Genomic DNA, 144,179 nt, shown 5'->3' on the forward strand with positions numbered 1-144,179 from the left:
GTATCTTCATGTGAGGGGGCAAGTCCAACTTGACCGCTACTGGATTTACTATGGTAGTGATGGAATAGGGACCAAGGTATCTTGGGTTGAATGTGCGTGGTCCTTTTAGAGGTAGATATTTGGTGGATAACCAGACTTGATCTCCTACTTGATATTGAGGGGCTTCCTTCCGATGTTGGTCTGCTCCTTTCTTGTATTGTTCTTTAGCCCTTTGAAGGTGAGAAACGGCTTCCTTAAAGGCTCGGGTGATTGTAGAATGCAGGTGGTCTACTGCTGGTGTTCCAAGATCTTGGAGTGGATCCAACTCTGAGGTTCGAGGGTGACTACCGTATAAAAGAAAAAACGGGGTCTTCCCAGTTCCCGAGTGGACAGAGTTATTGTAGGCATATTCGGCTATCCAAAGGATATCTTTCCAAGTTTTTTCAGTTTGTTGTAGCATGCAGCGCAAATACTGTTCCAGAGTTTGATTGGTCCTCTCGGTTTGTCCGTCGGTTTGAGGGTGGTGGCTGGTCGAAAGTCTCACATCAATTTGAGCCGACCGACAGCAACTTCGCCAAAAATGAGAAATAAATTGACTACCTCGATCCGAAATTAGAACTGAAGGAAAACCGTGCAGTGGACGATGTTTTCGAGAAATTCTCGGGCCAGAGTTGCTGCTGTTGGTAAGCCTTTGAGTGGAATGAAATGCGCCATCTTGGAGAATAGGTCCACGATTACTAGGATCGTATTGTATCCGGAGCATGGAGGTAGATTGGTGATGAAGTCCATAGAAAGCGTATGCCAAGGGTGAGGCGGGATGTCAATAGGGCGTAAGAGGCCGGCTGGTTTTTCCTTTTGACTCTTGTTTTGGGCGCATACTCCACAGGACATTATAAAGTCTCTGATATCTTTTTTCCAAGACGGCCACCAGAAGTAGCGCTTGATCTTTTCCGAGGTCTTGGTCATACCGGGATGTCCTTCCATTAAAGAATCGTGATAACAAGAGATTACGTTTTTCTGTAAATCTGTGCTGGGCAAGTATAACCGTTCTTGGAAATATAATAGGTTGTCCTTCACCGTAAAGTCCTTTCCCTGCAGATGCCAATTCTGTATGTCTGCTGGAGTTACCAGTAGCCTGGCTTTATCCTTAACTTCCTCTATGGATTGTGTGGCGATTACACCTAGAATTCTTTGTTCGGGAATGATAGGTACAGGTTTAGGATTGATCAAATGTTCTTCCACTCCCATCCGAGAAAGGGCATCAGCTTTACCGTTTTTTGTACCAGGTCGATAGGTAATTATGAAGTCAAACTCGGCAAAGAATAGTGCCCAACGGAGTTGCCTAGAGGATTGAGCTTTTGCGGTTTTCAAATATTGCAGGTTTCGGTGATATGTAATCACAGTAACGGTGTGTCGGGCCCCCAGAAGATAATGCCGCCAAGCCTTAAAGGCGGACTTGATAGCTAGAAGTTCCTTATCAGTAATAGTGTAATTGATTTCAGGAGGCGAGAATTTGTGGGACCAAAATGCCACGGGATGCAACTGATTGGTTACTGGGTCCTTTTGTGATAGATCTGCCCCCATCGCAAGGCTCGAAGCATCAGTTTCAACGATGTAGGGGAGTTCTGGGCGAGGATGTTTTAAGATCGGTGCAGAGATAAATCTAGTCTTCAAATTCTGGAAAGCTTGTTCCGCCTCGGTAGACCATTCAAAATGTTTGTTTTTCTTTAACAAGGCGGTGATGGGCTGGACTATTCGAGAGAATTCGGGGATAAACCTGCGGTAAAAGTTAGCGAAGCCTAACATGCTTTGAACACCTTTTACGGAGGATGGCGATGGCCATTTGAGAATTGCACCGACCTTCTTTGAATCCATACGCACTCCGCTAGGTGATAATATGAATCCCAAGAATTCAACTTCAGTCACGTTGAAAACACATTTTTCCAACTTAGCGAAAAGTTTGTGTTGATGCAATCTCTCGAGGACCATTTTCACGTGTTTCCGATGTTCAGTTTCCGATGAAGAATAAACGAGGATGTCGTCAATGTAAACAACAACACACACATCTATGAGCTCTCTGAGGACATCGTTCATAAAATATTGAAAGGCGGCTGGGGCATTGCAAAGTCCGAAGGGCATGACCTGATATTCAAATAGCCCATACTTGGTGCGGAAGGCCGTCTTCCATTCATCGCCCTCTTTTACTCGTACCAAGTGGTAGGCTCCTCTAAGATCCAGCTTTGTATATATGCATGCTTTTCTGACTTGGTCCAGGAGTTCAGGGATCAAAGGTAACGGATATCTATTCTTAACGGTGATCTGGTTCAGGGCGCGATAATCTATACAAGTTCTAAGGTCCCCTTCTTTTTTTGGAACGAAGAACAAAGCTGAGGAAGCAGGGGACTTGGAAGGACGAATAAACCCATTCGCTAGGTATTGATCCAGGTATTGTCGGAGGTGAAGATTCTCAGGCTCGGTGAGGGCATAAATTCTACTACAAGGAGGAGTAGATCCAGGTATCAGGTCTATCTGGCAGTCATAAGACCTATGACGAGGTAGAGAGTTAGCCTGATCCTTCCGGAAAACATCTTGGAATTCTAGGTATTCAGGAGGTAACTGGGGAGCCTCCGAGGAAATTGCTGCCAGTGCAACACCAGGTCGAGGGTGACAAGTAGAGACACATTCTGGAAACTGAACCGTTCTTGCTCGCCAATCGATCTGAGGATTGTGCTTCTCTAACCAAGGAATTCCTAGAATAATCTGGAACTGAGGGGCCTTGATCACATCGAACACGATCTTCTCATGGTGTCCATCTTGACTTACTAGCGTCACTTCTTGGGTGGTATGCCTTACTGGTCCGGAGGCTATCTCCGTACCATCCACCGTAGTAATGACGTCCTTTACAGCCTTTGGACAAAGAGTCAGATTCATCCTCAAAACCATTTCATGATCCACATAGTTGCCGATGGCACCGCTGTCGACGTAAGCTTCAATCGCATGTAATGGATCCGGATGTTCAGGGCTAATGAGGACTATAGGTATCACGAAATGCGAGGTCACCGAACTGGTTTTAACGCTCGGCAAGAGGACCTCTATTCTTGTCGGGTGAGGTCGTTTCCCTGCTCAGAGTTTGTGACCCTGGTAACTGCAGCTCCTACTGCCTTCTTGGCTGGTTTCACTGGACAGTCTCGAAGAAAGTGCCCCGAGTTTCCGCAATAGAGGCATAATTGCAGCTGTTTTCTCCTTTCCCGCTCCTTTTGTGTTAGTGGTCCTTTCAGGCCCCCTATTTGCATGGGTTCCCCGGAGTCTACTCCTTTGGTAGGAGTTGGTGGTTTGGAAAATACTCGAGCATCAAACTTGGAACGATCGGCCTTCCTGTTCTGCAGTCTGTGGTCAATTTGAACGACTAAGTCAATATAGTTGTAACGCTCACCTGGTTCCCACTGAGGCACGGCGTCGAAGGCGCAGACCTCTGAAGATGGACAGGAAGGGCCCCTCTATTCTGGCTTCCCTGGCTCGTTGGATACCCTCCTGTGCGTGAAAAGGGAGTATTACCAACTGTGGAACAATGCTCAAGCCTCCCACTCCCTTCCAACCTTCCACGATACCTCCTCCACGATTCCCCGTGAAGCCTCACCTTAGGGTTTGGAAGGATGAGCTCTCCATCCTGCTTCTGATGCAGGGGCGCGTTGAAACCCAGTTACTTCACTGGATTGAGGATTGATGGGAGTTCAGGTAAGCTTGACTGTTCAGGTAAGGCGCTGTAAAAGTTCTGTTCAAAAGTTCAAGCTTAATAATAATGTTCGTTGTCTAATTGCAGCAAGCGCTAATGCTTATGTCTTTTTCCCATTAGGGGCCGGTGTTCGGAGATCCGGAGATATGGCGCCGACCCGAAGTGAAACAGTTATGGATGAGCGCTCAGGTAATGTCTTTGCATTCGCTCATTCAATGTCTTTGCCTTTTTCCCCCTAGGGGCCGGGGTGGGAATAATCTAACAGTTAAGACTTAAAAGGAAACTGAGCTTTCCTTATTCCTTTTCTCCCTCTCACCTTTGTTCTTGTCTTTTTTCCTCTAGGCGCCGGGGCGTAGCTGAATCCGGAAGATCGCTGCTGAAGATGGAAGCGCTTTGCAAAGGTGAGTAAAATGCAGCACTGCAGCAATCGAAACGAAATGCCTTTAAAATGATGTCTTCCTTTTCAGGGCCGTTGGAGAAATGACTCTGGGATGCAGATTTAGCAGGTAAGGGCTTTTCTTCTCCTATTCTCTTCCTTTCTCCCCTTGCAGGTGTTCCAGGGTGCTGGCAGGCGTGGCTGAAGTCAGGATGCAGGAGCTGACACGGTGAGCGTCCAGCTGCTAGGTGCAGAACAACGCGAAGCATGTGTGGCTGTTCGGGTGGGGTTTAAATAGCCTTGGAAGAAGTTCCTGGTATGTAACCTTCCACCAATCAGGTATGTATCCTTCCCCGACCACACCCGGGTGGTGAAGTAGTCCTACAGGTTAAGTAGTCCCATTCAGGCCTCAAGAGGGCCTGGATGAAGCAGCAAGGTCTGCATCAGGTAAGTGTGCACCCAAGCACTTAAACACATATCCTCTTCTATGAGCCTGGCGCCTAAGGCGCCAGGACTGGGGTCCGCTATGAGCCTGGCGCCTAAGGCGCCAGGACTGAGTCCAAAGGGCCCCGACTTGGGCCCGCTGAGACTTCCCTGGGGAAAATGATGCCTGCCTCTGGGGTTGCTGGGCCCGGCCTGGCTCCTTAGAGGTAGGCATCATGAAAATAGTCCGAACAGTCTTGCGGGGGATTCACTACTTGGGCTAACACATCTTTGAGCCCTCCACGTAGACCTCTATAAAACAGCGTAATCCTTTTGTCCTCAGGCCATCGAGTTTCCACTATCAGTCTGTTGAAAGACGCAAAATAAGCCAAAAGGTCTTGATTACCCTGTCGCAATGAAAGGAGCTTATTGTCCAAGGCCTGCCCCTGTGAATGTCTTGCAAACAGTTTTTCCATACTGAGCTGAAAAGCTTGAAAATCATGGAGAACCGGATCATCTTGATTAACTAGAGGGATCGACCAGTCTGCCGCATTGCCACTAAGGTACGAAAGCACGAAAGCTACCTTAGCTTGATCAGTTGGAAAGGCTGATGGCCGGCATAAGAAGTGCAACCGGCACTGATTAATAAATACTGCAAACCTCTTTGGGTCACCAGAAAATCGTTCGGGCGGAGCCAGAGGTACATTCCCAGGTAGGTTGATCTGCACTGGGTTCGTAGAGGATGTTGAAGGAAGATTTGCCCCTGATGCGGGTAACGGAGTTTGTCCGGCTTGTGACTGTAGCAATTGTCTAGCGAGATCGTCTGTTCGCTCCTTGGAAATAATCAGTTCCCTTCTTAGAGCATTCGTTTCCTGACGGGCTGCATGCACTTCTGCTCTTAGTTCCCCAAGTAACTGGGCTAGCTGGTCGGTATCCGAGGTTTCCATAGCGCCTGGGTGGGAGTTTTGCGGTAGGCTTTGCGTTCTGTAACGCTCACCTGATTCCCGCAGAGGCGCCGGTCTTGACTGGGTGAATGCCGTATCTTCAAAGGTGATGTGTAACACACGGTTGTCTCTTTGGGCTGGACCTCTGTGCACTGTATGTCTGACTCGAAGAGTAAGATGTCTGCAGATAGAAAATATGGGATTAATGAACTGGGGTTATTGGGTGCCTCTCTCCTCTTCCCTTTCTCTTCTCCTGTAGAACCCCAAAGGTTAACGCCCTCACCTTAGGTAAGTGAACGCCGAGCTCTCCATCTGCCTCGGGGCAGGGTGCCGTAACCAGTTTCTTCACTGGATAAGGGTGCAGGCCTCTTGACCTCAGAGGACTGCTGTCCGTCGTTAACTGCACGAACGGTAAGTTCTGGGCACTTCAAATGTCTTAAAAGTCTTTTGTAATGATATCTCTTGTTTTGCAGGGTTCCGGCGATGGCGGATGGCGGGCTGATGAGAGTTGAGGATCGAACCCGCGTGAGGAATAGAAGCGCCTGGAAGCACGTAAGTAAGCGCTTGTAGCCTGCTTCACGATGCGCACTAACTGTCCCTTTTATCTTGCAGGTACCAGTTCGGAGCTTTAGAGAAGCTGAAGGGTGCTGGAATACCCACTGGATTCGGCGTGGGAAGGAGTAATGGCACGTGAGTAATAAAGTTGCCCAATGTCTTTAAACGCACCTTCTTTTGTCTTTCAGATGCGGGATGCAGCGCCGAAGGCCTCCGGAGCGTGCGAAGAGCTGGTAAGCTTTTGTCTTTCAGATGCCGGAATGCAGTGCGAAGACCTCCGGAGCATGCAAAGAGTAGGTAAGCCTTTGTCTTTCAGAAGCCGGAATGCAGCGCGAGGCGTTGGTGACAGCCGATGGACCAGGTAAGAGATGCGCTGCCACTGAAGACCGTAGTGCTAACCTGTTCTTTCTTTGTCTTTACAGGTGCTGCTGAAGACTGGATTCCAGGATGGTAAGCCTTTGTTCCCTTAGTCCCAGGATCAGAAGCAGAAGACACGATGAGCGTTCTGCTGCAGAGAATGCAGAATAACGCAAAGCAAGATTCATCCATCGGGTGTGGTTTAAATAGCCTCCTGTAGTGCTTAGGGGTCTCCTTCCACAGCCACGCCTAGGTAAGAAAAGAGTTCCTGCTTTCCAGAAGAGTTCCAGTGTTCTGAACCTAGGGAGTGGCTCCTGCCCCACCCAACAGGAAAAGTAGTCCCAAACAGAAGAGGATCAGGGGTTCAACTGGCAGGTAAGTAAGCAGCATGGTCTGCTGCAGGTAAGTCCACCCAAGCATTATGAGCCCGACGCTTCCAGCGCTGGGACTGGGCATCTTTATGAGCCTGGTGCCACTGGCGCCAGGACAGGGTCCAAAAGGTCCCAATTGGGACTGGCTGGCACTCGGAACCGGGTTATGGGTCTGCTTCCAAGGGAGTCGGGCAAGTCCTGATCTTTTGGAAGCAGAGATCATGACAGCACCCCCCCTCAAGGCCCCTCCCAAACCGGGCTTCTCCGGGGGTTTGGGCTTGTTAGGAAATGTTCAATGAAATCTTTTGATTAGACGAGGCGCGTGGACATATTCTGCAGGTTCCCAGGATCTTTCTTGGGGACCGTAGCCTTTCCAGTCAATCAGGTAAAATAGTTTAGATTTGGAGATCTTGGAATCCAGGATTCTTTTGACTTCAAACTCGAGTTCTCCATCAACTAGAATAGGTTTTGGAGATGTAGTTAGTCGGGTTTGAGGTTGCACGGGTTTTAATAGAGAGACGTGGAAGACCGGATGTATCTTCATGTGAGGGGGCAAGTCCAACTTGACCGCTACTGGATTTACTATGGTAGTGATGGAATAGGGACCAAGGTATCTTGGGTTGAATGTGCGTGGTCCTTTTAGAGGTAGATATTTGGTGGATAACCAGACTTGATCTCCTACTTGATATTGAGGGTCTTCCTTCCGATGTTGGTCTGCTCCTTTCTTGTATTGTTCTTTAGCCCTTTGAAGGTGAGAAACGGCTTCCTTAAAGGCTTGGGTGATTGTAGAATGCAGGTGGTCTACTGCTGGTGTTCCAAGATCTTGGAGTGGATCCAACTCTGAGGTTCGAGGGTGACTACCGTATAAAAGAAAAAATGGGGTCTTCCCAGTTCCCGAGTGGACAGAGTTATTGTAGGCATATTCGGCTATCCAAAGGATATCTTTCCAAGTTTTTTCAGTTTGTTGTAGCATGCAGCGCAAATACTGTTCCAGAGTTTGATTGGTCCTCTCGGTTTGTCCGTCGGTTTGAGGGTGGTGGCTGGTCGAAAGTCTCACATCAATTTGAGCCGACCGACAGCAACTTCGCCAAAAATGAGAAATAAATTGACTACCTCGATCCGAAATTAGAACTGAAGGAAAACCGTGCAGTCGGACGATGTTTTCGAGAAATTCTCGGGCCAGAGTTGCTGCTGTTGGTAAGCCTTTGAGTGGAATGAAATGCGCCATCTTGGAGAATAGGTCCACGATTACTAGGATCGTATTGTATCCGGAGATTGGAGGTAGATCGGTGATGAAGTCCATAGAAAGCGTATGCCAAGGGCGAGGCGGGATGTCAATAGGGCGTAAGAGGCCGGCTGGTTTTTCCTTTTGACTCTTGTTTTGGGCGCATACTCCACAGGACATTATAAAGTCTCTGATATCTATTTTCCAAGACGGCCACCAGAAGTACCGCTTGATCTTTTCCGAGGTCTTGGTCATACCGGGATGTCCTTCCATTAAAGAATCGTGATAACAAGAGATTACCTTTTTCTGTAAATCTGTGCTGGGCAGGTATAACCGTTCTTGGAAATATAATAGGTTGTCCTTCACCGTAAAGTCCTTTCCCTGCAGATGCCAATTCTGTATGTCTGCTGGAGTTACCAGTAGCCTGGCTTTATCCTTAACTTCCTCTATGGATTGTGTGGCGATTACACCTAGAATTCTTTGTTCGGGAATGATAGGTACAGGTTTAGGATTGATCAAATGTTCTTCCACTCCCATCTGAGAAAGGGCATCAGCTTTACCGTTTTTTGTACCAGGTCGATAGGTAATTATGAAGTCAAACTCGGCAAAGAATAGTGCCCAACAGAGTTGCCTAGAGGATTGAGCTTTTGTGGTTTTCAAATATTGCAGGTTTCGGTGATCTGTAATCACAGTAAAGGTGTGTCGGGCCCCCAGAAGATAATGCCGCCAAGCCTTAAAGGCGGACTTGATAGCTAGAAGTTCCTTATCAGTAATAGTGTAATTGATTTCAGGAGGCGAGAATTTGTGGGACCAAAATGCCACGGGATGCAACTGATTGGTTACTGGGTCCTTTTGTGATAGATCTGCCCCCATGGCAAGGCTCGAAGCATCAGTTTCAACGATGTAGGGGAGTTCTGGGCGAGGATGTTTTAAGATCGGTGCAGAGATAAATCTAGTCTTCAAATTCTGGAAAGCTTGTTCCGCCTCGGTAGACCATTCAAAATGTTTGTTTTTCTTTAACAAGGCGGTGATGGGCTGGACTATTCGAGAGAATTTGGGGATAAACCTGCGGTAAAAGTTAGCGAAGCCTAACATGCTTTGAACACCTTTTACGGAGGATGGCGATGGCCATTTGAGAATTGCATCGACCTTCTTTGAATCCATACGCACTCCGCTAGGTGATAATATGAATCCCAAGAATTCAACTTCAGTCACGTTGAAAACACATTTTTCCAACTTAGCGAAAAGTTTGTGTTGATGTAATCTCTCGAGGACTATTTTCACGTGTTTCCGATGTTCAGTTTCCGATGAAGAATAAACGAGGATGTCGTCAATGTAAACAACAACACACACATCTATGAGCTCTCTGAGGACATCGTTCATAAAATATTGAAAGGCGGCCGGGGCATTGCAAAGTCCGAAGGGCATGACCTGATATTCAAATAGCCCATACTTGGTGCGGAAGGCCGTCTTCCATTCATCGCCCTCTTTTACTCGTACCAAGTGGTAGGCTCCTCTAAGATCCAGCTTTGTATATATGCATGCTTTTCTGACTTGGTCCAGGAGTTCAGGGATCAAAGGTAACGGATATCTATTCTTAACGGTGATCTGGTTCAGGGCGCGATAATCTATACAAGTTCTAAGGTCCCCTTCTTTTTTTGGAACGAAGAACAAAGCTGAGGAAGCAGGGGACTTGGAAGGACGAATAAACCCATTCGCTAGGTATTGATCCAGGTATTGTCGGAGGTGAAGATTCTCAGGCTCGGTGAGGGCATAAATTCTACTACAAGGAGGAGTAGATCCAGGTATCAGGTCTATCTGGCAGTCATAAGACCTATGACGAGGTAGAGAGTTAGCCTGATCCTTCCGGAAAACATCTTGGAATTCTAGGTATTCAGGAGGTAACTGGGGAGCCTCCGAGGAAATTGCTGCCAGTGCAACACCAGGTCGAGGGTGACAAGTAGAGACACATTCTGGAAACTGAACCGTTCTTGCTCGCCAATCGATCTGAGGATTGTGCTTCTCTAACCAAGGAATTCCTAGAATAATCTGGAACTGAGGGGCCTTGATCACATCGAACACGATCTTCTCATGGTGTCCATCTTGACTTACTAGCGTCACTTCTTGGGTGGTATGCCTTACTGGTCCGGAGGCTATCTCCGTACCATCCACCGTAGTAATGACGTCCTTTACAGCCTTTGGACAAAGAGTCAGATTCATCCTCAAAACCATTTCATGATCCACATAGTTGCCGATGGCACCGCTGTCGACGTAAGCTTCAATCGCATGTAATGGATCCGGATGTTCAGGGCTAATGAGGACTATAGGTATCACGAAATGCGAGGTCACCGAACTGGTTTTAACGCTCGGCAAGAGGACCTGTATTCTTGTCGGGCGAGGTCGTTTCCCTGCTCAGAGTTTGTGACCCTGGTAACTGCAGCTCCTACTGCCTTCTTGGCTGGTTTCACTGGACAGTCTCGAAGAAAGTGCCCCGAGTTTCCGCAATAGAGGCATAATTGCAGCTGTTTTCTCCTTTCCCGCTCCTTTTGTGTTAGTGGTCCTTTCAGGCCCCCTATTTGCATGGGTTCCCCGGAGTCTACTCCTTTGGTAGGAGTTGGTGGTTTGGAAAATACTCGAGCATCAAACTTGGAACGATCGGCCTTCCTGTTCTGCAGTCTGTGGTCAATTTGAACGACTAAGTCAATATAGTCCGAACAGTCTTGCGGGGGATTCACTACTTGGGCTAACACATCTTTGAGCTCTCCACGTAGACCTCTATAAAACAGCGTAATCCTTTTGTCCTCAGGCCATCGAGTTTCCACTATCAGTCTGTTGAAAGACGCAAAATAAGCCAAAAGGTCTTGATTACCCTGTCGCAATGAAAGGAGCTTATTGTCCAAGGCCTGCCCCTGTGAATGTCTTGCAAACAGTTTTTCCATACTGAGCTGAAAAGCTTGAAAATCATGGAGAATCGGATCATCTTGATTAACTAGAGGGATCGACCAGTCTGCCGCATTGCCACTAAGGTACGAAAGCACGAAAGCTACCTTAGCTTGATCAGTTGGAAAGGCTGATGGCCGGCATAAGAAGTGCAACCGGCACTGATTAATAAATACTGCAAACCTCTTTGGGTCACCAGAAAATCGTTCGGGCGGAGCCAGAGGTACATTCCCAGGTAGGTTGATCTGCACTGGGTTCGTAGAGGATGTTGAAGGAAGATTTGCCCCTGATGCGGGTAACGGAGTTTGTCCGGCTTGTGACTGTAGCAATTGTCTAGCGAGATCGTCTGTTCGCTCCTTGGAAATAATCAGTTCCCTTCTTAGAGCATTCGTTTCCTGACGGGCTGCATGCACTTCTGCTCTTAGTTCCCCAAGTAACTGGGCTAGCTGGTCGGTATCCGAGGTTTCCATAGCGCCTGGGTGGGAGTTTTGCGGTAGGCTTTGCGTTCTGTAACGCTCACCTGATTCCCGCAGAGGCGCCGGTCTTGACTGGGTGAATGCCGTATCTTCAAAGGTGATGTGTAACACACGGTTGGCTCTTTGGGCTGGACCTCTGTGCACTGTATGTCTGACTCGAAGAGTAAGATGTCTGCAGATAGAAAATATGGGATTAATGAACTGGGGTTATTGGGTGCCTCTCTCCTCTTCCCTTTCTCTTCTCCTGTAGAACCCCAAAGGTTAACGCCCTCACCTTAGGTAAGTGAACGCTGAGCTCTCCATCTGCCTCGGGGCAGGGTGCCGTAACCAGTTTCTTCACTGGATAAGGGTGCAGGCCTCTTGACCTCAGAGGACTGCTGTCCGTCGTTAACTGCACGAACGGTAAGTTCTGGGCACTTCAAATGTCTTAAAAGTCTTTTGTAATGATATCTCTTGTTTTGCAGGGTTCCGGCGATGGCGGATGGCGGGCTGATGAGAGTTGAGGATCGAACCCGCGTGAGGAATAGAAGCGCCTGGAAGCACGTAAGTAAGCGCTTGTAGCCTGCTTCACGATGCGCACTAACTGTCCCTTTTATCTTGCAGGTACAAGTTCGGAGCTTTAGAGAAGCTGAAGTGTGCTGGAATACCCACTGGATTCGGCGTGGGAAGGAGTAATGGCACGTGAGTAATAAAGTTGCCCAATGTCTTTAAACGCACCTTATTTTGTCTTTCAGATGCAGGATGCAGCGCCGAAGGCCTCCGGAGCGTGCGAAGAGCTGGTAAGCTTTTGTCTTTCAGATGCCGGAATACAGTGCGAAGACCTCCGGAGCATGCGAAGAGTAGGTAAGCCTTTGTCTTTCAGATGCCGGAATGCAGCGCGAGGCGTTGGTGACAGCCGATGGACCAGGTAAGAGATGCGCTGCCACTGAAGACCGTAGTGCTAACCTGTTCTTTCTTTGTCTTTACAGGTGCTGCTGAAGACTGGATTCCAGGATGGTAAGCCTTTGTTCCCTTAGGCCCAGGATCAGAAGCAGAAGACACGATGAGCTTTCTGCTGCAGAGAATGCAGAATAACGCAAAGCAAGATTCATCCATCGGGTGTGGTTTAAATAGCCTCCTGTAGTGCTTAGGTGTCTCCTTCCACAGCCACGCCTAGGTAAGAAAAGAGTTCCTGCTTTCCAGAAGAGTTCCAGTGTTCTGAACCTAGGGAGTGGCTCCAGCCCCACCCAACAGGAAAAGTAGTCCCAAACAGAAGAGGATCAGGGGTTCAACTGGCAGGTAAGTAAGCAGCATGGTCTGCTGCAGGTAAGTCCACCCAAGCATTATGAGCCCGGCGCTTCCAGCGCTGGGACTGGGCATCTTTATGAGCCTGGTGCCACTGGCGCCAGGACAGGGTCCAAAAGGTCCCAATTGGGACTGGCTGGCACTCGGAACCGGGGTTATGGGTCTGCTTCCAAGGGAGTCGGGCAAGTCCTGATCTTTTGGAAGCAGAGATCATGACAGGGCCCCAGCATGGAACTCTTCCTGGAGGAATGGCTGGCAGATCTCTTCGCGCCGAAAACCTTCTCGAACTTTTTCTCAGTGGAACATGCACATCGGTCGTCCAACCCCGGGGGCGCCCCCAAGGACAGTCATTGTGAAAATTCTTAATTACCGCGACAGAGACGCCATCCTACAGATGGCCAGAACACAAGGGACGGTGGTGTATAATGGATCCAGGATTACCTTCTTCCCGGACTACACCCGAGAAGTTCAGAAGGCCAGACAGTCCTTTGAACACTTGAAAAGGAAACTTCACTGATCCACAGGAGGCATGGAGATGGGCGGAGACCCACACCGGAGGAGATTGGACCGGGGCCAATCGAGATCGCAGGGGAAGACCGAGACCGAGAACAGGGGAGGAAAGACCCGCACGACAACCGATTCTGGAGAATCAGAATGAACCTAATGGAGGCCCCAATCCCAATCCCTAGCAACAGAGACATTGGCTAAACGAAACAACGGATGGAAATATCAAAAAGAGCACACTGACCGACTACCTTCCAGACAGGCACCCATGACAAACACCTTGTTTGAAGGGGGTCACCGCCGCCAACGTACGAAGGACCGAACGCAGTAAATGCATCCATAATCAACGCAACATGCCATCGGCGAACGCCGCCCCCCCTGACTCCAGACACTTGACCCAAGGAAGAGTAATAAGTCGGTGGGGAAGTAATAACAGTTTATAGCAAGTTGATCTGGCGACATAGTTCTTTAGCGCCAGTAGAGTTCGGGCGACAGATACTTCATGTTGGGGAGGAGTATGGGGAGTTATTATATGTTAGGAATTTTCTGGGAAGGTACACAACCCTAATTTTCATCACAACACCGCAAAACATATCATGCTCAACACCCACGATCCCACCGGGCACGACCACGGTACTCTCACAGTTATATATATCACACACGCATCTGGCACAACAATTTGAATCCCTAGACAGAAATGGCCACACAACAACATAACGGCTTCACAGGGGGAGACGCGTATGTCCCAATGGTAGATACGGGATGTCACAGATCCCTAAAGATCCTCACATGGAATGTAAATGGCATGAGCTCAAATATCAAGCATCGGCTTATAATGCAATTCCTAAATAGGCGTTCCCCTGACATTTCTCTCCTTATGGAGACACACCTAGCGGGCTCAACCTGCCTATTCATCCGCAGGACTAACTATCGACTATCTTATCCCGCGGGGTACACGATGGGCTCCCAAGGTGTCCTGATCCTTCTACGTAAATGGCTCCCCTTTGCACTGACGGCAGTGGAACTAGACCCCAGCGGCCGCTTCGTGCTACTCAGAGGAACACTGTGGGGGGAGGTGGTGGCTATTCTGGCGATATACTCCCCACCGGAGTTGGGGGAGGCGCTCCTGGGGGATATCACAGCATTGATGGCGCAACAACAGCCTGATCTATGGATCCTTGGGGGGGACTTTAATGATGTCATGTGTAATACACGGGACCAGTCCCACATACGGAACCGAAACCCAAATAAACCCACATGGCTAGCGACCTTCGCATCAGCTCTAGGCCTAAGTGACCTATGGAGAGACCTCCACCCCACAGAGCAGGGCTTCTCCTTTCACTCGGGAGCCCACGCGTCCCTGTCCAGGCTGGATTACTTTTTCCTTCCAACTCCCGAAAATTTATAGGGTAAAAGCGGCAGAATTCCTTCCCCGCTGGCATATCTGACCATTCTCCCCTGGAGATACTGCTCCAGACAGACAGACCCTGCCTCCCAAGACTTAGCGGCTAAATAACTATTATTTAGGCCTTCCAGAATTCGAGGAGCACATTACCGAAAAATCCAACACATTTTTTTAAATTAACACAGGTTCGGTAGAGGATCCGGTGACATTATGGGAAGCCCATAATGCGGTTCTTAGAGGGGAAATAATGGCCTGGACGTGTAATAAAAGGAGGGAACACCATAGGAAAGTTGTGGAAGCAGAGGAAGCCATAAAGGAATGGGAGAACAGAGATGTCGCTAACCCCACTCCTGACGCCCACCGCTCCCTCGCAAAGGCCTGGGCAACCCTGCACAACACAGCACTAGATAATGCAAAGCAAGCGCACAGAGAGTCAAGGACCAGAATCTATGAACACGGTGATAAAGCCGGAAAACTACTGGCCTGGCTGGAACGTCGGAAGGTGGGGCACAGACATGTCAGACAGATCATAGTAGAACCCAGTGGACTAACCCAAACAGACTCGGAAGTAGCAGAGGCCTTCTCTAGTTTCTATGCCGCACTCTACGCCGCCCCAACTTCGCCGGTAGATCCATCCCTTCTGGACAAGATCATGCTCCCGCTCCCCTCGGAGCAGCAGACAACATATCTGGACAGGGAACTGGACGAGGCCGAAATCATGGAGGCCATGTCACAGCTAAAATCCGGGAACACACCAGGCCCAAACGGCTTCCCGGCCGAGACCTGGAGGAAGCTGGCAGCAACCAGATGGCAGCCCCCCTCTGGGACTTGTTCCTGGCGGCCAGAGGACAGGGCACACTTCCATTGGATCTACGAAAGGCCAACATTGTGGTCATTCCCAAACAAGGAAAGCCCCCTGACCGGTGCACATCATACAGGCCTATATCGCTTATTAACAGCGAAGTAAAGATCTTGGCCAAGGTACTGGCCAACAGACTTCAACAGGTTATACCCTCACTGGTGCATCCGGACCAGTGCGGCTTTATGCCGCAAAGATAGACCAGAATGAACCTACGCAGATTGCATCTACTCCTGGAAAAAGCCCCGAGCATCGACGCGCCACTTGCTCTCTTAGCAATTGATTTCGAGAAAGCGTTCGACTCGGTGGTGTGGGAAAGCCTGTGGGCAACAATGAGGAGCATGGGCATTGGCGAGACCTTTCTCAGATGGGTTCAACTGCTGTATATGGCACCAATGGCTGCGCTAAGGGTAAATGGCTGGACCTCTAGGACCTTACCACTGGGCAGAGGCACCCGACAGGGCTGTCCTCTATCCCCCCTTCTATTCGCCCTAGCGATTGAACCACTTGCCCAATGGCTCCGACAGGTCACCACATGGTCAGGCTTTTGCTGGCCAGACGGATGGGCGGACAGGGTATCCCTATATGCAGATGACCTGCTACTCTATCTCAGCAACCCAGACCACGCATGCCCAATCATAACCCAAATGTTGACGACTTTTGGGGAATTCAGTGGACTCAGAGTTAACTGGGGAAATCAGTCTTGTTCCCAGTGAAGGGTGACGACCTGGCAATCCCCCAGGGCATGCCATATCGGGTGGAAAGAATAGGCTTCCGCTATCTGGGCATATGAGTCTCAGGGACTCTCTCGGAATACGTAGCGCATAACCTGCATCCACTAATCGACCGCTTTGCCGGGGATGTACAGCACTGGATGCTCCTTCCTCTCACTCTCATGGGCAGATCGTCTCTCTTCAAAATGATGGCACTCCCATGCTTCCTTTACGTACTCCAGAATGCCCCACTAGAACTTACCAAACGCGGAATTTAATCGGATAGAACGCATAGTCAGGAAACTGATATGGAGGGGTGGGCAGCCTCGAATAGCATTGACCACGTTGCAACAATCCATCTGGGAGGGGGGCATAGGACTTCCACACCTCAGGTCCTACTACTGGGCCTGTCAACTAAATGTAGTCAATTACCTCCTTCATGGAGACCCCGAACGACCACACATTAGAGCGGAGGAGCCCATAATCCAAGGCACCCCACCACTGGAAACGCCATACCAGACCCTAACCAGACCCCCCGCACAAACGATGTCTACCCATATCACGGATGGTCTGGAGGCAGGCACACACCCACATAGGCTGGGGGAACAGGATCACTATGGCACAACCACTATGGCATAACCATGCATTGAAGGAAGTACGGAAACTGACTGCATGGACCCGGTGGGTGGAGGCTGGGATAACCACAATTGGAGACATTATTGCGGATGGTTCCATCCTTCCATTCGAAACCCTGCAGCAGAGGTTCGGAATATCTGACAAAGAACATTACCACTACCTGCAATTGACTCACGCCATTAATGCACATGGCAAGAGCTCGACGACATACCAGATTACACACCTCTGGAACGCAACTTACTACCACAACACTACCCGAAAAAGTCACCACCATTCTATACAAGGCAATTAACGCGTTTGCCACTCCGGATCTGGTCAGTCTTAAAAATAAATGGGAGGGAGACATGGGGCCCATTGAACCAGAGGACTGGATCCAAATATTGATGCCCCCACGCGAAATCGCAATAGACTCCAGAATAAGACTGGTACAACTTAAGATACTCCCCAGGGTGTACTACCCCCGAGGGGCCCTATTTGGCTGGGGGAGGGCGGATGACCCTAATTGTCTGAAATGTCAGAGGGAGGAGGGCACTTTCATCCACCTCCTCTGGGAATGTCCTAAAATCAAATCCTTCTGGGCGCAATTTTGTCAACTGTTAACGAGAACCCTGGGGCACACAATAACCCCACAACCTGCTATAATGTTACTAGGGGCCCCAGATGAGGATATTTCAGATAAATGGGAGGGTATCTTTCTCTCCAATGCATAAAACGCGATATAGCACAGAAATGGGAGGCCCCGGAAAGCCCATCAGTGGCTCAATGGTCAAATGAAATGGACATATGTGCAGCGACAGAGCATAGAAACTATACAGCACGGGGATGCCGGCAAAAGCCAGCAAGATCTGGGGAAAGTGAGAAAACCATGTGGTATAGACCTCGCCGGTAAAATAGGAAAAGAAACGGACATAAGAACTATACGGGACATGATGAGGAATGCAGATTCCGAAAGTTAAGTGCAAAGTGGCAAGACAGGAATGGAGTGATGAACCAACCCGGGAGTTGGGGGAGGGTAGGTGCGGGGATTTGTTGATGTTCTGTATGTATGTTTAAAAAAACAATAAAATGTGTTATTAAAAAAAAAGTCTGCATCTCTGCTGCCTCTAAAAAGACAGCCAAATGCTTTAAAATCTGCAAGGAGCTGGCCAAGCCTTCTGCAGTCTCCACCTCCCATGTTCCCTCCAAGGCTCTCATTATGGCTCTGGCTCTGGCTGCTCACTTCTCCTCTTTCTCTCTGACATCACTTGACAGTGCTTCTAGACAAGTCCAATCGATGAAAGTGTAATCCAAACAGGTGGTCCCCTGCTCCTCCAGAACCACCAAGGACCACATGTGCCCCCCTTGCTCACACCTTCGCCAATATTTGCAAACACTCATTCCCCAATGGATCTTTCCCCTCCCCACTCAAGCACTCCCTTGTGCACCCCACCTTAAAAAGTCTTCTGCCGATCCAACCTGTCTGGCAAACTATTGTGTGATCTCTATCACTACTTTCCCAGGCAAACTCATGGAAAAGATGCCCATCTCCAAGTTCACTCCTCACACTGAATCTGCTGGTTATCTCCATGACCATCAGTCTGGCTTCAGTGCAGCCAGAGTAGCGGAAACTGCTCTGCTAAACACCCATGAAGATCTGCTCTCTAATCTTGAATTCAGTCTTCCTTCTGTCCTCAACCTCCTTGACCTTTCCACTACTTTTGACATGGTCAATCGCGCCATCCTGATCAATCGACTCTATGAGTACCTGGCCATTACAGATCAGGCCCTGTAACGGATGATCTCCTCCCTTCTGGACCAACCCTCCCAGGTCCAACTTGGGTCCTATCTCTCCACCACCTTTCTCTACACATGTGGTGTTTCCCAGGACTCTATACTCTCGCCCAGGCTCTTCAATGTCTACTTGGCCCTTTTGGCCCACCTAATCTCCAAGTTTGCCTCTAACTTTCAGTGTAATGCAGATGACACTCAGCTCTCTTTCAGGCTCCCCTCAGCCTCCTCTCCTGCTCATTCCTTACTCTCTGTACATGATACAGGATTGGTGTGCCTCGAACAATCTATGCCTTAATGCTAGTAGGATGGAGATCCTTCTCATTGGGACGCCTATGCCCACTTTCCCTTTCTCACTCTGGCCACCGTCTTGGGCCCTCTTCCTTCGCCTTCCTGTGAGGCAAAAAACCTTGTTGTCATCTTCAACACCACTCTCGCCTTCTCCTCTCACATCACATACCTTGCCAAGAAGGCGCACTAAAGGTGCACCTCCTCAGAGGTATTCTTCCTTTTCTCACTTTCGCCCAGAAGCTTACTGTTTCCAGAGCCCTGGTTCTCTCTAGGATGGACTACTGCAACATCCTCTTTCTAAATCTGCATTCCAGTACTATCCGCCCTCTGCAACTAATCTAGAACAGGACTGCAAGACTTATCCTTGGCCTCAAACCTTTGAACGGTGTCTCTCTAGCCCTGAAATCTTTCCACAGGCTCCCGGTGGCTTCACATATCAATTTCAAGACCCTCTGCATTGTCCAATAGGCCTTCTGGGGCCAGAGCCCGCACTACATCCAAATCTCTCCCCCAAAATACCTTCCTTCTCGAACCCTTTGTTCAGATATATCCAAATCTCTGAGGGTCATACGCTTCTACTGGCAGAGAGTGGGGATCTCTCACCTCTGAAGGAGTTTCCCTCTAGAATGGCCTCCCTGTCCCTCTCAAACTTGAGCTGGACCACTTGAAGTTCCAGATGCAACTCAAGTCCTTCCTTTTCTCTGTTGCTTTCTCTCTCTACCTGCTGACCTTCCTGTGTGCTGCACTGATTGGTTGCTTGGTACTCACTGGTTACCAGGCCCCTCCAGGATCCGTTTCCTGTGCACTGCCTCCACACCATTCATGCACTTAAAGGCTGTAATTGTAACCCCTAAAGTCCCCTGACTCCTTGCACTTACACAGAGCCGTACTGCTCTGACTGCACTTACGCAGAGCAATAATGCCCTGATTGCACTTCCCCTTCCCTCTCGCTGGCACTTTCTCCTCTCCCTTTCCCCTGCACCTTGTGTTGTCACACTTGCAGGATCTGACCGACGCAAGACCTAGTAAGATCGTGTGTCTTGTCATCCCGCTGTCTTCCCTCCCTTGTCTTGCTGCACCTAGAAACACATGTGTACAGACGCGTTATAAATGATATATCATATCATATCATATATATTAAATGGCACGCTACTGTGTGTATTTATGGTTAAGTTGGTAAATCCATAGGAAGACCTCTATTTGAGCGGCTTAAAACTTCGCTCCCCCGGGACGAATCCTCACCAAACTTTGCAAGAAATGTATGTGGTCCGCTCTGAATGTTTTAGCAAAGTTTGGTGAGGTTTCGTCAAGCGGGGGGCAAAGTTATAGGGGGGGTCCCAAATATTTGTTTTTTTCCATAGACTGAATGGAGAAAAACTTTGCTCATACCTACAACCCAAACCGCGGCACAGATTTTCACCAAATTTGTGGCAAGAGCGGTGTGCTGGTCTCGAATATGTGCTTTAAATTTGGTGGAAATCCATCCAGTATTTTTTTTTAAAACGACCAAAAAGTAGGTAAAAAACAATTAGTGATATCTGGGTTGGGTCCGCGGACCTATTTCCCTGTTCGGTCCGCGGACAGGGCTCCGATTGGCTTAGAAGGCAACGTGGTGTCTGCAGACATCGGAGGCGCCCACTGATTGTATGGTGAAAAGCGTGAAGTGCGTCAGATTTTTGGAAACGCCCGCCATCTTGAATTCGCGGACAGCGGCCATTGTCCACGGACATCGCGGTAAAAGATATTAAAAAGCACAACATTGCACTTGTCAAAATTATCAAATAATCTCTGGGGAGGTGAGGGGTGATGAGGATGGGATGTGATATGGCATAAATGTCTGCAAGCAGTCTGGATGTTCACAAACAGTGCTGTGAAGTTCGCGGGCACCTCTGCATTACAGAATTGGTGAAAAGCAGTTCTTCGATGGCTTATGACTTTGACGCCACTTAATGAAAATGGTATTATATTTTTACCTGATTCCGAATGAGTTTGCAAAGTTTGGTGGGGTTCTGTCAAGAGGAGGCAAAATTAGTGGGGGGATCCTAAAATAATGTGAAGGCTTATAAATGAGGTGCCATTTGATGAATCTACACTTAAGTTGGCAAACTGATAATAAATCTAGATATAAATGTTTTTTGCGAAGTTTGGTGGGATTTTGTCAAGAGGGGGCAAAATGAGAGGGAGGTCCCAAAATATTGTAAATGCGTATAAATGTGGTGCCATTTGAGAAATCTACACAAAGATTTGCAAAAAGAATATAGATCTAGATATACATGTTTTTGCAAAGTGTAGTGGGATTCTGTCAAGAGGGGCAAAATTAGAGGGGGGTCGGAAAATGTTGTAAAGGCTTATAAATGTGGTGCAATTTGATGAATCTACACAAAAGTTTACAAAAAGATTTTAGATCTAGATATAAATGTTTTTGTAAAGTGTGAATGGATTTTGCCAAGTGGGGGTTAAGTTATATGATGGTTGTATGTGCATACATTTGACACTTTTGAAACAATAAAATATGGGTGGATTTCCAGGAAACTTGTGTTAGGAACATTGGCAAGGACCTTAAAGGAATAGTGCGCTCAAAAATATTATTGTCCCATGCGTTCGGGTATGTGTTTTTAAGCATACGTTGATCGATTGTACAAACATTTCCTATGTACCTTACCGTAGTTTTCCTCACTTTTACACATGCAAAATCAAGCAGCAGGGCACGGCCATCTTGTGCTAATCTTATCCGTTGCTGCATCGCTCTAAGGTGAACTGCCCTGGCAGCACTAAATCATATCCCTGCCCCTGAGGCTGACATCACTATACGCGTGTGGCCCATTTCACAATGCGAATGCACGTCTCGTGTCAACGTTCTCTTTGCTCCAGCTAATGAAGTGTCTCCATGGAAATTGCAGGACGCCTCTTTCCTCAATAAGTATAAAGAGACCGCTTCCCATCAGACAACATCAGATTTGCTTTTTCAATCGTTTCACTGTCTTTTTTTGTGTATCCTGTGGCTCGTTTCTGCTCTGTTCAACTATCTTCGTTGCTCGTAGCCTGGCGAAAAGATACTAGTACTATCATTACTATGTATTTTAATTTTGTTGCATAATGGCAACAATACAGACCTACCAGTACAAGCTGGAGTATTCCGAGGCAGAATTACTCGAAAGAGAAAGATGTGGAAATGATGGGGCTTCTGACGACAGTTGGGAGGACGAATCACCAGATCAAGAGCCGGAGCCTAGTCGCATGGACGACATCTCCACCTGATGTACCTGCAATCGGTGCGAGGTAATGCATACCGAGTATGAGAACTGCTGCTGCTGAGAAAACTCTGGATGCTTGTCCTACATATCGCAAGACGAGACATGGCCGCAATGCATTGCTGAGCTGCATGACTTCAGGGCAGCCTGTCTCACACGGTCCGTATTGAGGATTATGATGGTGCTTATGCACGAACTTCGCGCAACAGTTTGCCTTCACAATCCTAGGAATGAGTAAGTGTACTGTAGATGTGATGTCACTTATGCCACTAACATTTAATGTTTTTGTCCTATATTGTCATAACTTTGATGTATCACTGCCAAATGAATGTAGTCTTGCAATTCTATACATCACTCGTGATTTGGGGAAACCATGGTGGTTATCTTATGTGTCTTTCACGCAAAACCAAGAAAAGATATTTATCTGTGCCCCAAACGTTATGGAATGCATGGGTGTTCAGGTTTGTAATGTGTCTACACTTTAAAGCCCAAGTTGATTGATCCGTGAAGTAACATTTGTACTGGCACCAATGCCATAGGATACAAGATTGCATTTTCAACTAAGGTTTGAGACACTTATCTTGCTCATTTAAATATAGTTTGTATCTTTCTCTTTCACAGGTGGTACAGGCTGGTGGCCTATCGTGCGTTTACATGGTGGCTTCATGGGAGGCTTGGACACCGCGTTGGATGAGTAATACCCACCTGTGTCGTTGGTGCCATTAGAGACACATTCCCCAGTGACAGCGGTCAGTACAGGGGATTTTCCCACACTGTGCTGCAACCCGAAGTATACAATGTGTAGTAAATTTGTGCCATCAACATCAGCAACAAAATAAAATACAACTGAACTTTTATGAATGGTTGTTTAAATTTTTCAGTGAATCAAGGACACGCTCACTTGTCCAGGCAGGGCTTGCAGGGGTGGGAACGGCCAAGGTGCCAAACACCATGTACACTTCAAAGGTATCTTCCGCGCAGGGGCAATTGTTCACATGGCCTAACCAGAGCAAGTGTCTCCAGACAGGCTCCCTTGAAGCAGACAGTGACCCTACAATGAACATAAATGTATCTCCATTCAGCAGTGTTACGGCCCTTTCCTTCATGCCTCTTGGCCATCCATCCGCCCTACCCTATCACTGGCAGTTCGTACCTGTGTCCGTGCCCTCCCAAGGGGGCTCTCAGGGTGGGCACGGCCGAGGTGCCAAACACCATGTACATTTCAAAGGTATCTTCTGCACAGGGGCCATTGTTCACATGGCCTCCCCAAACCCATTATCTCCAGGCAGGCTCCCCTGAAGCAGACCGTGCCCATGCAATCCACATAAGTGCGTCTTCATTCAGCACTGTACCGGCCCTTTCCTGCATGTCTCTTGGCCGTCCATCCCCCCTCACCCTATCAATGGCAGTTTGCACCTGTGTCTGGGCCCTCCCAAGCAGACTCTCAGGGTGGGAACGGCTGAGGTGCCAAACACCATGTACACTTCAAAGGTATCTTCTGCGCAGGGGTCATTGTTCACATGGCCTCCTCAGACCCAATGTTTTCAGGCAGGCTCCCCTGAAGCAGACCGTGCCCCTGCAATCCACATAAGTGTGTCTCTCCCTTCAGCGCTGTTTCTAGGGCTTGTCTGCATGCCTCATGCCCATCCATCCCCCCTCCATTATCAATGGCAGTTCGCACCATTGGATGTGCACTGCCAAAGGGGGCTGGCAGAGGTGGGAATGGCCAAGGTGCCAAACACCATGTACACTTCAAAGGTATCTTCCTAACACGTTGCGATTTGCATCACATCAATCGTGTATGAAAGTTATCCTAGAATACAGTTGGCTATGCTACACAAGCTTTGCTTCTGTGACCAAAACAAACATTGCACAGAAAAATGTATGATATAATTCCATCTTTCTCACGCATTCATGCAAAATATTTTTTTAATAATGTGGACTTTTTTTTAAACTGATTTTTCGACAATGCCTGCTTGTATGGTTTACAGGTGGCGTTCTAAGACCCATACCAAACCTAAGGGCACAATAATGCATATATTTCCAAGGAATACAGATCTAATAAGAGAATGGGTCAGATATTGTGGATTTGCACCGGAGGAGCTTGAAAGTAGAGCCCAGGATGTCTTGGGGGACTTGAGGGGGTATTGATTCTGCATCTGCAGCCTGCACTTTGCCACGAATATGTATGACCAGTCGCAGTACACAAAGAACGTCTCATAAATTGCTTCCAAATGCAATTCCAACTATAGCCATGCACACGCTGCCTCAGGTGAGTCACGGTTCATGAATTAGCTGTATGCATGTTTGCATGTTCCTATGTAAAGTTTGATTTAACCTTAACTATATATTTTTACTCGTGGCCATGTCCTGGGAGAATAGACCATGGGGCATGGCACAGACCAGGCTGAGAGGGCATACTTCAGGCCCATATATGGCTGTGGCATTTCTTTGGCATTTTCCTCCTCATTTTATTATGGGTGCCTCTCCATAGTTTGATGACCCCCTGCACCTAAAATCATGTGTTTCTCTCAGTGGTGTTGTGTACTGCTACAACTAAAAAGAGTAATTGCTCAATCATTTTCTGTTATCCTCTGCCTACAAATCACATGCTTTTCTCACTGGTTCAATGTTCTCTGCCATGTAAAAATCAGATGACGCTCCCTCCCAGTGGTTTGTTGTCTGCCTCTCAGTGAAATAGTGATCCTCCCAGCCTATAAATTGAATGGCTGCTAATGATTTCTTATTCTCTCCCACACAACAATACTATGTTTCTGAATTATGTCAATCTCCCTCCACTTAAACATCTCATGGGCCTCTCAGTGGGTTAGTGTTCTCCTCCATCTAAAAGTCATGTGTCTCTCAGGGGTCTTTTGTTCTCCCCTGCCTAAAAATAATGTGTGTCTCTCACTGACTCTGTGTTCTCCTCCATTCAAAATGTAAGGTTTCCTCAATTTGACATCAATGGAGTAGAAGACAGCTTTGACCTGCACGTTATTTGTAAAATCAGCAGGAAAATGTATGTGCTCTTGAATGTACTGAATAGGCCATCCAGCATCCCCTTAACAAGTTGGCTGAAGTATGGTTGTAACATTTATGTACCTATAGCAATAATTCACTGGAACAATGCAGTTACCCTTAATGCAGCATTGGAAATGACCTCACAACTGATGAAATTCGTTGTTGCTATCACGTTTTCCTTAATAGTGTTCAGAATATGATAAACAGTAGTCTGATCTGATCTGAAGGCCTTCAATATCTGTTCAGCTGACATATTCATCCAGGACTTCATAGAGTGATACATGTTTTTTTCTTTGCCTATTTTTCCCTACATATCATTGTGATATGCCATTTTGCAGTGATGTCTGTTTATTGTTGTGATATGTGTTTCATTAGTGTCTGTATAAGCACACACGAAAAGAAAATCTGCCAATTTGTGCATGGGGTTTAAAAATTCCCTTGACCTCCACTGGTCTCATCTACACAACCACACAATGTATGAAAAGGACTTACATGTGGATTCAACCATCAGATTTTCCTAGGCCATCCTCCTCGTCATTACCGCGAACACTGGCCAATTGGGAGATGTGGATTACATGAGTGGGTCACGCCTTAAAGGATTTTACAATGTAGGCATTATTATTTAAATCACCCGCCAAATGCAGGATTCAAACCAGACTCCCCCGGCAGCAAAGTGGTCACTTAACCTTTGTACCAACGCTCTGTTCAGGTAGTGAACTGTTGCTCTATGTAATTTACATCAGAAGCCTGCTTTGGCCTGCAGTGTCCCCTTAAAACCTCTCCCACTTGCCATTAACACCAATTAGAATCAATTCGGTCTATTTGTTTATCTGGTCGTACCACCTTAATTGTAATAGCTGTTAACATTTTATTTTATTCTTTGAAGTTGTATATTGTGATGAATTTAACTTTGTAAATGTTTTTTTAGGAATTTTAGTTTTCAATATAATGCAGTGTGTTGAAACATTTGGAGATGCTTATTGTTGTATTTTTGTTGTTGAAAACTTTGTTTTAAAATGTTGATTGATGGGGTCATTACAAGGTAGGAGGTAACCATGCCGCTGTTAGCGGCATGGCTACCCCCTTACAGGGCACCGTGTCCGGGTTTCTTGAATGAGGAATTACCGGGCCATTCCGATCTTGGAAGGCCCCGTAATTCCTCATTCAAGGAACCCAGCCCCATTCCCATTTGCGCCCCCTTAGGGCTCAATGGGAATGGGAGGGTGCTAACAGCAGGCCTGTTAATAACAGGCCCATTGTTAGCACCCTGGTCTACTCGCGGGACCCGCTAAGGGCACCTGGAAAAACCAGGCACCCTTAGCGGGTTCCCGCGAGCAGACTCGTAATGGGGCGGTAAGGGTTTGACGGCTCCGGCACCTTTACCGGCGCTGTTAACCCCTTACGGCCTAGGTCGTAATGACCCCCAATGTATTTTGATTATGTGGAACATTTGTACTAACTATAACACATGAAATAAAAAAAGTAATAATACCAATTAGCTCCTTTTGACATTGTACATGACTATTATTTCGCAGTTATGACCATCGGGGTGTGGGGGCAGGAGGGGTGGGAGGAGAGGAGGATGGGAGGAGGGGACAATGGGAAGGACCTGTGCACAAAAAGGATGTGGAAAATATTTGTTTCTGTTTGCCCTGGGCACCATCATGCTTACAAGCATGGACGTCATTTCACCAAAATGCCAGGGGTAGCGGAAGTGACATCACACAACCCTTGACCCCTGATGACATCACAGGAAGTGGTGTCATTTGACCCCACCCCAAAGTGATATCGTGGGAAGTGATGGATCATGACTTTTCACCCTTTGACAAAACAGGAAGTGGCATCACATAGCTTTGAAACTATGAAAAATATGGTTACGATATCACTATAATCTGATGTACATTTCATTCATGAATGGATCGCCATATGTATTGTTAAGATCAGTGTGTATAGGCCCATATTACCAAATTACTCTGAATGAAAGCAGGCGTCCATGACCAAATGATAATGATGTGTTATTATATAGTACTTACGTTTAAGCGCTTTAAATAGAACAAAAATATACACCCAATATCACCTAACCTGTGTTGGTACTCATTTATCGACCTCAGAAGGATGAAAGGCTGAGTTGAGGCGTGTAAGAACAGACTAAAACAGTGACTCACCTCCTGAAGTGTGCCTGAAATAAACCTTTAATGAGTCTAGCAATTATTGTATAGAATTCCAGAAAGACACATTGGGCCTCATCACGACTTGGGCGGTAACGGTAACGCTATTAGCGCGGGCGGTATTAGCCCTACCGCCGAACTCCCCGGTGCTAATAGCGCTGGATCACGAGTTCGGCGGTAATGTAAGTCCCCATTCCCCACTGAGCCCATTCGGGAATGCCCCATTCCCCATTGGGCTCAATGGGGAATCTTCGCGCTAATACCGCCGGTGGATTTCCCGCCGGCGGTAATAGCGCAAATTTTCGGCGGATTTCCCCCCAGCTCAGAGCTGGTGCGAAATCCGCCAAAGCCCTGATTCGGCGGACCCTTAAATCCGGCGGTAATAACGCTACCACCGGATTTAAGGGTTACCGCCGAAGTCGTGATGAGGCCCATTATTTGATATTCCTATTCTTTCTTATTTAGGGTCAGTGCTGAAAGTATTAGACTTGTGGCACTCCTGTTTTTATTTTTCTTGTTTTTTTAAGGGCTTGAACAAAAAAAACAGCCACTCCATAAGTAAAGAGCCACACGGTGCTGGCCACAGCCCAGGAGCTTGCATTACAAAAAAAAAAAGAATGCATAAAACACTTTTTTTGTATTTTTATTTTTTCAGAGGTCACTAGGGAGACCACAGAGGCCGCAAGTGAGACCTCAGAGGTCGCAATTGTGACCTTTGGCGACCCCTAAATGACGTCCCTGCTTACAAGTTGCCCTGACAACAGTAGCTAGAGATGCCTGAATGCCATCATTACAGATGTCAGTGTCATAGCCCACAGCGTTACAATGCAAAGAAAATATATGCTATGGTGCTATTCCCAGCAATCACATCGGGCCTAAATCATAAAGATGTGCACCGTTTCCAAAGACCAAGCGATTCACAGAGACCTGCTTAACCTTATGACGAAGACGCCTCAGTATGTGGCTTCATGAATCAGGTATAAAGCCGCAAGAGCCAATCAGAGTTGCTTTGCCTCATTTGCAAATCATCGTGAGTCAAGCCCTTTATACATCAATTGCATTGTCCAGGGGAGAGTGACACAGCACAAACACAACCCTTTATCAATTAAAAACCGGACACAAATCAAACCTGGGCCCAATCTGTATCTATCTGTATTCTCAATATCCTTTTCATCTAAATTAAACTTCTGCAAGTTTTTATGTTGCCTTTTTTAAATGTCTGTTTTTGCTGTTTTTACTTCCTTTTTCTTCCTTTATCCCCACCCTACTCTATTATTATCAAACAGATGACCTGTAATGTTTATGTTACCACTTCTTCATTTTAGAAAAAAAAAGATTTTGCCGCAGATCTACAACAATTTTTCAACCTAACATTTTTTTTTAAATCGCCAAAGGATTGCTTTTGCCTTTCACAGAGAACAAGAAGTGAGAAAAATAGAACGGATTGTTCCTTTCGAGCTTTGAACGCTTTTCCAAAGTGCGTACTTTTTGTGCAGAAACCTTCATAATTAGGACTTGTATTGGTCTATATTGGGTTCTGGCCAAATGGCACTTTGTGGAATAGCTTTCTCGCTCCACTCTCTAAAAGCGGGTGCTTTGCCCTTGCATCATAACCTCTCGCTGCTCCAGATGAGGCAGCACTAAAGAGCTTTTATGAAGGCTGCAACTGCACCTCCTTTTCCCTAGTCCTCCATTCACAGCTACTGGCACTGCTTGAATGAAAGGACGCACAGTGGGCATGGTTCAGAACACTGTTCCCACTGGCACAGAATGAGAACGCGTTTCTTTATACACCCCATATAAAACAAGCATTGGCAATGCCAATAGTTTGGGCTTTTGTTACCTGCCAAATACCTAATACTTCTACACCAGCCAATTTATTGGCGATTTGCAGTGTTTGCAACAAGACTCCAGAGAAACACAGTGCTCATAAATTGAGGAGCTGAAGTAGACCTGGTTTTATTACAACAATAGCGGGTTTACAACTCCAAGTTAAGCCAATAACTCTCACATGGCCATTTGAAAAAACACTGGCATGCACTTTAAGCACAAAGATTGATGATAAGGCTGGATTAAAGCAAGCTCAAAGACTTCCCACGAGGAAAATGTGCATAAGGCTGCTCCCCTACTGCAATGGCACAGGCAGGCTACAAAGCTGCGTTGTGGAAAGTGACCAAGAGCACTGGGTGAACAAGAGGGGAGGAGTTGGTATGGACAGAATAGAGTGAAGGTCAAATAAATGCAAGGTCAAAGGAAAAAGAAGGATTGAGGAAAGGCAGAGAAGAAGGGAGGAACAAAGAAAGAAACTGAGGTGGAGAGGGAAGCTTCCTTCGAGACAGTCATCTTCCATGGAGGAGCTCAAAGAGTTCTGAGATGGGCAGGAATGGGTGGGATTAGCCATGGGGATTAGCATGGATAGGGGCAGGGAATGGGAGGGGTTGTGTATCCCTCCTCAAATGTCATCTCCATTGGAAAATCATTACGGACCCTCATTCAAATCCCACATTTGAAGCTCTTATGTTAAAGCTCTTATTTCAATGACAATATTCTTGGCTTAAAGGTAGCGCTTTCACCGCCACCTAATAGCCCACATAAAAAACATACAATGAGATCATGAAAAATCATATGGAAACAAATAAATCATAAAATACCAACATAATGTGGTACCAAAAACGTAAAAATAATAACATTAAGTCAAGCAAAAGCAACAGTAATCATGAACAATACAAAATCATAATAGCCCTTAAAGCATGTGCCAACCTGTTTCAGTTAGTTCCAAATTATTCAGGCTGCCCAGCAACCATATCGAGGACATCATACAAAGTGGTTCCAATCACAACTATGCGAAACAGATCAGACACAAGGACCCCAAACTCTCTATGCACACACCTTCGCCTGGAAACGCACACGTCACAGGAGCACACCAACTGAACGTGCAGGGACCGGGCTGTGAAGGTGCCAGCCACCTGCTAGGGGCGGCCGGAGTGGGGCTGAATCATTCCCTAATGGAGAAAGATGCAGGCCGAAGGTAGCACTCTTCAGTGACGCTTAGCCAGGGGGAGCAAATGAGGAAAGGGGCGACACAGCACGCATCTGACAAATCTCCCACATGTCACAGTAGAGTGTTTAAACAATCATTAACAGGACAGAAGCATGCCGTATCAATATACCCCTCTCCACCCCATGCTGAGTTACAAAGACACAATTGATAGTGGGCATGCAGGTACAGTTGGTGGGCTATGGGTAGTGGGTGCTCACTCATAGCCCACTTGTGATCCTCTTTTGAAAACTGCTCTCCTCACAATCCTCCATCCCTTGTACGTCCTGTGAAAATGATGCACTGTTTTGCACTTCTGGTATAGATTAGGCGATTAAGTCATTCCTATTCTGCCTCCGACCCCACCATCTATTTGTAACAAGCACGCTTTTTGATAGCAACAGGTCAGGTCAGTACAATAGCGCTCAAAGAAGCACCGTGCCTGCTTCCAAGACCTGTGCGTCCAAGACCAAAACCAATTTGAATCTTGGTGTTTTGCATGTCACGGTAATTTCTGTAATGCTGTGTTGTGTGCAATACTAGTGCCTCCAGTCTGTTACGTATCCAAAACTAAAATATACTGACAGTAGGAAGACACAACGCCGAAAGAGTCATATAGCCTTAAAATGTATTACAATTCAAATGTGTTTTTTTTATGCACACATCACAACATCAATTCACCCGCTGATGACGTTATTTATTTATTTATAGCTTTTATTAAGCGCTACTCACCCATAGGCCTCAACACGCACAAGTGCTAAGCAGAACACATGATCTCGTCAGACATATTAATGTAAATGTTATGCAGCATGTGTGCTTTTTTAGGCTTGGGGCGGAGCTGAACACTGTACATATGACTGCCCTTGGAGGTGATGGGTGTACAGGAATCGATATTAAGCCTTCCGTCCCAGCTCCCCTGAGTACAAAACTCAGGCTTCCTCAAAGAGGGGCTCTTTTCTACAATGTACCTCTCTGCTATTTCGATTGGAACAGATAGAGGTGTCAATTGAATCAAAGAGCGGGGAGAACACGCACCGCCAATACCAATGCTGTAAAGAAATACAAAAGATATTATAAGATGCAGAGAAAACAACCAATCAATCAATACAACAGTATAATACAAGGTATACCTAAGTAAGTATTGGAGTGGATCTTGCCCGGGATGATCTAAAAAATTAAAGAAGTAACCTTAATGAGTGAACATAATCTAAAGGAGATTATCTAAAGTATTGAACCCAAAACAACAGACCTGAATTGTGAGTATTTCTAGGATTGATATGGTCCAGGAATGGAGACAACGACAGGTGAAACCAACAAACAGGAATGTTAGTATAGGGAAGTAAACCCGGGCGGCACGAGCGTCGCACTGGTGTCGGGTTGGTGCTGAGTCAGCAAAGCGTTAATATGCACTGGATGGAGAGTCACAAATTGTGGAAATGCAAATCAGTGTCCCAAAGTTCAGCCAAGGAAATACCCAATCTGTTCAGACAAAAAGATGGAGTGACAGAGGAGCGTTGGCAGGGCTCATCCTAAATAGAACGACTACAATGTGTTACCTGAGAACACATTTATCCAAGTGGAGCGTGGAGCAGCTGAGAAGTCCCGGATGGTTGTTCGCGGGAAATCCAAGTGGAGCGTGGAGCGGCTGAGGAGTCCTGGATGGAGCTGAGGAGTCCTGGATGATTGTTAGCGGGTAACCTGCAAGGAGGAGCTCGCGCTGGGGAACGTGTCCCGCGTCTGCTGTTAGCAGGCCGTAGTTGAAGTACCGCGAGGGCAGCAGGAAGCAGGGAAAACAATTCCAGAGAGAAACCAGAAGCAGTCCGGGTCAAAGCCGTTACGAGCAATAGAAGTGCCAGAAAGGGAGGAAACAAAGCAATCCGGGAGCCAAGCGAGGGTCAGAACCAGGAAGTCAGATCAGAGGTTTATGAGGGGTTCTCACGAAGGGAAAAAGAACCGACGTAACCGCAGTAGTTAGCAACGCTAATTAGCAGCAGCGAGCCTCTTGAAAGATGGTGATTTTAAAGCTGTTGCGGGGGCATGTCTTGCCATACGTCTCCCACGTTCAGAACGTGTCAGCTGACACGAATTCCACTGTAGTTTGTAAAAGCGCCATGGCAACCTGTATCTGCTCCACAACAGAGCTTGCAGACATGCCGTATTATGCCGGGAAGCCCGAAGTGTAACATCAACTCACTCACAAATATCACAGCCTTGTAGTACATGTTCCACGCTAAGCCACTTAAAATCAATGGGTTGTTTTTCCACACTAGCAACTGGGTGTGGTGAGCCAGCCAATCGGATGGCTAGGAATGCAGGATGGAACCACTGGTACAAGCCCACGTTCCATGCCGCATGACGGCCAGCTCCCCCTGCTACCATCTTCCCCCGACCCTCCATATGGAATCCCACTTCTCCTTTCCATGGTGGCCATCTTGGTAAAGGATTTTCATTCATTGAACGGAAAGGGAGAGGCTTGCCATTCAATGAATGAAAATCCAATTTTTTTACCCCCCCGGGTTACCAAGGTGGTAACCCACGGTGCTAATTGCATCAAGCCCCCATTCCATGGACTGGAACAGGGGTCAATGACCTAGATCCCTTGTTATCCACCCTCGCTCCGCTAGGGCTGATAACCTGGGCTGCCAGGCTGTTGACCCCCATTCCAGACCTTGGAACAGGGGCCTAAAGCCACAGTAAACGACACAAGATTCAAATGTCAAATTCACACACCATACACTGACTTTGCCATTAACAGTCAAATATTATTGGTCATAGACCTAAACATGCAATTAGTTTCAATCAAGACATTTGTAAACATTGTTTGCATTTCAAATAAAGCTTTAACGTCAGACCAAGTTTGGATATTTTATTTCAGCACTCCCTAGCTGATTCTACAAGCTGCAAACAAATAAAACTTAAATAACGCGTAAACATAACACTTTAAGATGTCTATATACAATTACTTAACACAAAATCATTAAACTGGATACGGTCACACCACTAACTGTAGCATTGGAGATTGTTCTAAAGATAGTTGTGATGTGTTGCCCACGCCTTTCCCACATGTATATTCGTTGTGTCTATTCTGCATAGAGTTCTAATTTCTGTCAACAATCGCAGGGCCTGTTTTGCATTTAGGCAGCACATAAACTTGGCACGGCCGATCCCCCACCCTTTACCTTGCCCGAATAGTGACTTCACAACAAACAGCACAGCTCTGAGGAAGAAGGGGGCAGGACGACAAGCACTAGAGGCAGCTTCAAGATGTGCAATTTTCCTCGTCCAACCATAATCTGGGGAAAAACACAGGGTGTCACACAAAAGAGTGTCCGTGACAGCAAAAGGACGCCAAACTGGTGACAGAGTCTTCCTGCAGCACCATGGCCATGTAGAGGAGGAGCCAAGTACCCCTAATCCACCTACCCTGCATACATTACAGTATGAACCGAAGAATGTGACATATACTACACTAATCAGAAAGTGAGAAGAAGAGCAACGACTCTGTGCAGTCCCCATAAGAATACCTATACCTAAGAGAATATGGGAGTGAAGTACCCATTGAGGAAACCATAGCTACATCCAAGACAATATGATGGACATTTGAATGCGATTCCTGATGAAACAAAGAAACTGAATGACCAGGATGAATGGTGACGTCATACGAAACGAAATCGACCTCAGATAGAAGATAACCAGACCAGAGAGGCAGACGATTTATGACGAATGAGAAAGTACCAAGGATAAGTGACATCTTGAGATCAAGATAAAGAGATTTATGCCATAAGCATGATGAAGATACCTAGTTAGTTTAAACGTGTACAGATGAAATGAAATGCAAGCAGCAAAGCAATTATGAAGCTAGCCAAATGCTTGTAGTAAATAGATGGCGGCAAACGCCAACATATACATATATACCTCATAGATACATATGGATTGAATAAAGAATTAATGTTCCACTATGTATATAGCAGTCTTGAACAACGAGGAAAGCCTTTTATTCAGTGTTGCAGTTACTAAAGCTATTGAATTAAAACAGAATATATTTCAGCTAAGGAGATGGATGAGCCAAAGAGCCAAGGTCTTATCAGAACTGGAATTGGCTGACATTAGATGCAATAAACGTGAAAGAACAGAAGCTCCTGTTCAAGAAGGTCAAGTGAAAACAAAAGACATCAGAGGACCAGTGGAGAATAAAATCAAATACACAGAAAGGCTCAAAATGTGGTGTCCAGTCACGTGATGGCAGAAAGTTGGACGCATGAGGAGATCACATCTACGCACGGAAGCCAGACAGTACCCATACTCCTTAAAAAATCTCAGAGAACAGTACAAACTCAAGGCCAACTTCAAACACTAATTGATACTGAACCATTGAGGTGATGATGGAGTGTTTTTTTTGTTTTGCGTGATGCTGGTATCAAGACAAGCTCACCCGCACCTGGTTGTTCAGTCTGCATGCTGCTCACGTAGGTGGAAAGTTACTGACGTGGGTTAGAAACCAACCAAATGTAGAGTGCCGCGTAGTTGGGGGTTCTATAGTTTTTGTAACCAATGGGATGTCGTACATTTAGTCACGTTCATTGTGGCCATTTTGAAGGAAGGGCTTAGTTTCCCCACCTGATGTTAAATATCCAATTATTTCTCTCTGTTACTCTATACAGATATAACACCTATGCCTAGTTTTTTCACTTAGAGCCAATCCCGCTTCCATATAGGTTTTAGAAGTTTGCCACGTAAGATGACGTTAGTAAGGATGCATGTCTGCACGTCAGTAGTGACACATTTGGTCCATAAAAATGTCTTTTTTTCTTAAATGAGTTGAGAGTTGAGTATCGAGTGATTGCTGATGTTCGTTGTGCTCCCTGTTTTATTTACTTGCACTAAAACAGAAAAACTTTTGCCAAGCTATTTGTGTCATCTGAATTATTGATGTTTAAGTAAAATCTACATCCCCATCCATCTCAAGGGTATTGCTAATCATCTTAAAGGGCTGGAAAGTCTCCAGTTCACTTGGTAGCAGAGATTGATGGTTAGATAAGATACCATCGGCCGTCGACATAAGTAATTTTAGGATCTCGACAATATCGCATGACCTTTGCCATTCGGCTAACAGAACGTGAAGCTCCCCATAGATCGTGGTTAGAAATAGGACACAAATCTTGCAAGAAGGTTGTGACGGGACCCCTATTTTTAGATAGGAACCCCTCCCACGTCTACACGAAGCGGATCGGAAAGCAGCTCGAAACAAAGGCAGTGATCCCGAGGGTCCAAAGACGAAAACATGCAAACGGTGAGTGAATAAGACCTAAGAGAGTGGCAAAAGGCAATGCATGCGTAATAAATAATGGAGAGTAACGGAGGGAGGCTGGATAAAATATAATGCAAGAGTAAGAGCATAAAATGTATGTATATGGGAAAAGATATTGACTTGAGTGTTGCCAAGTAATATATGAGGAAAATAGTTGTGAGGTGTAGCCACGCTATAATGATACACCCTATTCTTAGATTTTAAAGAATGCTGGCAGAAGCCTTAATTCAGAGCCTCCGTTATGAGGGACATATAGGAGACGAGACAAGTTTAAAGACTTTCTTAAGGGAATTGGCTTAAGTTTCAATCGAAACAAGAATTTAGAGGGTAAGACAAGTCCTAATGAAAGGATCGAGAGGTGCACGTATATGTGACCGGTCAAGTTTGTTTGTTTTGTTTTATGTGGTTGAAAAGCGTAATAATGACGTCAGAGTTGAAAAAAGAAATGTTTTAAGTAATAGAAGAAACGCGAAGTTAAGTCGCGAAAAGTGATTATTTTAAGAGTAAACTTTGATAGTTGTTTTTTTAGCAGGATTAAAGTAAAAAAAAAGTGTACTGTGACGGGGTTGGAGCTTGCAACGATTGGTGCTCGCTCATAAGTGTATGTTGATTGAAATGCAAAATTGAAAACTGTAACTAAAGCATAAGCGAAGTAGTAATAAAAAGAGAAGTACAATTTAGAAATGGAAGAAGTTACGCCATTAGTGCATCTTTGGAAACAGCTACCGAAGCATGCGCTTAAACTTAAACATTACCGTGCAGAATGGGTTAAAGGGACCACAGACAAAATGTTTATGCCATGGCCTCAGGGCGGGTCATTATCGAGAACAGTTCTACAGCATATGATGACATATTTGCATGCTGCGTATATGGAACAAAGTTAGAAAAGCGCCTAAGAAGTCTAGAGCTTTGGAAAATGTTTGAACACGAAAAGCAGGAGGAGCCTCTTTTAGATTGGATACTTAATATATGCAAAGAGGGAGCAGAAGAGCCTTCTGCTCCACCCGCCCCATCTGAAATGAAAGACGAGATTAAGAAAGACGAAGGGTTATACCATTAAGAGAACGTAAAGCAGCGATGGGATATAGCAATCCGTCCTATGAGTCACCTATGCAAAGTAGTGACAAGGGCCCAGAGAAAGACACTGACAAATAAATCACCTGCAAGGTCCTGAGGGACAAGGAGAGACACGATAAGGAGAGAAGTGATCAAGCAAGTACATCTCTCGAGACAAGAAGAGAAATAAAGAGATGGAAGGGAGATAAGGATAATACTGATGAGATAGCGCTCGTACAGAACGAGTGGTTGGGAGGTCAGATTTTATTTAAACTCGATGGTAATGGCATCGAAGATGTTAGACAAAAAGGAGACAAAGACGAGCAAGATAGAAAGGGCAAAGAAAGGGAGGAACGATTGAGAAATGAAGGAGCGAGAATAAAAGATAGACAAAAACGAGAACAGTTATATCAAGATGAGCAAGTTAAAAAACAAGGGAGAGCAGAAGAACAAAGAAAGCATGATAATAAAAAGAGAACAGCTGAGGAAAAAAGAGTGGTTAAAGGAAAAAAGACTAGAAGCCGATGTACAGGAAAGGTGTAAGAGGATTCAATTCAACACTACAGCTAAGTCAATGCCTAGTCTGGGATACTCAATGGAAACCCTTAGTGATATATCTTTACGTCCAGTTCATGAGTTCTGGATGACTACCCCTATATAACACCCCTCTCTTGGAATCCCCCAGACCCCACTGAGCCAAGAAGTAGTTCTGTTTTGCAAGTTTAAAAGGTTTATTTGATAATTTAAACAATATATATATATATCACACTTTATAATAAATTAATAATTGAAAATCACACTTAATCTGAGCAGTAATCAATAATGGATAGTCTGGCACTAGCACACTTCTTTATAATCAATGATGAGTGGTTATAGGATGGATAAGATAGCAACAATACTTTTATGGTTTCAAATGGATGCAAGGTGGAATGAAAATGCAGTACAGAAAAAAAAACTTGATATGATTTCAACAAAACAATGTAATCACTTTCTTCTGGCAATCCACCCCCCCCCTTTATGCAATGCAAAGAAATGGAAGGAAAGCACACAGTTCTCAGAAATGCAATCAAATGTAATTCCGTTCACCCCAGTAGCTTATACAACAGATAGGAGTTTTGAAACACAGGCCCAAGTGCTTTGAATATGGTGACAATGCAGTGAGAAATATGCTGAAAATTTTTTTAATTCCCTTCAGGAGGTTCAGGGTGAGTGGTATCTAGTTAATATTTGTCCAGGCTCACTCTAGCAATGATTCAGGGATGGTTCTTAAGAGGCAAACGAAATTTAGTAGTTCAGGCAAAAGCAGCTATCTTTTTACAAGTAAAGAAATCGGGCCAAATCGCAAATCGTGGCAAAATTTGCGGGTGCGAGAATCGTGATTATGGAGAAAGTATAAGGGGGAGGAAGTCGGTTCTAGGCTTGTTAAAAAACTGAGATTCTAAGCTTTCAGAGGAAGGTTAAACCAAGTTCCTAGCACAAACGGTTACGGGGTTATGAACGATTTTGTGAAGGTTGTTTTTCGGATTTAAAATTTTAAAAGTTCAAAGCGACAGGTTACAGCTTGCAGCTAGAAATGACAGGTGACAGCTTTGCAATTGACAGGTGACAGTTAGGAGGCAGTTCTGGTTAGATTAAAATAGATTGAATTATATTATTTTAACTAAGAGATTGGTTCTGCACAGTTCTGCTAGGTACTCACAATATATTTTTGAATTAGGCCTCGCCAAGGATCTGGTCAGGTTTTGGACTGGACTCCGGTTATGGTCTCGGCACTTCACAGTGATCTGGGTCAGCTCGCTGGTTCTGCTAACAGCGGTCTGGGTCAGCTCTGCTCTGCTGGTCTAGCCTCTCTGGATTCTGGATACTGCTCTGCTTTCTAGGTACTGCTACAGGTTCTGGAGATTGATGGATTTGAAGTCTGGATCTCTGGATGTGAAATCGTCGATCAGCATGCTCCGCAGCAAATGGAATTGAATGTCCCTACCTGTCCCAGCAGTCTCTTTTTATGTGTTTTGAAAGTGGGTGGAGAGGCTAGCTTTCTAGGCCCAACCCCTTCAGAGTTCTGATAGGTTGGAGAATTCTTTGCGTTCTCACTGGAGAGCAGGATTGTTTGTCAGAATGATGTCATTTAATGGCTTGCAGAAAGGACACTCCCCTGTCAAATTACACACAATCTATATTTGACCTAAAGACATATTTCATAGATACACAGTGGTTTGAAATTGCATGCACCCATCACATATCACATGAGGTATACCCTGTTCAAACTCTGCTCTTCCTGGGGGCTTGCATTCAGAAATGGCAACATTTGTGCTTTTTAGTGGGTTTTGCAACATCAGATTTTTCTCCAGATTTATGCACATGTACACCCCCCTCCCACACATATCTCAGTAACTTTCCAGGTCGCTAGCTTAAACGCAGAGTATGTGGTGTCAATAAATAGCAGGGTTTTGCCCCAGAGCATCACACAAATTCCCAACGCGTCTTAAAACGTGCACAGAAAAATCACAAGAATTATGGTATCATTTAAATAATTTTGACAAGTCTGCACTGTGAGTTATACATCTTTCTTAAAATCATATTCTGGCCAACAGGGGTGTGTCTTTTCAGGTCACATGGTGTAGAAACCAGTTTATCCAGTTTCTGCCAAGCTCAGAGACCCTGCCCCTCCCAGCTTCTGCCAAGAGGAAGCTATTTTACGGCCACCCTAATAAACCATCTGCCTGGGCCCAGGAGAGGCCTTTGTTCAACTCCCTGTAGCTGCTCCACCCCTCATCTAATCAGAGAGGTGACAACTCCTTTTGGCAAGGGGAAGAGTGGCTGAGCAGGTTTTAACTCCTGTGGGGGTAGATGTCAGGCAGAATTCAGTTTCATTAAGCCAGGTTTCAGATAAAATGTCACTTTATGTTCCCCAGTTTAAGTCAAGACAATTTTTACATATGCAGCTAGAATGCTGATTCTAATTTTAAAACTATGACATTTCAACAGTGACAAACTATGTGACACTCAAAAGTAGGTCACTCAGTTAATTTAAACATTTTCGATTTTTGGTAGTTTTAAATCCAGTTTCAGTTAGGCTGCTGCAGACCTGCAGAGCTCAGCCAGTCTTGTTATGAACATTGTTTTGGGGCTCTTCAACTTCCCAGATTTAGTATGCACACATACTTCATTCTGCCAGATGTCCGCTGGTGTTCAGTGAGCTTTTTGGATGTGTTGCAATGTTTGAAAATTGGCATTTTGAGCTGGCATTCAGGGAAACAAAAGGTGATTTTAAAGTGCGGTTTTTCCTTTGGCACACATTTCACTCATGGCACCCCAGCCCATCCTGCTCGCACTGGTGGGTGGCAAGTTAGGCAACCATTTTAGTGTGCGCAAACTGCGTGGTTCTCCTAGATTCTGGCGCACATGTGGGCTTTTTGGCCATCTTGGATTTTCTAAGCCCACAGCACCAAATGTTGCAGCATGATAGCTCAAACGTGGGTCAGGACACCCAACAAAGCCCCCCCACGTGACTGCCCTTTGAATTTGAGTCGATGGGGAGTCGGGTGCACAAGGGTTTTGACCCACGCACTGGTATGTCCGCATAATCTTCTCCCAATTCTGCAAATGGCACAGTTCAGCATCTTTTCCTCCATCCGGTACTGATCGATCGGTTCTCCTCGCCGGTCCTGATGGAAATATTGGGCGGTACCCTGGGCTCCTCGGATCGTCCTCTCAGTCTCCAGATCATCCTCCTTGGCCAGTCTCCAGGTTTTCTTTCTCCTAGGACGACAAAGGAAGAGCGGCAATACCTATTCATAGACATTTTTCCCCCACCATTGATATAGTGGGGTGGCATATAAATTTATAGTCAAAACATATGGACATGCACATTTCTTTTTGCATTCAAAAACGAAAACACCCACATTGAGAAACTCAGAATTTGATAGGCGATATGTAGGATATTTTAAGTTAGAACTGAATTAATCTGAGACAGTACCCCCTGGGATTTCAGAGGATTCCTCCAGTTGTTGCAGAGTGTGCCTGGGATGGCAACACTTCAACTGGTTAATGTGGACCCACTTGTCTTCCCCCTCTGCCAAACCGCCTTTGGGGATGTGTACTTGTACCGGGGCATAGTATCTTCCCTCCTTCTCCTCAAGGGGGCACAGATAATGCACATTTTTGGACAACTGGTGGGCTAACTTTCTGGTTTTGGACATGGCGAGAGAAGAGATTTGGGCAGAATTCTGTGGAGAGCCTTGGGAATCCGAAAGAAAAAGTTGGCAACTGGAGATCAGAGCCATTGTGGGTTCCCCTGGTTCTGGTTCTGGGCTGCCCCCCTCCTTCTTGGAGGCAGTCACCAGGATGGGTTTGAACCAGGGGATTTCGGTAGTGTGGGTTCTGGGATGAGATGATGGGCGGCGGTAGCTCAGTCTCCATATCTCCCCAGTTTGAATTGACATCCCTTGGGACCCATTTTTCCTTGGGAGGAGTTCCCCCATCTCTGAAGGAGAAGATCCTTTTCCCAGGATCTTCTGAGGATCCCTCTCCCTCAAATTGGAAGACCTGAACCTCCTCCACAAAGTGGGTCTGTTTGGGTCCTTTGTTTCTCCTACCTCCTCTCTGCTCCTTGGGTGGCAGACTTTTAGGGGTAGGAGATTTTGTTTCCAGTTCCTGGTTTTCCAGGGGCTGTTTACAAGTTGGGAAGGGAGCTTCCTCCAAGGTTTTACACCCCCCTTCCCCTTGTGCCTCCTCCCTGGGAGCCGGTGTGTTATCGGGGTGCTGCCCCCGTCATTGTTCTGGAGCACCAGGTCCAGAGTTTGGGGCATTCTGTGGTGGCACGCTCATCTGAGGGTTCTGTTGAGCCCTCAGTATGTGACCCAGATCCCGTGCCATATTTTGGACCTGGCGCTCTAACTGGGAAACCCGCTCAGGCTGATACGAGGCTCTATTTTCTCCCCTGGGCTGATCCTGGGAAGGGTAGCTATCCCTTCTCTGGTAGTACCCCTGGTTGGGAAGATTTTGGTATCCCTCCACCCTTGGCCTCCCCTCTCCCGGATTAGGTTGTCTGGGCTCAGGGAATTGGGGAAAGAAGGATGGATGATTTTGGGGCTGGAATTTGGGTGGATACCTGGGGAAAAAGTTCTGCCCAGGATTTGGAGAATTTCTGCCCTCCTGGGGGAAGTTAGGAGGGAAGTTCCCCGGGTCAGGTGCTTGGCTGGATCCCAACCCTTGGGCTGGAGGAGTCCACACATAACCCAGGATTGGTCGGTTTCCCTTGTAGCGGGGACATAGTCAGGGGAGCGGGGGACCCCATTTGTGGGACTACCTCCTCGACTCCCTGTCTGTGACTGGCCCGAGGGCCTTCTGGGCTGTGTATTAGGTGCAGGTAGGATTTTAGGCCCCCCCATCTCCAAATCCAAAACGGGGGTGACCTTTACCTCTGCCATCTTGGCAGCAGCAGGGGTGCTGTTGGTTTTGGGATTTTTCTGGGTATTGCTTTTATTTTCTATGGGCTTCTGCACCTCATAGATCCGGGTAGCCTGTTCAATGACCCAGTCTAAAGATTTTTTTCTCATGAAAATCTCTCACGAGCTGGGTCATTATATATTTGGGCAAGGCATGGAAAAATGTATTGACAAATTCTCTGCTGTCTGTGCGCACCCTTCTGGTGGTCTGCGCAAAGGCACTTTTCAGTTCTTGCACAAATTCTTGTGGGGCCTGATCCTCCCCACATTGCAAATTGTAGGCTGCCTTGCGAGCCTCTTGAGGATTTCTGTGAACAGAAAAATGTTTCAAGATGGCCGCCTTATAGGTGGACCATCTTAAATGATTTTGGTCCTCTAGCCCCGCAAAGAAACTGCAGTATTCTGGGGAGAATGTCCATTTGACGTACTGGATGCAGCTACTGCTGTCCTTCAAATGGAAAGTCTCCATCATTTGCTCATAGAGCTCCAAGTGTTCCCATACGGAATACTTGGCGTTCTTATGATAAGCCGCGATAACACTCCTTATTGCCTTTATTTGCTTCAATGGGTCCTTAAGCAAGGCCCTTTTTTTCCTTATTGGCCTTTTTGGTTCGGGTAACCCTGGTCCATTCATCCTCTGACTCAGAGGCACTGCTCCCAGAGGTTCCTGTCTGATCTTCCAGGTTTTCCCGGATTCTGCGAGCCTGGGAATGGCTGGCAGAATGTGGGGACCTGGTCTCCTGTGTCCTGTACCGTTCAGAGGAGTCTTCAGATTCCTCTTTGCTGCCAGGATTTGATGGGTACCCCCCCCCCCACTGACCTAACTGGGCAGAGGTTTTCAGGATGCCCTTAATGGGCCTACTGTCCTGGGGTTCCCCACTAAATTGCACTGTGCTTGGGTGCCCATACCCGGATGCCCGCCCATCCATTCCTGGGAGGTACTGGCCTATGAGCCCCATGCTTCTGGCTGGATAGTAATCTGCCATCCCTGTGGCCCGGTGCTCATGTGCGCCAGGGGACATGGGGGTGGCAGAGTCCAGGGACTGAGAGAGATAAAGGCCTCTGGTACTAGGGCTCCTGAGGTTATGCTCAGGAGTTTCCCTTTCCCAGCGAACCTGGTCTCTATCCGCCCCTGCTCCCTGTTGCAATGCCAGAACCTGCGCCTTCAGTTCCTCAGTTAAGGCGTTACTAGACTCTATCAGTCTCTCCTGCATCGCTACCTGTTGTTGGAGCCTATCATTGTGCTGGCAGAGAGCCTCATTCTCTCTCTGCGTTTCCTGATTGTTCCTGGAGCACTGGGCCAGTCTTTGCTGCAGGAGGGTTACCTCCTGAGTCCCCTCCCTACTGGCCTGCTCCTGTCTTGCCAGAGCCTCTTCCATCCTCCTGTTGTGCTCTAGCAAGTCCTGGTGTTCTTTTTGGAGGTCACCCAGTCCCTGGTGGGCCAGGTGATTTTCTTCCATTTTTCTTCTTAAGTGGCAGACTTCCTGGCCTAAGGTGTCCCTTTCCTGGCCAAGAGCTTGAATTTGTGACGCCAAGTCGTCCCTTTGCCTTTGGAAGGCACCAGCTTTCTGGCGCTCCTGATCAAACACTGCCTGGGTATCCAGGTCTTTCAGGATCAGTTTATTGCTCTCCTCTTTCTCTCTGTCTAGTTGGATTTGCAGGGTGGCTACCTGCTCTGTGCATGCCCTGTTGAAATTGATCTGTTGCTCCAGCTTTTTCTGGCTCTGCAGTAGGGAGTCCAAACTGTCTTGGCGTTCCTTCTGCAAAGCCAGAATTCTGGTATCCTGGTCTGTCTTTTCCTGTTGCAGTATATCCATGTCCTCTTTTATTTTAATGATATACTGCCTACTATCATTTTCTGACTCCTGGCTCCCCTGCAGCCTCTGCTCAGAAGAGACCAGGTCAGATTGGACCTTCTCTAACGCCATCTGTCGCTTATTCGCCAGATCTTGGCTTTCAGTACATTTATCCTGCATGTCTCCCATATATAGGTACAGGTATGCCGCTATCCTAACCATCTTGTCTTGTTCATCCTTAGCTTTAGGAGCCATGTATAGTTCACTCAGGGCCACATGTAAGGGACCCTGATCTCTCCATATATCTGACCCTGTTTCAGTGACCTGTTGCGTGATGGCCTGCAACCAGACCATGCTGTCCTGGTGAGTCCACTCACATCTCACAAACAACTTATGTAAGAAGTGCTCTCTGGCTATTTTCATGTCTACTAAGGTCGTCATTCTAGAGATTGGTCTCTGTCCTGACTTACAGAAGTTTGTATTTTATTTTTGCAAAACAGACCTTTTCCTTACAGCGTTCCTTTGAGGAGTGCTTTACAGCGTAACACAGCGTGGTGATCTGACCGGATATGTGTATCTGGTCAGCTGGCACTCTGTATTAATCTGCACAAGTGATAGATCTAACCCAAACATCCCGGACGAGTGTCATGATCTCTGCTTCCAAAAGGTCAGGGTTTTCCCAACTCCCTTGGAAGCAGATCCATAACCCAGGTTCCGAGTGCCAACCAGTCCCAATTGGGACCTTTTGGACCCAGTCCTGGCGCCAGTGGCACCAGGCTCATAAATATGCCCAGTCCCAGCGCTGGAAGCACCGGGCTCATAATGCTTGGGTGGACTTACCTTCAGCAGACCATGCTGCTTACTTGCCTGCCAGTTGAGCCTCTGATCCTCTTCTGTTTGGAACTACTTTTCCTGTTGGGTGGGGCTGGAGCCACTCCCTAGATTCAGAACACTGGAACTCTTCTGGAAGGCAGAAACTCTTTTCTTACCAGGAACTCTTTTCTTACTTAGGCGTGGCTGTGGAAGGAGACACCTAAGCACTACAGGAGGCTATTTAAACCACACCCGGTGGATGAATCTTGCTTTGCGTTATTCTGCAACCTCTGCAGCAGAACGCTCATCGTGTCTTCTGCATCCGGTCCTGGGCCTAAGGAAAAAGGCTTACCATCCTGAATCCAGTCTTCAGCAACACCTATAAAGACAAGAAAGAACAGGTTAGCATTCCGGCATCTGAAAGGCAAAGGCTTACCATCCTGAATCCAGTCTTCAGCAACACCTATAAAGACAAGAAAGACCAGGTTAGCATTCCGGCATCTGAAAGACAAAAGTTTACCAACTCTTTGCAAGCTCCGGAGGCCTTCGGCGCTGCATCCCGCATCTGAAAGACAAAACAAGGTGCGTTTAAAGACATTGGGGAACTTTAATACTCACGTGCCATTACTCCTTTCCACATCTAATCCAGTGGGTATTCCGGCACCCTGCAGCCGCTCCGAACTCGTACCTGCAAAATAAAAAGACAGTTAGAGCGCATAGTGAAGCAGGCAACAAGCGCTTACTTACGTGCTTCCAGGCGCTTCTATTCATCACACGGGCTCCATCTTCAACTCACTTCAGCCCGTCATCCGCCATCGCCGGAACCCTGCAAAACAAGAGACATCATTACTAAAGACTTTAAAGACATTTGAATGACTCGAAACTTACCGTTCGTGCAGTAAACGACGGACAGCAGTCCTCTGAAGTCAAGAGGCCTGCGCTACCTATCCAGTGAAGAAACTGGTCACAGCACCCTGCCCCGAGGCAGATGGAGAGCTCGGCATTCACTTACCTAAGGTGAGAGCGTTAACCTTTGGGGGTCTACAGGAGAGGAGAAGAGGAAAGAGATAGGGACACCCCAATAACCCCAGTTCATTAACCCCATATTTTCTATCTGCAGACATCTTACTCTACACGTCAGGCATACAGTGCACAGAGGTCCAGCCCAAAGAGCCAACCGGGTGCTACACATCACCTTTGAAGATACGGTAGTCGCCCAGTCAAGACCGGCGCCTCTGCGAGAATCAGGTGAGCGTTACAGAACGCAAAGCCTACTGCAAAATTCTCGCCCAGGCGCTATGGAAACCTCGGATACTGACCCCCTAGCCCGGTTACTTGGGGAACTAAGGGCAGAAGTGCATGCAGCTCGTCAGGAAACGAATGCTCTAAGAAGGGAACTAATTATTTCCAAGAAGAGAACAGACAATCTTGCTAGACAAGTGCTACAGTCACAAGCCGGACAGACCCCGTTACCCGCATCAGGGGCAAATCTTCCTTCAACATCCTCTATGAATCCAGTGCAGATCAACCTACCTGGGAATGTACCTCTGGCTCCGCCCGAACGATTTTCTGGTGACCCAAAGAGGTTTGCAGTATTTATCAATCAGTGCCGGTTGCACTTCTTATGCCGGCCAGCAGCCTTTCCAACTGATCAAGCAAAAGTAGCTTTTGTACTTTCGTACCTTAGTGGCAATGCGGCAGACTGGTCGATCCCTCTAGTTAATCAAGATGATCTGGTTCTCCATGATTTTCAAGCCTTTCAGTTTAGTATGGAAAAACTGTTCGCAAGACATTCACATGGGCAGGCCTTGGACAATGAGCTTCTTTCGTTGCGACAGGGTAATCAAGACCTTTTGGCTTATATTGCATCTTTCAATAGACTAATAGTGGAAACTCAATGGCCTGAGGACAAAAGGATTACGCTGTTTTATAGAGGTCTACGTGGAGAGCTCAAAGACGTTTTAGCCCAAGTAGTGAATCCCCCACAAGACTGTTCGGATTATATAGACTTGGTCGTTCAAATAGATCACAGGCTGCAGAACAGGAAGGCCGATCGTTCCAAGTTTGATGCTCGAGTATTTTCCAAACCGCCAACTCCTTCCAAAGGAGTAGACTCCGGGGAACCCATGCAAATAGGGGGTCTGAAAGGTCCTCTAACACAAAGGGAGCGGGAAAGGAGGAAACAGTTGCAATTATGCCTATATTGCGGAAACTCAGGGCACTTTCTTCGAGACTGTCCGGTGAAACCTGCCAAGAAGGCAGTAGGAGCTGCAGTTACCAAAGTTACAAACTCTGAGCAGGGAAACGACCTCGCCCAACAAGAATAGAGGTCCTCTTGCCGAGCGTGAAAACCAGTTCCGTGACCTCGCATTTCGTGATACCTATGGTCCTCATTAGCCCTGAGAATCCGGATCGATTACATGCAATTGAAGCTTACGTCGACAGCGGTGCCATCGGCAATTATGTGGATCATGAAATGGTTTTGAGGATGAATCTAACTCTTTGTCCCAAGGCTGTAAAGGACGTCATTACTACGGTGGATGGTACGGAGATAGCCTCCGGGCCAGTAACGCATACCACTCAAGAGGTGACGCTAGTAAGTCAAGATGGACACCATGAGAAGATCGTGTTCGATGTGATCAAGGCCCCTCAGTTTCAGATTATTCTAGGAATACCTTGGTTAGAGAAACACAATCCTCTGATCGATTGGCGAGCAAGAACGGTCCAGTTTCCAGAATGTGTCTCTACTTGTCACCCTCCACCTGGTGTTGCACTGGCCGCAATTTCTTCAGAGACTCCCCAGTTACCTCCTGAATACCTAGAATACCAAGATGTTTTCCGGAAGGATCAGGCTAACTCTCTACCTCCTCATAGGTCTTATGACTGCCAGATAGACCTGATACCTGGATCTACTCCTCCTTGTAGTAGAATTTATGCCCTCACCGAGCCTGAGAACCTTCACCTTCGACAATACCTGGATCAATACCTGGCAAATGGGTTTATTCGTCCTTCCAAGTCCCCTGCTTCTTCAGCTTTGTTTTTCGTTCCAAAAAAGGAAGGAGACCTTAGAACTTGTATCGATTATCGCTCCCTGAACCAGATCACCGTTAAGAATAGATATCCGTTACCTTTGATCCCTGAACTCCTGGACCAAGTCAGAAAAGCATGCATATATACAAAGCTGGATCTTAGAGGAGCTTACCACTTGGTACGAGTAAAAGAGGGCGATGAATGGAAGACGGCCTTCCGCACCAAGTATGGGCTATTTTAATATCAGGTCATGCCCTTCGGACTTTGCAATGCCCCGGCCGCCTTTCAATATTTTATGAACGATGTCCTCAGAGAGCTCATAGATGTGTGTGTTGTTGTTTACATTGACGACATCCTCGTTTATTCTTCATCGGAATCTGAACATCGGAAACACGTGAAAATGGTCCTCGAAAGATTGCGTCAACACAAACTTTTCGCTAAGTTGGAAAAATGTGTTTTCAACGTGACTGAAGTTGAATTCTTGGGATTCATATTATCACCTGGCGGAGTGCGTATGGATTCAAAGAAGGTCGATGCAGTTCTCAAATGGCCATCACCATCCTCCGTAAAAGGTGTGCAAAGCATGTTAGGCTTCGCTAACTTTTACTGCAGGTTTATCCCCGAATTCTCTCGAATAGTCCAGCCCATCACTGCCTTGTTAAAGAAAAACAAACGTTTTGAATGGTCTACCGAGGCGGAACAAGCTTTCCAGGATTTGAAGACTAAATTTATCTCTGCACTAATCTTAAAACACCCTCGCCCCGAACTCCCCTACATCGTGGAAACTGATGCTTCAAGCCTTGCCATGGGGGCAGTTCTATCACAAAAGGACCCGGTAACCAATCAGTTGCATCCCGTGGCATTTTGGTCCCGCAAATTCTCGCCTCCTGAAATCAATTACACGATTACTGACAAGGAACTTCTGGCTATCAAGTCTGCCTTTAAGGCTTGGCGGCATTATCTGCTGGGGGCCCGACACACCGTTACTGTGATTACGGATCACCGAAACCTGAAATATTTGAAGACCGCAAAAGCCCAATCCTCTAGACAACTCGTTGGGCATTATTCTTTGCCGAGTTTGACTTCATAATTACCTATCGACCTGGTACAAAGAACGGTAAAGCCGATGCCCTTTCTCGGATGGGAGTGGAAGAACACTTGGTCAACCCTAAACCTGTACCAATCATTTCCGAACAAAGAATTCTGGGTGTAATCGCCACAGAATCCATAGAGGAAGTTAAGGATAAAGCCAGGCAACTTGTAACTCCAGCAGACATACAGAATTGGCATCTGCAGGGAAAGGACTTTGCAGTAAAGGACAACTTATTGTATTTCCAAGAACGATTATACCTACCCAGCACAGATTTACAGAAAAAAGTAATCTCTTGTTATCACGACTCTTTAATGGAAGGTCATCCCGGTATAGCCAAGACCTCAGAAAAGATCAAACGCTACTTCTGGTGGCCGTCTTGGAAAAAAGATATCAGAGACTTTATAATGTCCTGTGGAGTATGCGCCCAAAACAAGAGTCAAAAGGAAAGACCAGCAGGCCTCTTACGCCCTATTGACATCCCACCTCGCCCTTGGCATACGCTTTCTATGGACTTCATCACCGATCTACCTCCATGCTCCGGATACAATACGATTCTAGTAATCGTGGACTTATTTTCCAAGATGGCGCATTTCATTCCGCTCAAAGGCTTGCCAACAGCAGCAACTCTGGCCCGAGAATTTCTCGAAAACATCGTCCGACTGCACGGTTTTCCTTCGGTTCTAATTTCGGATCGAGGTAGTCAATTTATTTCTCATTTTTGGCGAAGTTGCTGTCGGTCGGCTCAAATTGATGTGAGACTATCGACCAGTCACCACCCTCAGACCGACGGACAAACCGAGAGGACCAATCAAACTCTGGAACAGTATTTACGCTGCATGCTGCAACAAACTGAAAAAACTTGGAAAGATATCCTTTGGATAGCCGAGTATGCCTACAATAACTCTGTCCATTCGGGAACTGGGAAAACCCCGTTTTTTCTTTTGTACGGCAGTCACCCTCGAACCTCGGAGTTGGATCCCCTCCAAGATCTTGAAACACCAGCAGTAGACTACCTGCATTCTACAATCACCCAAGCCTTTAAGGAAGCTGTTTCTCACCTTCAAAGGGCTAAAGAACAATACAAGAAAGGAGCAGATCAACATCGGAAGGAAGTCCCTCACTATCAAGTAGGGGATCAAGTCTGGTTATCCACCAAATATCTATCTCTAAAGGGGCCACGCACATTCAACCCAAGATACCTTGGTCCCTATTCCATCACTACCATAGTAAACCCAGTAGCGGTCAAGTTGGACTTGCCCCCGCACATGAAGATACATCCGGTCTTCCACGTCTCTCTATTAAAACCCGTGCAACCTCAAACCCGACTAACCAAATCTCCAAAACCTATCCTAGTGGATGGAGAACTCGAGTTTGAAGTCAAAAGCATTCTGGACTCCAAGATCTCCAAATCTAAACTATTCTACCTAATTGACTGGAAAGGCTACGGCCCCCAAGAGAGATCCTGGGAACCTGCTGAATATGTCCACGCTCCTCGCCTAATCAAAAGATTTCACCGAACATTTCCTGACAAGCCAAAACCCCCGGAGAAGCCCGGTTTGGGAGGGGCCTTGAGGGGGGGGTACTGTCATGATCTCTGCTTCCAAAAGGTCAGGGTTTTCCCAACTCCCTTGGAAGCAGATCCATAACCCAGGTTCCGAGTGCCAACCAGTCCCAATTGGGACCTTTTGGACCCAGTCCTGGCGCCAGTGGCACCAGGCTCATAAATATGCCCAGTCCCAGCGCTGGAAGCGCCGGGCTCATAATGCTTGGGTGGACTTACCTTCAGCAGACCATGCTGCTTACTTGCCTGCCAGTTGAGCCTCTGATCCTCTTCTGTTTGGAACTACTTTTCCTGTTGGGTGGGGCTGGAGCCACTCCCTAGATTCAGAACACTGGAACTCTTCTGGAAGGCAGGAACTCTTTTCTTACCAGGAACTCTTTTCTTACTTAGGCGTGGCTGTGGAAGGAGACACCTAAGCGCTACAGGAGGCTATTTAAACCACACCCGGTGGATGAATCTTGCTTTGCGTTATTCTGCAACCTCTGCAGCAGAACGCTCATCGTGTCTTCTGCATCCGGTCCTGGGCCTAAGGAAAAAGGCTTACCATCCTGAATCCAGTCTTCAGCAACACCTATAAAGACAAGAAAGAACAGGTTAGCATTCCGGCATCTGAAAGGCAAAGGCTTACCATCCTGAATCCAGTCTTCAGCAACACCTATAAAGACAAGAAAGACCAGGTTAGCATTCCGGCATCTGAAAGACAAAAGTTTACCAACTCTTCGCACGCTCCGGAGGCCTTCGGCGCTGCATCCCGCATCTGAAAGACAAAACAAGGTGCGTTTAAAGACATTGGGGAACTTTAATACTCACGTGCCATTACTCCTTTCCACATCTAATCCAGTGGGTATTCCGGCACCCTGCAGCCGCTCCGAACTCGTACCTGCAAAATAAAAAGACAGTTAGAGCGCATAGTGAAGCAGGCAACAAGCGCTTACTTACGTGCTTCCAGGCGCTTCTATTCATCACACGGGCTCCATCTTCAACTCACTTCAGCCCGTCATCCGCCATCGCCGGAACCCTGAAAAACAAGAGACATCATTACTAAAGACTTTAAAGACATTTGAATGACTCGAAACTTACCGTTCGTGCAGTAAACGACGGACAGCAGTCCTCTGAAGTCAAGAGGCCTGCGCTACCTATCCAGTGAAGAAACTGGTCACAGCACCCTGCCCCGAGGCAGATGGAGAGCTCGGCATTCACTTACCTAAGGTGAGAGCGTTAACCTTTGGGGGTCTACAGGAGAGGAGAAGAGGAAAGAGATAGGGACACCCCAATAACCCCAGTTCATTAACCCCATATTTTCTATCTGCAGACATCTTACTCTACACGTCAGGCATACAGTGCACAGAGGTCCAGCCCAAAGAGCCAACCGGGTGCTACACATCACCTTTGAAGATACGGTAGTCGCCCAGTCAAGACCGGCGCCTCTGCGAGAATCAGGTGAGCGTTACAACGAGCCCCCAATTTGTAAGAGGATTCAATTCAACACTACAGCTAAGTCAATGCCTAGTCTGGGATACTGAATGGAAACGCTTATTGATATATCTTTACGTCCAGTTCATGAGTTATGGATGACTACCCCTATATAACACCCCTCTCTTGGAATCCCCCTGACCCCACTGAGCCAAGAAGTAGTTCTGTTTTGCAAGTTTAAAAGGTTTATTTGATAATTTAAACAATATATATATATATATATATATATATATATATATATATATATATATATATATATATATATATATCACACTTTATAATAAATTAATAATTGAAAATCACACTTAATCTGAGCAGTAATCAATAATGGATAGTCCGGCACTAGCACACTTCTTTATAATCAATGATGAGTGGTTATAGGATGGATAAGATAGCAACAATACTTTTATGGTTTCAAATGGATGCAAGGTGGAATGAAAATGCAGAACAGAAAAAAAAACTTGATATGATTTCAACAAAACAATGCAATCACTTTCTTCTGGCAATCCACTCCCCCCCCTTTATGCAATGCAAGGAAATGGAAGGAAAGCACACAGTTCTTAGAAATGCAATCAAATGTAATTCCGTTCACCCAAGCAGCTTATACAACAGATAGGAGTTTTGAAACACAGGCCCAAGTGCTTTGAATATGGTGACAATGCAGTGAGAAATATGCTGAAAATGCTTTTAATTCCCTTCAGGAGGTTCAGGGTGAGTGGTATCTAGTTAATATTAGTCCAGGCTCACTCTAGCAATGATTCAGGGATGGTTCTTAAGAGGCAAACGAAATTTAGTAGTTCAGGCAAAAGCAGCTATCTTTTTACAAGTAAAGAAATCGGGCCAAATCGCAAATCGCGGCAAAATTCGCGGGTGTGAGAATCGTGATTACAGAGAGGGAAGTCGGTTCTAGGCTTGTTGAAAAGCTGAGATTCTAAGCTTTCACAGGAAAGTTAAACCAAGTTCCTAGCACAAACGGTTACGGAGTTATGAATGATTATGTGAAGATTGTTTTTCGGATTTAAAATTTTAAAAGTTCAAAGCGACAGGTTACAGCTTGCAGCTAGAAATGACAGGTGACAGCTTTGCATTTGACAGGTGACAGTTAGGAGGCAGTTCTGGTTAGATTAAAATAGATTGAATTATATTATTTTAACTAAGAGATTGGTTCTGCACAGTTCTGCTAGGTACTCACAATATATTTTTTAATTAGGCCTCGCCACGGATCTGGTCAAGTTTTGGACTGGACTCCGGTTCTGGTCTCGGCACTTCACAGTGATCTGGGTCAGTTCTCTGGTTCTGCTAACAGCGGTCTGGGTCAGCTCTGCTCTGCTGGTATAGCCTCTCTGGATTCTGGATACTGTTCTGCTTTCTAGGTACTGCTACAGGTTCTGGAGATTGATGGATTTGAAGTCTGGATCTCTGGATGTGAAATCGTCGATCAGCATGCTCCGCAGCAAATGGAATTGAATGTCCCTACCTGTCCCAGCAGTCTCTTTTTATGTGTTTTGAAAGTGGGTGGAGAGGCTAGCTTTCTAGGCCCAACCCCTTCAGAGTTCTGATAGGTTGGAGAATTCTTTGCGTTCTCACTGGAGAGCAGGATTGTTTGTCAGAATGATGTCATTTAATGGCTTGCAGAAAGGACACTCCCCTGTCAAATTACACACAATCTATATTTGACCTAAAGACATATTTCATAGATACACAGTGGTTTGAAATTACATGCACCCATCACATATCACATGAGGTATACCCTGTTCAAGCTCTGCTCTTCCTGGGGGCTTGCATTCAGAAATGGCAACATTTGTGCTTTTTAGTGGGTTTTGCAACATCAGATTTTTCTCCAGATTTATGCACATGTACACCCCCCTCCCACACATATCTCAGTAACTTTCCAGGTCGCTAGCTTAAACGCAGAGTATGTGGTGTCAATAAATAGCAGGGTTTTGCCCCAGAGCATCACACAAATGCCCAACGCGTCTTAAAACGTGCACAGAAAAATCACAGGAATTATGGTATCATTTAAATAATTTTGACAAGTCCGCACTGTGAGTTATACATCTTTCTTAAAATCATATTCTGGCCAACAGGGGTGTGTCTTTTCAGGTCACATGGTGTAGAAACCAGTTTATCCAGTTTCTGCCAAGCTCAGAGACCCTGCCCCTCCCAGCTTCTGCCAAGAGGAAGCTATTTTACGGCCACCCTACTAAACCATATGCCTGGGCCCAGGACAGGCCTTTGTTCAACTCCCTGTAGCTGCTCCACCCCTAATCTAATCAGAGAGGTGACAACTCCTTTTGGCAAGGGGAAGAGTGGCTGAGCAGGTTTTAACTCCTGTGGGGGTAGATGTGAGGCAGAATTCAGTTTCATTAAGCCAGGTTTCAGATAAAATGTCACTTTTTGTTCCCCAGTTTAAGTCAAGACAATTTTTACATATGCAGCTAGAATGCTGATTCTAAGTTGAAAACTATGACATTTCAACAGTGACAAACTATGTGACACTCAAAAGTAGGTCACTCAGTTAATTTAAACATTTTCGATTTTTGGTAGTTTTAAATCCAGTTTCAGTTAGGCTGCTGCAGACCTGCAGAGCTCAGCCAGTCTTGTTATGAACATTGTTTTGGGGCTCTTCAACTTCCCAGATTTAGTATGCACACATACTTCATTCTGCCAGATGTCCGCTGGTGTTCAGTGAGATTTTTGGATGTGTTGCAATGTTTGAAAATAGGCATTTTGAGCTGGCATACAGGGAAACAAAAGGTGATTTTAAAGTGTGGTTTTTCCTTTGGCACACATTTCACTCATGGCACCCCGGCCCATCCTGCTCGTACTGGCGGGTGGCAAGTTAGGCAACCATTTTAGTGTGCGCAAACTGCGTGGTTCTCCTAGATTCTGGCGCACATGTGGGCTTTTTGGCCATCTTGGATTTTCTAAGCCCACAGCACCAAATGTTGCAGCATGTTAGCTCAAACATGGGTCAGGACACCCAACAAAGCATAAGAGAAAAAAGAATACTAAGTCGAAGGGATGAGGAAAAGAAAAGGGCAAATGAATGAAGGGATATGAAAAGGAAAGAGGAAGTTAAAATCAGAGAAGAGGCAAGAAAGCGCAGGGAAGTCGATGATGACATGTAACGCAAAAGGAGACAGAGAGCATGCGATCTTGAGTATTTGGAAAGGGAAGTAAGAGACCTCAATCCACGGGTATACTGGGAAGACATAGAAGAATTATTTCCTGAGTCTGAGCCATTTCCAGACACGTCTAGGATAAATCTAGAAGATATATTTGGCTCGCAAAGCATTGGGGAAACAATCGACAAAGTATGCCATGAAATGCAAGCCCAGAAAGAGGCACAAAGGAAGGAAAAGAATTAGCATCTTGAGAGTACTCATTTGTATGACACGGAGGAAGCCTCCTGTAGTACGAGACAGAAGGAGCTGTCTTTATTTATTTATATTTAACATTAAATAGAGATGATGATGAGAGGAGTTGCACGAGTTGGGCACAAGAAGTATCAGACAAAGAAAGGGAAACCTACTCACAGGAAGTTAGGAGTTTTATATGTGATCTAGAAGGACATCCGCCTTTGGATAATGAAGTAAGATGGTCAGATTTAAAATTACCTATGTCTAAGGCACCAGAGCCACTGACAGATTCAGACCGACATAAGGGTCAACCCCATGGTCAGAGGGGGGAGTCCCCACCGTATGTAAGAAGGCTAAGGTCATTGCCAGGTAGACAGCGATGTGGGAATATTACTCCAGCAGTATATACCATGGCCCCAGATGGATAGAGAAAACTTAAAATGTAAACTCCCGAATTTAACTTTCGGCACGGGAAAATAAATGCATGAGTTAGAAAAAATGACAGGAGGAAATACATTAGCTATAGGAGATGTTAAAGGTCTTTTAATTGCCAAAGAGCTGATGACATGTGGACAACGGCAGGTTACCCTGGTGTGACTATAGTCAACACCGTGCATGATGGAGCGCCGTTTAATAACTGTAGAGCAGCGATTTGGAAAGCGCTTTGAGTGCTATATCTGGACATGGTTCATAGTCATTTTTTCGAAAACAAAAATATCGAAAGTCATTTTTTCGAAAAGAAAATGTCAAAAAAAAAAGTCGAATTTCTTTTTCAATACGTTTTTTTTTCGTAATGGGGGGTTCACCCCCAACCCCTCTTTTTTTCTATTTTTTTTTTATTTTACCCCTTTTTTTAATTCCCGGACCCCAAAATAAATATATCATTTTTAAAAAAAGAATTTGACTTTTTTTTTCAATTTTTTTTTCGACATTATTATCTTTCGACATTATGTTTTCGAAAAAATGACTGCACACCTCTGGACACATCCGATATGGAAACTATAATAACAAGAAAAATGAAAGAAGGAGAGGATATGTTGCTTTATATTCAAAATGTTCAAGACGCACAGGTGCTTGAAACACGTGAGGCTTGGGGGAAGTCCATACCTGTACTTTATCATATATTATGCCAAGGGCTACCAGAACAGGTGCAGAAACAGCTCAGAAAACTAGTGGGGATAGAGACAAAACCAGGGTCGGAAATTGAGTTGACCATCGGACATTATTGCAGCCTCCTGCAGGATAAGAATCGCAAAAAGGTTGATGCATGAAAGGGTGAAGAAGCAAAGTTAGAGCAGAAAAAGTTATCCAATGTTGTCCAATGTAACTAACACAGGCGGATCAAATCCGCAGCAAGCAGTACCTATGCCACACATAAATAACCAAAGACAGTTTGATCAGACAAATAATGGATATGCTCCAAGAGGAAAGGGATATCGAGGGAGAGGAAGGCAAGGTAATCAAGGGTATTGGCAGAATAAACAGGGACATTTTCAGAATAACCAACAAGGGTTTCAGAATATGCAGAATGGTAATTAAAACATACAAAATGGGCAGATAGAAAGACAATACATATGTTGACACATATGCTGAATGTGTGGAATGACAGGACACATAGCTCGTATGTGTAGGAGCCAAGGGATGGTACAGAATGCCCAGTTTTTAAGACAGGGAGTGCCAAATCCACCTGAATATTCACAGCAGAGCGGAAATTGAGTTGTGCAAGATCAAACAGTGCACCAGCAAGTGCCGAGAGTGCAACAAGGCTTGCAATCACAGCAAGTAACTGGTAATCAACCACAAGGACAATCACAGCAGTCTCCTATGCAACTTCAGCAGAATATAAACACAGAGCAACCTATGACACGTAGAATAGGAGGTGTCACTGTTGATGGAGGACATCATTTCATGAGTGATGGAGTGAGGCTGGGCCCGCATTAGGACAGCTCACTGAGAGACTTGATGTGTTCAGTCCTATCTATTACGCCGAATCCTCATGAGGAGCCAGGGATAGACGTAAATATAGGCGGCAAAGCTTATTCCTTCTTAGTGGACACGGTTGCAACGTGCTTGTGTATACGTGAGGGCACATTTTTAATGACTGGTGATGCGATGAATACTCAGGGCTTTACAGGAGCTACAAGTCGAGTTCTTTTTACAGAAGAATTACCAGTCTCTATAGGAAAATGTGATATGAAGGTGCCACTGCTTTATTCAAGGCAAACACCTTTCAACATATTAGTACGAGATTTAATGACAAAAATGAATAAGACCATTTCGTTTACAGATGATAGCATAGTATGCTCAACACTGGGAATGCATTATTTAAACGTGTGCGAAATGATCAGGGCATACACAGGACAAATAGCGCCTAGAGCAATACCATTGGAACCTGAAGTTTACATTATGGGATATGCATTTTGTTAACATGGCTGCCAGGTCTAGTAGGCAGAACCATGAGAATACCAGATGAGTTTTTATTTAAACCACAGATACCTACAGATGAAGAGGAGGGGTGAATGTTCCCCTTAGCCTTAGAAGCAGCTATAGTCCAAGGAAATATGGCTTTGCTTGATGCAACTGATGACAAGGGCAGACAATGGTGCACAGTAATTGCCATTGAGGAAGGCCGTAGAGTGACTGACGTCACTGATGAAGATTTGTTTGGAGATGACAAATCTGACGATTTTGTGATATTTTAAAAGTGCATTACTTATTGGGTCAAAGCAATTAAGAGAGAGGTCCAGCAGAGAATGATGCTGGCACAGAAGCTTCCTGAATATTTTGACGAAGATATTGTGAAAGTGCCAATTTTATTATGGACCACTGGCCCCTATGATGTAGGCTCACTGAAAGGAGTTGGGGAAGTAAAGATTAAATTGAAACCAGGAGCTATTTTACCTCGAGCACGGTAATTTCCCATGTCTCCAGAGGCAGATGAAGGAATTTTCAAGACGATTTCCGCCATGATGGACCAAGGTATCTTAGTAACGTCAGAATCACCATGTAATATGTCAATTTATCCTATCAAGAAATCAAAGGGGGGGTCATGGAGACTAATTCAAGATTTACGCCCAATAAACAAGATTGTAGAGGCCGAGTTCCCTCTAGTCACTAACCCGCCCACGATTCTATGCAATATACCTGTTGATGCACAATGATTTACAGTGATTGACTTGAAAAATGTGTTTTTCTCAATCCCATTGCACAAAGACTCACAAGATTTGACATTGTTTACTTTTAGAAAAGTGAAATTAAAAAGTACAACGCTGCCCCAGGGGTACTGTGAGTCCCCGTCAATTTTTAACAGAGTCCTCCAGATGGACTTGAGCAATATTGCTTTAGAAAGCGTTGTGCTGCAATACGTAGATGACATTTTAGTTTGCAGCACCACAGAGGAAGAGTGCAGACGCGATTCTGTTCAGCTAATGATTATACTTGCTGACAAAGGATATAAGGTTGACAAAGAAAAGTTAAATTTTGTCAACAAGAAGTGTTGTACATAGGCCAATTGATTTCACGTGAGGGCAAGAAAGTTACTCCTGAAAGAGCTGAGGCCATTCTAAAAACAGTCAAGCCACACACGATAAAACAGATGGAGTTTTATAGGACTGTAATTATGTCAGAACATGGGTCTTTGACTACAGCTCATATACTAGGCCACTCTTACAGGCCTTAAAAAAGCACAGGCAACGCAAGGGAAAAATTGTGTGTACTGAGGCAATGGAAGAAGGGTTTGATGAATTGAGTAAAGCCATTTGCAGGGTTCCAGTCTTAGGGATTCCCAATTATGCATAGGAATTATTTTTATTCTCGCACACAGATGGTACTTTTATGACAGCAGTACTCACACAGAGAACTACATTGGGGTACATACTCCTTGCGTATTATAGTGGAATTTTAGATCCAGTAATGAGAGGTCACTTTCCATGTGAACAGTTTAGCAGCCGCCGCATTCACCATAGAGAAGGCTACAAACATAGTGATGGGATGCTCCATGATGTTATTTGTTGAACATGCATTATTTACAATTTTAGAGAAACCAAAAGGCACGTTGACTACTCAAAGGGTTTCTGCCTATGAGGTAATCATATTGACTCTAGTGATTAAAATAGTCCGATGTAAAATAGTGAAACCAGCTATGTTTATAGATGTGCCAATCACAGAAGGAGAGCCTACACATGATTGCGCAAACTATGAAGAATTCTGTGATGAGCTCCCTAGAGTAAAGGAGAATGCACTAGCAGGGGGAGAGATTGTCTTCATTGACGGTTCTTCTAGAATTGATCTAAATGATGGGGAAAAATATACAGGTGATACGGTAGTAAAACATTTGGCAAATGGAGAAATTCGAGTGCTCGTAAGTACTCGATTGCCATCGCATTATTCAGGCAAAGCTGCAGAATTATTGGCGTTGATACTCGCAGTCGAGAATCACGCAGACCAGGAATTGACAGTGTACAGCGACTCGGCTTATGTGACGTTGATGGTGCACGCAGGATTAGCGTGCTGGAAAAGGAGGGGCTAACTCAGAGCGGATGGCACGCCAGTGCAGCACACAGCCTCAATGGAGAGGCTCATTAAGGCACTACTACTCCCAGTGGGGGTAGCAGTCGTTAAATGCGCAGCTCACACAAAAGGGACAGATTTTATCTCATGCGGTAATCAAGCAGCAGATGCTGAAGTCAAGCACATAGCAAATATAGATACAGAAATTATGAATTTTCAAACCATTGATGTAAATGAAAGAATGACTGCAATGACAAGTGTAAAGGAGGGATGCAATCACATGCCTAAAACACAGGCAGTAGAGCTCCAAGGGGAGGCCCCGCAAGAAGAAAAGAACTTGTGGAAGCGAAGAGGGTGTTCTTTAAACCCCTTTAAAGCATTGTGGTGACAATACAGCACTGGTAAACCAGCAATGCCTATAGCCTTAGTTAAGATAGCGCTAGAACAGCTACACTACCCAGCACATACAACTAGGGAGAATCTTGCTGTAACCATTGCTGAGGATTGGTTTGTATAAAACCTAATGTAACATGTTGCATTATTTATAGTAAATTGTATTATTTGTCAGCAGTTCACAGCTTGGCATATACTACGCATAGTGAGGGGGGTCATCCCAAGACCCAATGGCCCTTTTCAGCACTTGCATATCGACCATGTCGACATGATACAAGTTCATAATGGATACAGATACCTTTTAGTTGTAGTATGTCCTATCTCCAGATGGATAGAGGCAGGTCCAATGCACACCTAGACTCCACCTGTGCAGCCAAGTTCTTGGTGCGGCAATTGTTTCCCAGATGGGGGTGTGTGAAGTAATGAGATCAGATAATGGACCTCACTTTGTTAATACAGTTTTCGAGCAGATCACCTTGCTACTCGGAATAAAACACAAGTTTTCTTCGGCTTATCATCCACAAGGAAATGGTATCTGTGAAAAGCTCAATGGCCTGTTAAAAGAAGGAATAGCTAAGTTGAAGCTTACTTTGAAAAAAAGGTGGTTGCACTGCCTACCACTGGCATTGTATGCATTGAGGAATCAACCAGGTTCTGACCACAATCTTATGCCACACAAGATAGTGACAGGCAGAAGAATGAGAACACCTTTAATGCCTCCATCCCGAGTTAGAAGTGATGCTCAGCCAATGTCAGAAGTGTTAGGACTTGAATTGCAAAACTACTTGAACTGTTTAACATCTAGTTTTTCTGTCATTTCAGGACAGTTACAGAGACGAGGGTGTACAGCAGTACAGAACACAGAAGGAGATGCTTCAACAATCCAAACTCCCGAATTTCTACGTCCAAGAATTTACCCAGGTGGCAAGATCCTGATTCATAATCACACAAGGAAAAAGTGGAATAAACCCCACTTTCACGGTCCTTTCATTGTCGAGGACGTCACGCCATCTGCTGTCAAAGTGCAGGGTAGGCAAGCTTGGATTTTCCTGGCCGACGAAAAAATCTATGTCGGAGAGACACTTCGGCTTACACCCCACCGCGAAGAAGCTACAGACATCGGAGAAGAACCACAGCACGTGCAGACGAGATCCATGACGAGGAAGAAGGACACATAACCCGACAAGTGGAAAGCTTGAATAACTTTTAGTGGACTGTGGCTTAATTTGGACATTCGGTTTTCAGCTATAAATAAAAGGGTAAAATGACACATTCAAACACTCTGTGCATCCTAGTTGCAGAGTAAAAAGAAGATTTACATTCATGAAAGCCACAGTAGGTTATTGATTTTGGACTGAGGCACACTTAAGCCTTGATTAAAATAAGGATATGCCAAACTTTGATCGGGGACACAGCAATTGGAAAAGGATACAGTATCCTGATTCCTTCCATACAGAGCTCTTGTTTGGTGCTGCTCATGGTGTTACCCATTGATGACCTTTCTAGGCACATACTCCCTTATTTTGAGTTGGTGTTACAGTCATATCCATCGCTGGTGGGGAGAACTTGTTGCATTTCAGATTTTCTTGGTAATACTGACAATGAAAAAATCATTAGATGATTGCTCATAATCATCATTGAAGAGTTTTTGAAGTTGCCTGAGTTCAGTGAGGAAAACACAAATGCCCCTATAACCCGACGCAGCACATAGACCCGTCAGTGTGGTGTTCTTTTGGTTGATTGAAGATTACCCACATCTCGTTGGAAGACACACGGATGTGGTGACAATTCTTAGGGACCCAAGAAACACTACAAATTTGAATGTGATCCTGGAAGGTATTATAATCCAGGTAGTGATCTATTCTGAGAGAAATCACAGAGCTGTGTAGAAAACTTTCCTACAAGGGACAGATCGAGGAAGTGGGTAATCCTAAAAATGTATTCATGCTGATATGGAAGCTACAATGTCATCTGGACTGAAGCAAATTCGAGGCATTGATTGGGAACTGGTCAATGAAGCAGAATTTATAGCAACTCACAGAAATCTTTTTTCACGATAAAGGGACATTTTCACCGCCACTGGTGGAGAATATAGGTCCAGGAAAGCAGCTAATTGATCGAGGAAAAATGCTGAAAAAGACAACAAAGTTTCCAGAAACAATTTAAAATGCATTGTCATTAAAGAAGTGTTTTTCCTTCCTTAACGTCAAATGATCGAGATGGGCAACCAGAGCAGCAATTTTGTGTTGCCCCAAGACGACAGACAATCAAATTGCCCTAGAAGCAGATGCTGCAAGCTTACTTATCACTGCATTGTTTACACATGTATTGTATTCATACTCATATTGCTTTCACTGACAATGAGAACTGCTTTCTATATAGGAGCACATGATGCAAAGATTCCTGTATATGTTTCTGAGCAGAAGGAAAAGGTAAACATGGCAACTACAAAGCAGCCCAGGCCATTCATGGTCATTCCCGTCCCTAGAAAGAATGGACAGGTATCTGAGATCGAAATGGATGTTATTAGCAATACATCATGCACAGCACATGTTTCAAACCCTACTTTTGAACGCCATAGCCATGGTCGGTGGAACAAGCAAAATAAGGGATTGACAAAGGTTGGGCCCACACAGATAATGCGTATTGACACATCTGGTCCAGTGACAAGAAGCCCAAGCATAAGCCCCACAAGACAATCACGTGCAGAGATGATAGCAGAATCTATATGGCCGTTCTTAGCCATTGCAAGAAAAAGCCAGAGGGATAAAGAAAGACTTGATGAACGATCTTCTACGCAAATAGCCCGGATGGATGTTCCTGCAGATCAACCAGCCAGAAGAAGTTATACCAATGTATACAGTGATGCGGTTATAGAAAACTACAGGAAGACTTTGAGAATTAAAAGAATCCCCCAAGAAGACAACTATGAACTAAATGATTATCTAGACAATACAGCACACTTGGGAAACAACATATGGTACCAACACATGAAAGAAGTTGGAAGAAGGAAGTCAGATGAAGACTGCTTCGTATGTGCACTCCTGCCACACAGCATGGGGAACTCTAAGATCTTCATAGCTATTGAAATGATGTCCAGACAGCTCATTGCCTTTCACACATAGCACTTTGCAAAACAAGAAGTCAATTTATGGGAAGCAATGCTTCTCTTAAATGGTATTGAAAAGACAGATCCAGATGAAGATGATTATATACAAGATATAAAGACAAGGAACAGAGGCATACGAGAAATCACGTGATCACATATGAGAAGCCTGGAGTGAAAGGAGCTGGCATTAGATGGGAACCGAACAAAAAACTAGATGTCAATGGAAAATCCACAGAAGAAGCTCGCAAATGGAAGAACAGAGGACAAATGCAAATTTGGGGAACAGTACTGTCACCAGATGGATAGGAAAAAGGAGTGGTGATCTGCAGAGCATGGGTAATTATTGGCTGTTACCAACCTACTATTGATATAGTACAGAATGGATGCAAGCCATTATTGCCAAGAATTGCTAAACTACTGACATGGGTTGAAGACAGGGGAGGAACACTGCAGATAGTACCATTAGAACATTCTAAGTTTTGCTTCAGGAACAATGGTACAAGAAAAATGGTGGAAATCAGAACTGTGGATGAATATTCGATGCACCAGGAATGGTGCATGGAACAGCAGTGATCATGGATCACTATTGGGCTTGTGGATCAAAAGCCTTCATCAGACTGCCTAAAGACTGGGGAGGAATTTGCACAATAATAAATGTCCATGTTCCTGCATTGGTGATTCCTAAAGGTGACTTGAACATTGACAGTTTTCCAAAAGCAGATGCTCATTTAAGAAAAAGGAGATCTGTGGAACTGATAAGTCGAACAAAAAGAAAAAAACAACTTCTCTGCTAAATCAATAGAAGCCTTTGATGCAATCCCGTATGAACACAGGCTGTTCAGCCAGACCTCATCAGTGTTCACGATGATCTTTATGCCGAGAATCCAGGTTGGAGCAAATACCAAATGGTTACAAATCACCAGATGGGAATTGCTGCAGACAATTAATACAACTATAAAAGGATTCAATGCAATCAGAGAAGACCTGAGAGCTGTAAGACTAATGGCTCTCCAGAACAGATACATCCTGGTTATGATTACAGCTATGGATGGAGGTGTTTGTGCCAACGTTGGAGAATCATTTTGCACATTTATACCTTTTCATGATGACGAGAATGGAACTTTGACAGAGGCCATAGACATGCTGAAGAAACTCCATGGCCAGATGATAGAAGTAAAAGATATTGCTGATGACAGCTGGCTTGGAAATCTCTTCTCATGGATGCCACAATGGATGGCAGATAGGTTCAAATTTCTTGGAGCCTCGCTACTATTAGTGATTCTTGGATTCTGTGTGATTAAGATAATATTCTCTCAATGCAAGATGACAGCAAAGAAAGCCATACGGATGAAGATTATGATCGATGTTGAACCAGGATGGAAGCCTAAAGACTTGACTGATGAAGAAATCACAGACTTTGTGAAGTATAGACCATAGGAAATATGTAGGAAGATGGATCTACTGCAGTCCAAGTGGAGAGTGCATGCTCATGACATGCAACAAGGATGAGCATGTGAAAACAGCTGGATGCTTGAAGGGAGTGATAAAGATATGGATCCCTAAATGGCACTTCTTTAGACCAGGATGTCTAGGTATAGAAGATGATGTGAGAGTGGTTGATAAATCGCCCATAGGGGGAGTGTAGAGGAGGAGCCAAGAACCCCTATTCCACCTACCCCACCTACATTACCGGAGAAGTATGAAGCAAAGTATGTGACATATACTACACCAATCAGAAAGCAAGAAGAAAAGCAACAACTCTGTGCAGTACCCATACAAATACCTAAACCTAAGAGAATATGGGAGGTGAAGTACCCATTGAAGAAACCATACCTACATCCAAGACAATATGATGGCCATTTGAATGTGATTCCTGATGAAACAAAGAAACTGAATGACCAGGATGAATGGTGACGTCATACGAAACTAAATCGACCCCAGATCGAAGATAACCAGACCAGAGAGGCAGATGATTTATGACGAATAAAGAAGTACCATGGATAAGTGACATCTTGGGATCAAGATAAAGAGATTTATGCTTTAAGCATGATGAAGATAATTAGTTTAAATGTGTACATATGCAATGAAATCCAAGCAGCAAAGCAATCATGAAGCTAGCCAAATGCTTGTAGTAAATAGATCGTGGCAAGCGCCAACATATACATATATACCTAATAGATGAAAATAAGAATGTATGTTCCACTACGTATATAGCAGTCTTGAACAACGAGGAAGGCCTTGTATTCAGTGTTGCAGTTACAAAAGCAATTGAATTAAAACAGAATATATTTCAGCTAAGGAGTTGGATCAGCCAAAGAGCCATGGTTTGTTTGTTTGATTATTTATTTGGTAATGCGCACCAAACCCTTAGGTAGCTGGGCGCAACATGACAAGTAGACTTAAAGCTTAGTTACAGAGTAGGTACATACATACAGGAAATATGCAAATTTCCTGCCACTTCAGTTTACAATGAGACAAGTGGTCAGATATATATATTACACGTAGCAGTTAAGTAGCGCATTGGTAACAAGTACATAGAGAACGGAAGGCCTAACAGGCATCAGGTAACAGGAGCAGTTAAGGTGCAGGTACAAGAAGAGGCAGGTTAGGAATCATTTGTTTGTATCCAGGTAAGGACGCTCCATATAAATCTGGAGTAAGGTTGTTCCATTCTGAGAGCTAAAGGGAGTGCATTCCAAGCTTGCACAGCTATGACCAGGAAACTGGAACCGCCAGCTGCGGTATGTTTTGAAGGAAGGAAGGTCTTATCAGAACTAGAATTGGCTGACATTAGATCCAATTGACATGAAAGAACAGATGCTCCTGTTCAAGAAGGTCAAGTGAAAACAAAAGACGTCAGAGGACCAGTGGAGAATAAAATCAAATACACAGAAAGGCTCAAATCGTGGTGTCCAGTCACGTGATGGAAGAAAATTGGACGCATGAGGAGATCACACCTTCGCACGGAAGCCAGACAGTAACCATATTCCTTAAAAAATACCAGAAAACAGTACAAACTCAAGGCCAACTTCAAACACTTATTGACACTGAACCATTGAGGTGATGATGGAGTGTTTTTGTAATTGGTGGGATGCTGGTATCAAGACAAGCTCACCCGCACCTGGTTGTTCAGTCTGCATGCTGCTCACGTAGGTGGAAAGTTACTGACGGAGGTTAGAGGCCAACCAATTGTAGAGGACCACGTAGTGTAACCAATGGGATGTTGTACACTTAGTGATGTTCATAGTGGCCATTTTGAAGGAAGGGCTTAGTTGCCCCACATGATGTTAAATATCAAATTATTTCTCTTTGTTACTCTATACAGATATAACACCTACGCCTATTTTTTCACTTAGAGCCAATCCCGCTTACCGTTGGTAAGGACGTAGGTCTACACGGCAGTAGTGACACATTTGGTCTATAAAAATGTTGTTTTTTCTTAAATGAGTTGGGAGTTCAGTATCGAGCGATTGCTGATGTTCGTTGTGCTCCCTGTTTTATTTACTTGCATTAAAAAAGGCAAACTTCTGCCAAGCTATTTGTGTCCTCTGAATTATAGATGTTTGAGTATCCCCATCCATCCCAAGGGTATTGCTACTCGTCTTAAAGGGCTGGAAAGTCTCCAGTTCAGCCATGTACCCAACACACACACACTAATGCAGCCTCACCTCGAACTTGTGACAGGGCCATGGCCTGGAAGGGCCCATTGGAGTCAGCAGCATCGACCAGCATCCTGCTGCCGGCCTGGTTACATGTCAACATGGAGACTACCAACTGGAGAAGCAAAGCAGTGAGGCTAAGGGCCTAGCCTCCATTTTCCTCATTCCCTAACTGTCCTGCACCTCCTACTGAGCACTGGGATTGTGCGGCCACAGTGTTCCGGTTTGCAGCAAGTATAGAAGGAGAATGACAAATGACGCCCCCATTTAGGAAGTATGAAATGCTGTCGTTATTTGTGCTTCATACTGGGAAAGATGATCTACTAGGTTTTGGAAATTTGTTTGTTTACAGAATGGAGAGACATGCGTTCAAGATGGCTTCATGAGCAATTGTGTTCCGGAATAGAATCATTGCAGCTAATTTGAGCACGCTCTGACAGTAGACAATAGCCACATAAAAAACATCAAAACAATCTATGAAAATGCAAATTACTTTAGCTATTTAAAAAAATCAAAACATACTACCAAAGTGCAAATTACTTTAGCTATTTTATAAAAGATTATATTTCACATGATTCAATTTATCATTTTATTTTGAAGAAGCATGGTATCCTTCCCATTCAAAGATGGCGGTTAGTTTTGGCTTGTTTCCAGAGAGCTTCCTTAGAGACAGTCATCCATGATGGCTGCCTCCATGGAGATGCTCAAAGTGTTCCGAGATGGGCAGGAATGGGTGGAATTAGCCATAGGGATTAGCATTGCTAGGGGCAGGGAATGGAAGGAATAAAATAACCTAACAACGGTGTATCCCTCCTCAAATGTCATCCCCATTGGAGAAGCATTACAGACCCTCATTCTTTGTGGAGAGGGGCGCCTGCTACCTTGTTTGTAAAATCTTTGCAAGGAACTTGGTGTTGGTCACCCTGAGTTACCTGGGGGAACCCGGACGTGGACTCCCTGCTCACTGTGCTCTGAGAGGCACAGCTCCACCTCACTGATGAGGCCGAACAAGGTTGCAACACGTGTATGGGGTTGCTGTTGGTAGTCTTGTTCAGTAGGGAATTGCCATAGCATTTCGGTGCTGGACTGCCCATGTGACCGGGACAAAGCCTGATATGCACATGGGTATTTTCCCATCTGTGAAAGGTACAGTGAGCAAAAAGCTGTGGCTGCGAATTCTCAAAGTGGGAAAAAAAACACAGAACAGGTTATCATGCCATGTTCTTTCTGGAGAAGGGTACCTGCTACATTTTTTGAAAGACCCTCATTCAAAGTCCATATTTGAAATTCCTTTGTTAAAGCTCTTGTTTTAATGACAATAGTTTTGATTTAAAGATAGCGCTTTCAGCACCACCTAATAGTCCAAACTAGAAATGGCATGAAGTGGGTGGCCAGACCATCAATTGTTGGCCATCTTAAATGAGTCTTGTGTTCCGGTATATATTGAAACATAAGTATTCCTCTAATCATTCAGACAAATAGTGTTAAGATGTGAGCATAATACGTATTGACATGATCAATAGAGGTGGCTCTTGTATAGGCACTTTGCTTAGAGTTTTCTGTCACCCACTATTGTACACCTACCAATGCACTCTCAGATGTTGTGTTTTATTTGCAGCAGTTCTGATTCTGCAGCACTGGGAGGCAGCTGTGCACCTCTCCTGCTTTCAGAATGAGATGTGCATGGCATACATGCTCCTTCCGTTCTATATGGAAAATACCTTCTCCCCCATCTCGTATAGCATGCACCTGCCACCCTCTGATATGCGTGTATGCTTTTGATTAGCACTATATTGCATGTAGGAGCATGGAATGCATGCAAAGCATCCCAGTCCTTAGCCCAGTTGATCACCTCAGCCCTCAACAGACGATCCTATTAGGCAGTATAATTTGCTCACCCTTCGTGCTCGTCCACCTCCTCTGCCAAACATGCTCAGCTCTGAGTCCCCTTGAGTGTAAGGGCGCCCCCTCACTCGTGTGCGTCTACCCATACCGGTGTACAGGCAGGCAAAGGGGCCCCCTTAGTTCCTTAGCAGCAGGGCAGGAACCTCACTTAGCCCCGTGGCGGTGTTTGCAGTTTTCTGTTTACTGTACATCCCGAATGAGAACGTGCAAAGTTGATGGAGAATAACACTCTTGGCTTCTAAGCTATGCACATGGACTGCAATATTGGTAATGCAGTGATTTTGAGCAGTATCTGCACTCCCACCCTGTCCTGGTTTCTTTGAATGCTGAGCCATGAGTGCTAAAGCAGAAAACTACAAGCGTGGAGCAGGAGGTTGAGTACCTGCTGTTGAGAGTTTTATGTTGTGCGATACCTGTAAACCCTGTGGGCCTGATTCATGGAACGTTTTCCTGTGGGATTGCACCATTATAAAACACTTCCATGAATCAGGCCCTACACCTTTTTCCAATTCTTTCTGAAAAATGTGCTTTAAAATGCACTGTTTCAATCTGGGTGCATGGTCGTCTCTCTTGCTTCGGTCGGTGGGACTCGCTTCCGAGCTTGGCTTGGGCGTCGCTGTGAAAGAAACAGCCAACTTGGCAGATTCTGGAAACCATCACAAAGGATTTTGGTGCGGCGCGAAACTGTTATAAATGGTGCCTCAGGCTCAAAGAGCACTCTGACTCACGCACCTGCCGCCGCTACTCGTCTTAGGGCAATCGCGCACCCCGACCAGGGCAATCGCGCACCAGAGGGAAATCTCGCCTCTCAGACCATATGCGCACCCATGGCAATTGGGCCCCTCGGGCAGCCACACGTCTGCCCGGACCAAGAAACGGGCCTGGCGATAGATAGAAAGAGGGAGAGGAAGATGGGGAGAGGGATAGTAGGAGACAGAGGAAGACAGAGAGAGAGAGCACTCTGGTATTGGCAGGGTTGTCATTTAGGGGTTGCCAGGGGTCGCAACTGCGACCATGGGGTCTCCCTTGCTACCCCTAAAAATAAAAATAAACACTTTTAAAAATGTCTTTTTTTAAATGCAAGGTCCTTGGCTGTGGCCAGCGCTATCTGGCTCTTTGCTTCAGGAGTGGCTAGCTTTCTTTTTCAGGTCTCTTAACAAAACATTTTTTTTAAAAAGAACAGGGGTTCCACAAGTCTAACACTTTCAGCAGTGACCCTAAATAAGAAAGAATGGGAATACCAAATAATGTGTCTTTCTAGAATTCTATACAATAATTGCTAGACTCATTAAATGTTTATTTAAGGCACACTGCAGGTGTGAGTCATTGATTTAGTCTGTTCTTAAACACCTCAACTCGCCTTTCATCCTTCTGAGGTCGCAATAAATGAGTACCAACAGAGGTTGGGTGATATTTTATGTATATTTGTTCTACATACTTAAGAAAGCGTAAGTGCTATATAATAGCACATCATTATCATTCGGCCATGGACGTCTCTTTGCATTCCCAGTAATTTGGTAATATGGACCTATATACACTGATATTAATGATATATATGGTGATCCATTGTTGTATGAAATATATCACATTTTAGTGATATTGTAACCATATTTTTTGTATTGTGCTTAGGAACACTGCTAGGTGATGCCACTTCCTGTTTTTTCAAGGGCTGAAAGGTCGTGTTCCATCGCTTCCCGTGATATAACTTTAGGGTGGGGTTAAATTACATCACTTCTTGTGATGTCTTCAGAGGTCAAGGGTTATGTGATGTCACCTCTGCTACCCCTGGCATTTTGGTGAAATGACGTCCCAGGGTATTGGACAAAGTGTTGAAAGGTGTTCATAAAGCTTAGGATACCTACAGGTGCATTCTAATTCACTGATGTAATATTTAGGTAGCAGCCTTAAGTGATAGACTCACAAAGGGCCCAATTCATAAAGCACTGCCTTGAGGAAAATCAGGAGACGGCCTAATTCATATTCACACCTGCTATCTTATACCTGGATCTCAAAAGCCAAAACTAGACCAATTCCATTGCTGCTCAGAACATCTCTGTGATGCCCCTGAGGAAACCGTTGTGACACACATTTGCACATGAGCATTTCACTGATGCCCAAGGTTTGCTCCAGGTTTAGGCTATGTGAATAAGGTATAATATAGCAAGAGCAAATCCGAGATGCTCAGGGCAGGGCATCTCCCTATTTGCTCAGTGCAAATCCTACTGAATCATGGATAATGTGTCAGGAGCAAACCGGAGGGGGTGATGACATCTGCTGATTTGCTCCAGTGAAAAGCTTTGTCAATAGTGCTCTTAGCCTTAACACAGGGGACCTCAACTGTATCCACATTTTGAAAGACCAGAGCTGGGCAATGATCTCTCCATGTTTCTCTGAAGAGGATAAACCCATGAATGATGATTATATGGCATATAAAGCTGAAACTGAAAATGCCATTCCACAGCTTGGAAGTGTGGAATGGCCACAGAAATTAGCAGATTTTCTGAGTACTCTTTGTGGACCATTTTATTCTAGACTTGACAGACTTGACAGTTCATGACTGATTTGTCTTCAGATCAAAATAATTAGTTCAAAGCCAAGAAATATGTGTCGGTCTGAATCATGGATGCTGCCAGTCTCCACGCAGAGGCACACGTTATGCCTATTAACGTACCCTATACGTAGCGCTAGGACAGACTTGCGGCAGCCGATAGGATCGGGGTTGCATCTGTGGCAGCTTTAGGTAGTGTAGTACTTTGAGCAAAGCGAAGCTGTCAATAACGAAACACTGAAGCTCAAACACAAAGGTGGAGGCATCTAAAGCTAGAGTAAAGACTACACCTGCGCTCTGCTGGCAGCCACATGTGCTTATTTTCCAAAGTCCCATTGTGTACCCACATGAGGATTCTTACTTTAAGTTATTTATATAGGGCAACCATGGACCATTAGGCGTTAGGGCACCAATACTAGTCTAAGATCCATGATCAAGCTGCTTCAGGGATTTAAGAGAGCAACCATCTACCGTCTATCTTGCACAAGCCTTCAATGTGTCTTTTCTACTCAGGTCATTTTTCAAGACTGCGTTTTTTATTTCAAGCAGCCATTGAGCTGATCAGACAATGCCTGGAAGATGCTCCCACTAGGAATCCAATCTCTAGACACACACAGGGTGGAGCATGCGCTGGAAGAAACCCACAGAACTGATTTGATAGCGCTGCATCCGGATCTATGTGATTACTGCGCAACCTGATTTTGCGAATCCGAAAATATCGAATCTCACAATCGCGCTGCACAGTGATCACATAGGTCACATTCCCCGACATCCCGTAAACATTATCCCTCCTCGCTACTTACCTACCCACTCTCCTCTATCCCTACGCCATCAGTTCCCTCCCACTAACGTGGGTCGGAGCTGGCGCTGCATAGTCCTTTTTTCTGTTTTTTTACTTTTGATCTGTCTTTATTGTCCCCTGCTTCCAATGGCATGAAAGTGGGGGACACCCCCGTAACCCCTGAAGCCCAAAATACTGAATAAGGGGAGCGAGGGACACCACCACTTGGCATATTCGGCCTTATGGGATTCGCTTTTCTTGTGCAAGCCTAATGAGTCGTAAATGCGCGTGTGTTTTTTTTCTCGGTATTTTCGTCAGAAATGGTGCATCCTTCTTTAGCATTTTCCTGCCTTTTCCTCCTACTTCAGCTTTGTAATTTCTTCCAGAATGTGCACTACTGTAAATAATAAGCAGTGCTAGTTCTCCATTCAGGCTGTTTAGGTCTCCTTGCTGCCTGGAACGATGCTTGACAAATGGGTGGATCTACTGCTGACAAAGCAGAACTGTCACTCGCTTCTCCAAGGACCGAACACCATTCTCACAACCAACATACACCTCCATGCCCCATAGAAACGATACACCCTCACGTCTAAACCTAATGCATCATGGTACATTGAAGAGCTGAACTTCAACAAATGAACCATCAATAAAAAAATAGAATTGGTGATCACCATTGCCTCGGCCGCATACTACCAAAAGAAATGTAACCATTGCCAACAATGAAAGCAGATCCCTCTTCAAAACTATAAAGCACTGCATCAGCCCTCTACCTGACCCACCCATACCACAAGCCATTAAAGAATCCACAGCCATCAACTCTTTCTTTGTCAACAAGATCAGCATGATCTGCCAACACAAAGACAACCGCACACTACACAGCCCATCTCACAAGACCATAACTTAACTACCTGGATAACTTTTAAGACAATAACTTTGGAAGATGTGACTGCCACCCTGGCATCGCTCAAGAGCACATTTTATGTGAAAGACTCCCTGCCTCCGTACTCAAAACCTTTCCTACTGAAGCACTCCTCCTTCACCTGACAATCATCAACAGGTCCTTAACTCAAGGCACCTTCCCATCAACTCTCAAGACCGGACAAATGATTCTGCTTCTCAAGAAACCAACACTAGATGCCTTCAACATCAGCCACTACTGCCCAATCACCCATCTTCCCTTCTTAGGTAAGATTCTTGTGAAAGCAGTAGCCATGCAACCCCACCAAGACATGAAAGCCAATAACTTCCTATAGTTCGACCAATCTGGCTTCAGACCCAGATGTAGCACTGAAACAGCTACCATCAAGGTGATTGATGATTCCCTTAAAATCCTTGATTATAGCCACCCTTGCCTCCTGGTTCAGCAGCATTTGTCACAGTAGACTGGCAGACAATTACCGACAACTCACATCATCACATGGGGATCAGTGAGATCATCAGCTGGTTCAAATCCTACATTGCTAATCACCAACAGTTTTCATAAATGGATTCCTCCAGATCACCAACTCTACCCATCACCTGTGGAGTCCTGCAACGATCCACCCGGTCCACTGTGATCTTCAATCTTTACATGTAACCACTCAGAACCCTCCTCACTTCACACAACATTCAGCAATGCACAGAGTACACGCAGGTCTACCTCGATCAAAGACATCCACTGAAGTTCAACCATTCCATGTCAGATTACAGCCCAGGCTGACCTAATGGGCACGATGGTGAACCTCACCCGTTCCAAGATGATGACCATGTTGCTAAACCCTTGCCATCCCAAGATGGCCACCCCTACGTACATCAAGCAAACACGCAACCTGGACGCACAACAGGGTTCTACTAGAGAACAAGCACTTCTAATGGATCCAAAATGCTAGTGACCCTTGTGTCGCAACCTTCCTTTATTCTGTTGCTATGATGCCCATTTCTGTACTTTTCCACCCTTTCTTCTCCTCCTCTCTGTGCCCTCCTTGCTCTCGCTCTTTCTTGCATCCTTACTCTGCAATCCTTCCTGCAGGAGCTTGGATCCCGTACTGCCTATTCTATGCTCTTGGAACCTGCTACGACAAGTTTAGGAAATTCCTCGGCTATGACTGTAAATTAGGTATTTTGGTCCGCTTTCAAAGGGTTTTCCCTATAACCTCGTCTGATCCTTGGGATAAGCCCCCTTATCTCCCTGTATCTCCAGGAGTTGCAGTGATTTCCTAAAAGGACAGATATTATCTCTTCCCAGAACAGCCCAGACAAACTACTCAGATAAGGTGTGAATCTGTCAGATTGCAACGCTAAAGGATAGGACAAATGGTTCATTTACCAGAAATGATAGCCGCAGTACAACATCTGACTACAGAAGTTCAGACCTTTAAGAATTAGAATACCTTTTTCATTAATTGATACACCTTACCTGCAGGATCATTAGCAGGTGGTCCCCAAGTGGATAAGTACCATTGGGATCCTAACAAGTTCAAAGAAGTTTTGGAAGCCTGCACTGTAGTTTTTTCATTTAGACAAGCCATTTTTTTTATCAGACAAGGCTAAAGTCGGGTTTATGATCATACACATGGCATTGAGTGCCCAAGCATGGGCTAGACCATTGCTTACCCACTATGATCGCATATTGAACAACTATGATGGCTTTTCATCATCTTTAAAGGCTATTTTGTCAGACCCGACCTAAAGTGCACAATGCATGAAAAATGTTTGGACTTTCAACTAGGCAATCTTGTTCTATTGGCTTACACCACTCGCTAAAAATAGCTGGCTATGGAAGCTGGTTGGCCTGAGGAAGCCTGTTTCACAGTTTATCAGTGAGGATTGAATGAGAAATTAAAAGATGAAATAGATAGGATACCTCAACCATCTTTTGACCAATTGATGGCATTGGAATAGAAGATAGACTTCAGTTTTCATGAAAGAAGAGCTGAACGAAGGAAGTCCAGAAGTTTGACTGCTCGTACCATCACAGGTCAAGGAGGGGTAGAGTCCCTGCTCGACCTGTGATGGCTCCCTCCCCAGAGTCATCTGTACTTATGCAGATTGGGTCAGCCATAGGCCCTCTATCTAAGAAATAGCTTGTAGAAGAAACAAGGCCCTTTGTATATATTTTTGGTCCTCACACATTTATTGAGATAATTCCCTCTGGCCCCTCTAAGAAGACAGGGAAATACCAGCTCCCAGACCTGGAGGGGACTTCAGTTCGTGAGTTTGATAAAAGTCCCTTGATGTAGCTATCCAGCACTGCTCCACCCTTAAAATATCATGGGATGCCATTATTGGTCATTAAAATCACGCTCTGGTATTCGAATGAGCTGGTATGGGAGACCTGCAATGATTGACTCTGGTGCTGTTGGAGACTTCATGGATCAGTCTTGGACAACACGTATGGGTGTACCATGTCTTGATAAAACAGTGGCTCTTCCTGTAGAGAGGGCAGACAGCAGACCTCTGGAATATGGAGCAATCACAAAGAACACCAACACCCTACAGATGCAGATTGATATCATCAAAACAGCCCATTACCAGATTATACTGGCCATCTGCTGGCTGACTCAACATCACCTGTACATTAATCGGGCATCCTGTAAACCTTTTTAGGATCTGAGTACTGTGCTACCAACAGCTCTGACACCTCCTACATCCAACAAGGCCCTTTGTATTTATTTTGGATCCTCCACACATTTATTGAGATAATTCCCTCTGGCCCCTCTAAGAAGACAGGGAAATGCCAGCTCCCAGACCTGGAGGGTACTTCAGTTCGTGAGTTTGATAAAAGTCCCTTGATATAGCTATCCAGCACTGCTCCACCCTTAAAATATCATGGGATGCTATTATTGGTCATTAAAATCACACTTCCTGTTTGAAAACTACTTCCTGTTTGAAAACATGTTTTACCAACAAACGTCAGGCACTGCGATGGGGGCAACTTTTGCCGATCTCTTCGAACAGAAACACATCTACTCCACTACCAACCCATACCTTACCAGACTGGTCGCATGGAGACCGTATATAGATGACATTTTTGTGATCTTCAAAGGGACTTAACAGGAACTAGTATCATTCCATGCTTGGCTCAATTCACTCAACCCTCATCTACAGTTCACTTTGAACAAAGACAAGCACAACACCCATTTCCTTGATCTAGCTATCTAGGCTGGTGATGGGAAATTGTTCTCATGTATCTATAAGAAAAACACAGACAGAAACTCCCTCCTCTGCAATTCCAGTTACCACCCTAAAGCACTGAGAGATAACCTTCCATTCTGGCAGTTCTTGCGATATCGGAGGTTGTGTTCACAGACTCAAGCTTACACTACACAATCCAGACTCCTGCAAAAGCAGCTGGCAGATAGGTGCTACCCTCAAAAGATCATCAAGGAAACCTACAAAAGAGCCAGAAACATCCCTAGGTCAGTCACCCTGCAGCAGAATACCAAACAAGACAACACCACAGGGCTCACAGCAGTATTCAGCTATTCACCCCTTTAGAACAAAATCAAAAAAGAAGTGAAGAGACTATGGCCAATCTTGAATATAGGGAACACCGATATACCAGTCCCGTGGTTTGCTCTCAAAAGATGATCCAACCTAAGAGACAAAATAGTCAAAACTTTGACACACAACACACCCATAGCAGGAACCTAGCCAACGGACCATCTGGAATACATCACCCCCTACAGGCCATTCCCCTTGTGCCAACTGCTCAATGTGCGCCCAGACAGCAAGGACTACTGAGATGGATATAGGATGGCAGACCCCGTGGAGGCAGACTACATTTACCAATTGCAACTCCAAGGGAGTTATCTACATGATCACATGCCCATGCAATCTCAGAAACATAGGCATGACGATAAGGGCAGTCCGCACACGCATGATTGAACACCGCTCTTGCATACTCACCAACAAGTTGACGGCCCCCCTATACAACATCTTGCAGCCGAGGGACACACTGCAGACACTTTCAAATGGACCATTGTAGAAAGACTTACACCGCCTTCCAGAGGGGGCAACTTCAACAACATCCTCTTCAGGCGAGAACAGCAGTGGATTTTTAGATTGAACACATGCTCTCATGGCCTCAACGAAAGCATCCAGTGGCACGACCTTGCCGTGCTCACCTAAGTCTTTACATGGGTCCGCCCCTTTTCTGGCATAGTACCTCTGTCTGAGGAACCTTCTCTCCCACCTTCCTCTCCAGTAACCTTTGTATGCCAGCTTGGCCCCCTTAATGTGGGACAGTCCCTTGTCGACCCCAGCAGGTGAGCAGTCCACGAGTAGACACCACCACTGAGGCGCTCCCATTTTCCCATTTGCTTTTTGGCCCTCTTCCCCCTCTTTTTCCAGCCCCCCCTTTTTTTTTACCCTCCCCTCCCATGCGGACAATCATATACAGTTCAGTGATCCCCTAGGGGGCCATTCTCACGATGGATACTGGCACTCCAATTCAGAAGCCTGATACAGCTTTCAGGCTTGCTTGCAGCATCAGCTGTTTTTCACACGCTCTCTCGTTGTTTCGAGAGGCGGTTGGGCACACTGAGTGGCCCACTACACACACCGCTCACTGCGGGCGTTGCCTTGACACCCGCCCACGTCACTCCGACGCGAGGAATGCACGCGTTGCATTCCTTTTTTTAGGCGATCGGGCTTTCATCCGATCGTACGCATTCGGAGCAGCACAACGCTCCAGAGCACCTGGATCACTTGTAGGTGCCCTTACCAGCTACTAACAACAGGTATGGACTGGGATCTTTGCTGCCCATAGCCACATTGCCCCCCAGCAATTTAGCTTTACCTTAAGACTCTTTTTGTCTTTATTTCAGCAATGCTGCCTGCCAGCACACGGCCAGAGCACCTCCTCCACCACATGTGGTCCCGAACAATTTGAAGGACGCGTGGGTCATCCCTATACTAAAAAAACCATCCCGAGATCCTGAGGTCCCAACCAACTCCAGGCCCATCACGATGGTCCCGTTTCTGCTAAAAATCCTAGATAGAGCAGTGTATCTTCAGATACAGAACTATCTGGAAACTAACAATCTTCTAGGTACCAGAAAATCCGGCTTTAGACCTAAGCATGGTACGGAGACAGCCCTCTTAGACCTCAAAACCCAAATTGAGGACCTAAAAGAAAAAGGTAAACTAGCCCTGCTACTACTTCTAGACTTATCCGCTGCCTTCGACTTGGTCAACCACCAAATCCTTTGCCAGCACCTGAAAACAGCAGCCCACTTCTCTGATAATGCCACCAACTGGATTCAATCATTCCTGGATAATAGACATATGAGGGTATTCTCCCCTACCTCCTCGGCTGACCCTGCGCCAGTCCCTTGCGGGGTCCCCCATGGATTGTGCTTTTCCCCCACCCTCTACAATGTATTCACTAAACCCCTGTTTGATGTGCTGGTCTATCTGGGTGTCACATACACCAATTATGCCGATGACACCCAGATACTCATCCCCATTACTGGTGACTACACGGTGGACTCAAAATCCTTAAATGACATTTACCATGTCATTCAAACCTGGATGGTACAGCATGAGCTCTGTCTCAACGACGACAAGACAGAGCTCCTCATCCTAGGTACACAGTATGAACTTAATAAGTTGAACCCCATGTTCAGTTCCTTCAATATCGATGGAAACTCCATAAAAGTCTCCAAAGACACAAAAACCCTCGGAATCTACCTCGATTCCACCCTCTCCCTCCACAGACAAACTAATGCAGTCGCTGCCGCATCTGCATACACTTGCAAGCTGATCACAGCAGCCCTTTTCTCTCTACGCAGAATTGCACCACCCTTGCTAGGACCCTGGTCATGTCCAAACTTGACTACTGCAATGCACTGTACAAAGGCACTAACCAACGTAACCTTGACAAACTCCAGATTATACAAAATAACGCCATCAGGACAGCCCTCAACATCCCCAGATCAGCACACATTTCAGAAACTAGAAAGAACCTTAATTGGCTGTCAGTCTCCCAAAGGATCTCACTAAAGTCTCTTGCTCTGACTTATAAATGCATGAACAACCAGGCCCCCATCTATCTTTCATCACGTTTTACACAGTATACCCCACCTCGCTCACTAAGTTCTGCCCTCAACCAGAGCCTACTGATCCCAAGATACAAGCTCCAAACAGCCGATGGGGCCAGCTTCACAGTTCTGGCAGCCAAACTGTGGTATTCTGTGCCCCTCTCTATCAGAAACCTGCCCTCCCTGAACCTTTTCAAACACAAAGCTTAACTTTGGCTAGTCAATTCAGTCGACCAGTTGTCAGCATGAAAATTCCGACAAACTTTTGACACTTTGAAAACCTTATGCCCCTGTAATTCTGTCTAAAGTATTCCTGTCTAAACCGCCAATGTAATTGATTTCTAATGTATAACATAAATGTCTATGTAATGCCAAACTGTGATGTAACCATTGTTGCTAAGATATGCGCCCGGTAGCCTCAGGGCCTGGTTTGTGCTATACAAATAAATAAAATACAAATACAAATGTAATTGTACAGAGGTAACTGGCTTCAATATTTTTCAAATCTCAGCATGTTTTCACAGGGAGAGGGGACCCAGCACCACCCTTTATCAGTCCTTCCCACCCCCACCCCTGATGATGAGTCTGTTTTCACCGGTGATCAGGCACCTATACTCTCCTGCATCTTCTTACCCATAGCTTTGGTCTAAATAAATCTCTCTCACTCATTTTGAGACGCTAGAATATCTACCCCTTCTACCTTAAGGCCAGTATTCTTAGCCTACGCCCCCCCCTAAAAAGTTGTTGTTTTTCCATGCCCCCCCCTTCTGTGCCCCTGCAGGAGACGCCTGACCCAGTTCAGTCATTCTGAACTTTTCGATTTGGTCCCAACATGGAATCATGGTCCTGCGAAGATGGCTCCATCCACACTTGCCATTGAAACCGGTCTTCCCCAGAGACCATGAGGGCTCTCATGACCCATAACAAATATCCCCAATAAGAGGAAAAGGATATTGCTATACACAATTGCTCTCGCGCACACTTACGGTGAAAGTGTGTAATCTTATAAGAGCCTTTCTTAAACCCCACAGCCCCATGGCCCTTTTATTTTTACCTGTTTCCAGGCTTTTCCAAACTTTGAACTGCAAGTATTTCCTTTTCATGCGACCTATCGGCAAATATTACAGATTGACACAGGATAAGGAATACAAACAGCTGACCTGTTCCCAGGTCAATTCAACTACATCCAGCTAGCTACAAAATCTAATCTACAGTTCTGGACCAAATTGGAATTGACTACAATATTGAAGATTGAGTAATAAAAATCGTAGCCCTTTGTGCGTTTGGTGTTGCTTTGAAGGAAAACGTAGGTCACCAGTATAGAAGGCTAGGGCTAGCCCTCCCATCTATCACTGTTAGACAGGCATCACCACATACGCTACCTAGGGATAGGCACCCCCGCTAAGGACAGGGTGTTCTTCCTTAGGGACAGGTACGTTGAGTTGGGTTATCCTCCCTGGCCCAATACCCTTCCTCCCGCCTGACCGCCCACTCTTTTGAGTTTGAGCTTTTAGAAAACTGTTCTCTCATTCACAGAAATATTTGAATTGCTCTTTTCCTACAAAACCATTGTTTTTGTGATACCACCTTCATCCTGTTAACGGTTAAAAGGATTCCAACAGCTTGTCCGTGTTCTTTCGCTTACACTAGCCTACCCTGTTTGTTGTTATAATACCTCCTACATCCAACCATGATGAACAAATTGAAGTAAACAGTAAGGATGTTTTACTGATATGTGCCATCCCTGCAAAATATCTCCCTTACAAAAAGGTGTTTCAGAGAGACTCCAATAAGGCTCTACCACGACATTGTACTGAGGACTGTTGCATCAAGCTAATTAATGACACAGTGCCATCTTCTATTAAAATGTTAATTCTTCCACATCACCCCTGGTGCTTGAGCAAAGGTTTCATGTAGGCCATTTTGAATGCTCTTGGTACTCCCCATGTTGTAAGTGTTTGATTGAAGAGGTTTAGGTAGAATTGCCGATGGTGTTTCCTGTGCAAGGATGGATTTATAGATGTCTGGAGAGCAAGGGTCCATTGGGGAACCTACCTTGTGGCTCTTTTTAACCAGGGGTAGTAGTTTTTCTCTTGACATCTGTTGGAAGCAGCACATTTTGCTTTTGGTCCAGGGGTTGGTGGTAGCTGGTGCATTGTTTGGTTGATTGCTATGCTTTGTATGACTTGGTGTATGTTGATGATTTTGTACTTGAAGTCATCTGCGAGATTGTCGAAATAGGTTTGGGGAGGGTAATAGTGAGTTGTTGCATCCGGATGGGTTTCTCATCTCATTTACAATGTTAAATAACTCTCTTTGGGTGTTGGTGGCTTTTCTGATCTGGTCATCATAGTGCTTCTTTTTTGATTTGAGAATTTCGGATTTGTATGATCAAATTTGTAGTCAGTATTTTAATCTTTTGCCCTAGTCGAGTTTTTACTTCAATCATGTTCTAGTTTGCAGTTAGTTATTTTCATTGCTTTTAAGTGTGGATTGAAGCATCTAGCCAATGCTTTCTTTCTTGAAGGGATGAGGAGTTTTTATGGGCAGATGGCCTCTATTGTAACAAATTAGAAATCTGTTGCTGCCTTTTCTCCAGGGGCTGGATTACACTGGTGAAAAGCTTTACAAAACCCTTTAATCCCCTCACCTTTTTCCAGGATATGTGTTTTGTTTATATCTATTAGGTCTACTGTGGTCTCTCTGCTTGCTGTGGTTCTGTATTGTGTGTGTGTTTATCATTCTTCGCCTGTGAGTTATGTTTCATAATCGGTTTAGGATAGATTCAGTGTCTCTACTGTTTTCCCTATTATACCTGCTCTCTCTTTTCACTCCCAGGTCATTTTCTTTTGCCCCACTAATCGACAGGGATCCATTAATTCTGTTTGGCAAGGAAATTCCTAGTCTGTTCATGATTCATTTCTCGAGGCTCCAGTCTGGATTTCCTTTGTTTGCTCCCAAGTGTACTCTGGGAGTGGGAGACCTAAAATAGAAAAAGGAGAACACTGGCCAGAAAGGAAGGCATCATGTGACAAATTGCAGCACAATGTTTGACCTTCGTGGCATATTGGGGCAGGGTTTCAGGGATTGTTCGTCCCCACTCCCTCCCCACACTCCAAACCTCTACTTGCTGCATCTGGAACAGCCTGGCTCTGGCTTTTGTCCTGGTGAGCCTCCTGCCCCAGGTTTGGATGGGCCTCTACTCACCCTTGACAGAGTCATGACCCTGACCCTGCCACAGATATAACTTTATTTGTTGTGGTACAAAAATGGCTGATGCCAATAGACAATATATGATACCCTGCAAGTTGCCACCTGTTACACATGTATGTGAAACTCATTTCATACTTTCTCCATGGTGTGGTGCTAGATGCAAAGCTCACATCCCCTATAAAAAGATTTCTCTATACCCAGCATTTCACAGTGACTACTATCCTGAAGCATAAACGAATAAAAAGATAATGCCACACAAGGATGGCACCCAGCAAATACTTTGTTATTTCATATAGGCCTGAATGTTTATTGTCACAGGAGCACCTCCAGTTTAGAGGATCTGGGCAGTGAACTTTGAAAAGGGGCCAACCATACAAACTTCATTCAAACATTTACACCAGTACTCTATTTTAATTTTTCCTTCAAAATGTACAATGTTTTTTGAACCATCGAACAAGAATGGTAGCAATGATCTAATATCAAAATAGACTGAGACTTACAAGCTAGCATGCATACCGAAATCAAATCAAGGTTATAAAAAAAAACCTACAAAACATGTCATAAGACAAACTTACATCTATTTAATATTTATAATTAGTATATAAAGTGAAAATACGACACAAGGCAACATAGAAAATGTAAGGGAATCAAATGTACAGACGAATGCAACACCCTTCCCTGAATACGGGTTACGTTCTTCCTGATTTGCAGTACTTGCATGCAGCTGCAGCGCTCACGCGGGTTCACAACTGGGAATAAGTAAAACAGAACTAGCCTACTATGAGTAAAGCCTCTTGACTTTAGAATAGGTATAACTATAAAACAATAAAGGACATGGTATCTGTTATACTTAGGATAATGTATGCCACTACGTGCACATCACAGCGTAGAGCCTTGGGCAATATTGTGGTCATCCGGTAAAATGTTGTTCTTGAGGCACAGAATTAGGTAAATCATTACAAAATACCACAATGCAAGCTAACAGCGACCATGCACCACAAAATAGCCTTATGATAAATAAAGATGAATGTATGTTACTGCAGACCAAATCACAGCACTTTGATTCAAATGTATCAAAATGTGGGGCCATACTGCCAAACAACTTCAGTTCAAAGAGAATAAAGCATGTTTTCACGTGGTGGGGTCTGAAGAAGAGAAGCTAAATGAAGTTGCTGAGTTCTGTAGGTCACACTACAAATTCAGGACAGTTCTCTGCAGTTCAAAAAGAGGGAACACCTTTAGGAGGTCCATGTTCTCTCCATTATACCTGATCAAAGGGAAAGGTTGGAGGTCCTATCACTCCAGAGGAAAATCTGAGGATGATTAGATCTTCAGAATTGGAAAATCCCATAATAAAATCATACCGAAACCAGGCCATAAGCATGTGCTTTGCTCCTTGTATATACCCATTGCCTTGATAAATCTATTGTCTATTCTCATATATCCGGGCCAAACGGGCTTCATTCCCAAGAGAAGTGCAGCAGAAAACCTAGACAGATAATTCATATAATAGTACGGTGCACATATCAAATCAACAATAGGTCTTTGTTGCCTTAGAGACAGAAAAAGGCATTTCACTATGTTGATTGGGGTTTCTAGTTGGCATAAAGTAACAATTTGGATTTTATGAAAATATGATTAGCATGACTAAAACAATCATCAATCCCTAAAGTCTGAGATCTAAGACAATGTGGTTTTGTCAGATTGAATTCATTAATATAGCGATACTAAACATGGTTGTCCACCATCTACCCTTCTTGGACTTTTTATGGAGCCATTTCAGATACATGTCCAACAATAGAATAATATGCATTGTGTCCGATGGTTAGATAACATTCTGTTGGTAGTCTTTGCATCTGCAATTTCCTTCCCCGCTGTCTTAAATTAAGGCCTCAAGTTTCAAGGTAAATACACATGAATCTGAGGTACTTAATCTAACATTCACTTTGCCAGATAAAAATAGATTGGGGTGACAGTCCCTTTTGGGAGGGCAGACACATTTTTAAAATATTCATTGGTACACCCGACAAATATTTTCGTTTTAATGTGTATCAGTTCCATTTGACCTTTTCACATACAAATAAATAAAACACAATGTCATGAAACAAAATCATTAATATAAAATTGAAGTACAAATGAGAACATCACAATATCCTATTTTCTAATTATATTCAAACAGAGTCCTTTATTACCTCATTCCAAATAATTATTTCTACAGCACTGTACCATCTAAAACATTATTGTTAATTAGTATATCATGCTACAAATCCATTTAGGACTTATACCAACTCTTTTAAAATGAAATCAACTCATTTCCAGACTCTATACAGAGCTATCTTAACACCCAGACTTCAGACAATAATTCCACAATGTGTCCGACTTTAAGCTCTTCACATTGTACACATAGCAAGCCAGATATGGAAGGCAAACATCTCTGAGCTTTAAACATGAAGTCATTATATGCTGATGGGTCTCTAGTTGACTACTCAGGACGCACAATCTACATGTGCGAGCCTCCTCTGACATCATTAGCAGTGGCCTTCTGACCGCTAGTGTCAGAAGTCTTCCAAGGCAGAGCAGCAACACAAAACGCTGCGGGGCAGGAAATATAATAAAACAGTGTCCCATCTTCCGATAATGGTGATTTAAATTATGAAACAGCAAATACTCTTTTACAATTCTGCAGGTGGTCGTAATTCAAACACCAATCATACAACGAACATTTTTTATGCAGTTCATGCTGGAGCATAGATTAATTTTCAACCCAAATTGGTGCCCAACCTATTTCCTCCAAAAACCTTTCATTCTGGTCTTTAAACACCTTCAAGATATGAGTTTCCATAGCTTTACCCAATATATTGAGAACTGGACTGGCTGGGATATCCTAGCTTTGATATATCGGAGAGCCCTCCTGCATCTGACTTGTCCTAACAACGAGGTTAGACGCAGTTCCAGTATTATGGTAGTCATGGGGATACACATAGGCAACCCCAAGAGACGTTTTCAGAATCTTCCCTCCATCACCATTAGCCATTACCATTTTTTGGCATCTGTGTATACAGCTTCTAGTCCACATATCATAGTCGGACAAAAGAAATGCTTAAAAAAGTATAGTTCCTTTCATACTGAAACAAGCCCATCCATAAGAAAGCTTACCAATCAGAAAGCCTAGCATGGTAGTCTCCTCTTCTTACTGTTAGCTACCTTTTCTTCCCATTTCTTCTGTGCTAAGGGCAGACTAGGATAGAAATAGATCTCTGCATGCTCGATCATCATGATGGCGGTTTGAATCCTGCACGTATTCGATTTCTTGCATCCAAAATACATAAAATTGGCCTGTAGTATATTTAATTTTAATTTGTTTTCCTCTGCATATTTGTATCGGGGAGTACAACGGACATCAACGGACGACGCACAGCATGGTCTCAATGTATTTCATAAAAACATTACTTTTATACCAAAAACTTGTCCTACGTGATGTCATGCTACCTGGCAAACTACAAAAACCTACACGGGATTGTGATTGGATTATGGGTTGCATCTAAGTATACTTTCTATAAGGGATTGGATTGTGATTGGGTCTCTATAGTCAGGTGGGCAGCTCATGCCCTCCCTTAGTGCAAGTCATCTTTGACAGTGATTAGAAACATGATATATCATTGGCTCTAAAACTATAAGGCCCTTCATTAGATGGCCCTCTACAATTAGTTGGCACACTTGTACCCTTCTGGAACATTTGATTCTCTAGAAGCACGTAAGCTGGTACCACAGGTGCTGGTTGGTGGACTTGACCGTGCCTCCCCACCCAATCAGCCCATCATCTCTCATCACTCATGCCTTCTGCCATTCAGATAGTCTTTGAACTTGGCCTTAAAGTAGCGTTTCTTCTCTGGGAATATAAGGGAGTGTGAGCACGTTCTTATCAAGGTTCAGGCTTGCCTGCCCACATCTATTTCCATCGTGGAGGCACGTGACAGGAGACCGTGAATTGGCCCATCGTATAGCATTGAATTGTCCTGAATAAAGAAACTTGGCACTCATGGTATTCTCTCTTTACAACTTAACAATGGATGCCTCAGCATTTCACATTCACTGTTCTTCAAGAACTGATAACCAGTTTTGGTTGCTTTAGCCTTTGACACCCTGCCAAGCAGTCTTCCTTTGGTCCATCTTCGAGCCTATGCTTATTTCTTTGCTGTGACACACACACAGCTATCAATCCTCCTTTCTCCGTGGGTTGAGCTTACTAAAATTGTGACATTGAATGTCCAGATTCTATATATATATATATATATATATATATATATATATATTGGCGGCACTGCCTACAGTCTATTCACTATGCATAGCTAGCCTTTATAATGCATTTCGGCATCTGTGCAGTTATAGAACGGTTTGCATTTTCTGCACTGCTTCTTCACACAAGCAATCTTCATTCTGCACATGAAAGTCTTCTCGATTCTTTACTTCACCATCAGATTCTATAAGCTCTATGCATTCTCTTCTCTAGACATCCTTCTCAGAGTGTCATGCTTATTTCTTGTGATGTCACCAGCCTCTCCTTTTCACAACTTCACACTTCTTCAGGGATCTCCCTCAGGCGACCATCATCTCTTCGGGGATACATAATGTAGGGTTTTCTCAGTGGATACCTTGTCTCAAAGGCCTCTTGTGGTATAGGTACCCTTACTGGCGTTGCACATGTTGCAATTTCCGTTTTCCAACATATAGGCAGAATAGGGGCGGGACTTCCTGCAGAGGCATTCAGTTGTTCCTCTACATTCCCCGCTCTGGTTGATTTATCGAACACTCCTTCAACAGTCTCCACATCTTGGTATTCTTTCTTGAAAAAGTGCTTCTTTGGAGTTCAGACCGTCACCACTCCCTTCAGAGATCCTGTTGATTTTACATGTTCATCAACGCTCCAGGTAATACGGCTGCATCCCACGTACTTCCTGTGATTTCCTGGATGGAGGAACTTCATTCCCTCTGTTGCTAAGGTGCTGGCCTCTATATATATATTCTGATTTCTTCATCTGTCAACTCCTTGGTTTCAAACCCTGGCTCAACATTGATCATGATCTTCATTCCTACTGCCTTCTTTGCTGTCTTCTTACACTGTGTAATTATTATCCTGATCACACAGAATCCAAACATCACCATCACCAGTTGTTACGCTCACCTGGCTCCCACAGGGGCGTCGATCTGAACTGCACAGCTGCGGCCTCCACCAATGTGACGCGTAGTGCCGAGATGACGGACTGGACTGGCCCACCTAACTTCTTTTGCTTGGCCCGTAGGAATATTTTTCTGCAAATGGAGAAAGGGAATTAACCACCCGTGGAGTTGAGCGTTAACCCTCCCCCACTCCCGCTGTTCTCCCCACTGATCACCTTTGATGTCCCCTCTTATAGTCTCACCTGATGGTTTGGAAAGATGAGCTCTCCATCTTGCATTGAGCGCAGGGGCGCATTGATGACCAGTTGCTTCACTGGCTCGAAGGAATTGGTGAGTTCCAGAACAATATTGACTCTGAGATTCCCGGCAAGACGCCGTAAGTATGGAGTTCGTAAGAGTTCAAATGTCTGACTTTCACTCTTGTCCGATTCCTTGCAGGTTGCAGCCTGACCCTAGCGAAGAGTTCCTCGTGGCAACCGGTAATATTTAGGTAAGGATTTGTATTATCCAACACAGTTCAATAAAATAATGTCAATATGTAACCTGTTGCTTTCTCCCTTATTCAGGCGCTGAGAGAAAATATGAAGTCTCGGGGAATAATGCCTCCGGCGGTAAAATCTGGTAAGTCTATTGTGGTGAGGAGGTTTCCCCTTGTTTGTCCCTTTGTTTCACCTTGCTGTCCTTTTGTTTCCCCTTAGGGGCCGGGGTTCAGCGAGGATGCAGTGGAAGCTGCGCCGACCCGTGAAGAGGAATAGTACCCCCGGTGGTAAAATCAGGTAAGTCTATGGGTGGTAACTAATATTGCCTCTTTGTATTCCCTTGGCTACCCTTGCTGATCTTGTCTTCCCCTTAGGTGCCAGAGTGCGGCGGGAGCATTCAGAAGGATGCGGTGGAATGTGAAGATGCTGCGAAGCCCAGTGAGTTCAGCGCAGCGCTGCTGCAGACGAGGCGACGTGCATAAAATAACTTCTTTCTTCCAGCTCGAAGGCGCGATGGATCGGGAATTCAGGTAAGGATCAAAGGTATTGTTCTTGTTCTAACCTTTTCTCCTTCTCTCCCCTTTTTCTAGGAGCTCCGGTCTTGAGGCGGGCGTGGCAGGAGACTGGATGCAGACTTGCAGGCACGGTGAGCATTATGCTGCTGGATGCAGAATAACGCGAAGCGTGTGCTGCTCTTCGGGCGTGGTTTAAATAGCCTCCAAAGTAGTCCCAGGTAAGTATTCCTCCCCAGCCCTACCCGAGTAATAAAATAGTCCCTTAGGTAAAGTAGTCCCTTCCAAGCCTCCTTTGGCTTAGACCTCTTGCAGCATGGTCTGCATCAGGTGAGTTTGCAGCATGGTCTGCATCAGGTAAGTTTAAATCTATGAGCCTATGGCGCCAGGACTGACTCTCCATATGAGCCTGGCGCCATGGGCGCCAGGACTGTACCCAAATAGCCCCTAGCAGAGGTTGTTGGGTCTGCTTAGTATAAATTGATGCCTGCTTCCGGGGTTGCTGGACTTGGTCTGGGTCCCCGGGGGTAGGCATCATGACACCAGTATTGCTTCCAGGAATTTGAAGACATTCGTCATCCACTGTGGGACCCATGAGAAGATAGACGTGAACCAGCTGTCATCTGCAATATCTTCTGTCTCGTCTTCCATCTTCTAGTGTAGCTTCGTTAGCAATGTTATGGCCTCTGTCAAGGTCCCATTCTCGTCATCGTGAGAAGGTATGAACGTGCAACATGATGGCCCGATTTTGACGCAAACACCTCCATCCATTGCTGTGATCATATCAAGGACATATCTGTTCTGGAGGGTTCTCAGCCTTACTGCCCTCAATTCTTCATTGATTGCATTGAATCCCTTTATGGTAGTGTTGATTGTCTGCAGGAGTTCCCATTTAGTAATCTGTAACCATTTCACATTGAGCATCATCTGGATCCCTGGCATGAAGATAGCTGTGAAGATCGAGGCAGTCTTGCTGAATAGCCTATGCTCATACGGAATAGTATCAAAGACTTCTATTGATTTAGCAGAGAAATAATTCTCCCTATTTGTTCGATTGAGGAATTCGAGAGATCCTCTCCTCCTCAAATAGGTGTCTTCTTTTGGAAATTCACCAATGTGCAGGTCACTCTTTGGAATCACTGATGCTGAAGCATAGACAAGCACTAAGGAACATGTTCCTGCCAAACCCTTGGACAACTTCATGTAGGCTCCAGACCCACAAGCCCAATATCAATCCATCAGGACAGCTGTCCCTGCTCCCATACTGGAGACATCAACTATATTCTTGCACCCTATGTTATTCCCCACATGCCTTTTTCCTTTTCCTTGAAAGCACAGTGTCGCATTCATCAGCGGAATTACACACATTGGGCCTGATTCTTCTTCTACTCATGTCAGCAGCTTAGCATGTTCGGCCCATGACTTCAAAAACTCATCATTCAACTGTTCTACTTCCCCCACATATTCTCATTTCAATAGATAAGCTGCACAGGCGACCAATCCTTCTTCCCATCCTGTCTTGGTCTTTACTTGTCTATAGACCAGCATCTGAGTTCTTTCCCGCCATTCAGGCGTCCAAGCTATCTCTGTTTTATCAGAACTGTCCATTTTCTTCATCTCTGTTATGACTACTTCATCCTGACCTGCCCTAGGTATGTGAGCATCTTGATCTTCCATGCAGGATCCTTTTCCATGTGTGTAGTCTTGATATAATCATCCTGGAGTGGAAATTACAATTTCAATCTCCATCGTAGAGTGGCCCAATGTCCCCAAAACTGTCCTTAAGTCATACAATCAGCAAGGTGGACAAGACATCTGGCATCAAACTCTGATATTTCTCTGGAAATTAAAGTTCGGGCAGCACTCAGGGCATCAGGTACGAGAGCGGAAACATAGCAACCCAAGATCACTCTCTCCCACCTTTTTCATGTGCTGATACCACATGTTATTACCCAAGTGTGCTGTACTATCTAAATATGTGTTAATCCCAGTATCATCTTCCACTGCATTTCTCCTGTGTCTTGCCTTTAGAATGTTAGCAGTCCATGAAAACAACTCTAAAGCAGCTCTGATCTGAGCATAAAACAGACAAGACCTTGACTCCTTGTTAATGGGTATATCAACATTAGTTCCTTGAGTGGGGAGAATCAAAGGAACTCCTGCCTCCTTTGGATAATAATATTTTCATTTTTTTTGTATATATTTCCCAAGAACCTTTACAAAAATTAACAAAAAAGAAACAAATAAAATATTACGTAATTAGGAAATAAAAATAGAAATAAAAGGATAAAACACAATATTCATTAATTCCAATTAAACTCTTATAGCAAAACACAGTTATCCCATCCTAGGCCGAGGGGGGCAAGACAAGGAAAAAAAGAAATGCAGATGAAAAAGCAAACGGGGTGGGAAAAAGATCTAGCTTTAAGTGATGATATTGATATTTTACTTGTAGTACTTGTATCACTTTTATCATCAGGCCTGTCTCATGACCAGATACCAACCTCTCCCAAAACATTTCTGTTAAAATGCTGTCAGACCTATCCACAAATATTTGGAGGGAAGCAACTCTTGTAGACCAGGTACCCTCACACTGCATCAGAAGATGCTTTAAAGTCTGTTTCTCAGGATTTTCATCAAATACACACAATGTTTTTGCGACTTCACCCTGGCCCCATTTCGAGAGAACCTCTCCAGTATGTACCAGGTTTAAGCAAATCCTGAGAAAATTATGTCTAGCTCTCCAGTCAGGGAATTTTTTCGAGGTATCTTGGTATGCTTCCCAATTTCTTATCTAACACTGAGAGTGAGCTTTCTAGGGCAGCGCTACGCATGGCATCAATTGTGGTGATACAGTCCATCCGCTCTATTGCTCTTTTAGTTTTTAGGGGATTGGCAAACAAAGTCTCAAAATCTGTATATGCTCTCTAGAGAATTTCATTGACCCTCATGTCCAGATCAGATAATATGGATGATTTTGAGTGTTGAAGGTGATCTTTGATGTCTGCATATAGTGTATGTGGTTGTGAAATCTTAATTGACCAAAAGAGAGAAACCAACTTCCAATCTGCTAGTGATCCCAAAGATTTAAGCCCCAGTTCATATCTTAAGCAAGAAGTAGAAAGGCCTTGCGGCAGGCCAAGTGTCCTCTTCTAAATGAGTCCCTCCCATTTTTGCCAGTTTGTCTTCCAGAGTACGGGTTTAGGCTCTAGCCCGTACAAAACCACTGGGACTACCTTGGTCACATAGTATTTAATTAGGGGGAATAGTGAGAATTTGAAATATTTAGTGGAAACGTTTTTCATTTGGGATACCAACTGCATGATTTTTCCATCTACTTCCGATTCGACCTTCTCAAACGATGGAGATGCATAAATCACACACCCCAGATACATCACTTCTTCCACTCATGATATTATTTGACCATCCAATGCCCATTGTATATGGTGTACCTTCTTTCTCGCTTGTCTGAATACCACCATTTTTTACTTTTGTGGGTTGAATGAGAGAACATTGAGCTTAGCGTACTCACCCAGTTTGTCCAAGAGGCATTGTAACCCCCATTGCTGTTTTATCAAGTAAGACAATGCCATCAGCATAGGCCAGCCAACAGATTTTACTATCATTGATTTTTGGGCTCACCAATGCTGATGAATACAGTGATGTTCCCATGTCTGCCAGATAGAGGTTAAAAAAAAGAGGGTCCCCATGCACCCCTGTCTGACTCCTCTTTCCACCTTAATAAACTCAGACAAATGACTGTGCTCATCTAGACTCACTCTCAATGTGGTGTCTCTGTGTAACTCTGCAGGCATTGCCAGGATATGTTCTGGAATCCCCCAGCTCGATAGCTTATTCCACGGACAGTCTCTATTTACCTGTTCAAATGCTTTGGAGAGGTCTACCCAGGCCCCATACATTGTGGACTCTCCCTTTCCTCTAGCTTTCTCACTAATGATATTCAGAGCTAACCCATTAAGCGCAATCTAGAGACCCCTCCTAAAAACTGTCTGGAGATTAGGTAGACTACACACCTCTTCAGTCCAGCTTTCCAGATCTTTTAACAGCAGCTTCATAGTTAGTTTACTCTCAATATCAAGGAAGGTGATTGGGTGAAAAGATTGCCGGGTTCACTCGGTCACCCCCCATAAGAAATGGGACAACTATAGCTGTTTTACAGACGGGTGGAAACACTTTCCTCTTCAGGATGTCCCTAAAGAACAAATTTAACAGTTTGGACCACATTGTTTTTTTAGAACTTGATAGGTCAGCCCATTTGGGCCAGCTGCTCTGGACATAGATGATTTAATTATGAGCTCTGCTATCTCTTGTTCATCGAAATTCAATAACCATGGACCATCCACGCTTTTGCTCAGGATGCTAATATAGGGATTCTCAAAATGGTGTGAAAGATATTCTATCCACTTAGATTCTGCTACAAGTTTACATTGGACATTGTTGTGATGTACTTCAAGTCAGTTTATAATTCACCAGATGATTCCCGAGTTATTTTTACAAACTTCGCTTAGCATCAGCTTGCCATCTTTTTGAAGGCGCAGCATCTTTTGTCCCATAGACCAGTATTTGAACTTATTTGTTAATTTCCTAGCTTGTTTTATAAAATTCAGGTTTCAAAGATGTTTTCCTCAAATTTCTGAGCCTTTGCCTAAGGGACCTCTTTCTTTCCCAGGTTTCTTCGTCAAATGCATGATGATGGGAGACTTGCTTCCCCAATGTCACTGGACTAGGCGAATTGACAGACCATATAAAGTCTATGAATTTTGAGGGCTGACAATTATCTTCTAGGGCTAATTCATCAATAACTGATAGTTTCTCATTTGGCCATTCGCTTCATTTTTATATTTAGACAGCCTGATTTTCCCTTTTTTCCATGTTATTGCTTCTCTATGTCTATCCATACGTGTAATGGTCATGTCAGACAGCACCAGTTCCAACCGTGCATGATCACGTGCGCCGCCATGCTGAATACTTAACGAGGAGCAGCAGCGAAATAAGACTGATGACAAAATATAGTCGATTGTGGAGGATGAATCACCCCGCTGCCAGGTTGTCGCTGGTGGAACATCCCCATCAATCAAACCATTTGTCATTTTAAGGTCCCAGTCATTTAGAATTCCAGCCCCCTTTTCCTCTGGCATAAAACCTCTGGCTTCTCTTCCCTTCCTTCTTGTTTGCATTCTGGATAAAATAGGTATTCAGGTCACATGCCAATATTATATGGGCACCCTTAAATTCTAGCTTAATCCTCTTCAACAAGGAAGAAGGGATCATCAAAAAGTTTGGAGATCAATATAGGCGGGGTTCCAATAGATGTTAATTACAATGACATAGAAAGCTGGCTTGTTTGATCTCATTAGAATTGTACAGGATTGAAGGCCCATTTTATGGTTAAATATGAGTTCTGACTCCTTGCTTATAGTATTTCTAATTACAATCATTAGGCCCCCTGACGCCCTGCCTTTTGCTTTTTGCTGTGCTGATTGATGAAGAATTGTGAAACCTTCAATTTGTATAGGATTGACAAGCCAGGTTTCCTGAACAACTATAATATCTCTGATACCAAACATGTGTTCCTTCATTCCTTTAGTTTTGAAGGAGCAGGAACCCTGTGTGTTCCAACCCACTAGCTGAAATTAATTTTGCCTAAAGGGAATGAGCTCCTACTCCCAATTTCTGAAAAACTTGGTTCAGAATCTCAGGTAGGAAGGAAAGAACATTTTGTTGTTGTTCACCTCAGTTCTCAATTCCTCCTGCTGGCAGTTGGGCTCTTCTATGGTTCATAATTTTACTGGGTACTCCAATTTACAGAGCTTCTGCTGTAACTGTTCTCCACTTACTTCCTCCACTGGTATGGAAGAAAAAATCTCCAAAACACGTTTCTCTAGATCCCTTGAGGCAGCGAGAACTGCCTTTTGGGCTTTCTGATTTTAGCCCCACTTCAGCAATATATACATTTTTATCAAATGGAAATCATACAAATTCCATGTCCTCGGATGCAAATAGATATAAGTTTGATACTTTTTTGAAGAGTGACAATATCATGCTTCTATTGAGGGATTTATATTTTGAATTCTTTGCACAGTTCTTGATCCAAACTCTTGGGATGGCGGAATCAGATAGTTCTTCTTCATCCATTTTCTGGGTTACTGGTTTGCCTTCCATTCCTTGTTGTTAAACAATGCAATTGTCTCTTGGGTTCATTACCTCAGTCAATTTTCCAGTTCCACTGCTCTTCCCTGGTCCAAGTATCTGTTTCTGAGGTCATAGCAAAGCAACCTGGGCCGTAGATGTTTTTTTTTTCCCCCTCTTCAACCACATCATTTTATTTCCCTTGCTTCAGGAGAGTTGGTGCTGTTTTCATATTTTTCACCAGTGGATGAGTCTTCATACTTGAAGGATTTACTTCAGGATTCTGTATAGTGCTTTTCTTCTTTAGGAAGATAGGGGCAATGGCAATGTCTTAGCTGATGTAGCTGCTTCTGTTAAGATCGAGCTTTTCTTCAAGTGATCTTGAACAGTTTTTTTAGGGACCGCATTGTCATTCTTTCCTTGTATATGGCCAGGTTCATTTATGCTTCCTTCTAGTAGGTCTGTTTGTTGTGCCACACTAACACTCACAATCTCAATAGCTTGAATTACCACTACTAATGAATCTCGGTGAGTGTTCTGTTGGGATGTCTCTAGTGTTTTCTTTCATTGTTTTTCAGTGAGCGATTCTTGTGTTTCCATGGAGCTCAACCCAGAACGAACAGATGTCTGTGTTCCACCCATCGATTCTTCCATTGATGGAGTTGTGAGAGCCTTTAGGAAGGAAGTCACCCCTGAACTCTTAATTTTTGGTTTCTTCTGCTTTTTTGGTTTTTTGTCGGAGACAAGGTTCTTTGTCTCTTTCTCTTGGCTTCCTTTCTCCTTAGTTTTCTTCTTCTTTGATGGTTCTGTTCTCCAGCCTCCATACATTCTACCTTCTTTTCCTTTATTACTGTCTTCTCCTCTTCTGGTAAGTTTTGGCCCATATCTTTCACCACCTCTTCTTCTCCCTCCACTACTTGGGCCAACCTTCTGAATTCTTCCAGTATTGATTCTGAGAGGGGGTATCATCAAATGGAAGGCTTATCAAGACCTCTTTCCCCTCCTCCTCATCTCTTTCTTCCGGATTCCTTAGTAGCTTCAGCTGCGTCAAGAGCTCTTGCATTATGGAATGAGTATCTTCTTCCTCTATCCTCCTTACACGTAAGGAGTCTAGGATTGCCGAAATAGCCAGACCCTGTTTTGTAACTTCGATCCTCAAGTCATTTAGAGCTTTGATTGTTAATGAATTGATAACGTTGCTAATCCCCACCATAGATGACTCGCAGTTTGCTGTTTCTTTGGTCAGTTCTAGTAAAATCCCTGCTTGGGATTGCACCTCTAACTTCAGTAGATCGAAGACGGTGACTAGCGAGTTCAGCACAAACTTAAGCACTGTGAGTGTTGCTTCACTCGCCTGTTGCCTTTCGAGAATCTCAATTCTTGGTATGACCTTTCGTATGTTGTATTTTTTCTACTCACTCTTTCTAGTGAGTACTGAGTCTGATTATCAGCCCCCTTAAATGTCAAATAGGGGTCTTCCAATAAGTAGTTTTCCATGATCTCTTTATTCGTCAGAGCGCCTATCCCTGTATGGGCGATTCCAACTCCAAGAGGAGACGGGTGGTGGATGTTGTTTTTACCAAAGATGTGTATCCTGAGAGATCACTCAAACATCTATGCCTTTTCCAGCCAAAATGTTCCTCGATTTTTTTGTGGTTTTTGGAGGTGGTGACAGTATATTCTAGCCCTCGTCTCAACAGAGACGTAGTTTCTGGGTAGTCTTCCTTTTCCTTTTCCCCACTTGGAAGACTAGGTTAGGGGTGATTCAAATGCACTTGGGCAGTTATTCTTATTGTCGAGGCGGTTAGTAAGGAGTCTATATTTGTTATTGGTGCTTGGGCTCCCGTTGTAACTAACATTTTTGCATATGAGCCATCCCATTCTGGAGTTCTGATGTCCTCTGCGAGGATCCCGCTATGCAAATTGTATTTCATTATTTATTCCTTTTGGGACAACCTATGTAGCAGGGTCGAGTGTTTATAGAGCCTTTCAACCTCAGCAAAAAAGGGATTAAAGGACTTACCGCCTTCAAGCCCAAAAAAGACTAAGGCTCTCAGTCGTATCTCTCTAGTTGGTTTTGAGTCCACTTCTTTCACTGAGTGGTTCTGAGAGAAGTTAGTATTGTGAAGGTATGAAAAACAAGGTCCCAACACAAGGGATCAGCCGCAAGGAGTTTGAAAAAGGCTTAATGCCCAGGGCCGGTTCTCCAACTGCCCCTCGTGATGACAGCAGTTGTGCTTGAGTATCAGAGCAAAAAAGAGGTCAATGGCCTATTGCCCACTGCTTCTTCCCAATCAGCGCTTCCCGATAACCACACTTGGATTATCCGCCAGCCACGAGAATTTCAAAGGCCTTAAGCCCGCAGTCACTTCTCCGTCTGTGCCTTTAGAAAATGACAGCCAAGTTCAATGGAAGTTAAAAGGCCTATTTCTCCAAATTACCACACTTGAGTTATGCTCCAGATGTGACAAGTTCAAAGGCTTAATGCCTGCAGTCACTTTTCCGTCAGTGCCTGTAAAATCAGCAATTGAATTTGGGTATGTTTCTTTTGCAGATTACCACTTCAGTGTAAGAGACCTGACATGGGAGACGAAACGAGAGATGAAAATGCCTGATGCACCCAATCACTTCCCGGGCATCCAACATTAAATTAGTACTTGTCTCCCCACATTTTACGATACAAAAGTTCTCAGTTCTCAGTGGGCGTTAAACGTATGTGTATGTGTATGGATATGTTCCAAAATGCTATAAAGAGTATCACTGATATTTTTGCCTCAGGAAAGCTAAAAAAATTAAAATAAAAAGAGCTCTAGCCATACTCGCAGGGCAAGAGAGTTTCTCACTCATCACACCCACTGCTGCACCACAGGAAACACTGGAGGTGCTGAAGGCTGAAGACACAGGTCTGGCAACAGACACACTCTGTCAGACTCCCGGCCCATGGTTCCTGATAATTGGATCACAGCTCTTGGCGCGGCACACCCGGCACTCGAATCCAGCCGGCTTTCGACTCCAGGCTCAAGGCTTCGAGCTTGCAGAGCTCCAAATGAGCTCCACTACCAAGGTCAAAATGGGTGTTAGTTAGAGGAAAGCACCCAGCACTACTATGTCAAGCCGCACTGCACAAACGAGAGCAGAGCAGCCGCTTCTGACATTCGATCATAATAATAGGAAAGATATTGCAAACCAACATATTCATCCTGACTACTTGTGCCATTCTGGTATCTCTTTTAAGGAAGAAAAACATTACTCCAGCAATTGAAATATATTTGCTATTTGCAGTAACTCCTCTATGATTATTATAAGCAGCCTCCTTATTATAGGGCCATTTTTAGGATCCTGTAAAAACGTGTGGCTATCCACATCTCTTCTAACAAGTGCAGGATAAGCTTGAAGAATGAACACAAAAATAGCAAGCACGATGCGATGCACATTACTTTCGGGGAGGACCATAAACTCAGTCGAACAAGTATTCAGGAAGAAATGAATCAGGGTACTGCTCCTGTTTCCAATTATCGGAACCAAATTCGAAATCTAGCATAGTTCAGGCATACTTAGGATGTATAAACAACTTTCTAGAGTACATTTTCATAGAATTCTGTGGCTCAAGAAACAAATGTGCATGCCTGCTATAATATCTATAAGGAGTGTCCAGTGAGAACCACAGTCCAAATGCAAATCTGCATTTATTAGTCAATCCGTTGGTTTATCATCCTTCTTCCTTGTCATTGATCGAGTCTGCACACGCTGAAATACTTCTTCTTGTCTTGCTGCTGGATCAATCGTTAGGGGGTGCAACAGTCTCAGCAATGTAGAGCTTGACGTTGGTGAGGTGAATCCAAGTTCGTCTGCCTTGAACTTTTAGTGCTGAGGGAGTAATGTCCTCCACAATATAGGGTCCAATAAATCGTGGCTCATGCCACTTCCTAGTAAAGTTACGAATCAGCACTGTATCTCCAGCAAACAGTTTAGGTGCTGATAGTAATTCTGGAAATCCGGTTGCTGACAGGTTTTCATATGTGTTCTGAGAGCGACCCCCCTGATGCTTGAGTTGATCTGAAATGACACAAATACTAGGGTTGTATATGTCAAAAATGAATTTAATTCATTTCCTAACATTTTCGCTGTGCTCTGGGGATCACTTCTACTCCTCGATGGAGGAGTTAAAGGCATTTGTATTTGTCTTCCTGTCACTAGCTCGTGGGGTGTGAGGTGGTGGTCTGATCCTGGCTGATTCCTTAGGGCATATTAAGAGATTGGTAGACAATATAGCCATCCCTTTTTCAGTGTCAATTTAAACTTGGTGACTCTTTCCTTTAGAAGGGCATTGAGTCTCTCACATCATCCGTTTGCTTGCGGGTGATAATCAGAAGAAAACTTGTGTTTAATAATCAGCAATAATCCTATTCAAATACTTCATTAACAAAATGTGGCCCATTATCGGATCACAGCACCTCACACACTCCCCATCTAGGAAAGACTTCATGTACTAAAAACATTGCTGCGCAAAAGGCATCAGGGTGTGTACAAGGACCCATTTTGATCCACCTGAAGAAGGGACACACCACTACTATCTTATACCTGTATCCATTACATACTTGCGGCAATCCAACATAATCGATATGTAAATAATGAAAAGGAACATTCGGTTGAGGAATTACTCCCCTAATTGTTTGCAGTGTATGCCCAGCGGTATATTTTGACATACGGTGCAGTTTACTACATAAAGTGAAATGTGTTCTAACAGGTTCGGTACGAACCAGTCTTCTGCAATTGTTGCAGCAAGACTTTTCCTAGTTACGTGTGCAGGGTAGTGCAGATGTTCAAGTGCTACCTTTAACATGCTACTGGCATCACTGGCTTTCCAGCACTGTCCTGTCGCCATAATGCTTCTATGGGGGATAAGGACACCCCCTTTGTTTCCATAATTCCTGCTCTTCCTGTGGTGCACTGACTTGAACCTCCATTAACTCGGCTCTTGATAAATTATTAAGTCCTTCATTTACTACCATAATCGTAACCACGCTCTCCTTAACTTCTGGAGTATCAAAACTTGAAATATCTGGTGAATACGCATGTAAAGACTGGTAGGGGGTGATCTGTACTTCTGCTCTCTATATGGTAGAGGGGAGGCACAGAGGACCCCAGCCTAGATTCTCTATTCGGTAGCTATGGTTGAGCAATCAAGGCCTAGCTTCTCAGGAGGTGATGCAGGCTGGTTCTTAAGTACAGTGTAGTCCCCAAGCCCCCACAAAGGAATGTCCACACACTGTATTGGTTAGGACACAGTATTTATATAATCAATATTCAAGGTTATGTACATTTATCATAATAACTCACTTTGTACTTAGGAAAATCAACAATGGCAAATATATACAATATATATACAATTCTAAAGTGGTACCACCCTTTGTATTAGATCTCATTAAAGTGCATCAACAATACTGTAACAATGTCACACAGATCAATAGAGTGAAACCAGCAATAGAGAGAGGAGAGAAAATAAGATGGTTAGCAATAGGCAGAATATTGGCCCCTATCACTAGACACAGTTCTGTGTGGAGATCCCCCCACCTGGGCAACCTGTAAAATAAAGATATAGCACAAGCCCAGTCCATATATTGTTCTGCAAGTCTTATTCCCTTCTATAATGTTTTTACCCCCAATGTACCTGGTGGAGTCGAGTTCGTCGAAGAGGCGTCGACAGATCCTTCTTGAGCGACCCCCTTTCAAGCGGGAGTCACGGATCGTCGAGAGGCGTCGAGAAGCGTTGAGGAACTCGGCGTTCGGCGGCGGGGAATCGACGGCCCTTCTTGAATGCCTTCCCTTTCAAGCGGGAGACACGGGGCGTCGAACGTCCGACAACAAACAGGGTAGAATGGCGTCAATGAGGCGGCAGCTTCGATCCAAGCGGTGCTCGTCGACGACGGAGCGTTGGCGTCCTGCAAGGCAGAGGCGTGCGGGGCACCTCAATGACAATTGTTCTGGACCGCAAAGATTGTGAAGACGGGGGCCCAGCAAGGGCGTCGAGTCGTTCGAGTCTTTGTGGTCTTTGGGTGGCGGGAAACCCACCGGCAGGTTTCTCCTCGGCGCGTTGGTCGTCCTCGACTTTCTCTGGCAGGATAAAGCAGCCGACGGTGCGGATGAGGGAGTCCTTCGATTCAACTGTTCTTAGGCAAGGAGCGGACGGCTCCGGTCATCGGCGGCACGGCCTCAAGTGGCTCCCACGGCTGGGCAACACAACTTCGACGGGCCTCCAGCGGTTACACAGACCTGCGAACCCTGGTCGACGGCAATGGACTTCGACGGCGGCGATGTCCGGGTGCTTCACTTCGATCTCCTTGGCGGTCCCGTCTCGGGTCCAGGGCGCTTTGGCGAAGATGTAGCGGTGCTCGATGATCCCTCGGAGCACGGGAAGAGGGCGCCTTACCAGGTCCTCTCTCGGGTCAGTCCTCGACGAATTCGGCAGCTTTCAGATCGGTCGAAGGAAGTGCAAAAGCAAGTCTTCTTCTTCCAGCTGGGCGTCGAGGATCAGCAGTTCCAGTTACTCTTAGAGTGGAGACTCAGCTTCTGAATGCTTCTGAACGCTTACTAGTGGTGAGAGGTCCCCAGATATACTATTCTGAGAGAGGTCCCCAGATATACTATTCTGTCTCTCATCCACACTGCTGGCACACACTCAGCAGCCAATCATACAGAAGGGCATTCATGCAGTCAGTCAGCCAATCAGGCCCACAGTGCATTCAGGCCACACTCCTCCCTTTCAGATACTCACAACAAGGAATGTGGATTGGGACAAGTACCCAGCCATTCAACACTACACACTGCATTCAGGCCAGTTTCGGGCAGGGCTGTCTCAGTCTTTGTCTCTCATGCCAGAAACCAGACAACCACAACAAGGAGTGTATATTGGTCACACACTCCATTCACCCAGGTCCCACCCACAGGAGGTACCCACAACATACAGTCACTGGGAAGGCTCCAGTCAGTCTAGCTGGGCCTTCACAACAACACCATATATGGAACTTCCACCCAACAGCCAGTCAGGGGGAAGGGACAGAGTCAGGGCTTCCCAGGACTTTGGGAAAACAAGGTAACAGGCAATAGAAAGCAAGAGGCCACAGGGGCCATCTTGTTTCCTATCAGGAATCAACTGATCCCAATGGCAGGGCCTGGGTATCCCAAAATGGAGGACACCCAGAGCACCTGTCAAATTCAGCATGGAGCTGCCACCAGCCCATACCCTGCTCTGTGGGCCACCCACAGGTGCCCAAAAACATACACTAGGGGCACAGGGTTGTACCCCTACCCATGGGTGCCATAAGGGTATCCCATGGGTCTGTTCACCAAACCAAAAGAGAGAGCTGCACTGCCAGGAGTCCCACATGGACTCCTGGGCAGAAAACACGACAGAACACACGATAAAAAGCAGTAAAGGACAAGGATTCAGAGGCCCTGTCCCTCTGATGCATTTCCAGCATCACAGTCGCCCCCCCCCAGACTGAGGTGGAGGGTGTCTAATCTCCCACGGGATAGACACCCTCATCCAGACGGTCAACATACCTTCTGGAAAGGCCATCTGCATTATCGTGACTCTTCCCTGGTCTGTGCTCTATGGTGAAGTCTAGCCCTTGCAGGCTAATGGACCACCTTAGCAATTTCGGATTCTCACCCTTCATCTGCATAAGCCACTTCAGGGGCTTATGATCTGTTTGGACCTTGAAGGTAGACCCCGTAAGGTAGGGCCTAAAACGCCTAAGGCTCCAAACTATGCTAAAACACTCCTTTTCAACAGTAGCCCACCTAAGTTCTCTATCCTTGAGTTGTCTACTGATGAATATGATAGGATGTTCTCTCCCTTTGTCATCTAACTGGGACAAGACAGCTCCAATTCCGGTGTCGCAGGCATCCGTCTGGACAATAAAGCGTCGGCTGTAGTCAGGCGCACACAACACAGGTGCCCTACACAGACTTTCTTTCAAGCCATCAAAGGCCCTCTGACAGTCTTCGGTCCAATTAACCTTCCTAGGCTGTTTGGGTGAAGTTAGAGCTGTCAGGGGTGCAGCTATGGTTCCATAGTCTGCCATGAAATTGCGATAGTACCCAGTGAGGCCCAAAAAGGCTCTCACCTGGGTTTGAGTAGTGGGAGTCTCCCAGTTCTGTAAATCCTGTACTTTACTGGCGAGAGGTTGGATTTGACCCCCTCCTACCTCATGACCAAGATAGGTAACTTTCCCCTGAGCTATCTGGCACTTGGTGGCCTTGATAGTGAGGTTAGCCCTTTTCAAGGCCTGCAACACCTTATCCAGATGTGTCAAATGCTCTTCCCAGGTGGAACTGCAGACGGCAATGTCGTCTAAGTAAGCCACACAAAAGGCTTCCAGCCCACTGAGTGCATGGTTGACCAATCTCTGGAAGGTGCCAGGGGCATTCTTCAACCCAAAAGGCATGACCCTAAACTGGTAGAATCCCTCAGGTGTTGAGAAGGCCATCTTTTCCTTGGCATGGTCCGTCAGAGCTATTTGCCAATAGCCTGAGGTAAGGTCAAAGGTGCTCACAAATTTGGCAGCACCTATGGTGTCCATGAGCTCATCAGCCCTGGGCAATGGGTGCGCGTCAGTTTTGGTGACGGCATTGACTCCTCGGTAGTCCACACAGAACCTCCGATCCTTGGTACCCGCCTGGGAACTTGCCTTGGGGACAAGGACCACTGGACTGGACCAGGGACTGGTTGAGGGTTCAATAACACTCAGATCCAACATCTTGGCGACCTCTGCCTGGATGTGGTTCTTGACGGTATCTGACATACGGTAGCACCTGCTTTTGACAGGCACACTGGCACCAGTGTCAATTTCATGCCTACACCACGGTGTAAGGCCTGGCGTCAGTGAAAACAGAGGGGCATACTGTTGGAGCAAAGCCCTGCAGGCCCTCTGTTGCTCTGTTGTCAAATCCGGAGAGAGATGTACTCCCTCCACTGAGCCATCCTGAGGGTTGCTATGCAGCAAATCAGGAAGGGGCTCACTCTCATCCTCTTCTTGCCCTGAAGCTAGCAAGAGACATGAGACTTCTGCTCGCCGGTGGAAAGGCTTGAGCCTGTTGACATGGAATACCTGAGGGGCTACCCCAGAGGCTCCCATGTCAACCAGATAATTGACTTCGCCCATCTTGGAGATGATCCTGAAGGGTCCAGTCCACTTGTCTGTCAAAGCTCTAGGCTTGGTAGGCTCCATCACAAGGATTTCCTGTCCCGGAGTCCAATCCACTTGCGAGGCTTTACGGTCATGCCAGTACTTATTCAATTCCTGGCTGGCCTTGAGATTTGCTGTTGCCTGACCCATCATCTGCGTCATCCTCCGTCTGAGGCCTAACACATAGTCCCCCACTTGCTTGGCGGGACCTGGAGGGGTGGCTTCCAAGCCTTCTCTGATCAAGCCGAGGGGCCCCCTCACGGGATGTCCAAAGAGTAACTCAAAGGGGCTGAAACCAACACCCTCTTGAGGTACCTCTCTGTAAGCAAACATCAGGCATGGCAGGAGGAGATCCCATTTCCTCCTTAGGGGTTCTTCCAAAGCCCCTAGCATGCCCTTGAGAGTTTTATTAAATCTCTCAACCAGACCATTGGTCTGGGGGTGGTAAGAGGTGGAGAACTTGTAGGTTACCCCGCACTCTTTCCACATGGTTTTCATGTAACTAGACATGAAGTTGGATCCTCTGTCAGAGACAACCTCCTTGGGGAATCCAACACGGTTGAAAATGCCCAGGAGAGCCCTGGCAACCACCTTGGCAGTAACAGTCCGAAGGGGTATTGCCTCAGGGTACCTGGTGGCATGACCTACCAAGACCAGGATGAACCGATGTCCACCTGAAGTGGGAGGGTCAAGGGGACCGACGATGTCGATGCCCACCCTCTCAAATGGTGTGCCAACCACTGGCAATGGTTGCAGTGGGGCAATGACCTCCAGTCTTGCCAGACAACTGACAAGTTGGGCAGGTCCTGCAGTGGAACTCCACCTCTACTCCCATCCGTGGCCAGTAGAAATGGGCAGAGAGCCTCTGCTTAGTCTTCTTGATCCCAAGATGACCAGCCAAGGGCACCTCATGCGCCAACTGCAGTAGGAAGGGCCTGTAAATCTGGGGTACCACCAACCTCTTGAGGGCACCAGGTTCAGGATTAGTGGGCTCACTAACAAGGAGCTCACCCTCCCAATAAATCTGGAATGTCCTAGGCACTTCTCCTTGTGCCTGGGATAGGGCCTGTTTCCTCAGTCCCTCGAGAGAGGGACACTCTCTCTGTCCCTTACAGAAGTCTGCCCGGGAGGGTCCCCCTTCAGCTAACAAGCATTGAAGGTCGGGATGATCCTCTGGGTTGAGAACCTCTCCCACAGGAGAGTCTTCTATCTCTTCTCCCACAGGAGTTGAGTTTTGGGTTTTCCACTGGACCCAGCCCGTCCGGACCCCAATGGGTGCTGTCGGAACAGCAGGAAGAGAAGGTGTTCCCTCCACAGAGGTGGCCTTCTTGGTCTTTCTTCTTCTTGCCTTAGGCCTCGCCTTTGGCTCGGGTACCTGACTCACAGCCAGACCCGGTGTCACCTGTGACCTAGTGACTGCAGCGGCAGTCATGGGAAGACCATCCGGGATCAACCCCAACTCTACTAGATCATTTCCTAACAGAATGTTAGCAGGGACATTGTCCTGAACCAGGACAGGAAGCTTTGCTGTCTTGTCTCCAATCATGAGTGTGACTAAGGCTACAGGCGATAATTTGGGAGGCCCACCAGCTAACCTGGGGGTTCTCAGAGGAGCACCTACATAGTCCTCTGGCTTGAGCAGGGTCCTGTCCACCACTGTCATGCTTGCCCCAGTGTCTCTCAAAGCAGTAGAAGGCTGGCCATTCAAGAGGACACTTCTCAAAAACCTACGGGTCTTCTGTGGGATAGTCGCCAGTACTTCTGCATACTGGTCCCAGGCCCCAAGGGACACTAAGGAAATCTCTACCGGAGCACCAAATGTGATCCCGGTAGAGGAGGGGAGGACAGTGGCCTCCACCTCAGACACGGGGTAAGGGTAGGTCAGGCTGACAGCCTGTACTCCAAGTGCCTTACCTTTACACTTGGAGTCACCCCTTTTGTGATCCAGAGCCCCAAAGTCCCAACAAGTGCCAGGAGTGCGGGGTACGGTACTGGAACCACTCGGAGCCTGCTTTGCAGCAGGTGGACCACTACTCTTATTCCCACCCACAGATGACTTATCCCCACTAGATTTTTGGGTATTGGGAGTGGGAGGTTTAGGTTTACCCGACTGTGACTGCTTGGGGGACTCCTCAGCTTTCTGAGAGGCCCCCTTTTCTTTGTCCTTGTCCTTCCCACTGGAGTCCTTAGGGGACACCCGGTGGGAGACCCACTTGTCAGCCAACCTAGCCAGCTTAAAGGGGTCCAAAATGTTCTGGTCAGCCACATACTGACGCAGCTCTGGTGAACAGGCTTCAGAAAAATGCTCAAAAAACAAGAGGTGGGACAATTCAACAAAAGTCTTAACCTTGTATCCATCAATCCACCCCATCATGTTCATGTGCGCAGCACTCACCCAGTCAACCCAAGACACATTCTCTCTTTTCTTAAAATCCCTGAACCTTTTAAGGTATTGGGTAGGTGTCTTGCCAAACTTGGCAATCAAAGCAGACTTCATACACTCATACTGACCCCTTTCTTCCACACTCAGCTTCAGAATACAGTCATATCCAGTTTGAGGCACTCTGCTTAACAAACACTTAGCCCAATCTCTTTTATCAACATCATGAATCGCACAAGCCATTTCAAACGCTTCAATCCATTGGAGGATATCTGAACCCTCCACAAATACACCCACCAAATCTTTCATAAACTTGGTGGCTGGGGACCTGACACTCTCACTGGTTTTAGCTGAAGTCTCCACTCTAGCTTTCTCTAGCTGGATTCTCTGACATTCAGTGTCCTGGCTCTTGAGTTCAAGATCCCTATTCTTGAGCTCCACTTGTTGAGCCAACTCCTCTTTCTTAAGTTCAGCATCTATTTCCAACTTGCGGTATTCAAAGGCCAATTTCATCCTTAATAACTCAAGCTCCAAGGAATTGCTGGGGTTTGGAACAAAGGCAGCAGGAATGGCGGCATTCCCAGAAACAGATTCAGCAGAAACCCCAGGGGCAGAGTCCTCATTGGTTGCATTCCCCCCCCTCATCAAGAGTTTCACCATCAGTCTGGTAGTCCACCAGAGCAGCTATCAGCTCAGCCCTAGACCTATCCACAAAGTCTAACTCCCTGGCTTCACAAGCACTCTGGAGAGCCTCCAAGCTCATCCGAGTCAATTTGCCATTTGCAATAAACTCCATTGTTTGTAATGCAGTTATCTTGTACACAACTAAACCTTAATTCAATAAAGTGCAGATATTTTGTAAGTGGCACGGTTATACACTGATTCTTAAAACCATAAGCATCCCACCGCTGCCACCAGCTGTAAAGAATGGTAGGGGGTGATCTGTACTTCTGCTCTCTATATGGTAGAGGGGAGGCACAGAGGACCCCAGTCTAGATTCTCTATTCGGTAGCTATGGTCGAGCAATCAAGGCCTAGCTTCTCAGGAGGTGATGCAGGCTGGTTCTTAAGTACAGTGTAGTCCCCAAGCCCCCACAAAGGAATGTCCACACACTGTATTGGTTAGAACACAGTCTTTATATAATCAATACCGTCTATTCCTCAGGGCCTCTGGGTCAAACTCGAAGGTTTCATTTGGAGATCGGTGCTGGGACTACCTAACTCTGTTGCTGTGGCTCCAATACGACGGGAACTTGGTCTTGTCTCTTTAAAAGCGGTGGTGGACACCGCAACTTTATATCTGTACAGGAAAGTCATCCACCCGGAGAGCCTAGAAATCTACCGAATAATTGCCGAAGAGATCGAGAAGGGTAAAAACCCAACGATGAATAAATGGGCACAGGATCAAAATTTGATATTGGAAGAAATTGCTTGCACTAAAGAAGAACTAAAACACAATCCTTGTAGGATCAAGACCAAACTACAGTGTAACGATTGGATCCAGACAGTTGAAAAGTCAACTGGTAATAAATTATTAGCACATCTTCCAATGAATGGCAATAAATTGAAGGAACCTATGGCATACTGCAAACGTTATCCCAACAAAGCCCTTATGAGAACCTTCCTAAAAGCCCGCCTCAACGTTCTTCCGACGCAGGAAATTCTGGCGATCAGGACAAAATCCATGACAAATGCCTGTAGATTGTGCAAAAACGATGCAGAACCGGAATCCATCAGACATCTTCTAATGCTCTGTCCTGCTCTGAACCAAGAAAGGATGGCCTTTTTCAGTACCCTGACCGCTAACTCGTTTGCAAGTAATGAAAGTATCTGGTGGAATCGCTTGATAACCGGGGACAAGACAAGATGGCATACGGCATCAGCTAAATTGCTGAATCTAGCATTCCAAAAAATGACTTTGCCCACTATTACTTGAGATAGCATACCTCTATGGGTGGAAGTTGCTTCTTCATCTGAGTTCTTGTAAAAATCTAGTTCTGATTATATACAAGTAATAAAAAAAAAAAAAAAAAATAATCAATATTCAAGGTTATGTACATTTATCATAATAACTCACTTTGTACTTAGGAAAATCAACAATGGCAAAAATATACAATATATATACAATTCTAAAGTGGTACCACCCTTTGTATTAGATCTCATTAAAGTGCATCAACAATACTGTAACAATGTCACACATATCAATAGAGTGAAACCAGCAATAGAGAGAGGAGAGAAAATAAGATTGTTAGCAATAGGCAGAATACTGGCCCCTACCACTAGACACAGTTCTGTGTGGAGATCCCCCCACCTGGGCAACCTGTAAAATAAAGATATAGCACAAGCCCAGTCCATATATTGTTCTGCAAGTCTTATTCCCTCCTATAATGTTTTTACCCCCCCAATGTACCTGGTGGAGTCGAGTTCTTCGAAGAGGCGTCGACAGATCCTTCTTGAGCGACCCCCTTTCAAGCGGGAGTCACGGATCGTCGAGAGGCGTCGAGAAGCGTCGAGGAACTCGGCGTTCGGCGGCGGGGAATCGACGGCCCTTCTTGAATGCCTTCCCTTTCAAGCGGGAGACACGGGGCGTCGAACGTCCGACAACAAACAGGGTAGAATGGCGTCAATGAGGCGGCAGCTTCGATCCAAGCGGTGCTTGTCGACGACGGAGCGTTGGCATCCTGCAAGGCAGAGGCGTGCGGGGCACCTCGATGACAATTGTTCTGGACCGCAAAGATTGTGAAGACGGGGGCCCAGCAAGGGCGTCGAGTCGTTCGAGTCTTTGTGGTCTTCGGGTGGCGGGAAACCCACCGGCAGGTTTCTCCTCGGCGCGTTGGTCGTCCTCGACTTTCTCCGGCAGGATAAAGCGGCCGACGGTGCGGACGAGGGAGTCCTTCGATTCAACTGTTCTTAGGCAAGGAGCGGACGGCTCCAGTCATCGGCGGCACGGCGTCAAGTGGCTCCCACGGCTGGGCAACACAACCTCGACGGGCCTCCAGCGGTTACACAGACCTTCGAACCCTGGTCGACGGCAATGGACTTCGACGGCGGCGATGTCCGGGTGCTTCACTTCGATCTCCACGGCGGTCCCGTCTCGGGTCGGCAGCCTTTCAAGGGTCTGACTTCCAGGGCGCTTTGGCAAAGATGCAGCGGTGCTCGATGATCCCTCGGAGCACGGGAAGAGGGTGCCTTACCAGGTCCTCTCTCGGGTCAGTCCTCGACGAATTCGGCAGCTTTCAGATCGGTCGAAGCAAGTGCAACAGCAAGTCTTCTTCTTCCAGCTGGGCGTCGGGGATCAGCAGTTCCAGTTACTCTTAGAGTGGAGACTCAGCTTCTGAACGCTTCTGAACGCTTACTAGTGGTGAGAGGTCCCCAGATATACTATTCTGTCTCTCATCCACACTGCTGGCACACACTCAGCAGCCAATCATACAGAAGGGCATTCATGCAGTCAGTCAGCCAATCAGGCACACAGTGCATTCAGGCCACACTCCTCCCTTTCAGATACTCACAACAAGGAATGTGGATTGGGACAAGTACCCAGCCATTCAACACTACACACTGCATTCAGGCCAGTTTCGGGCAGGGCTGTCTCAGTCTTTGTCTCTCATGCCAGAAACCAGACAACCACAACAAGGAGTGTATATTGGTCACACACTCCATTCACCCAGGTCCCACCCACAGGCGGTACCCACAACATACAGTCACTGGGAAGGCTCCAGTCAGTCTAGCTGGGCCTTCACAACAACACCATATATGGAACTTCCACCCAACAGCCAGTCAGGGGGAAGGGACAGAGTCAGGGCTTCCCAGGACTTTGGGAAAACAAGGTAACAGGCAATAGAAAGCAAGAGGCCACAGGGGCCATCTTGTTTCCTATCAGGAATCAACTGATCCCAATGGCAGGGCCTGGGTATCCCAAAATGGAGGACACCCAGAGCACCTGTCAAATTCAGCATGGAGCTGCCACCAGCCCATACCCTGCTCTGTGGGCCACCCACAGGTGCCCAAAAACATACACTAGGGGCACAGGGTTGTACCCCTACCCATGGGTGCCATAAGGGTATCCCATGGGTCTGTTCACCAAACCAAAAGAGAGAGCTGCACTGCCAGGAGTCCCACATGGACTCCTGGGCAGAAAACACGACAGAACACACGATAAAAAGCAGTAAAGGACAAGGATTCAGAGGCCCTGTCCCTCTGATGCATTTCCAGCATCACAACGCAACCCTTTTGTTTTCTGCGTCTGCAGCTTTGTTCCTGCAAGAGATAGCGTCAGTTTGCTTAGTGTGTGCTGCGCATTTACCTATTGCTCTGGCTCCTGGGAGCTGTAGTGCCTTAATGCCTTAATAAGCCTGTCCAATAAGGATGCGTGCTGCACTTGAGTGCCGTCCGCTCGGACATAGCCCTTCCTTTTCATGCTAGCCCTGCGTCTATGGTTGACGTCACATAGACTGAGTTACTGTATACTGTTACTTCCTGCCCTGCATGATTTTCGAGCATGACAATAAGCGCTACCAATTCTGCTGCCTGCGCTGAAAAGTGAGACGGTAGTCTAGCACTTACTACAACCTCAAATTCACTGTTTGCTCTATGCCTCACTACAGCTGCACCAGAATGCCTTTCTCCACTTGTTAGATCAATTTTCGAAAGAACCATCAATAAAGAGAATCTCCCCTCCTGACAATGCGCTCCCTTTTACGCGCGGTATATCATCATAAAACTCTTCATAGTTTGTGCAGTCATGCATATGCTCGCCCTCTGCCACTGGCTCAGATACAAATGTGGCAGGGTTCACTATTTTACATCTTTAATCGCTGGGTTTGTTATGATTACTTCATATACAGAAGCTCTCTGAGATGTCAATATACTCTTAGGTTTTTCCAAAATGGAAACAAAGCATGCTCCACAAAAAGCATCATAGAACAACCCATTGCAATGCTTGTAGATTTCTCAATTGCGAACGCGGCAGTTGCCAATGACTGTTCTCAAGGACAATGCCCTTTTATGACCGGGTCTAAAATCCCACTGTAATATGCCAGAGGTTTGTACCCTAATGTAGTCCTCTGTGTAAGCACCACTGTCATAACGGTCCCATTTGTATGTGAAAACAAGAAAAAATCCTCGGCATAATTGGGGATTCCTAAAATGGGAGCTGTACAAATTGCTTTCTTCAATTCTTCAGACCCTCCCTCCATTTCCTCAGTTCATTCTATTTTCTCCTTATTCACATGTGCTTTCTTTAAAGCTTGCAAAAGGGGTCTTGTGTATCAACTATAGTCAAACACTGGTTTTGCAGTTTTCAGGTCTTTCAGGTGTTACCTTCTTTCCCTCATGTTCGATCAACTGGCCTATTTATAACACTTCATATTGACAATATTGTAACAGTTTGTTGTCTACTTTGTATCCCTTATCTGCTAGAATAGTCATTAATTGAATCGAGTCTTGTCTACACGCATCTTCTGTTGTGCTACAAATCAAAATGTCATCTACGTACTGTATCACAGTGCTTTTCAAATCAATATTGGCTAGGTCCATCTGTAGGACTGTAGGACTCTATTAAAGATCGATGGAGACTCACAGTACCCTTGAGTCAGCCTTTTGTGTTTCAGGCGGATTTAAAGAAACAAAAACAAAGTCAAGTCTTGTGAGTCTTTGTGCAACGGGATTGAGAAAAATGCATTTTTCAAATCAATCACAGTGAAATGTCACGCTTCTACTGGGAAACTGCATAGTATCTGTCGATGGATTAGGAACTAAAGGAAACTCTGCCTCTAGAATCTGGTTAATTGGTCTCATGTCTTGTATAAATCTCCACAACCCTCCCTTTGATTTTGATTTCTTCACAGGGTATACTGTGTTATTGCAGAGTGAGTCTGACGGTACCAGATTACCTTGCCCCATCACTGCTAAGATAGTCTCAAAAATGCCCTCATCTGCCTCTCGATACATTGGGTATTGTCTTGCTCGAGGTAGAATCGCTCCTGGTTTCAGCTTTATTTTAGCCTCCCCTATTCCTTTTAAAAGGCCTACACCATATGGACCTGTAGTCCATAAAACGCTTGGTACTTTCTCCAAGTATTCTTCAAAAAATGTTGACGCTGCTGCATTATCGCCATGTGCTGTGGGATCTCCCTTTTCTCATTTCTGATCCAATATGTAATGCTATTGAAGAACACCACTTCATCATCTGATGGATCATCTCTAAACATCCAAAACACAACCTAAACTGTTCTGTGGGAGGAAAAATGCAGAGGTCAAACACAAATGACATTCAAAACATATTTGTGTAGCACATACAAAAAGACAATGGTCTGTCTGACCCTCAAGAAGAACACCCTTGCCCTAACAAGGGTGCCTGTCCCTAGATGGTGAGTGATGCACCGCCTATCTAAGAGGGATAGATCAAGAGAAACTGGGCCTCATTACGAGTATGGAGGTAGCCATGCTGCTTTTAGCGGCATGGCTAAACCCCATACCGGGTACCGGATCCATGTTCCAGGAATGAGGAATTACCAGGCCATTCCGACCTTGGAGGGCCCGGTAAATCCCTTTCCTGGAAACCAGACTGGTACATCCCCATTCCCATTTGAGCCCCTGTAGGGCTCAATGGGAAAGGGGAGTTTGATAACAACGGGCCTGGTTTTACCAGACGTCCTTAGCGGGACCCGCAAGCAGACCTCGTAATGAGGCGGTAGAGGGTTAACGGCGCTGGCAGCTCTACCGGTGCTGTTAACCCTCTACCGCCTTCCTTGTAATGAGGCCCACTGTCCCTAGCTCTCATCAATTGTATGGACAAAAGAAACATTACGTTTCAACAAGGAAGCATCAAAGTCCAACGAGAAACCAACGCATACTTTTCAGAAACAAGACTTGCAATTAGATCCTGTGAGAAATGGCTAAAATGCTGAACATGTGGTGGTTGGTGACATGGGAATTTCAGTACTATCTTTATTGACCCTTAGGCAACAACTGCACACACATGTGGATGGTTTACGAGTGGAACAAAGAAATGCAAGGTTAAAAAATCATCTCAATCAGCATGGGATGTCCTTAAAAAGAGCTCACTGTGTGTGAGATGGGTACACTAAACAAAAAAGAGTACCCCCTCTAACTCAGGGGAGTATCTCATCAGGTTATGTGAACACCATAACCATAGAGGTCACCGGTTTCGATGGCTCAGTCGGATTTGACCATCTTCTTCAGGACGGACAATTTTAGTGGTAACATAATTACATGTTCCAACAGATCTGGAGGTGAGGCTGCCTGGGCGCGCTGTGCCGTCCCCTGTATGGGAACACAACACAACAAAGAGGAACAAGCCTTAGTCGACCTGGTACCAGGTGTGGCATGTGACAGTTCACTAACTCGTTAGTGCACACTGTCTTAAGTGCAATTAGGAATGTATCCAGAAAAGGAGAGAATGCATATAGCTATGCTGCCACTGACTATGTGGCTGTGCGAGTATACCTCAACCCAGGGTGAATGACCTATGGCTAACGGTGTGTGGGGGAGTGACGGGAACGTGGTAATGTATGTGCACATGCCTTTGCAGATATGCAGCCCTCTTAAAAATGCTGACCTGAAATATGGGGCAAAACAATGCCAGGCGCAGAGGTCCGTGTAGGCTCAAGGTAGCAAAGAATGCTATGCTGAAACAACAGTAAAAGCACAGATGCATCAAAGAATAACCCAATGTCAGAAATTTTAGTGCACGTAGTGTGCAGGGTCAGCTTGTACCTAGAAGTGGCATCTTACCTCTTGGATTCCGGGGAGCTGGGTAGCGAGCAGCCGCCATCGCTGGATCGCAGTCTGAACTGAATCGGGCAAAAACATAAACGAACATGCAGGCCCTTCCGTGTACATCACTGAAGGCAGGGCATGAGCGTGGCCAGGCGGTGATACTCGCCTATAGGATCTCACTGCCGCCCGATACGATGTGTTCCGTAGGACGGGGGCGGGGCAGATGACAGTGCCTGTGGCTGCAGAAAGCCACATGAGCTGCCAACTTGTACTTACGTAACATAATGTACAGCAGGCCGTACCGGCTGGCGGTGGATTATAGCATGTGTGGGCCAACAAACAGGGCGGCAATCAGCTGTCAGTGAGCATGTTTAGCTGACAATGCAGTGTCCAAGGCGCTACAAAGAATAAAGATGGGTATATGTCAGAGGAAGAGTGAATGTAATATTATATGGATACAATAAATCCTTAAAACCCAGTGAAGGCCTGTCCGGAAGGTGCAGTAGCATATCTGTATATATCCAAAGAAGGGGGACTGAAAGGACATCCTAGCCCGGAAAGGTGGACAAAATAAGGTTGGATACACACATGGGGTACTGGTGGTTGATATCTGCAAATGTGTAGAAAAAGAGGGACAGAGGGGGAAGACCCTGCCAAGGGGGCTGTGTGGCCAGCAGGTGTGGGTGGTTCTGGGGAGAACCCCAGGCAGGGCAAGTGGGACCATGATTTAATATGCACATGATAATATACCAGATAGTCAAGGCCAGTTCCTGCCACTGTATGGCCTAATTTAGCCCTTGTTGGCAAGTGTTGAGCCTAAAAAAAATCCACTTTTGTTCTTAGTTGCCCACTTGTATGGGTAACTTGTTCTTTTCAAGAATGGTCCATCTGAAATTGTCTGCGGTGTGGCCTTCAGCCAAAAAATGTGCAACCGATGGGGCTGTGATCTTACCAGTTTTAATGCACAAACAATGTTCTATCATGAGTTTTTTTACTTCCCGCATCGTCATCCCTAGGTACCTGAGATTGTACTGACAGGTGATCATGTAGATCACTCCTTTCGTATTGCAGTTGGTAAAGTGTTTCTGGACCTACTGGGTTTTCCAACCGATGTCCAGAGTGGTGGTATGCGCAGTTTGTGCACACATGGAACAATGGCCACATGGAGAGTGGCCAGTGGGAGGGTTAATGTTCCATATGGTTTGTTGGCTGGAAGGAAGGGTACATTACTTCCAGATACAGTGTTAACCAGTGAGTCTCTCACATTGCGTCTCCTTTTCAAAGCAAACCGGGGAGATGGTATAGTGGTTTTACCGGTATTGAGAGTGGGCCACAGCGTCTTCACTTCTTTTTTTATTTTGTTAAAGAGTGGGGAGTAACTGAATACCGCTGTAAGTCCTGAGTCCTCATTTGTTTTCTCATGTTGTTCCAGGGTGCACATGCGAGGAATGTTCCTTGCCCTTTTGCACGTCTGATTAACAATTCTAGTGGGGTAACCACGCTGTATAAGATGTTCTTTAAGTGCTTTGGAGTGAGCAGTGTAATCAGTTGTTTTGCTGCACAGTCTGTGGTACCTAAGGAACTGCCCGAAGGGCAGGTTATCCTCCAGGGGCTGTGGGTGATAACTTGAATAGCATAGGAGATAATTCCTGTCAGTGGTCTTCCTGTATACCCTGGAAATGAGTCCACCATTACATGTAGAAATGGCCAAGTCGAGGAAATGTGTAGCATCCTTGTCCATTTCCATGGTGAATTGCAAATGAGGGTTTGCTGGTTCAACCATATGTGAAAGGCAAGTAGTTCATCCTTTGTCCCTCTGAAGATGACGAAATAATGTCATCACTGTAACAACGCCAAGTGAGCACATGTGCTAGGAACGGGTTTGTCTCAGGGTATATATGTCTTCGTTCAAAAACATCAACATATAAGTTGGCCAAACTGGGTGCAAAAGTGGCCCCCATGGCCATTCCGGACACTTGCTGGTAAAAGTTGTTATTGAACAAGAAGACATTTTTTGTCAATGCAATTTCGGCCAGAGAGGATATAATGGAATAGGGGACACCATGGAGATCGATGCCAGAGACTAACAAAATGTGAAGCCTGGCCAAGGTGTCAGGTTGTGGGATTTTCATGTAAAGTGACTCAATGTCGATGGTCACAAGCCAATCCAAGGCAGGATTAAAAGGCAATGGCCCTCATTACGACCCTGGCGGAAATCGAAAAACGATGGCGGAAATGCAATACCGCCATCTAATAGCGCTCGGTGCGACTATGACCCGTCACCGCAAAGTACGAAGCCATTAGCGACACCGTAGTGAACGCCAACGCTAACTGCACCAAGCACGCGCGCGCGCGCCATGCCAAACCGCAAACACCACCATGGTGCAACGGTACGCCAATTCCGACCCTAGCGGACATGCACCTAACGCCATCAGGCATGGCGTAATGTACCATTCCGCCATGGCGAGAAGTACGGCATCGCGAATCAACCGTAAACGGCCCCACTGAGTGCCTGTACACCGCTCCCTGCCCACAAAGTACAACTCCCCGTAGGTGCAATGAAGCCACAATGCAACCATTGAAATGTACAAGTCACCCATGCATGCCAACGAACAAAAGAAACACAACAGGGGCCAATGGGAGCTGCAGGGCACAGATGGCACGAATACAGAAGCCATCCCAATGGACATGACCACAGTCCCCCACCAAGAAACGCACGCAAACACAGGCACCTGTGACCAGCAATATTCCGAAAATCACATCATTCCACCAGTCCACCTGGCTGACCGGCATCTGTTACACAAAACCCAATCCCCCGCCCCTGAGCATGACAACATTCAAACTGTCATATTGGCAGCCCCCATCCCTGACCTCACTGGGCTTCGTAGGCAAACGCGGCCAGTACAGTACCACGCAACTAAACCCCGAAGCCGGAACCCGATGCAGATCTCCTCACAATACATCGCCCCCCAAATTGGCATATGCCACATCACTTGCAAAGAAAAACGCTACACGGGCCAAATCCGAATAGAAATTTAATGCACATCAAAATCACCAAGCCCATACAGCCATCAGGCCATGAACTCCAAAACACCAATCACCATTGTGGGCTGCTTCCGCAAGAAATGACCAGCCACTACCTGTGTGTCGCCCTGTTCCCCCATGGTACACAGAGCCACAATCACGTACGAAAAGGCAACATGGAAGCGCACAGAACCGCAGGCCCGTCCCAATGGGGAGGCACTAGTCCAGCTGAAAGGCCGAAATGTTGCTCCGAGCCACCAGTACTGCGTAAGGGCATGTGGCCCATTGGCGATCGTCCCATAAGATAATAATGCTGCTCCACTGATTAACACGAAGCAGCAGGTGTCGGGAGTAAAATCCATCTGCAGGAGTGGCATACAGATGGCAGTGGCAAAAGGGGAGGAGATACCTGTCAACCAAAAGAAAAGAAAAAGAACAGAATGGCCATCAGAACTACATTCCAACTACTCACTTCAATGATCACACGAAATCCACAGCCATATGCATGCTAGCCCAACCAAAAGGATCATCACCACCCCAAAACCACTTGCGACTCATAACCATCTATATCGAGGTGCAAACACCATCACAAACGAGTGTACCTGTGCATGCGTCTGTCAAAACAGATTCCATCAGATGGGAATGTTAACGTGCATGGACACAAGTGTCTGAGGGCGCCTCGAGACAGGGAGGGCTCAACAAGGCCAGATGGACGATGGTCCCACAATGGCAGCCCTGCATCACATAGCGTAGGGGAGGCGGATAGATCCCAAGAAGCCCTGTACATGGCAAACTCTGTATCAAATCACCTGCCCATGCATCCATCCATCATTCCCTCATCCCAGGATCAAAATGCCTGAATAATTACTCACATAACATTAGAAACATCCATTGAGTCCGTGCGTTATGCAGCCTGCTAAATCCACAGTGCCCCAGCCCGTAATTCCAGTGTTGTGAAGTAACATGTTTTTGGGAACGGACGGCCTCATCGCCCACGTAGCTATTGCGCATCCCAAACTATTCATATCAATCATTGCTCCCTCGCCATGGGCCCTGTCTCAAGGACATAGAACAATAGAACGTTACATTTGCAGTCAGACCTGTGGGCATCTCCTCGCCGCTAGCTGGAAACCGAAAGCGCCGCCCCTCGAATTCCTCATTTGCAACATCACGTCGAAAAGGCATCTGTGGCCGTTTGAAATCACTAATTATTCCATCGAGTGCGGCTGTGTGTGAAAATGGCAACTGCCTTCACCCACGAATGGGACGCCCCGCCCGTCGTTGAACCTCGGTGCAGTGATGCATGAGGGTCCACCGTTACTCGAGTACTACGTTCCACTGACCCCTCACAAGTCAGTTCGCGACTGCACAGATAGTATGTGAAACAATGGGACCACAGCAGAATGAACATATCAACCAATCTTACACGGCCATCGGGTACAAATACATGATTGCAATAGCAAGATACAATTCCCCGAATTGCAGCGTTGTGCGCGGGACGTGCTCGGCCAAAGGGGAGAGCAGTTTGCACAGGTGGAATCAATCACCACAGGTGGAGGCCATACAGCCTGAAAACACATAAATTGCACAGCCAGTCTCCTCCCACAACCACACCGAAATGCTACCGGCAGGACTCGCGATGTTGGCCCTGGGGGACCTGATAGCACTGCAAGCGCTCCGACTCCAAGAAGAAGACGAACACCAACTACAACCAGCCGCACGGAGGAGACGCAGGAGGAGGAGGAGGCCAAGGCAGGGCCAGCAAGGGCTGCCAGCACAGCCACTACCACCACGCAGGCAGCCCGCAATCCCACGCCTCCGAGCACATCCGTTCAACCTCACTGATGAGCAGATCCACACCCTCTACCGTCTGGACCGGGACACCATAACCGCCATTGTGGACATGACACAGGCTGACCTTGTCAGCATGATAGATAGCCCAACCGCCATCCCACCCCTACTGAAGGTGGTGTCTGTACTCCACTTCCTGGCCACAGGCACCTACCAGCACACAGTCGGACAGTTGCATGGCATTTCTCAGCCACTGTTCTCACGGACACTATTGCAAGTGCTCGATGCCCTCCTGAAGCACGCAGACGACTACATCTCTCTACCACGCTCGGAGCAGGAAATAACCAACACAAAAGTGGGATTCCATGCACTTGCCGGCATACCGGGTTGCATTGGTGCCATCGACTGCACCCATGTTGAATTGGTCGTCCCACATGCCATGGAGGCCCAGTACCGCAACCGAAAACAATTTCATTCCCTGAATGTACAGATGGTGTGTGACTCCAACAGGATCATTACACATTGTTGTGCCCGATTCCCTGGATCAACCCATGATTCGATGGTCTTGAGGAACTCTACAATACCACGCTACATGGAGCGACACGCAGGGAACAGATCCTGGCTACTCGGTGAGTCTCATTACATGCATGATGATGTGGGGTATGTGAATTGGCATTGACCTGCCAGGAAGGGGGGGGGGGGGTGTGCGTACGTATCAATGGCATTCCACATCATACGTTTCTCGTCCACATACAGGTGATGCTGGATATCCACTGAAGAGATGGCTCCTCACACCAGTCCGGAACCCACGGGACCAGCATGAGGAGGACTACAACCATGCCCACTCACGTACCCGTGTAGTCATTGAACAGGCATTCGGCCTACTGAAGACCCGTTTCCGCTGCCTCAGCAGGTCTGGCGGGGCACTCCTGTACCGCCATGAGAAGGTTGCAAAGATGGTGATGGCATGTGTCATGCTCCACAACATGTGCGTACGTAGAAATGTGCCCATGCCCCCTGACGCAGAACTGCAAGCACCTGATGATGGTCATGATGAGGGTGGGGATGTGGCAGCACCTCATGGAGTCTGCGAGGCACCGGAGGCCCGTGACATTCGTCAGCATCTCATTGATGTATGCTTCTAGCACTCACGCCTGGTGGCTGATACATGGACACGGGACTCGTGGCACTGCGTGTGTCTGGGACATGCACAATATGGACTGTACGCCTATGATGGCCTAGTACACAAAGATCAATGTCCACACTTCTCATTGGTTGATCGTGCACTTTTTATGGCATATGTGATATCATGTTGAACACCCTATCGACCCGCCACCCAAGTGAGCCCAACACACCCCCTCCACCCTCCTACCTCCCCCCCGAACACCAGTGTCCAAAGATGCTCATTGTAAGTGGGCTGTCGCTATTGCATGCCCCCTCTGCGGGTATCAGGGGCACCCCTGCCTGTGGAGCGCAGGTTCCTCCCAGATCTACGTTGGGGGCTGCCCTGGACGGAACTTGCAACGGATGATGTGTCTGCCTGCTCACGTCCATGCATGTCCCTAAGGGTTTGCGAGAGCTCAGTGAGCACACGGCGCACTGCGGCAAGTTCGGCACATACGTCTTTGGACGTCGCATGCAGTTCCCCCCTCAGGCTCTCGGTGCTTCTCTCAATTTGTGCCCTTAGCGTCTCTGTACCTCTCTCCATTTCTGCCCTAAGTGTCTCAGTTGATGTTTCTATGTCTGCCTTAGTGCCCCCACATTCATCGGCATGGTCCTTGAGGAGTGTGGCCAGTTGCTGCTGTTGTTCGATCAACTGGTCGAGGGACTGTTGCCTCTGCTGGGCCATGGCCATTTGCGGGGGTGTCACAGAGGGGCTGTTGTCCTCATGTTGCCTTGCCACAGGGCTTGTGGGGGATGGCCAGTCGTCGTCTGGTGGGTGCCCCTGCGTGGTATCCTCATGTTGTACGGGATGGAACAGACAGGGGGATTGGGACAGGTCATGGATGGATCTGACTTCGGCATCCCCGTTTTCTGTGTCCGAGCATGCTGCCATCAATGGGGTGTCACCTATGGTGCTGCTGCCACCAGAGGCAGTGCCTTCTGTGGCATCCATTGGGGGGACCTGTGGTGGTGGTGTTGTGGGCATGCTGGCTGCTGGGGTGCCTGTTGATGTTCCCTCCTCTGTGCTGCCACCTGATTTGTGCTGCTGCCGTGTCTTGATGCGTGCAGCTGAGGTGGAGGGTCTCTGGCCGTTGGTCTTGGCCCTCTTTGCAGGTGTGCTGGTAGGGGTGTCCTGTAGCTCGTCGTTTGGATCGGACCCTGTGGTGGAGTAAAGGAGGGCGAGGGTTATTGATGGGTCTGTGGGAATTGGAATGGCATTGTATCACATGCATTGGGGTGGTACCTGAGGGTGATTTGGGTCGGGGCCTTGGAGGTGCTTTGATTTGTGTGTGGAGTGAGGGTGCAGTTGTCTGGCAGCCTGCAATTAGGGTGTGCCTGCTGCACGTGTAGTGCGTGTATTAGGGGTTTTTAATTATTTATGTATTTATTGTGGGTTTTAACGTGCGCTTGCAGGCCGATGTGTGTGGACGTTCTCCTGGACATGTGTTTCTGTTGCACTATGTGGACGCATGGTACTTCACATGGATGGACTTTGTGGATTTGGCATTGTTTTATTTGGCCCACCTACCTGAATTTCGGATGTCTGCACTCCTTTCTCCATCCCTCCGACTCCCTCTATGCTCTCCATTCCGATGGTGGAGGCACAGATTTCTTCCCAGGGGGTCAACTTGATGGGTGATTCAGGACCTCCCCCGGTGGCTGTGGCAATGTTGCGGTTGGCAGAGAGTATGCTGCGGACGCGTATCCGCAGGTCGTCCCATCGCTTGCGGCATTGCTGTGGGGTGCGGGGTGCGGTCCCCACCGCACTTACCCGCTGTGCCACCAGAGCCCATATGGCCTTCTTGTTTGCAAGTGCCGTTCTGGTCATTTGCGTGGAGAAGACGACGGCAGCATTCTCCTGGAGGGTCTCTGTTAGCACGGTGAGTTCCTCACGGGAGAAGTGGACCTGCCGCTTGCGGTCGCACGCTTTCTTCGCTACTTTTCCCATTTTTCTTGGTTTCGCTAGGGTGGTTGACGGGTTGGGGTGTGTTTCAGGGTAGTGATTTTAGTGGTTGTGTGGTTTTGGTGTATTTATAGGTGTACGCCGGGATGTTTCCCGTTCCGGGCCCATGTTTTAACTTCCGTTTCCGTATATTTCCGGCCACCGTACTTTCCGGTAGGCGCACACTGCGGTGACCGCTAAGAGGGGTGGCGGTATTGCACCTAGGGCGCCGTACGGCGGCGGTGTGGGCCGTTTTGGGGTCATTTCCGCCATCGTGGACTTTGCACTTCCACCATGCCGTGGTGCTCGTGCCCGATGGGTCGGAATGGGCCGCACTTTGCTCCTTCGTGCAATGGCGGAAACGCTATTTACGCTGTGGCGCTCCGGTCAGTCGCTTTCCGCCAGGGTCGTAATGAGGGCCAATGAGTCGAGTAAGATCAACATAGCTGAGTCTTTAATAAAGGACTGCATTTTAGGAATTTCATCCTTAATAAAGAAGTCAACGTATTGAGACAAAGGCTCTAGGATGGAATTGATGCCAGAGACAATGGGTCTGCCAGGTGTAGGGTCAGGCCTTTATGGATCTTGGTAAGAGCATACATCGCGGGTATTCTGGGGTGCGCGGGTCTTAAAAAGGATGCTTCCCTCGAGCTAATGTAGCCTTCTGCTTCAGCTTCTTCAATTATCAGAGAGATCAATGCCTGGAGAGTGGCTGTTGGATCCGTGGGGAGCTCTATGTAACTAGTCTGATTGCAAAGAAGTGCTTGTACCATGTTGGTGTAATCAGTGGTGTCTTGGATCACGATGGCCCAACCTTTATCGGATGGTTTAATGGTGATGTTAGTGTTGGAGGCCAAGTCTGATAAAGCTTGAAGCTGGTCTTTGGTTAAGTTGTTGTAGATGAAAGGAATATTAGATTCCAATTTGTTTATTCTCTTGAGAAGTGCCTGCACAAAGGTGATGGATTCAACAGAATTAGAGCATGAGGGGGCAGAGAACTATGAAAGAGGACGTAACCCTGTCACATCATGTTGGTCATATTCCTTGTCTGCAAAGATTTGCTTAAGGCGGATCTTCCGTAAGGGTTGCATGCATTCCACCTTTGTCTGGAAGGGGTCATACCTGGGTGTCGGGATAAACGTGAGCTCCTTTTGTAGGATTTCCTCTTCGTATTGAGTCAAAATGTGTCCAGACTGGTTCTCTAAACATATCATCGTCAGTAGCGTCAGTCAATCTGTACCCTTCCCCAATGGCAATCACTGTTCTCCATGGCCTAGCCTTGTCATCTGTTCCTTTGAGGATTGCCATTTCCCCTCATACTATTGATGAATCTAACTCTATGAGATGGTCTGCCCCCCCCCATCGTCCATAGGTGTCTGTTGTCTAAACAAAAATTAATCAAGTATCCTCATAGTCCTTCCCACTAAGCCAGGTAGCCATGTTAACAGAATGATCACCCCATAAAGGAACACTTTGGGTTCTATTGGCACACCTCACTGGGCCATTTGCTTGTGAATGCCAATATAAATTTGCCCACATTCATATAGTGTATCCCAGGAGTGGAGCACAGTATGCCTTTTTCAGTAAAAGAAATCGCCATGTTAAGTTTTGTCATTAAGTCTTTTCCGAAAATATTAACTGGTGTCTGCTGTGAATACAACAATGGAACAGACATGTCACACTCTCCTAAAGAGAATGGTAATTCATCAGTAAAAGGAACTCGACTTGTAGCTCCAGAGAACCCTTGAGCATTCAAGGCATTTCCCGACATTGGATATTTTCCCTCTTGTATACATGAACGAGTTGCACCAGTGTCTACTAAAAACGAAAAAGATTTGCCTCCTATCGTCACATCAACCCTTGGTTCCTCTTGGGGGTATGGTGTCACAGATAGTACTGAACACATCAAGTCACCCTATGAGCTGTCCTATTGTGCATACATGCATACCCCTGTACCTTTTAAAGGATTCCCTCCCACCACAGTGACACCCCCTATCCTAGGTGTGAGTAATTGTCATGTTTTTGTATTCAGCTGTATCTGCATGGTGGCCTGCTGTGACTGCCCTTGCAGTGAATTCAATGGTGCTTGCTGTGGTTGCTGTGCCTGTTGCTTTTGCGGCGCTTGTTCCTGATACACTGTCTGATCTTGGGCGAATCCTTCCCTAGCTTGTGAGCTATATGCTGGAGTATAAGCCGCCCCCCTCTTGAGAATTGGCCATTTTGTAGATACCTGTGGCTTCGGCATAATCACACAATGTGCCCTGTTATCGCACATGTCCAATGTATAGGTGGACCCCATCTGACTAGTCCACCTTGGTTGAATCATCCTTGCGCACACTGATTAGCATTCTGCACATTCTGAAACCCATTTTCAGTGTTTTGAAATCCACCCCTTCCTCTCTAGCACATGCCCCAACCTCATGGTACAAACCCATTTCTGCCTTGGTCCATCAGGTGCTGATTAATCCCCCTCGATGTACTCACTGCTTGCTGTACTCCTATTCCTTGTCTGATTGTCAATACCTCCCCTTCTATGGCATATTTTAACAATTTCTTGTGAACTAACTTGACTTGCTCAAGTTTTCTAGCATTGTCTTTCTTCCTGTGTTTCTCCTGTAACAGCCAACAGTGATGCACTATAGTCAACTGTATTTCAGCCCATGGCTTTGCTTCCATTTCCACTTGCTTCATGAGTTGTCTCTATATCTGTGTAGGCAATCCCTGACATAAAATGTGGTCAAATACTGCCACTGTTTTTCCCATGGCTTGCGCGTTTCAAGAGTCCAGCGTTCCTGAATGTCCTAAATGTAAGCAAGAGGATCCTCATCCTCTTTCATTTTACGTGTCATAATCGCACCCATGTCTGATACATCGGGATACTGTACTCTGAGAGCTCTCTCGACATCTGCCCTACAATTATTAAATGGCGCTATATCGTGTGCTCTATTTTGTGCCTTTTCTCTTGAATAGCCTGCTCTCGACCAAATATCATCAGCTCGTTCCCCAAGAACAGCTTCTAGGAGACCCTTAATATCTCCTATTGCTAAGGTATTTCCTCCTGTCATTTTTTCAAACTCATAAATCCATTTTCCCACACCGGCCATTAAACTGGGGAGTTTGCATCCTAAATTATCCTTATCCATCTGTGGCCATGGAATATACTGTGGTTTTGCTCCCCCTTTTTCCAATAAGGAAAACTGCGTAAATCACAATTCACAATTTGCTCCCATCGTCTGCCTATCAATAGTGGGGACAATGGTTCCTGATCGCCTTCTTCCTGGCAATAACCTTAACCTGTTTACATATGGCGGTGATTCTCTCTTCTCACTATACGATTGTCCTTTAGGGCCATCTGGATATGCTATAGGATCTGGCATTCTTTCTTCAGGTTGCTCTAGATCAGACCATCTTAATGCCTTGTCTGCCTGCAGGCTTCCCTCGGGGGCACATGCACCTCCTCCCTCTTCCTCACGGAAGGATTCTCTCTCCTCGTCTGACATATCTAGTCCCCAACAAGTGTGACTCTCATCCCCTTCACCCTTATCTAAGGTCACTCTACTTAAAGACAAGGATCTATGCTGAAGACTGAATGGATTATTCTCTTCGCTTCATGTTTGTAAGACTAGGGTTTGATCTCCCTTCCCTCGGCTTCCCAATTTGCCACCTTCTCTTAAGTCCTAATAGGCTTTATCAATCCTATCTCCTATGCTCCCTATATCAAGGTCCTCTTCTATGGTTACTCTAGATGGCCCTGACGTTGCTCCCTGTAATGGGAGAAACTCTTCTATACTGCTCCAATGCATTATTGGACTTGGCTCCATTAATTCCTTTTGAATGTGATCAATATCGCGTTTCCGCTGTCTCCTTTTTCATTGTAATTCTTCATCTGCTTCTCTTCACTTATTTGCTTCCCATCTAACTCTTTTCTCTTCCTTTCTTATCTCGTCCCTCCTTACCCCTGCTGTTCTTTCTTCCTCTTCTCTTCATCTTTGTATTCTTGTCTCTTAATTTCTATGCTTCCTCTTCTTCTCTCTTCCTTTCTTGCTCATCCCATTCTTCTATTGCTCTCAGGCTGTTGTCATACTTCCATTGCTCCTCTGCCCTTTTTTATTTCTTTTGTTGCTCCTCCTGATACATCTGTTCTCTGCTCTTCCTTTTATGCTCGTCTTCTTTCAATCTCTTTTCTTGTTCCCTGTCTTTCCTATCCTGTTTATCTTTATCTTCCTTTTGCCTAACTTCCTCAATACTTTTCCCATCTAGCTTGGGTAATATCTGTCCTCCCATCCATTCATTCTGTACAAGCTTTACTTCATCAGCTTTATCTTTCTATCCTTTCCATCTCTTGATCTATCGTTATGTCTCTGTTGATACATTTGATCGCTCACTTTTCTCTTCCCTATTTTGTAAGACCTTAAAGATCTCTTCTTTTCTCTTAGTCTCCTCTGGACTATCGTCACTACTATTAGCAGGCAGTTCCTATATCGGATTACTATACCCCGTCGCTGCTTTCAGTTCCTTTAATGGATACAATCCTATGTCTTCCGTGCTATTGCCTTTTACCTCAGGTGAGGCAAGGGGAGCAAAAGGCTCAACACCTTCCTCTTTACATTGGTTAAGCATCCAATCCTCAGGTTGCAGATCCTCTCTCTCTTCCTGGTAGATCTTCCAAAGCTCTAAAATAGCTAAACATTTCTCCAATTTCTTTCCCGTGTATGCAGCGTGCAGGTATGTGGTCATGTGTTGCAATACTCCAAATTTATCCCTCAATTATTATCGGAAAATAAACTAGAAAAATTTCATAAGGCAATTTTTAAAGACATCCACACCCATATAGACATACCTACCAAAATATGGAAACCTAGATTCAACCTCAGCACAGAGCAAGTTAGAGCTCTAGACAATCTGGCACAAGATCATACTATCACCATAAAGAGACAGATAAGGGTGGGGATGTTGTTCTGAATACATCAGACTATATTCAAATGGGCATGAACCATCTCGCCACTCCGACTGCTACAAATAACTTACATCCAATCACACTAAAAGGATAGTAGCAGAATTACGTGATTTAATACTCAATGGTATGATATGGGTTATTTGACTGAGAATGAAAAGAGATTCTTAACTATCACTGATACTACTATGCCTACATTATATTTTCTTCCCAAAAAACACAAATCGTACAATCAACTGCCAGAAGTGAGACCAATAATGAGTGGCCTTGGCTGGGCCACGGAGGGTCTTTCGCAGTATCTAGAACTATTTGAAGACTGATCTGACATAGATATTGCCCATTTATTCGACCGATCGAGCGGAAGAATTCAACACTACAATTGGTTTTATTGTGAGTAACTGAATTACTCAGATTGAGATAGTACATATTGCAACAATTGCCTTAGAAAACAAGCAGGATGGGCAAAACACATGTCAGCTGGATGCATTTTTGACCTAAAAAATAAATCAAGTTATTGCAAGTCAAGAGGATTATCAACCTCCTTCTTTAATTGATAGCCCAAACAGACACTTAATGCAATGACCTTGTGGACATTTCCAGAGCACGAAATTCCATCTCAAAACCTTTTTGTATAGTTCATATGATTCAAACTCCAGTGGGTGGATGTGTTGTTTTGTGATCCTCGCTGCGGGAATCATTTCTACGCTCTTTTCCAAATCACTCAATGGTCACGAGAGCACAGTAACATTGTATCGTACCCACTGATCTTTAATCTTTCGCTTACATTTAATGTTAGTTTCACTGCCAAGGCATTTTTAATTGCTACAATGTGGCTTACAAGGGACATTGTGCAGCTCCTGTGCACAGTGTGCCTGCACATGCGTTGTAAGAGTTTGGCCCTCCCACATGGTGAGATTAGAAAAACGGAACTGCTGAGAACATTCAGAAGTGTTAGATGATGGTGAAAATGTATTTGTGCGGGAAGCTGCCAACCCTTTCAGTGGGGAAGGAAGTATCTCGTGGGGTGGCACCCAAGGACAGCCTGGGTACCATATACCCAAAGGCGTAGTACAACCATCTGAGGTGGGGAGTAAATCTTTTGAGGCATTTATACATCAGCCCTTAGAGTAACTGGGTGGGTGGGCCAATGGTAATGGAACTGACACAAATCCAGGCATATCTAACTTGGACACATGCAAGAATACCCTTGAAAAGTGTGAGATGTAGTTACACCAGATTTCAGGGGACATGAGTGGCACCAACCCTGTGGAGCCCAAGAATGCTTCATGCAGGTACGTGAACACTCAAGTCCACAAAAAGGCTATGGTATATGCACCCAAATCAGAGGTAACTGATAATGATAAGCACAAGGAGGGAAAGGATAGAGGTTCTGACCCTCCATCGAAGAAATGTCCCCAAAAACTGAAAATGGCAATCCCAGACCGGTGGTAGGTCAACTCCTACCAGAAAACAGAGTGCAGGTACCTCTGTCACTGTGGTCTGCACACTCTTCACCACCATGGGTTGTTTGCAGTGTGGAGAGTTCTCGCATAGGGATGGGTATTCTGATTGCAAAGTGAAACCCGAGCAGGACCAAGAGGCTGTGGCTCCCCTGGAAGAGGAGACCACATTCAGTGTTTGCATCTTAACAGATGAAGTCCCCATAGGCCAGGTAATGGCCGAATATTCCCTCACTATGATTGGGAATGGAACAGGGTCTTATGAGGGGGCCCCAGTTCCCACCAAGACTCTGATATTTCTGGACCATGTCTCCAGAGATGGGAAAAAAGTCTCCCACCTTGAGTGGCACTGCTGCTAATTTCACAACTGTTAGGAGACTGGTGAAGGCAGGTCAGTACTCCCAAAGTCCAAACCTGCAGGTGAGAGGGTATGATCATCTGAAGTGCTGTCCCTTGGAAACCATAGGGTTTAGTTGGAGGAGTGAAACCTCTGTGCTCCATGTTGCAGTCAACAACTACTTTGCAGTAGGGTGTATGTTGGGTAATAGCCTCCCTGACGCAGAGATAATTATGGCAGTCACTGCACCAGAAGCTCTGAGAGCAGCACAGGCAGAAGCGCTTGAGGGCAGTGGTCCTGAGGCTTCCTGAGGCTTCCTCAACCAGAGAGTGTAAGGGACAGGTGTCCATGGTAGCTCCCTGCCCAAACACAAAGTTCCCTGAGGCTCCTAATCTGGTGATAGAGGGACCAGTGCCACTGAAGTGACCATTGTGTTAGCACCAGGTTCAGTGATCTCAGGGTTGCCTAGTGGCATGGAGGAGAAACCTGGTAAGGTAGACTGGGCAGTTTTTAGCCAGAAGGATATTTGAGGGTTCAGCGCGTTCTCACCAGCTGGGGTTCCAGCTCAGATTGACTATTGTCTGGACCAGCAGGACTATTGTACTCAAAACTCTCTGTTGAGGCAGACCCTGGAGCAGATACAGTGTGCAGATTTGTAATTCTTCCAACAAAGGGAACAGGTGCAGAGTAAATGCCCTTGCATGTTCCAGAAACAGAATGTTTCCTCCACTGGAGAGTGTGAGAGACTGGTGCCATTTGTAACTCCCAGCCCAGGCCTAACAGGAGGCTCCTACTCTTACAATAGATGATTCAGAGGCCACTGAGGTGACTATGGAGGTGACACGGGATTCAGAGCTCTCAGGGTTGCCTACAGGGGTAGAGGAGATACCTGAAATGACAGACAGGGATGTTTCCGACCTGAAGTGCCTCCCAGAGTAGGAGGAATTGTCATTAGCTGGAGGGCCAGGTCAGGTTGACTTTTGCCAGGCACAGAGGGACTGTCCCACTCTGGCGAGTCTGTTGAGGCAGATAGAGGAGCAGGTGCACGACTGAGGTACTGGACCACTCCTAAAAGAGGAACAGGCCCTAGTGGATTCAGAGATGGACACTCTGCACTCATAACAGTCCTGCCTAGGTACTGACAGGACAGACGCACACCAGGCCCCTTTAAATCCACTACCTGTGAATGGGTGGTCAAGTGAGAGGAAGTGTAACTTCTCTTAGGTGGGATCCCCAAGATGTCATAGCCAGCAAGGGCCCTTATACTATCTCTGTAGTTGTGCAGACACCACAGAAACCTCAGCAGGCCTCTGCCTGTCACTTTCCAGCGGTGGAAAGTTGACTTAAGAAGGGCCCCAGTTCCAGATCTCCCACAATATGGGCAGGGAAATGGAAGCCAGACGGGTACCTTTAAAACTGTAATTGGAGTGGACCGAACACAGCTGATCAGCCCATTATCTATAAACCAAGACTGTTTAAACAGGCTTCGAGTACTTCAAAATTTGGCATGTCTGCGGTATCCCAAGAAGAGAACATGCCAGGAAAAAACTCCACTGGCTACCTGAGGCTGCAAGAATACCTTTTAAAGTTATCTCCTTGATCCATAAGTGCCTTCATGGCAACACACCCTACTACCTCAGAGAGAGTCTAAAACTACATAAGCCACCTAGACTCCTGTGGTCAAGTATTCAGTCAGCCCAAGAACCAAAAGAGTGAGAGTAAATGGGAGATCCTTCCCTGTCCAGGCCACCCACGCGTGGAACATCCTGCCCACAGACCTCTGCCAGGAAAAGCACTGGCTGATTTTCCAGAAGCTCCTGAAAACTCTACACAAAATCTGTTTGCATATTATGTCCCATTTTAATTCACGTTGCCAGTGTAAATGTGTGCTCTGATGCCTGCAGGCTTTGACGTGTAATAAATACATAAATAAAATGTAATTAAAATAAATACCTGTCTTCTTATGGGGTTTATGGGAGTTGATCAAAACTGGCCCATGGTTTAGAAGAGTGCATAGGGACGTTGCTCTATGGAAAGTTAAAATGGACAAGCTGCTTAGGTCTTGACCTCAACATGCTAATGCGGATGGAATTCAGTGATTTTCTTGCCTTGGGGATGAGCATGACTCATAGAACACTGGCTCTCGATTCTTTTTTGGCTGGTGGCGTGTGAGGGCTTGCCATCTGGCAACGGTAAGAAAGCTCTGTCTTTTTTTTGTTTTTATTGACTGTCAAACAGAACCTGGTTATAGCTCGATCCGCAGAACTCGAGTATATGATTTGGGATCGCAAGCTGCCTTCCGCTCGACGCAAGCTTGCCGGTGGACCAACGCGACTGCCGCATTTTCAAACTGTTGAGAACCTGCAATTGACAATAAGCCTGATTCGACGCCATCGAACCAAGACCTTTACAAAGGTTTTATTGACTAATATCTACCACCATATCCATCTTTCATGGAGACTGGAAAGTTCATTTTAATCCCTTATGCAACCTCAAGATATACTTTGAACATTGTGGTCTTTTCTTGCCTTTTCTCTCTGTCTCACTATCCAGACTGCTGCATCTTTTCTATCTTTGTTTATTCTGTCTTCTTTCTACAGGGGTGGGTTTGATTAAAGAATATATTTTTATAGCATCTTGATGGACATTTCTTAATTTTGGACTTCTATACTTTGCTATTTGGGTTGCTACTGAACCACATTCAAACCCCTCTCATTTTATTAAAAGTGCACCGTTTTGATAGCTTTGTGCTAGGTTTTTTTTAAATGTGTGGACTCTCTTATAGAGCTATGTTCAGCTGGGAAACGTTTTTGAAAATAGTACATATGGAAAACCTAAAATCATCTCCATTGGCATAAATACATTTTCCTAGCAATAGTCATTAAGAGATTTGCCAAATGATCAGTTTTAAACGCAAGCCATCTGTGCATAACTACTATGGAGCAGCTGCTTGGATTTTTCTAATTATTCAGCTAATGAAGGATTCAGTTAAAAACGTGAGGTTGGTTTGTAGTGTATTGTTGGATTCAGTGCGAAGGTTCGTCAAACACGTGGCCGCTTCCTGCCAGATTCTATGCTTGATGCTGCGCTTGAGACGTGCGTGCCAGTACGTAAATCACGTATCACCGGAAGTTCTCGCCAACAGCTCGCTGACTATCCTATTCTGCTCAATCGCAACAGTGACACGAGCACACGGTTTATTTTTGACTAGCAGAGAAGAAAATCCCGGATGTTTGTGATTAGAATTATGCGTAGTTAACCCCATGGCACAGAAGCGCAAAAGCCTGGTAATAGGGGTGAAGGTTAACTACCCACGATGCATTGCAAATGCACTGATGGCTCCTGCGTTTCTTCCAGGTAGTTTGGCACACTGACTGCAGATTGTGGCTTTGTAAGAGTCCCTTTGCCGGCTTCTATTAGAGGCAGCTCATGCTTATTTCATGAAGCTGTTCGTGATGCATGATTGTTGCTTCGTAATGAGCGCAGCTTGTTTCTGAACATAGGTGCGAAACCACGGAGCAGAAGAACGCGTCCACTGAAAAGGTTAATGTAATACCATTGTTTTCCCAATGTTTTCCGGACCTTACAATACATGCATTAGTTCAAGATAAAAAATATTACCAGGGCTTAATTTTCCTTTGGCTATTGTTCGTTCTTCATTTTAATTAAAAGTAATTTTACTTGATCTTAAGGTAGTGGAAGGTGCCCTTTCAAAAAAAGATAATTACCTCAGGGATTTCCCAGCCTCTCTGCGCAGAGTTTTTTAATTTTTTTTTCTGGGCGTGTGTATTTTCTTTGATTGATTACAGCAGGGAAACGTGGTTTTGGTCTTCGGGGACACAAACTAGTCAGTTGTTTAGTATCACTAATGAGCATTCGAAGAATCCATAAGGCGATCCATAGGATGGAAATACATCTCAAACATGGTCTTTCGGCACATCCACAGAAGCTAGTCTATATGCAGCTGCCCACACACATGGATTTCTGACCAAGCAAGTTAAAGCGTCACTGTTGCTAGATCTGGAAAGGATCCGGGGCTATGCTAGTTTTGGGACTGTCGGGAATGTGGGCTAGCTAGCCGTTTTGGTTGTAAACCCTGAGCTTCTATCGGGGGCTACAACCAAAAGACCGGGGGCTATAGCCCCCTCAGGCATCCTTAGCAACACCTCTGCGTCATTGAAATGCCAAGTGTCGTAGTTTGCTGTGTAGGTAAATCCACATTATTTTCCACTTCCTCTCTGGTTCTCTCCAATCCTTACCTCTCCCAACAATTGGCCAATAGTAGGAGCGGGGTCACGTCACTTCCTCCTGTGTTTGTCTTTATGTATGGATCTATGCAAAGAGCACACCCCCAGTGGGGCATGCACGTCCATAAAAGAAGAATTACGAGCATCTGCACATGGCAGAAGACCGGATGCTTCCTAGCTGTATTTGGAAGTGGCAAGTAGGTTAGCATAGTCTTCCTGACCGGCACACTTTTAAAGGGTAAGTGCAGCAATTTCAGAGGTGGAGCCACAGTGGCTTTGCCGGATGTTTTCAGCGAGCTCCATGTGGTGTGGGGAGTTGGCTGTAAGCACTAAGCCTATTTCTAATAGGCCCTCTGGTAAAACAATGTGATTGGATGCTATAGAGATGGCTGATATTAGAAAGTGCTTCTGCACAACAGATTAGGCAGAGGATTCAGAAGATCTCATACTCGCTCCAGATCTCTTTCTTTTAAATGTGGATCACATCCTTTACTGCTCCAGAAACGATCCCCATGATCATGAGGGTGTGTGAACCATTTTTTACTATTAAGAGCGGTAGAATATCGCAACATCCCGGGCCCCCTTCCCCAGGGCGTTCTAACTCAAAGCTCGAATTACAGGTCCTGAAGGATACAACCTTGGAAGCAGCTTTGATTCAGGAGAGAACGAAAGCCACACCAGTAGTGGAAGCATTGAATGGAGACCCAAAATGCTAAGGAAAGATGCAACTCTTGGGTATTACGACCCACAATCCCGGCCCATTCATGGGGCAATTGAGAATTTCCTGTAAAAGTGGCAGAGGGAGATATGGAAGGGAAATATCCTGAACCGATTGAACACCAAGCCGGCATGCCGGGTCCCAGTTCTGAGAATCATCCATAATGCACTAAAGAGTTGATCGGGCCCCAAGAAAAGAATACCCCATAAATGAACATCAAAACACTACCTGTTATAGGGTAATGATAGGGAGCTGGCTGAAACAGTAACAGCGGACTAAATGGTTCTGGACCTGGCTGGTAAGCCCTCCATTGCAGCCAAGGGCCAGTGGTGTGTCCAGGGAGTGGCCTGGGGTGGCACGTGATACCCCTGGAATCTAATTGGCCACCCCATTATCCTAAACTGTGATCATTGTGTGTGTGTGTGCGCTCATACTTCATGCTACCACAGCATAAATCAGTGCCCCACTTGGGTGACCCCAATCAAAAGAGTCAGGACACGCCGCTGCAGAGGACAAGGCACCACAGGATCCTGTCTAACAGAGAGTGAACCCTACATTCATAAAGTCATATGCAGGTCCACATCTAGCTCTCCACACTGCCGTATATGAAGTGTATTGGGCCCAGTCAATCCTGAAGATCATAGAGTTGCTTTTTCTAACAAAGAATTCTGCAGCAGCATTCTATTTCATTTTGAGCATCAGTACCAGGGTATGCCCAATGTAGCTAGCTATAAGGTCACAGCCTCGCCACTTACAAGCTGTGCCACATTGTAGCAAGGAGAAACGCATGCATCCATCATTCGAAAGCAGGCACTAGCCAAAAAGAGCACATTGCTGTACATGGCATTTCCGAGTGGAAGACTCTTTCACCCTAAGCTCGACAACATTTTGAAAAAAAAATACATTAGCATAGACTAGAGCATATTCTCAAACCTCTGCAAATAAAGAAATGCATTACAACCAAGAAAGCGTTTACAGCAGCCTAAAATGGCAGCTCTGAAACCCAGACTTTCGTAGAGTACTAGGTAGAAATGGGGCAGGTTGAGGAGCCTGTACTTCGCCTAGTGTGGCTAAATCACAAATGACACAGCATCACTAACTATACTATGGAGAATGTGAAAGATCTTGCAGTGGAAGGAAGAAGTCACAGATTTATTTCATTTGGAAGGCATTAGTAATGGATCGCTGACATGATGTGATGGTAGGATAGTCCAGGGAGCATACAGGATAGAGTTCTTAGCCTCTCCACTTCCGTTGGGACTGATCCAGAGGAAGACCCAGAGGCATCAGAATTGGAGACAAGCATTGATATAGATCATACACAACCTACTTTCAAAGGGTGTCATAATGCTGGTTTCATCTGTCTGCTGGTTTCTCCAGAAGACAGATGATTCGACTCAACTGTTTTTATGGTGCCAAAACCAATTGATGAACTCAGAGTGGTTTTCAACCTATTATTATCTTTTGTTTTTTATGGATTGCCTTAGGAAACATTGCAAAACATCATCACTCTGATGCCACAGGTGCTATTGAGGATGTCAATAGACCTACTATCCTGTCTCTGTCAGGTTTGCCATTTTGTGAAATCACTACTAATATTCAGTGCTACCATTTGTCCTATCTGGCGTTCTGATGAGCTTCATTAAACTAATGGCCTTTATAGAAGGCCTGCTACATCCTGAAGTCGGTCGCCTTCATCCCCCCATCGCCAGCCAATGCAACAACCTCCGATACTAGAGTATTTCTGATTCCAACTATTAGGTATCCTGATACATTTTCAGAAATCGCAACGGATACCCTCTTAGATTATGTACTTCAGAGGAGCCCATTTCGCAACAGGCCTGAGCCCAGTGCCTCTTCCAAGGGTTTCCGGCCATACGTTGCAGAGCCATCTTAATAATCTCATGAACAACCACACAGACTTAGCTAGGAGGTGCCTGGGAGCACAAGGGCATATTCTGACAACTGTTTGGCTGATACGCTTACCCAGAATGCATTTGAAACCAGTAGTGACCATGCCACCTCTGCATGACCTGTGACAATGTACTATGCTGTAGGTTAGGAAATGAGGCTTTGGAGTACAAGGAGGCTCGGTGTCACCACCAGCTACATGAAGTAAGAAATGGGGGAGAATGTGGGAAGATCTCCAAGTTTCCCCTTCTTACCTCTAACTTTCTCTGCATCTCCCTTTACAGGTTTTAGCTCACCATATCATGTTCTTGGTTATGGCAATCAACAAACTCTTGCATTAGGGAATTAATGAGTTTGATATATGATATGATATGATAGGTTATTTATAACACACTTAATACCTAGAGGTTTCTAAACGCAGACCGGGGATCGAACCTGTGGTGCTCCGTGTCGTATTGCTTCCAAGGCGAGCATGTTGCCCGTGAGCTATCCACCCAAGACCAGTTAGAAGAACTGAAAAACAAAAGCCGCTCATTGAAAAGTCAAATGTTTGGCTAAGGCATATTAAATAAACAAAATAAATTTTAAAAAAGTCACCCTCGTGTAATATCAGAAAAACATCAGTAATGTCCATTTACTGCCAAGGCTGGGAAAACAGCGATGCATTGACAATTTTGTAGGGGCAATATGGAAGGCAAGATGGCCGACACAATCCTAATATTTCACCTGGCAGAGAAGTGTTGCCATTAACAGCCAAACACGCATCAGCTTTGAAACACGGCGATTCGAAACTCGGGATTCAGGTTTCTATTATTCATTTATTACTAGGTATCTACACCTGTGATTTGGAACCTGTACTGCTTAACCAATTTTACATATCAGCGTGGTATTGCTGATTTGGTCATCACACAATTTATGGCAACTTGTAATCGGGCCTAGAATCTCTATAAAAACCGAATTGGATTTGGAAACGTTCCAAATGGTGTCACACAGACAGCATTAACTCCTCCCCATTTTGGCCTGAACAGCACTAGGCCATTACTATTTCGACTGGCCTTGAGGACGACCGATTGGTCGAAGCACGTGTCGGCTGTTGATGCAATGGACTTGACCAATAAACTCTAATTTTGGAAACCTCCATAAATTTGGGAATTAGATACATAAGAACTTTCTGATTTCATGAACTATTTGTCGATTGGTTGATCACTGGACCCTTGCGCAGATCAACAACAACATTTATTGGTTCATTGCATTGGAAAGGCCTAGGGGAGCCTTTCATGTTGCTACTGCTGCACTGGGTTATACAATAAGTTTCAGGATCAAGCGCACCATTACCTGTGACACCTCACCCTCTCCTTTTTTTCGTAGCTTTGAAACATTTGACCAGTCACCTTGGTCTGAAAAGAATTGCACACCACAGGAACAGGGCTCCATAAATGTTCCCTGGTAATTATTGTGGTGGGGTGGTTTCAGGGATGGGTGAAGTGAGGCAGTCAGCAATGGCAGGTAACGAGGAGCAGAGCATAAGGGAGAGGGAAGTGGAGGCAAAGCGAATTGGCTGGCAGACCAGATGGGAGATAAGAATGGAGGTGTTGAGAGCGACAGAGCAGAGTGCACGGGCGAGAATAACAGTGGGAGAGTGTACATTAATGGAGCAAACAGGAGAAAACACTGGAGGCAGGAAGAGGGAGAAAGTTGCATGAGCCTGATGGAACGATGGGGCCAGAGAGAATAAGAAAGTGAAGGATGCCAGAGAGAATGGAAAAAATGGGGCATGAAAGAAAACATTGGAAAAGAAAATAAGATGAAGAAAAACACATGTATGCTGAAATACATGGAAGAGGAACGATACAGCAAAAGCCTGGCAAGGCCCATCAGAGAACAGTCTGTAAAGTGGGTCTAGGGTTGAGAGGAAGAAGAAGCAGAGGGAGACACAACAAAATCGACATAGCAACTGAATGGAGAGGAAGAGTACAAGAAAGATGTGAAGCAGACAGGATAGACTTGGAAAGCGTCACCAGAAAAGATTAGGAGAGTGAAGGATGGACGGAATATCAGACACATCTCAAGATTATAGACTCACCCAGAGTGAGATTTGAAGGTCAGTTAGGTCTGTTTCTTGCAGGGCATCCTTGCAGGATGAAAACAAAGGAAGTAAAGGGAGAAAAGAAGCAGTACAGGAAGTGAAAGCCCATACAAAAATGCATTATAAGATTCTTATAAGTAGCTTAAAAGAACTTGCGAGAAACTAGTGGGTGTTTTGGAACAATAATAAGACATTTATAGGAGCTTATATGATACCAGAATACTTATTGAATTCATACAAAATCTCATAAGTTTGAAGTAGGATTCATGGAAGAACTTGTAAGATTCTGATAAGATACTTCTAATTCTCTGTTGGCTCCCAAACATTGGAATTCCCCCCCCTCGATATCAGATACTCCCTCTTGTTATACCGTTTTTGGACTCGACTAAAAATGTTTTTGCTAGGCTCCCCATCTTAGGGCTGATTCTGGAAATCTTTTCCAATTCCCCCGTCAGGTATTGTTTGTTGTTCAAACCTGATTTTCTACTGCCTGATGGCTCCGTGTGTCTAAGCGCTTTGGCACAAGCACTCTATAAATGACTCAAATACAATGCAATAGAATATGAAAATCAATAAGAAATCACTGTATGGGAAGGAGAGCAAAGAAGACCTAGAAAAGGAGAGCACCTCTTCTACTTATGCTGACGACAGCTGTGTTAAAGTCACATGCTAGGGTTCTATGGCGTATGTTGCTATCCTAAAACAAGCCTGGAGCCTATGAGTCCCAAAGGTGGGAGGAACCACCGAAAGAAGATTTAGCGGCCTGACTACAGCGACGATGACAGAATACTGATTGGGAGACAGAAGGGGAGTGTGAGAAAGAGGCAAAGTGGCTGCGAAGGGCTACCCGGGTCGGAATGTCATGGGGGGAATCCACGTTATGGTTAGAGCCATCACCAAGAGTTTGGAGTGGCGGAAATCAAAACAATCTGTGAGAAAGGATGCGCTTGTGCAGAGGGTTTGGGTATTCCAGAACCCCAGGTGAGGTCAAAACAGGGAGCAGGGTTAGAGGAGGTAGATGCTGCAGCAGCTGAAGGGAAGAGAATAGGATAAATGAGGCTGGAGTAGGCGGTATGCAAGGCAGAGGAGAAGTCTTAGTGATGTTTGGGAGGTGAGTGAATAATGAGGATGGTGAGGCTGTGGAAGTGGAGCCAGGGAGTGGAGGGATAAGAGGAAGTGGGGTGGCCATAAAATAGCGAGGCAAAAAGACAATTAAGGGGGAGGAAGAGCAGGTTTGGCAGGAGCATAGTAGAAAAGGAGTGTTTTAATACATCACAGGGTGTATGACAGTGGAGCATCATGGAATTCTTGATTACATATAAAACAGGAACTGACATATCCCTTCACCTTGCAAAGACCCAATGTTGGGTGAGTTGAGGTGTGGGCGGGCGGGTGAAGAGAAAAGAGAACATCGTAAAGGGTCTGCATGGAGAGAGGTATAAACTCATTTGCAATTAAGTGAGGTGGTTATACCTCATATACGATGCCCTGGATCTGGAAAGAATGCTTGATAACATGAACTATGTAGTCTGTAATAAAGAGCCAACAACTGCCAACAATAATATTTTGGATTGAGCAGTGTCTTGCAACCTCAAGACTACCATTGACAACACCTTGCCCTGGATATGGTCAGACCAAAACCGTATTGACTTCTGCATCCAGTTGCATGGTCCTACGTCTAAGGCCCCCAACAACCACAATCCTGCAACTAACTGGGTTACCAAAGAAACCAGCTTATAGATATGCTTTGCAAATGGCATAATTGTTCTTAAGAGTGGGATTGAGGGCATGCAATGGACATTTAACACCAATTGTTCAGTCTTATATGACTTTTTTGTGGAAGCAAAAGTAGTCATATTGATTATATCCTGGTGAATCTGGTAAACTGGAAAATGCTAAAATCCTTTGAAAAATGTAGGCGAGGTGAGACCGATCATAAATTATCGTTTGACTATTCCTGTTGCAACGTCGGTCCATGCAGTCCCGTCATTAACTTAGTTACAACGACCTTCTAACAATAGGCATAGTTTGAAATGGGAGGAGCCAGCTAAAGAAGCTAATTTGCCATTGACTTATCAGAAAATGTTTCCAATTTTTAATAGTGTCGCATTTATATAGCGCTACGAACCCTCGGGTATCAGAGCGCTGCTTATTATTGCCCACGGTGCGTGGTGCTCATTTATCAATCTCAGAAGGAAGAAAGGCTGAGTTTGGCCCTGCAAGGATTCGAACCCATGTCAGCAGGCTCTGCACGGATATCAAAGCGAGCAATCTCCTTGCTGTGCTATCGGACCGGTTTTGAAGCTGTGATGATTCCTGATCATGTGAGTGATAGTGATGTGCTAAGACCTGCTACTTTATTTCCACCTATTCTTGCATACTTATTATGGAAAATGCGTAGTGTATGGAATGGGGAACAAGACAAGACAAACCTATAGAAAGGAATATAAGTTGATTATTGCTAGGAATAAAAGGGCGAAATCCAATGATTTATGGGATTCCTTGTAGACGACACTTATTGACAACAGTGCTGGCGATTTCTGGAGGATAGTGTCAATGGGAAGCTATTAATGGCAAAACCTTGTTAAATCGGTTATTACGGAAACAATTTGGTTTGATCATTTTGCAGGCATTTATTGTGAATCAAGATGTGATTTTGTAATTAATGTAGATTTACCTAATAACCCTATGACTAGTGGTTTTTACCACCCCTTGAAGTGACATATGCAGAGGTTGCTGAGGCTGTGGGTAATCAGGCCAGAGGAAAATCCCCCGACCTTGACCTTATTCCATTGAACCTATATATGAGTGAACCGGTAATATGGGTACCTTACCTCTGTAGGTTATCTAATGTGATCATCAAACCAGGCCAGAAATCCTCCTACTAGCAGGTGGCGGAAATCAGACCTATTTTTAAAAAGGGGCATACAGGGAATCCTGGAAATTATAGGCCGATCTCCCTACTAGATTCTAGTAGTAACATTGTTGGGAACATTTTACAAATGATATTGGTAGGGTGGATACAAGAATAAGGGGATTCAAGCCACCTGCAGGCAGGTTTCTCTAAGGGGGTGACCACGCTTGATCAGGTTCTGAGATTTAATCCGACCAGGCAATTGAGTTCTCCCACCTTCCCATGGTGAGATTAATATAAACTGAAGCAAAGGTGGTACCGATGGCAGTGCCCCTCACTTGTTGAGAATATGCATCATTAAATGGAACACGTTATTATTCAAACACAAGGATATAATTTCCATAATCATCTATGAATGTTTCAAGAAATTGAACAACCAAGCATCTAAACAGTTTTTACAAGCGGTCATGCCTACAGTGTGATCAGTGTAAGTGTATAAAGAGAGAACGTTCAAAGTTGTGAGCATAATATCTTCCTCAAAAGGGATCTTATTCGTCTGTTTAAGAAAATCATTTGTGTCTATGAGGCACAAAGGTAATGTTGAGAAAAACGACATAAGAATTTCATCCCCATATTGTGAAATGTTTTTGAGTAATGAACCAGATGAAGTCACAATAGGTCTGCCTGGAGGATTCTGAATAGATTTGTGCATCCTGGGCAAGAAATAAATAGTAGGGATTAAAGGATGAGCAAGTGACAAAAATGTACAGACATCATCATCTAAAATCCCTCTATTTTGACATCATAACATAGGCTGAAATGTGTCCCTGAAGACGGCCATTAGGACCGAAATGCATTGGACACACTAAGAAAGCATATGTCTCTGTGAAATAAATACTTCTGACTTTTTATGTACACTGATGCTTTTGTGTAAAGGAACTTATTTTTGCTAAAATAATGGCATAAATGTAATGCATAAATATAAACTTGAAGTGATACATTCACACAGGTCCTTCCAGGCGTTTGGATCATTCACCTCAATATATTTTATACTCCACTGTGCAAGTGGAGCTTTTTCTGGCATCAGGGCAAAATAACTATTCAGAAAAGTTACAGAACAGAAGACAGAGATGTAAACTATAACGCAGCGGTGCCCACTCAAAAATCTAATTACCTGTTGACAGACTGGACATTCAAATCTCTCAAAAGTGGCTTGAGATGCAGTGCTCTAAGTCCGGTGAACCCCGTACCAACAAGAGAAAATGATCTATTGTTTCCCTGGTAGACATACATGTCGGGTACAGGTCTGAGTCCGAAATATTGAATTCTTTCAATGAGGGTGCAAAGGGCAGTATGCCAAATCGAAATATCATGTATAAAGATTGTGCACACTGGGGCACTATCACATCAATCTACCTCCCACATGAAAAGCCTTATTTTAGTACCCAGTAGGCAGGCATAATGGAGGAATGTTCACCCAGTGCTAGTGTTCTAGCTTTACTGTTTTCAGGGAATGCTCGCTTTACAATTGTTTTTACCTTAGCATCGATCGTGGCTGTATTGGTCCATAAATTACTGAGCCTGATTGTGATCAATACAGGTATAACATGCTTGTACAATGGGACAGACGTCCCACCGTCCTGCACTCCTCTCCCTCCCCGTACTTAGTTTAATGTGGCGAGACATAATTAAACAGATTCTAAAAATGAAAAGCAATGAACACATTTTAATCATTTTTTAATATTTGTGTACTTTAATTTAGAGCCCCTCGGTCCTGTCCACCCTATCCACCCCAAACAGAAAATAAAGGGTGCAGCATTAGCTAGCCTGCCAGCCCAGTCAACAAAGAATTGGCTCAACAGTAACTCCAATTTGCATTGTACACCTTCCATCTGCCCTACCACCCCAGCCTGTCATTGCCCTTTTACTTTAGCCTCCTCATTTGTGCTTACATGGTGCACCCACACAAATATACAGTGCAAACAGAAGATATTTTTGCTCCTCAGCTTCCACGGATGTAATTTCCTCTTCGAAGCTGTCGCCACAAGTTGTGCTAACTACCATATCTGCACCTGGCGCCGAAAGCCTCCCCAAAGCCATCTGGTTCGAATCCTGGACGTAAACCATCTCGCCGAAGGAAACGCCCGCATGGGAGTACCTTCAATGTGTCCATGTATGAACGCTTAGCAGAAAAAAAGAAGAAAAAGGTCACGCTTACCAAGAGCGGGATGGTTGGAGTAATTTTGGAGGGAGCACAGTGGCACACAGTGGTGCTCTATTTCAAAGGAGGTTTGCCTGGCATTTTGCTGCTGGACTGTCCTTGTGGGAGGGACAAAGACTGATATGCAAATGGATATTCCTCCTTTGTGAAAAGTACAGTGAGCAAAAAGCCAATAGCTGTTGACATAAAGTGGGTAAAAACCACTGAACAGGTTATAATCCCATGTTCTTTCTAGAGAGGGGCGCCTGCTACCGTTTTTGTATTTTTGCCTGTAACATGGGCTTGGTCACCCTAAGTTACTGGGGGAACCGAGACGTGGGCCCCTTGCTCACTGTGCTCAGAGAGGCACAGCTCCACCTCACTGATGAGGCCTAACAAGGCTGAAACACGTGTCTGGGGGTTGATGTTTGTATTCTTGTTAAAAGGAGGTTTGCCTGACATTTCAGTGCTGGACTTCTCTTGTGGGCGGGACAAAGACTGAGATGCAAACAGATATGCCTCCTCTGTGAAAGTACAGTGAGCAAAAAGCAATAGCTTCAGACTCTCAAAATGGGTAAAAAGCACTGAACAGGTTAACATGCCATGTTTTCTAGAGATGGGCCCCCTGCTACCTTTTTTTGTATTTTTGCAAGGAACTTGGGGTTGGTCACTGTAGGTTACCTGTGGGAAACCAGACGTTGACCACTTCCTCATTGTGCTCAGAGAGGCACAGCTCCACCCAACAAGGCTGAAACACGTATCCGGGGTTGCTGTTAGTACTCTTGTTCAAAGGAGGTTTGCCTGGCATTTCGGTGCCGCACTGCCCTGGTGGGCGGGAAAAAGACTGATATGTAAATAGATATTCCTCCTTTGTGAAAAGTACAGTGAGCAAAAACCGATGGCTGCAGACTCCCAAAGGTGGGAAAAGAGTACTTTTAAATACAGAAGATTACATACAAATGTCACAAGTACATCTGAACAAAAGAGATTGCTATAAAAAATGTAAAGAAAATCCTCTGCCCAGACTAATACAAGAATGGAAAATCATGAGTACACACTGACATAAAGAAGGACTATTTTCAGATGAAGAAAATGACTATATGAAAAATCCTCATCCAATTTCTACGAGCATCTATTTTTTGCCCAAGATACATAAAAAATATGATTCACTACCATCAAGCAGAACAATAATAAATGGTATAGGTTCCATAACAGAACCTTTATCTGAATACATTGACAAACATTTGCAGCCTTTAGTAACTGGAATTGTTTCTTTCATAAAAGACACAAAGGATGTAATGCAACCACTGGAATTGATACATTGGGAACCTGATTACAGACTGGTGACGTTCGACATCACCTCTCTATACACCAGTATATTACATACTAAAGGGATAGAAATAACACAACAATTTCTAAAAACAAGAACAATTTCCTACTTATTACAAAACAAAATGACATGT

Source organism: Ambystoma mexicanum, chromosome 6q (assembly GCF_040938575.1).
Source record: "Ambystoma mexicanum isolate Mex_15411 chromosome 6q, UKY_AmexF1_1, whole genome shotgun sequence".
Lineage (NCBI taxonomy): Eukaryota > Metazoa > Chordata > Amphibia > Caudata > Ambystomatidae > Ambystoma > Ambystoma mexicanum.